Below are 106,535 nucleotides of genomic sequence, written 5' to 3' on the forward strand. Positions count from 1 at the left end.
AACTCTATATTATTAATTTATTTAAGCCTTTAGATAATCTATAGGATACTATATAATAAAGTATCAACCCCTTAGATTAATCATCTTCGTTCTTTTAGTGCATGGAAAAAAATACCCCTCATTTACCTTGGCCATTTTAGGGGAGAGACAAAAAGATCCCTTCTTTCATTCAATAATAATAATTATAAGAACTAATTTTAGTAAAATATTTTGTAAGTTGGTTTGTTTTAGATTTTAGCAATATAAATTTGTCGGTTTTTGGTTTTCATCAAATAACTTGTATTTTTTCTGTTTTGGTCATTTTTTTCCTAAATCATTAAATCCAACAAATATTTCTTATTTGACACTGGTCCAAACTTGTTATCAGAATTTTTTGATAAGTATTTTCAACAGAGATGATCCGATTTTATTTTTTACAACATTCAAGCTTGACCAAATATTTATTAATATGTCAATATCGAGGTTCAGCTTGATAATTGTTTTTCTATGGGTTCAAAAGCTTGCATATCCATTTCTTCAATAAATGAAAAAAAAAAGCTACTAATTCGTTGGTGTTTTAAGAATAATCAATGTAATTTAGTCAAAAAAATGTTATTAGAGTTAATTTTATGTACTTCGAAAAGAGTTATTAATTTTAATCTTATATATTTGTACGTAGATGTGGAATGATTAAAAAAACTCATCGTCTCAGTAGTTAATTTTCTGTTACAGATCATATAAAATAACCAATGTAATTTAGTCGAAAGATGTGATTACAGTTACTCCATGTACTTCGCAGGCAGTTGTCAATTTTAATCTTATAAACTTGAATATAGATGTGGAATGATAAAAAAAAAAAACTCAATCATCTTATTAATCAATTTTAGTACGGATCTTTGACCTGATTCGACTCTTGGGAAATTTTTTGTTTTATGTCATTTTTTTACTGTAAAATTGAATTGAGTATATATAAAATTATGGTACTTACTCACAACGGAGAATTGCACATAAATTTCTATTGGGGTTCTGAACTTTACGGTCAGTACCCAATAGTTATTTTATTTATATTCAATGCCTGACAAATTGTATTTGTATGTTTAAACTCCCCAATGAAGAGGCAAATACCGAATTACCCTCCTATTTAATTAAAACCCATTACTACCCTCCTTTATATTATATCTTCTCTCCCTTCTTCTTCAGAGCTTGTTCGGCCGAGTGAGAGGAAATCACGATATCAACTGAGACGCAGCAAATGGGGAGAAAAAAGGCGACAAACAAATCTGCAGAAGCTAGCACCTCGAATAAATGTCGAAGAACTCGAATTAAGAAGAAATTGAAGCAAGGTACGAACGAGAAATCCAAGCAAGGTACGAAGGAGAAATCCAAGCAAAGTACGAACGAGAACCACATTTTCCTCAATGTCTAGGGTTTGTTAATTGTGGAAACTTTTTTGTGGTTTTGAAACTGTTATTTTTGTTTTAGGTTATTGACAACCTTTTTTCCCCAATTTATAGGCTTTGTTCTTGATATTGTTATTCATTCGAATTTTTTAGTTGTATTGTTAATATTTTTAGAAATTTTGATTAAATTCAAAAATTAGTACTTGTGCTTGATTTCGAAGGTGCTGTTCCAAATTCCTTGTGTTATGCACAATTCAATTTTTATGTGATTATTAGGGAATTTTCCGTCTACTGTTGTGGCCAGTGCAAATAATTTTTTTGCGTATAATACCATGACTAGATTTGTTGATCAAATAGACATGTCTAAATGCTGTTTTTTGTTTTTTGTATATGCAATTATGTTCTGTTTCTTATTCTTTTTTGTAATTGTGTTTGTAATAGTTATTGTATAATTGTTTTATGTTTTTTAATGTAGAAACTACTGTAGAAGACAAACTAAGTCATGATTATAATGAGAAGAATAGTGGTAAAGAATATTTTTCACGATGTTCCCCTCCGTATTTTAAAACTGTGATGGGCGAATTGAAGCCAATTCTAGGTGAGCAGCATATGAGTCGGATAAATGATACTCCTTTCGCCAACTGGATTGATATGCCAGTCCTTGCTATCAGTAGTGGGCGGATCGATTATTTTCTGAACAGATTTCAGGGTGATTCATGTTCTTTTTTTGTTGGTGATAATATTACCATCCCTTTCGAATCAGCTGATTTCTCTGTTGTGCTCGGCCTACATCACATTGGACAACCAGTTGACTTGGACCTGAAAATGGAGTCCAAATATTTGACACGTCATTTTGACGACAAGGTCACCAATGCCAAGCGAATAGCCATTTATGAAAAATTGATTTTCCTTGCAAGAAGTGACGATAAATGTGATATTGATGATTTTGTGAGAACTTTCATTTTGTTCATTTTCAATTGCATAATATTTCCCACGGGCAATTATATCACTCCTGGATTTATATTTCCTTATCTCGATGATCTTACGAATTTTTTTGAATATGCTTGGGGAGATGCTGCCTTTCGATTTTTATATCGAGAAATATGTCAGATCGGAAAAAAACTTTATGTCGATGGATGCACGGTTGGATTGATGGTTAGTATTCAGCTTTACTAATTATGATCTTAGTATTTGTCATTAACTTTTATTTTATTTTTTGTTTTAGGCTTGGTTATATGAGACAGTCCCAGTGTTAGGAGTAAGGCGTGGTTTAAATGTTTACCCTCGGTTGTTTTGTTGGGGGAAGAGCAAGATCCCATTAAATGCAGCTGGCACTGAAACATTGTCGAAACGCATAGATTCAACCCAGGTACTTATAATTATTTTAGTTTATTAATCTAGTTGTGCAAAATTAATGTTTAGTTGATTGACAGTTGTATTTATTTTTATTTGTGAATAGGTTCTGTCGATACATCCATTTTGTGAGGATGAGAAGTTGTTAGTGGACATGAATCTTGGTTTAAAGCAAGAAACAAATAGATCTGAAGTAAAACGTTTTGAGAAACTTGTGATGAAACAAATGAATGAGTTAAAGATACTGAATGAGTGATGTGCTGAGTTAGAGGGTGAAAAGGTTCGACGTAGAACGAAGGGAAAAAGGTCTGTGGCGGATAAGCGTGAAAATGTTGTTGAGTCTGAGGAAAAGGTTGATAAAACAGAAGAAAAGATGACTTTTGAGTCACCACATGATGCAAGAGCTAACTTTGGTGATTTTGTTGACGTAGTGGTAAATGCAGTTGTTTCTGATTTGGATAAAGAAAACAAAGAGTTAGATGAATCCCATTCTTTGAATGCTTGTGTTGATGAGAGCATTGGTGGTAGTTTTGTTGCTACTTCTGAAGTGGAGAAGAAAACGGTTTCTGAATCTTCAATTGCGGATCATGTGAGGGCTAGGGATGATCGTGTAAAGAAAAAAAAAGGTTCCATGTTTGTGACTCCACCTAGCTCAACACCAAGACGTCAGAGGAAGGTGAAAAAACAGGTAAATGAAGTGTAAATTATTTCCAAATCGATTGTATTAAGTTTAATTTAGTTTTTCTTTTTTTCAGTACTATTATTGTTATTGATGTTTGGATTTTCTGTTATATTGCTGAATATATCGCTGCTTTTGGACAGGAAGTTGTAGACGTTGAGAAGAAAGGCAATACTCCTGGCAAGGTTGCCATGGATGAGTTTCAAGGTAGATCAGATTTCTGTGGACATGAAGAAGCTGCTGATGAAGAGAGAAAATTGGTGAGGTAGATCAGATTTCTGTGGACATGAAGAAGCTGCTGATGAAGAGAGAAAATTGGTGACAAACTTTCTTGCTAGAAAAGAGTTGGAGTACGCTGATCTTCCGTATGTTTCTTCTTCTTATTTTCATAATAATGTGTCCCAATTTTTTTAATGAAATTGAATTTTCTATTTTGTAGTGTTGTCGTTTGGCAAGATACGGTTATGAGTTTAAGTGGACCGATATTATGTCATTTTCTTTTTGGTGATCCTGTTGAGTCTGAGATAATTAATGTTCACATGAGAATTATGCAAAAGCAAAGTTTGCAGCATGGATTTGAGATTTATTGCATGGACACAATGGTGCAGGTTCGTAGCAGTCTGAGTTTTGTGTTATTTTTTGTTTTTCGTTTTACTATCTTAAGATAAATGAGTATATGTGTTCTTGAATGTGTAGAAAGAAGTCCTTACGAAATTAGAACAACATGGGAAAAGATCGATGGTACATCGGAATGATTATGGAGGTTTTCTTTCACTGATGACATCTTTCACGATGGCTAGACTACAGGAACTGACTGGAGAATTATTTAGAAGATGCAGATACATCATTTTCCCTATGAATGACAGGTGGCATTGGTTTTTGTTGGTTTACAAAAGAGATGAAGGGATATTTAAACTGTAGAACTCCATGCATGATCCATTCTCAGTTGGGAAAGCCAAAGTTTATGTAAGTTTACTTTGAAATGTTCAAAGTTTATGTAAATACAAATTAAGATTAAATTTTGAAAGTATTGTTTGTTGCAGACAAAGTTTTTGGCTGGTTCTATACGTCACTTATCGGGATTCGACCTTGTAAGTGAGCCAATGTTAAGAGAACCTTGTCGTCAACAAGGTGCAACCCTCGATTGTGGTGTCTATGCATGCATGTGGTTGGAGTGTCTAGCCCGTGACACAGATGAGATGTGGAGCTATGCACAGGATGTGAAGATGGACACTTATCGAGCACGTTTGGCAGCCACAATATTATCTGATGAAAATGGATTGTTGAAAAACAAGTTTGAGTAATTAATTACTCCTCACTATTATGATGGTTAAGAAGTTACAGTAGTACTGGAGTTTGAACATTTGAAGTCTATGTTTAATTGTTGTTTTAAATTATGTAATGAAGACACACAATTGATTATTATCGTGGTATTTGAAATGGTACATATCAATTTAGAAGAGAAAATTGAGTACAAAAATTGCTTTATTGGGTATATTATGCGTAACGTTGAGTACAAATGTTAAATAATCGAGTATATCTAACTAATCTAATATTTAGTCATACATTAGTAAACACACAACAGTATTTAACTACCGGAGGACAATGTACACATGAATCGAGTACAATGACATGTCAATCCAGCACAACGTAGAGTAGTTCATCTATTCATGCTAGGATCACCAAATCATTATCCGATGAAGTGCTTGTATTTTCTCAACTTCAAAGTACATAAAATGCCCGAGTGAGTATATAAGTTACATAATCCAGCATGAATAGATACCCGGCATAAAATGCCCGATTGAGTACTCGATTAAGATACATGCCCACAAGATGTGTGATTGAGTATATATATTAAATAATAGAGCACAATTCACGGTAAATCGGGTATAAATGTTTTAAAATCAGGTATACATGTTCACAAATCGAGTACTCAAACTGAATATGTGTAGAATTCATGAAATTGACATATAACATGAATTCTAGTACTCGATTCATGTACATGTATACCTGATATAAACACATGTATACCCGATTTATTGTGTAATGTTCCACATAACATATGACATGAATTTTAGTACTCGATTAAGATACATGCCCACAAGATGTGTGATTGAGTATATATTTTAAATAGTAGAGCACAATTCACAGTAAATCGGGTATAAATGTTTTAAAATCAGGTATACATGTTCACAAATCGAGTACTCAAATTGAATATGTGTAGAATTCATGAAATTGACATATAACATGAATTCTAGTACTCGATTCATGTACATGTATACTTGATATAAACACATGTATACCCGATTTATTGTGTAATGTTCCACATAACATATGACATGAATTTTAGTACTCGATTAATATACATGCCCACAAGATGTGTGATTGAGTATATATATTAAATAATAGAGCACAATTCACGGTAAATCGAGTATAAATGTTTTAAAATCAGGTATACATGTTCACAAATCGAGTACTCAAATTGAATATGTGTAGAATTCATGAAATTGACATATAACATGAATTCTAGTACTCGATTGATGTACATGTATACCTGATATAAACACATGTATACCCGATTTATTGTGTAATGTTCCACATAACATATGACATGAATTTTAGTACTCGATTAATAGACATGCCCACAAGATGTGTGATTGAGTATATATATTAAATAATAGAGCACAATTCACGGTAAATCGAGTATAAATGTTTTAAAATCAGGTATACATGTTCACAAATCGAGTACTCAAATTGAAGATGTGTAGAATTCATGAAATTGACATATAACATGAATTGTAGTACTCGATTGATGTACATGTATACCTGATATAAACACATGTATACCCGATTTATTGTGTAATGTTCCACATAACATATGACATGAATTTTAGTACTCGATTAATATACATGCCCACAAGATGTGTGATTGAGTATATATATTAAATAATAGAGCACAATTCGCAGTAAATCGGGTATAAATGTTTTAAAATCAGGTATACATGTTCACAAATCGAGTACTCAAATTGAATATATGTAGAATTCATGAAATTGACATATAACATGAATTCTAGTACTCGATTCATGTACATGTATACCTGATATTAATGCACATGTATACCTGATTTTAACGTGATTTCAATTGTTGGTTTATTCTTGGATACGCGCCGATAGTCATAGTCCTAAGGATCGAAAACTAGGGGATTTCATAGATTGAAATGCGATTCACTCTTGATAAATAATTAAAGACATTTAATTATTACATCGAGTAGAATTAGTTTGGCATAGCTCGAGAGACTGTGTTCAATTGAATAGGAAATCCTGTTGGAAGCATACAATCACTATCGAACGAATTAATTAATTAGCGACGAGTAGGTGAACCGATATTCCCAACAAATTCATTTCTCATTGAATTTTAATCAACCATTTTAGATACTATATTTCATTATTCCATTCTTGAATCATTTTATTTGCATATGTAATTGAGCATAGTAGTACTAAAACAACCATCCAAATCTCGTTAATAAAGATTTAATAACTGAAAATAATAATTGTTAGATACATTCTTCATTGGAACGATACTCTTACAGTAGTACATTATACTATTACTTGACATCGTGCACTTGCGATTAATTTTTGAGCATACAAAATCATATTTTTATTAAGGATTCCACAGTGCAAGTTTTGCTCGATCAAGTATTGTATCTCACATGTATTCGTATATCTGGGTGAAGAAGTTATTATGTCAATTTCGAAGCCCACAGGATGTGTGATTGAGTATATATATTAAATAATAGAGCACAATTCACAGTAAATCGGGTATAAATGTTTTAAAATCAGGTATACATGTTCACAAATCGAGTACTCAAATTGAAGATGTCTAGAATTCATGAAATTGACATATAACATGTATTCGACATAAAATGCCCGATTGAGTACTCGATTAAGATACATGCCCACAAGATGTGTGATTGAGTATATATATTAAATAATAGAGCACAATTCACGGTAAATCGGGTATAAATGTTTTAAAATCAGGTATACATGTTCACAAATCGAGTACTCAAACTGAATATGTGTAGAATTCATGAAATTGACATATAACATGAATTCTAGTACTCGATTCATGTACATGTATACCTGATATAAACACATGTATACCCGATTTATTGTGTAATGTTCCACATAACATATGAAATGAATTTTAGTACTCGATTAATATACATGCCCAGAAGATGTGTGATTGAGTATATATATTAAATAATAGAGCACAATTCACGGTAAATCGGGTATAAATGTTTTAAAATCAGGTATACATGTTCACAAATCGAGTACTCAAACTGAATATGTGTAGAATTCATGAAATTGACATATAACATGAATTCTAGTACTCGATTCATGTACATGTATACCTGATTTATTGTGTAATGTTCCTCATAACATATAACATGAATTTTAGTACTCGATTAAACTGTTAAATTGGTGATATTAGGCATGAATAGAAGAACTACTCTACGATGTGTTGGATTGACAAGTCATTGTACTCAATTCATATGTACATTGTTCTCGATTCTTTAACGTATATACTCAATCTGACAATTTATGTAGCTTGAAATTGACACACTATAATTTCGACCGAAAATATATCTTTTTCTCTAGCTCAAAATATACTCGACTATTTAATATTTGTACTCCAATTTACACATACTATACACAAGAAAGTAAAATTTGTATTCAAAACTCTGTTCATATTAATGTATGACTAAATATTACATTAATTGAATAACGTTTGAATAGTCAACAACTTCCAATTTGGACATGTATTTTGTATTTCCGGTATAATATGAGTACAGTTTATTGTGCACAAAATATTCCTAATTATTTAATATTTGTACTCATATTTACACATAATATACCAAATTAAGCAATTTTTGTACTCAAATATCTGTTCAAAATTGATATGTACCATTTGAAACACTCCTTAAACCAAACATTAAAAAATGAACAAATGAAACATCAAACCTTCCAGAAACAAATAACAATAAATAGAAATACATATTGAAGTGCTTAATATCTAACACAAACAAAACAATAAATTCTCCAACTTAAAAGATTAACATAAACAACAACCTAAAGCCAGAGTTTTTTTCCAGAGAACATATAAGAATACAAGACATCAACAAGCACTAAAACAACATGACAGTAAGGCAAACCAAACCAACTTTTCAAAAACAAAACAATCACATAATGCGTAAACCACCAATGCTTCCACTCGAACGCGTACGACTTCTCACTGGTATCAACATGCTTGATTCCCCTTCCAGCACTCTCTTTTTCCTGTTAAAGTTTCGAAAAATATTTCAAGTGTCAATCATAAACAAAAATACTGAATATTGATAGATACTAACAGTAAGATAGTAATAATAAAAACATTGAAACACCATTTTTCATGAAACAATAACAGCTAGTTTATAGCTTCTTTGCAGCTACGTCTGTTATGTCCTCCCTTATGACAACGACTACACTTTGACACACGTGATTCGATTTGCGATGGTATCCTCTTGGTTTTCCTACGACCAGGCTGACTCCTCACATCAGGAGCATTGATTACATTTCCATCATCAAGATAAGACTCATTAATGTCAAACGTTGGGATGAGATTAATAATTCCTCTGTACGTTTGGCGGTACATTTCAATTTTGAAATACTTGTCGCAAAAATCATAAAACGACATCGACTTCGACTCAATAGCGGCGCAAGCATGCTTGCAAGGAAGCTTGTTGATTTGCCAATATCTACATGAACAGGTCATGGCTATCAAGTCAATAGCAAATGATTTTTCACCATCGACTACTTCAAACCTCCAATTACAAGACCGGTGCACTCTCAACTTCCGGGATTCCACATATACACTACCAATGGCTTTCTCCTTTTTTGGACTTAATTCTTTAACCATAATAGCTGTTGATTCACGTCGTTCGTGCATCATGTTCATGATCTGTACTCGTATATGGTCCACCATACCCACGATAGGGAGATAACGAGCTGCTTTAACCAAATTATTCCAACATTCGGCGATGTTATTATTTATAACACCCCATCTATTGCCAAGAAACAATGCATTTGCCCAACTCTGTGGTTCAGAATTTACAATAAAATCCCTAGCAAGTGGCATGGACTCCAGGATATTTTTTATATGTTGTTCATGCTCCTGCAAAGATGGAGCATAATCAGCTTTTTTGAATACCGAAGACCAATGCTTTTTGTTATGTTTTGGATAGCTTCGCAACACCTAAAATGGTTACAAAAAAATCAGATTAAATACATCTATTTATACATATAAAAAAAAGAACGTTCTACATAAAAATAAGTAATTGATTATGTACCACTTTCACAAAATTATCAACTAAATGTCTCAAGCAGTACGCATGGTGACTGCCCGTAAATAGTAGATTAACTGCCTTGATAATCCCAGGATGTCTGTCAGAGAAAAACGTGTACTCATTGAATGGAATGCTTTGACACGAAAGCAAAACACTTCTCAGATGATAACAAAACCATTCCCAATTAATATCATTCTCCGCGTCCACTACAGAATAAGCAATTGTGAAAAAATCATCATTGGCATCCTTCGACACAGCAAGCAGGATACAACCTTTAAACTTATTCTTTATATGAGTCCCGTCCAAAAAAATCAACGGTCTACAACCAGTAACAAAACCAACTACACATGCGTGCAAACAAATGAACAGTCGTTTAAATTTGTTAGTTTCGATATCAATCTCACACTCAGCAACACTTTCAGGATTCGTTTATTTAACAGCTCGACAATACCATCTTAGTCTATCATAGCATCCCTTATCTGTGCCATGAATATCATGCATCGCTAACTCCTTGCCCTTCCACACATTGCGATAGTTTAACTCTACACCATAATCTCTTTGTAAGTCTTTTTGAATTGTACAAGGACGATAAGAGGGCTCTCCTATAAGTTTGCCTTTCACCACATTAGCTATCCATGTTGCATCTGCTCTAGGATGTCCTCTACTACGTAGATTATTCTCACCACATGTATGCTCTAAATTGCATTTTCGGATCGCAAATATATTGTCTGCTTTGTATTTAGAAGCATAAATTCTCCATCCACAACTAGTGTCAGTACAAGTAACAGTGACTTTTTCGCTATCATTCTTTCTGTACGAAAATGAACGTCTTGTAGAAACAGCATAATTTTTAACACATCTTCTAAAGTCAGCAGCATCTTTGAATGTTTGACCTACACCACGAATGCAATTAATCCAAGCATCTAGTGTATTGCTCAAAGAGGCTTGATCAGCTTCGTTACCACTATTTCTCTGTCTGTCTTCCTCATCAACCCTTACCAATATGATATAAACTTGTTAAGTGCAAGATACAAAAATAACTTAACATAAAAAATTCAAAGTATGGAATGTAAATAATATTAGTATCGTCAAATAATTCATATCATGACAACAAAACATATTTATATTATTATAACATAGAACAAATTATATAACCACAATAATCTCAACTAATGCACAATTTCATGCTTGATAAATTAAAATATAAAAAAATTATCAAAACTAAATAAGGACATAAATCTAATATATTTTACCTCCGAATATTTTGGTTGCGGACATGTTCGTTTTTACTCTATGCCCTCAATTCAATCATGCTGAGCTTCATACACATATGAAGATGAATCATATTTAGGACATCATCATCGTCGTTCAAAGTCACGTTCATCTTGTGTTGGGGGGCTACGTATTGCAGAATCATAGCTTCAGGAGTAATCTCAGCACATTTTTTTCCAAGCCTCTCAAAAATGTCCAGCAAACTACAACCGCTGAAAATTGAAATCACAAACAATTGTTTCTTGCATTTACAGCTACCCAAAAACGACAGGTTGCAAGACCCACTTTCATATTCCATTTTGCACCTAATACAAAAAACATACAAAAGTAATTGATATGCACATTTCAAGACTTTAAAGAATTTTCAGAAAATTTTAAACAAAATTAACAACTTTATCATTCAAGAACTAAAACATAAAAATTGAGGATAAAATTGCATTAATCAAGAAATCTAAAAATAATTTCTGCATTCATCTTTACACTGCTTTGTATTCACATAAGGCAGCCGTATGATTAAGACCACAAGATACTTGAATTGCTTTTATGTTATTCTAAAAAACAATCATAATACAAAACCCTACATTTTCGAAATTCAATCGGTGGAATTCAAATAAATAATGGATTTAAAACAATAAAAAACACACAATAACAATTAAAAAACATAAGAAAATCATTAAATTGAAACAAATAAACACAAACTCACTAAAAGCTGGAATTTCACGAACTACCTAAAAGCTGGAATTTCACGAAAAAAATGAGAAAGTTTGAGGAAAGAAACTCACCTTCACTTTTTGTTCCCTTCGATGAACTAGTTCTGCACGACAATCTTCAAGATTTTGAGCTTCAAGTAAATGAGGTTTCACACAGACCCATCATGGGATTTCTTCTCACGAAGCCGATGGGGGATTGGGGTAATAGTATTAAAATCCCAAATACAGATGGTGTTAGGGATTTTAAGGGTAAAAATGAGTTTTAATTAAAAATGAGGTCAATTAGGTAATTTCATGCTTACGAGGGAGTTAAAACATATGAAATGGTTTTGTCAGAGAGTGAGAATATATTTGTTTTACACTAGGGACTGAACACAAACTTTGAAGTGGTATTAGGGATTTTAATACAATTGTCCCTCACTCACAATGTACATATCTAAATGATAATATGATATTTAATTTTCAAGATAAAAACAAATGATAAAAACGCATGAAAATTCTTATTTGGCTTCACATATGCCTTTTGGTTTATTTTTTGGCCAGAACTACGATGATTCGCTGTACTCAAAACGTTTTTTGCTAAAAATTCTACAGAACAGTGATTGATCCTATAATTCAGAATCAATTTAATGAAGTTTTAATTCTGTTCTTGAATATTATAGATATCAAGACTGACGATGGAAATCTCTCGTAGAAAAATCTACAATGCAATTCAATGGTTTTAATTCAAGTACTCGTTCATTTTGGCTTTCAATGGCGGCTTCTTCCATGTCCAGTTCCATCCATTTCTCATCAAAACCCTTCAGTACATCATCTCCCAGACCCTTCAGACCCTCTTTGTAAACCTCCTCGCATCCCGGGAATGCCCTCGAAACATGTTTCATCAAGAATGGGAAATCGCTTCAATTTGTGGTGATTACGGATCCCTTCTCCTCGCTGAGTTCCTCTTCCTTCGGTTTCGAAGAGGAAGAGGGCATTCCCGTCTTCTCGTCACCCCATATCTTTCGGGCAATCTCGTATATGTCACGATCGTGAGAGGTTTTAATGGATGATTTGTTTTTGACAGACTTGTGGTACTTTTGCTTCAGTCTTCTGATCTTATCTACGATCTGAGGTGCACTGAATCTGTCGTCGGTAAAGGGGGTTTCGCCTGGATACAAAACAGAGTTCAAAAGATCGATTTCGTCAGCTTCGGAGAAGAGTCTGTTGGGCTTTCGGGAGGTGGAGTTCATGGCGGCCGCTGCAGGTGGTGGACTCGCCGGCGTTGACTTTTATCTGAAATTCGGAGTCGTTGACTTGGAGCCTTGATTGGTGAACAGTAACTCAGCCACTGCTGTTATGTGTTTTCATGGAGAACGTTAATGATCTCCCCTGCATTTTTATAAACACATTTTCCACCACAAACCACTTGTTTTAGCTTGGAGTAGAAATCTTGTAACACGATATCACAAATCTTTATATGTGAGACTGATCAATCCTATCGATATTAACAATAAAAAATAATACTCTTGGCATAAAAAATAATATTTTTTTTTATGGATGACTCCAATAAAATATTCGTATCACAAAAACGACCCGTGAATTCTTCTCACATGAGTTATTGTCAAACAATTGAGATCTTTATTTTCAGATTCTATCTTTTTAATGATTTATCAATACAATTTCTCTAGCAAAAACCATCACTTTAGATAATAAAATTTTGAAAATTGGATTACAATAATAAAAAAAAAAACTATGATTTTGGTTTTCTTTAGTAGAACAATTTACGGATTTTCTTGACAATTTTTACAAGGAAGAAAAAAGAACTCTTCCATTGTACTGTTACTCTACTTGTGTCAAGAGAACTTTGAATTAGAACATTAACTTCGTGGCATAATTCTACTCCACACGACACGAAAACATATGAAAAAATATCTCGTGTGTCGCAGTTTCGTCCGATAACTCGCAATTTAGTCTCAATTTACGCCTAGCAGCCTGGATTTTCATCCAGCGTTAGGACATATAATTCCAACAAAAATCCAATTTCAGTCTCGTACGCAAAGCCAGTTTCCATTCCGATTCAACATAATCATTTTACAGAAGAAGAAAGAGGCAGGTGTGTCTCCATATCATTAAATGAAACTGCTTTAAGAAATTTAAACGCAATATGATACAGTTGTGTGCTATAAAGAAAAATTAGTGGGTGGAATTAGAGATTCTTGAATTACCCGAAAACATGTCGGTTTCATTTGCTTCAGCTACGCCCATATTCAGCGCCTCTTCCAATGCCAGTAGCAGTAGTCTACACCACCAGTCTGTTCCATTGCCATTCATTTCTAAGACTATTACTGCACCAAAAAGAAGCAAACTTTTGAGAACTCCGTTTCATGTAGCTTCCCCGGTAATCACTCCGGCTACGATACCGGAAGATGGCACAGAAGATGCAGAACCTTTGATTGAGACGGCAGATTCTGAAGAGATCTCGTCGTCGAAGTTTTCTTGGAGAGATCATTGGTATCCAGTTTCACTAGTTGAAGATCTTGACCCCCGTTATCCCACACCATTTCACCTCCTGAATCGAGATCTTGTTATCTGGTTTGATAAATCGACTGCTCAGTGGGTTGCTTTTGATGATAAATGCCCCCATAGGCTTGCACCCTTATCGGTGAATTTCTCTTCATCCTTTTCTCTCTCTAATTTTTTGCAATTTCTTGGAAACCTTTCTTCAAGATTCAATCTTTGTGGAGAAATCTCGTTAACCCTTGAAATTTGTTCCTCAATTTTCAGTTTCTTGGTTATAATCACTTGTCTTGAGCTTGAATTTGTTTCCATATGTATCGCAGGAGGGGAGGATTGATGAGAATGGGCACTTGCAGTGTTCATATCACGGATGGTCGTTTGACGGGTGCGGCTCATGTACTCGGATACCGCAGGCAGCTTCTGAAGGACCCGAGTCTCGCGCGCTTAAGTCGCCGAGGGCATGTGCTACGAAGTTTCCAACCATGGTTTCTCAAGGCCTTCTCTTTGTTTGGCCTAGTGAGAATGACTGGGAAAGAGCTCAAGCCACGAAGCCTCCAATGTAAAAGTCTCTAAATTGGTGGTTTATTATTTAAAAAGCAACCTTGGAGAAATATTATATGGACTATATGAACATTGTTTCCAGTCCTCGATTGGTTTGGTTTTTTAAGCAAAATTTTTGGTTGGGATTAGAATAATTAATTTTCTTCTGATTGTGGGTAATTGTTTAGGTTGCCTGATGATTTTGATAAGCCGGAGTTTTCGTGGGTGACAATTCAACGTGATCTATATTATGGCTATGATACTCTGATGGAAAATGTGTCTGATCCTTCACACATTGATTTTGCGCACCATAAGGTAAAATTGATATATAATTGAGAAAGAGTTGGATTATACTATTAAATGTAGATTATCTCTAAATATCATACAAGATGCAGAAACTTTTTATGTGTATATATATTTTCAGGCTACCAAAAGTAACAAAATCACATGATTGGTTAAAGTTGTAGAAGAATGAGTTGATGCAAGATTGATAAATCAAAACATAGAAAGAAATTTAGTTTTTAAGTATTTTCTGGTGGAAATATTGCAAGTGTCGCAATTCAAAGTTCGAGTGTGTTAATGAGTTTGAATGTCCTGTCAAGGCTTTATTCTCAAACAAGCTGTCATACTATATTTACCCCCATTTCTGTCTTTTGAAACACAAGCCTTTTTACCAGTCACTTAAAACGAATAACATTGACAGGTCACAGGAAGAAGAGAAAGAGCAAAGCCGTTACCGTTCAAGATGCAATCAACTGGACCGTGGGGTTTCTCTGGTGCAAATGAGGGCAATCCAAGAATTAGCACCAAGTTTGTTGCGCCTTGCTACTATATAAATAAGTAAGTTTATCTGTGACATATGATACTCGAATAACAATATGTGCAATTTACACTGCTGTAGGATAGGCTCAGAGGCATTCCCCAGATCCATTATTCAAGAGTAAGTTGCAAAAAAGTCGCACATTTTTCAAGTGTCCAATATGTTCTAGATTTTGTTCCAATATATATGGTTGGCACCGAGGGTTATTTAAGGTTAAATGTTATGAATCGAATGAATAACAGATTTGATCACGGTCTAATTTTCTGAGATATTTGATTTGCTCACCGCTCTCTAGTCCTTATCTCTATCAAACCTCTTGGTTTTTCCTAGTTTGTTGATGTCATTGTCATATAAAGTTTTGGTGACCGTGTAATTCTAGTAAAATACATTCGTTTTATAGTTTCCATGGTTAACGGTGCAGTGCTTCTCTCTTTCGGCCATGTTTTTATTTTAAGTAGACTAGCTGTGGAAACATGGCCTTGTGCATATTTATTTAGTATCTTTATAAAGGTAGATTCATTTTACATATAGATATGGATATGAATTTGGTTTCCGTTATTTTACCGTTCTGTTAATGTCAGAGTCGAGATAGACACGAAACTTCAGGTAGTAGGGGACCAAAAATGGGTCATATGGATTTGCTCCTTCAACGTTCCAATGGCACCTGGAAAGACTCGCTCAATTGTTTGCAGTGCTCGGAACTTTTTCCAGCTCACTATGCCAGGTCCCAAGTGGTGGCAAGTAGGTTCTGCCCCTTCTTTCATTTTCCAGGAACAATCTTAAAAATAATCTAATTTTACCCCTTAATTGATTTTGACAATAGGTGGTTCCTCGATGGCATGAGCACTGGACATCGAACAAAGTATACGATGGAGATATGATAGTACTGCAAGGTCAAGAGAAGATCTTTCTTTCAAAATCCAAGGATGGCGTGGGAGATGTCAACAAGGAGTACACAAAGATAACCTTTACCCCTACACAAGCAGATCGTTTTGTTTTGGCATTCAGGAATTGGCTGCGACGACATGGCAACAGCCAGCCCGAGTGGTTTGGTGCCACCAATGATCAACAGACATTACCTTCTATTACATTGTCCAAACGCCAGGTATTGGAATTCTTCAATCTGTAAAATGAATGGAAACATTTGAATCCTCACTTCATTTGGCATGAAAAAATTGTTGATTCTGTGTTGAGCAGATGTTGGATAGATTTGAGCAGCACACTCTGAAGTGTTCTTCATGTAGAAGTGCTCATTCTAGTTTCCAGGCATTGCAGAAGTTCTTGATAGGTACTGCTGTTGTTTGCGCGGCAACGGCCGGGATTCCTCCGGACATGTACTTCCGGATTGTTTTGGGGGCTGTTTCGATTTTGAGCGCTGGTTTGGCCTATGCTATAAATGAACTCCAAACGAACTTTGTGTTTGTCGATTATGTACACGCTGACATTGATTGATTATTACAAAAAAGTTCACTGTAATTAGTAAATGAGGTTTTAAGAACAAATTATTTGCATCTGATCAACAAAAACCACCCGAATCACTAACCCCATGAAAGAAAACTTCGCAAAATCCAAGTACACGTGAACTTGGTTCCTGTATCGCTGTACTTGTTGTATGTCAGCTAATCTTGACGCAATCAGAATAGATGTCTGGTAAAATTAGGTTCTTTAACATTCATAGTCCCAAAAAATCGTAGACTTAAAAAAAACAATTTAATACACAATGCCTACATACCATTAATCTGTACAACAACAAATGTAGTATACAACTCACATATCAGAAATATTCATTGATGGGATAGGGACTACCTTTTCGGATCTTTTATTGTGGGCTTATACGTTCTGGACTGGACCAAACTATTTTGGCCCAAATGCTGCATCCTCAACAGAATCCAAACTGCGTTATACAGATAAGATGATGAGAGAAGAGCTGACTGACTACACACTGAATTGCACAAGAGTGTTTCCTGTCCATGGCGTCCACTAGTTTTTCGTGGGTTTCATCTTCATGGCTTCAAAATTCAACCTTGACGAAGACTGTGAATGTAGATACGGCGAAAGTCTCCGACGGGGCGCCAGTTTTAAAGGTCCTGGCTCAGAAAAAAGCCCAGAAAGTTCGGAAGGTATGGGAATCCTTTGTCACTAATTGGGTTCCTTGAGTTATCTTTAACCGTGTTCCGTACCTGGCGTTGCGTTTCTTTACAATTTTTATTTCCATTTTTTAGGTTATATTGAAGGAGGATGTGACTAAGTTGGGGAAAAAGGGGGAGCTTTTGGATGTGAAAGCTGGGTATTTTAGGAACTTTCTGCTGCCCATGGGCATGGCACAAATTGTTACGCCCCGCCTTATTAAGTAATTATCTTCCTTTGGTTATCATTAAATTTTAAGAGTGACAGTTGTTTCAAAATCTGTTCTTTTTGGACTCGTATTTTACTTTTTAAATTGCATTGTTGTGTATGGTTATTTTTCTTTTGCTTCATTGCACTTCATGTTGGTGTTTCTTCGTTTAAAATTCTTGCATGTTTTAACATGATTTTCCTGCGGGAGAAGTAAAAGATCAGGGAGAAAAGCTGGAGGCTGGTAGTATTTGACAGGTATAAAGAACGATGGAAATGGATTGGGATCTATAGTTGATAAGGTGGAATCACTGTAAGAAACCAAATTTCACTCCTGTCTTAATCTCAATGTTAAAGAAGACGGTTTGGAGCTTGAATCTGAAAGCTCATTTGTAGGAACGAATCCATCTGCAGAAATTTGATTATATAACCGAGCTAACAAATATGAGAAGACTTGCTTGCTAACTCTTGATATAACTTCATTTAGTTGCTTGTTGGTGTTGAAATTTTCATTTTTCACCGGTTCATTTTTGCTACGTCTTTGTAGGTTAATGTGTATCTATGTGTATGTTGTTACTTCGACTAGAAATTTACGACAATTTTGTTGTTATTTTCCAGCAATTAAATTCTGAAAGTCCTATCATTGGTTTTTCTCTCGGACGAATTTTCACATATTTTCTTGATTGGTAATGTGATCCAGAAGCAAGTCACTATTAGATTTGATAAGAAAGGGCTGAACCGATTTTTGGAGGATCAGGCCTGCAATCTCGCCATATATTTTTGGATGTCATTTAATGTTTTCTGTTTCTTTGTAGGGAAATGAAGTTGCAAGATGAGAGAATTGAGGCCGAAAAGAAACGTGTAATGAACCTTGCATATTCTTAATCATGCTTTAATTATTTATTTAAGCCATGATCTGTTTCGTTGCTGCAATGTTAGCATATTGATCACTAACACACCCAAAGTAATTTCACTTTCATATTTTATTTACAGTGTAGAATGCCAACATTTTGATGAAATCTTTAGTTATTTTCTTGCCAAAATAGGTCACAAAGTCAATACTAAATCCCACTTTTCATAGATTCAAACATACGCAAGAATTAAATGAGTCTCGGATTACTCTTTGAGTAAGATTTTTCTCATGTACCTGCCCATCAGGTAAAAGAAGAGGCACAGCAGCTCGCTTTAATATTTGAAACTGTTGGAGCTTTCAAGGTGAAGCGCAAGGGCGGCAAAGGAAAACTAATTTTCGGAACGTAAGTTTGGCGCATATAGTAAGTAGCATGATGCACTAAATTTCTCCCCATGATTGCGCTAATACATACTTGTTTTCATAGTGTTACTGCTCAAGATCTTGTTGATATAATTAAGGCACAGCTTCAGAGGTACTCACTCAATACCATTTCTATATCATCCATGCCAGCATTCTTCATACAATATCGGTTCTCACAGTACCTGTCCATATTCGATCTTGACAGGGACGTGGACAAAAGAATTGTGTCAATTCCAGAGATCCGAGAAACTGGAGAATATACTGCAGAAATAAAGCTCCATCCCGAAGTTGTAGCTACTGTAAGGCTGAACGTTTATGCTAATTAAGGGCGGTATTCCTTGCCTTCTCCCCACCGTGTATACGAGCCAAGAAAGTTGGATCTCTGTTATATTTATTATATACTTTTGAGTTTTGTTTGGCGGGTATCATTTGGATTTCTTTTATTCATTTTTTACTTAATTATCTCCTCTCTTTATTCTCCTTTTCCTTTTTTTCATCTGATTTGGTTAAATTTGAGTAATAATATGGTTCTACTTCGGTTCGAATATTTTTCTATAAAGTGGATAATTTTAACTTCTATGTAATAAGCGGCCACCATCTTTAGTGATGCAACGACGTAAATCTTTATCAATGAGAGGTGGGGAACCACGTACATAATTTATTTATTTTTTGGAAAAATGAAGTTGGGTACTCCTCTTTTTCCAACGTTGGTGTTACAGGATCAGATGAGAATTTGGCTGTTTTGATTGGTTTGGTTCAACATATTTAGGTCATGGACCTATATTAATAAGACGTATGACTTGTATCTACCATGAAAAATAATAATTTTGATATAAAAAATTTATATGAGTTTGGGTTAGGTTAGAGATTATTCGTGAAATAGTCTAACAAATTAATAATGAGAAATTTGGAAAAAAATTGTTTTATCTATGAAAAATCAACCAAATATTGCATTTATTTCGACTCATGATTAGGGGTGTAAATTAACCGAATCGAGTCGAATATGACGAAAATTTGAAGGTTTGGATTCGGCTCGAATTAGTTACATTCGAGCTTGTTTCGAAGTTCAAAAATTTTATAATTTTTTACTCGAATTTGGTTCGAATTAAAGCTCGAATACGACTCAAAATATTCGAACATATTCGCAAATTATTTGAATTATTGCTCGAAAATAAATACTAAAAAAATTCAAAATTTATTTATTTAATATATAATTATATTATATTAATAAAATACAAAAATTTTGTGATTAACAAATAAAATAATTTGATTTCGAGTTCGGTTCGAATAAAATTTGAACTAAATTTTTATTAAAACTTCATATTAAAAAAAAAAGTCATTTCGATATTTTTAGCCCAAATTATTATGTAAATGGTAAATTGGCCCAGCCGTAAATGTGAGAAATGGTTAAATCATCCAAATAACATGGGCTTGATATCACAATAAACGGGCTCAATGTCTTGACCCGATTAACCAAAACCAGGTTTAGCGGGTTAGCACCTTTCCGTTCCCCCTCCAATGCGGGTTCTTGTCCGCCCGGTCTCCACCCCTCCCCGCCCACTCCTGCCACAGCCATCTCCTACTCCGCCTGACCCCCCTTCTACTTCCCCTCAGAACGGCATCACCGTCGTAGGATTCGTCGGGAAATGCTATAAGGATGTGGCTCATTTGGATAGTTCTCTCTCTTTGAGGCTTCCATTTGTTTTTGGGTTGGAATTAGAGGGTGGAATTTTACATTCTCTTAAGCCTTCTGAAGATCAACCAGAACTCACAGCTTGGATTACAAGAGGAACTACATTGCAGGTTGTGTCCGATAAAAAATCTTGATTTGGGATTGGTGATATAATTGAAGTCGAAGTTCTGCCTATATCTTGGAAAGTTGCTACTTTCAAGTCTCGCAAGGCTTCATTCATGTGGCGATTCTGAGAAGCCTTGTATTTAGCGTTGAAATCTTTTTTTTGTTTCCAGATTGACACATTGTTCTTCTACCTTGACAGAGACAGGGATATACAAATAGTTAAGTCATTACAAGATGTCCATTTCATTCACTTGATGATTTTAGTTGTCACCAGATGCATAAGGTTGATGTGTTTGTTCAAATGAGTCTACATGGCTATTGAGTGGGTGGGAAGTGATTCTTTCTGCCTTATTTGCTTTGAGTTTTCCCAATGGGAAAGCTGGGGGCTTTGCCACTTCCATGTATTCCCATCTCCGTTTAGCTGAATTTTATTTACTGTTGTTCCAGACCTAATATTATGAGTGGGAGTTTTCTTGCGTCTTTTAAGATTTCTTTCAGCTGAAACTTAGTGAACTTTGATGTGGCAACTAAGATTGTAAGATGTGATGTCTTAAAATAACTGTTACTCACACCACTTGTTAAATAAAGCTATCGAACTCTCTTGGAGTCGCAGCAAAGATTAGTAGTAACACCCTTGGCTAGAGCATTCTAAAGTACTAGTATTAGTGATTTAGGAGTATTTAAAGAATATTTTGTAGATCATGAAGTTGGAAGTGCTAGAAATCACGGATCCCCATGTGGTGGTGAATATTTATCTGGACAATGCACACACCGTCTATTGTTCCTTGGGGTCGATTTTGTTCAGTGAGTTGACTTATATCATCGCTATATTGAGATTAGTAGACCATATTGGGGCACAGTTTCTGAAAAATGATATTTCAGATCATAGTCCATTCCCCTATATGGTGAAACCACGCATACAAGCGTACTGAAACTACTCAATTTCAAACTAGGTGCTTTCTAATAGACAGTGGCTTTTGCAAGTTTACTTTGTTTTTGTCGTGAGAAAGCATAGTTTCTTATTCGAAAAGAGCTGTTAATGGTCTCTTATTTCACTATCATTTGATTTGAATGTTTATGATCTCGCTAAACCTCCATGACTTTCAGGATTTGGCATCAAGATTCTTTTGATGGGCCGCTGGGAAGTGGTTCATCATATTTTGATGTGATGACAAAGCAGCACACCATCGGTAAAATTCTTTCAATCGTGCTTATCACCAATCGCTGCTGGTATTTACCAGATGAACATGCTGTTTCCAGGAACAAATATTCGGAAAAGCAGCAACAATTAAAGCATCGATGTGGATTCTGGTCTCTCTGTTGATTGCTGTGATTCTAGAAAGTCGAGCTATACCTAACATGTTCAGTATCCCAGCATACTTTTGGTGCTGGAAATTTTAATGGCCATGGTTAATTTCTGTCCCTGGAATTTGTACGCCCGTCAGCCTCTCGCTTTCATCTATCATCCATGAAATTGGAACGATGTTTTCTTTTTTTTCTTTTCGTTTCAGTAAATAAATTCGTTGAAATGACTTTTTCATTTTCATGAAATAACGAGATATATCTGTAAATTTGAAGATTATCCGTGAATTCCGAATCTGCCTTCGTTGACAGGTGACGAAGAATTTGTTATCAGATGGTTTATTATCATATCTAGGAATCGTTTAAGTCAAAAACCTGGCCTCATATTTTTTGTGGACAATAATGATCATTTGACTTGAAGTTTGTGTTGGGTCAACCGTGAATGCATCGAAGGTAGAGAATCCAAAAACACTGTCGAGAATCTCTGAAGACAGAAGTAACAAATTCCCAGGAAGCATTTAATACACGATAAATAAACAAACAAAATCACTCCCAATGCTTGCACGTGCATCCACGTACATTTTTGTTGTGACAACAACAATATTCATTTGTGTATAGTATGATTTCAACAAAACATAATCAAGCTTATACCAAGTAGTGATCAAGATTTATTGAGACTGGCGTACCATGCACGAAAATATACATAAGGTATAATTTTGTTGTCTTTGAACGGACCTTCTATTCTATTTGAACTAATTGAAAACAAATGGTTAACAGGGACGCATACTGACATCAGTTTTGGTTCTTGGATTTTACCAACAGTAAAATCAAGTTGTTAAGATGTAGCTTCATGTAATCTATTAGATTAAACAATTCACAAAATCTGAATGCAACAAGAGACAAAAAGCATTTGTTCCAATATAGCTTGACGTGATCTATATGGATTCTGCAGAAATCTCAGGCTACAAGAATTCAACACCTTGCTAAGTTCCGCCGTAACACTCGAGGAATCAGAATCCAACTGTCTAAGTACTTTCCTTTCCATTTCTGCAAGAATCCAGATTTATTGATTGTGTTTTCCCTGCCGATGGCTCAGTAATTCTCTTGCTTCCACCATTGGGCGTGCCTGGTGTAAGGGTTCTTGAACTTTCCACTCTCTCAGATGAGATTCTTGGTCCATAGGAAAAAGGAGATCTCATTGATTCGCATCTTGGATGCTTAGTTATAGAAGCCTTCAGTGCTCTTGGAATGCACTTCACATGCGTGGAACTTTCTGCTTCATTGTTCTCAGCAGAACCAAGTTCCTTGGTACTTCTGCATTAAATAATTCTCTATTTGTCTCAACAAGAAGAGGGCAAGAAAATATCCACAACTTTTTAAGTTTAATCTAACCCATGAAAGCTAACTACCACATCCAGACTACAATTAATGAAGACTAAAAATTGCTATAAGGTTTGTTCAAAGTACCATGATTAACAATAAGCACAATCTTGACTTAACATAAGAGCAACCAGGAAAAGATTTCAGATCTCAGAATCGAGTTACTCGGCTAATTGACGAAAATATCAACTGACGGGGAGATAACGTAATAACCTGTCAGCATTGTATGAAGATGATCGTTTCAGAGTAAGTATCCCTTCCTTGAACATATTTGTTTCAACAAAGCTCCCACTAAAGTATTCTTTATCTTCCGCTCTCACTCCTGTTAGACGAGGATTCTCCGAATGGCAATCAAACTCTCTAAACATCAAAGATGTTGAGAACAATGGAGAGGAAACTTTGGAATGAGAAAACCTTGGCTTGTAGGTTGGGATCATGCCAAAACTGGGATCTTTCACTGAAACCGAGCCACAGGAGATCAGTTGCATTATAATATTTGAAGCCTTGAGTTTTGTACCAGATGGCATTCTTAATTCCTCCTCTTCAAGAATCCTAAAGCTCTTGAGCTTTCTAGCATCAGCTTTAATGAGAGCTTCCAAGGTATCTGTCCTACCACTTGATGAAGTACTGGATGTGGATGGAGGCGGCGATGTTAAATCTCTGCAAATTTCTGAAGTCTCTTTCATATTGAGACCCTCGTTTAGACAAGTACTGCCGCATTTAGGATCCAATAACCCATCTTCAGTTGATACACCTCTTGCATAAATTCTTCTAGTTTTGCCTTTATCCTCGGTTTGGGTGGAAGCATCAGCAACACCATCCTTCTTGTTAACCTTGTACTCTATTAGGCTCGAAGAACCATTCCAAGAGGATTTTTTCCCAATGTTAGAGTCTGGAGACACAGAAGAAGTGCAAAGCCGCTGAGCCGGAGGTGATAATTCGTCATCCTGAGAACTTTTTATATTTCTCCCATTCAGGCTAGATGAAGACGAAGAATCTTCTTGGCTTCTGGAAGATGGTGGTTCTGGTAATGCACTCTGATTCTGTGACATGAGATTTCCAGTTGGACTGAAGCGACCTAGAAAACAAGGCAGTTTATCATAAAAAAAACTCACATTATGACGTGTACTTACATGTCAACACAAGTCCATCCTCAGTATCACAGAAAAATAAAGGAAACAAAGGCATCACATTTCGCCTCATTTTACTCCTATCTTCGCACAAATGACTTCCGAAATGCAAGTCCACAGACAGATTCTACAATTATCTTAAACTTTCAGTAAAAAATAGTACTACACATTTCCGCCACAACACCAAAGAGTTTTAATTCTCCAGTTTCTATATCCCCGTGCTCAAGTTATTCGCAATGAAACTTTTCATTTGGTTAATAATAGCAGAAGGAAGGTTTGTGCCACTTTACCAGAATTGGATTCTTCAAAGAGTTCCGAGCCCTTGAGAACATATTCGTTCCCGTGAGCCGGGAGGATTAAATCATCTTCACAGAGATCGTGCCATACGAAACCATTCTTATAACTCCTGCATTAAAAAATTATAGTAAAACTTTGAGATACATTTTCATAAAGGAAAAAACTTGAATTCACAAACAAAGAATCGAACATAAAGTCATGGGACCATATACACCTCTTGCAAGACCAAGCATAGATTGAAGCCATGCCTCTGCCTCTCAATCCGTTCAGCCTTTCCACCACATCTTCAAAATATTAAAAAAAAAAATCGAATGTCAAGAAAATCACGATACTGGATAATGGAAAAATTCATAAGCAAGATCGCGTTGTGGAACCTCTCAAATAAAGTCCATCGGGGGAGGAGAGGGGGACTTCCATAAAATGTGGATGCTCGAGTTGTCTATTCCTGCATAGATAGTAAATAACAGGTACTTTGTGCTTGTGCTGTTGCTGCTGCAGATTATGTTGATTACTGTAGTGATATTTGGGTGATTTTTCAGTCCATACTTTAGCTCTTTCTGGGCTCAGTTGCTGATATTTCTTCATTCTCTCTCTTATTTCACACCTCAAATGAGTCTTCTCGATAAATATAAGGATCTAAGAAAAATCCCATATATTTTTTCAACTTTTCGAGTAGTCCAGAGTGAAATATCTCCTATTCTACACATAAACACCCAAAAAAAGCCCTAAAAAAATCAGTAAAATTTCCAGTTTTGCTGTGCAACCAAAAGATGAAGAGGAAAAAAGACCTCGAAATACTGCCTGCTCATAACACGTATTCGTACGTAAATGATTAAATGCAAGTAAACCAAACCCAGTGGAAGAAAGATGAAATGGACCAAAAATCGAAAAAAAAAACGCCTCACACGAATGTCTTAAAAATTGGACCTAGAAATTTAAGGAAAAAAGAAAAGAAAAGAAAATGTACGCCAACCTGGGGAAGAGGGAAGCAAAAGCCAGCAAAATGTGTAGGCTAAAAATTCAAAAGATACACGCTCGCATTAAACTCATCCAGCTATGAGATACCGCCCACCCCACCCCAGACCCAAAACCGACCCCTGCGGATAAAGCATTGAAGGGAGTGAGGTGACTTATCGTGAAATCGATAGAGCAGCGATAGGGAATATGAGTGTAGATAGAAGAAGAAAGGGACAAGTGAAAGGTGGAGTTAGTATGTAGCACAGAATGGCTTTTTGCCGGATATCGAGGGGTGAGACTGCATCTTTTGGCAGATTCATGGGACTTCTACTGCATTGTTTCGTTGTTAGGCGGGAGCTGGGGTTTCTCCCATGGATTTCTCTCATGGGTCCAAACGAACTTCGTAAATTTTTCGGCTCGATTAGAAAATATTTTATTTGTATTCGAGCTTCTGTTGCATCCAATTCAAATAAGTTTAAATTTTATTCGAACCAATCTCGAGCTCAGTATTTTAGTAATATAATATATTTATATGTTAAATAAATAAATTTCGAGTATTGCGAGTACTTATTTTTTAGCAATAATACAAATAGTTCTCGAACATGTTCGAATCTTTCAACTCGAACTCGAGCTTTAATTCGAATCGAATTCGAGTCAAAAGTTTTAAAAATTTTGAACTTCAAATCGAGCTCAAACTCGAATAGAATAATTTGAACCGAATTCGAGCATTCAAATTTTCGTCATATTCGATTTGATTTGATTCGTTTACACCATTATTCCCATGGAACAATGGCAAGGATAATTTAGAAAAAGGAGTGAATCATTTTCTAATTGGACAAGAGAGATTGATGTCCAAATGACAATTTTGCTCATATTAAAATTCAATTCGAAATGAAAACTTCACTTTAATATAAAAACTCGACCCAAAATTCACATAAAACTCAACTCAATAATTAAATTATTTAAAAAATAAGACCAAAACTCAACCCAATAATAAAAAATTAGACAAACTAGGCCCAAACTCGACCCCAATGAAAAAATTAGACTCAAACTCGACTCGATGATGAAAAACTAGACTCAAACTCAACCTAAAATGCTTATGTGTTTTATATATTATTGTTGCATAGAAGATTAAATGTGTTGATCAACGGTTTAGTAGCAAGACAGGCTCTTGAAAAAATTGTCTGAGTTCGAGTCTCAGCCAAGATGGTGCAGAATCATATATGTTTTAATGACCTCACGAGGAAATGAATTAGGTTTAAATCTCAATATTAACATGGTATCAAAGCCAAAGTCTGTCGTTATGTATTGGACTGCTCTATGGGACACACGATATTATCTTGTAAACTTCACACTCTAGTTGTTCATTCCTATGCGTGAAGAGATGTTAAATATCTCACATCGGCTGAATTAAGTCTTTGAGAGTCGTATATATGGACTTGGACAATCTTTCTCGACGTTATGTGTTAGACTGTCATATGGGCCGCCTGATAATTTTTTTGTAAACTTCACGCTCCAATTGTTCGTTCAAGGGCGTGAGGAAGGTGTTAAATGCCTCGCATCGACTGAATTAAGTCTTTTGAAATTGTATAAATGAGTTTGAACATTCATCCCTTCTTGAGCTAGCTTTTGGGGTTGAGTAGGTTCAAGTCACAATCTTAACATTATATCAGAGTCAAGGTTCACTGTTATATGTAGGATTGCCCTCTGAGTCATCCAATAATGTCTTGTAAATTTTACGCTCAAGTTATACATGGCTGAGAGTGAGATAGTATGTTAAGGTACTGTTTGGTTCGTGGTATGAGACAAATAGTATGTAGATAAGTAATATTTTTTAATAATAAAATATATAAAGATGATAAGTAATATAATGTTTGATTTGATTGATTAATTTAATTAAATTTGAGATGATGTGATATTAAAGTTTTGTCTTTTCGAAAATATTAATAAAATATTTATAATATTATTTATTAAGAGTAATATTGTAATTTCAATTCAATTATTTGATTGATGTAAGATAAATAATTGATGATCTGATTGATGTAAAATAAATGATTGGTAGATGGATAAATAATATGGTGCACCAAACATGATATTAGATTGAATAAAAATATAGATAAAAATAAGTATAAATAATACAGCTAATCAAACTTTAACTAAATGTCCAACATCGACTTTATTAATATTTGAGAGTTATATATATGGATTTAGACAATTCTCTCTCTTTGAATTAATTTTTAAAGTTGAGTTAAGTTCAACTCTAATCATAAATCTCTTTTTTTGTTTTCTTCCCTTTATTAAACTATTGTCATTGTGAGTGAGCTTTAGGGGCCAAACTCGTTTTAAAAAAACTAGAAATATTTTATTCAACGTAAATTATAAAAAAGTTAAAATGCTAGAACGTATTAAAATATTAAAGCACTTCAAAATTTAAGTTTTGGTAGAGTATAAAAAAAATCATCAAAATTGGTTTTTGAAGGAAACAAATCTTACATTATGCATCACTCAAGTAATCAAGTTTACAGCATCATCCAATCATAGATAAATATACGATTTATTTTTCGAACTGACAATAGTTAGTCCGAGTAAATGTAAATGTTAGTAAAACCTTGACGAAGACAAAAATCCATACACATACGTATATCAAACAAATTGCAGTAGGTCTCTTGTGAGAAAAATTCGTGAGACGGGTCAACCCTACCGATATTCATAATAAAAAGTAATATTTTTTCATGGATCACCCAAATAAAAGATCCGTCTCATAAAATACGACCCATGAAACCGTCTCATACAAGTTTTTGCCAACAAATTGTCACCACATATACCCCACAAATTCTTTGAAAGGTCGGTATTGTAAAAAAAAAATCATGTCGTTGGATCATATTTGATTCCTTGTTGATATCAGCTGTCTATCAAAGAAAGGTCAAGATTGCCGTTTTTAATCATTGATATTTACTTAAAGATTTTAAAAATTAAACTTAAAAAAAATTAAGATCAAGTTAGATTCATGGATTTAATTTAGATTGATGGATTTGAAATGATATTTATATTAAGCGTATTTGAAATTTACAATAATTATTATTGAAACGTTTATCCAAGCAAGTCGAAAATTTTAAAATCAATAAATTTCAAATTTATTGTTCAAATTCATCCATTCGATGAATCAACCGTTATTTGTGATTTTACAAAACAGTGTTTTCCTTTTATTTCTATTTATCTTTGCCAATAAAATTTTTCAAGTAAAACTATTATGCAAGATTACATTTGAATTTAAAATAAATAGTTAGATATTAATTTTTCTTCCACATAGTTGTACAAATTACTACAACGAAAGTTGCAATCTACGCACAAATTTAATGGATCCGGATCCCCTGCAATGTTGAGTAAAACAGCAAATGGTGCTGTGTGCCTATATGGCAATTTTCAACATATGACAATTTCTTTAGATGTTGTTTTTTTTTAATTCTTCTCTTTTTTTTCCCAACTTTTATTTTTTTTCCATTTTCCTCCATTTTTTTCCTCTTCCACAAACATCAAGTGACAGTTTTATATAAAATAATATAAACATTATAATTTTTTATTGTTAAATTAATAATTTTACAATTAAATATTACTATATTAAATTTTAACCTGTGAAAAACTGTATCATTTTTTTCAAATTTTATTAGTATTATTAATTTTTTTAATGAATAAGTTTTTTAACAATATAAAACTATTAACATGTAATGCCTGAAGTAATATCACAAGTTGTTGATTTAGTAATATGAGATTACTAAATAATTAATGATTTTTAAAGAATGAAATATGACATATTTTGGTCATATGAAGTCCAAATGATTTGAAATTTGGATATAACGTAGAAAACTCAAAGATATAGAAGTTCCATGTTTTGAGTTTTGGAAATTTTTATCGTTTTATATTATATTAATAATATAATATAATATAATATTTTAAAAAATAAATAAAATAAAATGGGGATAAATTTGAAAAACTTGTTCGAGAATGAATGAATTTCATTCTTTTGACAGTGAGTTTACGGAGAGGTGAGAGAGAAATAAGAGTTTTCAGATTTTCTTTTCGATCGTGCGACTTATCGGTTTATCCAATCGACGAACTGACTTCAGTTCTGGGATCGTTGACATGAGGTCTTCGATTTGAGGTATAAATTTTGTAGTTTTGGTGATATTTGAAATTCGTCGATTTCTGGAATAAATCCGATAAATTGTTAAATCATACTGAAATTGAATATTGTTGAATAGTGTATGATCTTAACGAAGTAGAGAAGATTATTGTGTTGTTGTTTTGAACTATTCCTAAATTATTATAATTAGGGATTTTTAATCGTTGAATTGAAATTGGTGAGTTGTTTGTCAGCTATTATTAATTCTGATTATATATTCGGAGTCTACGAAGTATAGGCTACACGTTGATATAAAGTTTTCGCAATTTGACGGATGTTGTAAAATAGCCTATTATTTGATGTTAAATTAATTAGGGTGTATTTGATAGTAGTATTGTGAATTAAAAACACCAGAATATTAAATTATTGAGCAATAATAATTTATAATCGAGTTTTATATTTTTGTTGAATTAATTGTTGTTGGGCTATTTGATGTTATATATTGAGGCTGTTATGATTGTGTTGATACGGTGACAATGATCTGATAATTATTGTTGAATTATTTAGATACATCACAAGCCTCAGTATCAAAGAAATAGCCAGATTGTATATATATTCGATTATCAGGTACGTGTTGACGTACGAGCATATGTTGTTATTGTTTAGTATTGATGAATACTATTGCGTTGAACGATGATAAATCACCGGAATTGGGTGATTTGGTATTATATTTGTTGTTGTTTATTATTGTTGATATTGTCGACTATCGTTGTTGGGAGACGTCTCGTTGATGTTGTCACGTTGATGTTGTTCGTTCAACGATATTGTTGTCGCCGGAGTTGGGGTGCGACGTATCGTTGATGTTATTCGTTCGACGATATTGCTGTCGCCGGTGTTGGGGTGCGACGTATCGTCGATGTTGTTGTTCGTTCGACGATATTGCTGTCGCCGGAGTTGGGGTGCGACGTATCGTCGATGTTATTGTTGCAGTGTGATGTTGTTGAGGTTGTTGATGGTTGATTGTCCAGAAACGGCAAAGGGGGTATTTCTGTTATCATTTCAGTTATATCTTATGTTGTTGTTAATATAACTGTTATGTATTGCGATGATGATTGTTGTATATGCTCACCCTTTGAGAACTGTTTCTGTTGGGCAGGTTACAGGACTATGCGTGAGACAAGATAGTGGTGAAGGACTAGGTGTGTCTAGTCAAACAGCCTTGTAGTTGATAGTAGATAGAGACAGTATAGCTTATTGTCTTATTTGAGTTGTATGTGTGTATTTATTATACTGTTTCTGCTACACTGACGTAGATAGTGTGGTGATTGCACTATTTTGTCGTATATGCATTATATTATTACATCGTCGAAAAGAAAAAATTTTATGCATATGACGTCACATGTTGCATGATTACGTGGCGAGGTTTGGGGCGCCACATTTGGTGGTATCAGAGCATATGTTAGATGTCTGGGATGGTTAAGAGTTGGGTTTGTGATGAGGGAGATGGATGACGATATTATCTGCGTGGGTCTGTGCATTTGACTTGTTATTAATGATTTCTCGATATGATTGATTGTTCTTTAGTTGCGTGTACTTTCGTGCGAAAGGTGTGATGATGATTACTGGATTGTAATTGTTAAATGTTATGATTAACAATTTGATTTCCAGTTATGGCAGCTAGAGAACAGGTACATCCACACGAGGAAACAGACGAGGTTGACAGTGGATTTGGACAGATAAATTCATTGCCATCTCCTCCTATGGGACAGGCACCAGCAGATCAGCCTTTATTGCCTGGTGAGTTGACTTTGGCACAGTTCAGCAGTTATCTTCCGCCGAGATTTGATAGTTCTGAGACCGGTGAGCGAGCAGAGGAGTGGATTGAGAGGATAGAGCAGATATTTGTGACTGCACCGTGTGCTAGGTCTGCTTGGTTATGATTGGCTACATTTCAGCTTTCGCGGAATGTACTATTGTGGTGGCAGACGACTGAGGCCGGATTGAGAGCTCAGGGCCGTACTGTTGATTGGGATGTGTTTCGGTCTCGTTTTCTTGATAAATATTTTTCTATAACAGCCAGACAAAAGAAAGAGAAAGAATTTGAGGATTTAAGACAGGGTAGTATGTCTGTTGCTGAGTATGAGACTCGATATTCTGCATTGTTGAAATATGTGCCACATATTGCTGCGAATGTTCATGCTAAGATGAGGCATTTCTTGAAAGGGTTGAAGTTAGAGTTATTTGATCGTGTGCAATCAAACAACCCGGTATCATTTGAGGATGCAGTGACGATGGCTGAGATGGCTGAGATGACTGAGTTAGTTATGCAGGAGTATGGGGCTCAGGGACGATTATCAGAGCCGACTAGGGAGTCATTGCGACCTTAGGGACAGTCTTTTAAATATCAGAAGGGTTCATCTTCTTCTTCAGCATCATCTGGGAAGCGTCGATTTGATTCACGACGTGTTGAGAGTCGTGGGGGCAGTTCTCAGTCTGTTCAGGGGCAGAGAGGAGAGTCCAGAGCAGTGAGATGTTATCGTTGTGGGGGACCTCATCTGATCAGAGAGTGTACATAGACCGAGATCACCTGTTTTGAGTGTGGCGTATTGGTCATCTGGCGAGACAGTGTCCTAGTCGTGAGGGACAGCGAGAGCCTAGGAGTGCTAGAGGTAGATCCTCAGAGAGAGGAGGACGACAGCCTCAGCAGTTTACACCACGACCTTCTGGAGGACAGCCACGTATGCAGGGAGCTGGTCCGCCTCAGGCACAGGTGTATGCTTTGACACGAGAGCAGGCAGAGGAGGCACGAGAGGAGATGATAGCGGGTAAGTGTTATTTATGTTCTTATCCTGCTTATATTCTTGTTGATATTGGTGCCTCGCATACTTTTATATCGAAGAGGTTTGTGGTTGAGCATCATATGCGCTCGTCTCCATTGTCTATGCCTCTTTCTGTTTCGACACCTTCTGGAGTTGATATATCAGTTGTATCTATGATATCAGATGATATTATTTCTTATGAGGGCTATGAGCCGAGATCTGATATGATTATTCTAGAGATGACTGATTTTGATTGTATTGTGAGAATTAATGTGCTGAGGAGATATTGTGCGACAGTTGATTGTTATCAGCGGGTGGTATATTTTTATACAGATGAGAAAGAGCGTTTGACATTTTATGGGAAGGGTTCTCGTCCCCGTGTTCCGTTGGTATCTGCCATCCGGATGTCTCGGTTATTGGAGCATGGGCATGAGGGTTATCTTATTTATGCTGTAGATGTGACAGAAAAGAAGAAGGAGGTGGGAATAGAGGAGATACCTATAGTTGCTGAGTTTGCCGATGTATTTCCTGATGAGATTCCAGGCTTCCCACCAGCCCGTGAGGTGGAGTTTGGGATCAAGTTGATGCCAGATACTTCCCCTATTTCTCGTACTCCTTACAGAATGGCACTAGCAGAGTTGAGAGAGTTGAAAGCCCAGTTGCAGGACTTGCTGGACAAGGGATACATTCGCCCTAATGTATCGCCTTAGGGTGCACCAGTCTTATTTGTGAGAAAGAAAGATGGAACTATGCGGCTTTGTATCGACTATCAACAGCTGAATAAGGTAACGATTAAGAATAAATATCCCATCCCTCGTATTGATGATTTGTTTGATCAATTACAGGGAACCTCGGTATATTCGAAGATTGATTTGAGGTCAGGATATCATCAGATACAAGTTAGAGAGGAGGATATTCAGAAGACAGCATTCAGGACCAGATATGGGCATTACGAGTTTTTAGTTATGCCGTTTGGGTTGACGAATGCTTCAGCTGTGTTCATGAGTTTGATGAATAGGGTATTTCAGCCTTATCTCGATCGATTTGTTATTGTGTTTATTGATGATATATTGATATATTCCAGGAGTGAGGCTGAGCATGCAGGGCACTTGCGTTCAGTGTTACAGGTGTTGCGAGATAGACAGTTGTATGCCAAACTCAGTAAGTGTGAGTTTTGGTTGGATCGAGTGGTCTTCTTGGGTCATGTTATATCGAGAGATGGGATTTCTGTTGATCCAACGAAGGTCGAAGCCGTGTTACAGTGGTCTGCACCTACATCTGTACCTGAGATTCGTAGTTTCTTGGGTTTAGCAGGTTATTATTGTCGATTTATCGAGGGATTTTCAAAGATTGCTAGGCCTTTGACACAATTGACTCAGAAATATGTGCGATTTCAGTGGTCTGAAGCATGTGAGAGGAGTTTTCAGGAGTTGAAGCACCGACTGACGACTGCACCGGTGTTATCAATTCCTACAGAAAATGAGAGGTTTGTTGTTTATACTGATGCATCATTACATGGTTTGGGATGTGTTTTGATGCAGGATCGACATGTTGTGGCATATGCCTCGAGACAGCTGAAACCACACGAAACAAGGTACCCTGTGCATGACTTGGAGTTGGCAGCCATTATCTTTGCCTTGAAGATATGGCGACACTATTTATATGGTACCTCGTTTACGATTTATACTGATCATAAGAGCTTGAGATTTTTGTTTACCCAGACAGAGTTGAATATGAGACAGAGACGATAGTTAGATTTGCTGAAGGATTATGATTGTGAGATTGAATATCATCCTGGTCGAGCCAATATTACAGCTGATGCATTGAGCCGTAAAGTGAGTTGTACTGCAGAGGATGTGAGTCGTTTATCAGCTATGATGATGTCTTGTTGTTCCTTGGGATATGATTTTGATATCTCGACGACTCCTATCCAGGTATCTACCTTTTTAGCTGAACATGATATATATGGTTGTATTCGTGATGCACAGATGACAGACGAGAGAGTTCAGCGATGGAGGGAGTTAGTTTCTCAGAAACAAGATACTCGTTTTAGAGTGGCTGATGATGACAGTTTGAGGATGAATGATAGATGGGTAGTTCCTGATATATCTGAGTTGCGCCAGGGCCTGTTGCGGCGTGCACATTGTAGTCGATATTCTATCCACCCTGGTGGCAAGAAGATGTATAAGGATCTACGCTCTCAGTTTTGGTGGAAGGGAATGAAACATGATGTGAGTGATTTTGTACGTCGATGTCTTAATTGTCAACAGATCAAAGCTGAGAGGAGAAGGCCGGGAGGTGAATTGAGGAGTTTAGAAGTGCCGACTTGGAAATGGGAGCACATATCGAGGGATTTTGTGACTCATTTGCCAAGAAGCACTGGAACTATTGATGCTATTTGGGTGATTGTTGATCGATTGACGAAAGTTGCACATTTTATACCCTATAGCATGAGTAGTACGTACTTGACGATGGAACAGTTGTATATACGAGAGATTGTACGGTTGCATGTGATTCCAGTGTCTATTATTTCTGATAGAGATCCTCGATTTACTTCTCATTTTTGGGAAGGATTGCAGACTGCGATGGGGACAGAGTTGAGATTGAGTACGGCTTATCATCCCCAGACAGATGGTCAGACTGAGCGTACTATTTAGACGCTGGAGGATATGTTGCGTGCGTATGTTATGGATTTTAAATCTGTTTGGCAGTCATCTATTCCATTAGTAGAGTTTGCGTATAACAATAGTTATCAGAGTAGTATTCACATGGCTCCATTTGAGGCATTGTACGGGAGACGTTGTAGATCTCCGTTATACTGGGATGATGTTGATCGAGCTGCAGTTACCGGTCCTGATATGATTCATGAGATGGAACAGAAAGTAAAGTTGATACAGCAACGATTGAAAGCAGCTCAAGATAGACAGGCCGCCTATGACAATAAAAGACGAAGACCTTTAGAGTTTCAGCAGGGCGATCGAGTATTTTTGAAAGTTTCTCCTTTTCGTGGCACAGTGCGATTTGGCATGAAAGGAAAGTTGGCACCGAGGTATGTTGGCCCGTATGAGATATTGCAGCGGATAAGCACTTTGGCTTACCGATTGGCTCTACCTCCATCTGTATCTGGTATTCATGATGTGTTTCACGTATCGATGTTGCGGAAGTATGAGCCGGATCCTTCACATGTGTTGGATATTTCTGAGGTTCAGTTAGATCCTGACGTGTCTTATATTGAGAGACCAGTTTGTATTTTGGATTGATCTGAACGGAAGCTTCGTAGTAAGCTTATACCGATTGTGAAGGTTCAGTGGGAACATAGAGGTGTCGAAGAGGCCACTTGGGAGACAGAGCGGCATATGAGGGAGCTCTACCCCTATTTATTCTGATGGTATGACGTATCTTTTATTTATGCATGTTATTACTGTTGTTGATTAATTTCGGGGTCGAAATTCATTTAAGGGGGGTAGAAATGTAATGCCTGAAGTAATATCACAAGTTGTTGATTTAGTAATATGAGATTACTAAATAATTAATGATTTTTAAAGAATGAAATATGACATATTTTGGTCATATGAAGTCCAAATGATTTGAAATTTGGATATAACGTAGAAAACTCAAAGATATAGAAGTTTCATGTTTTGAGTTTTGGAAATTTTTATCGTTTGACTGCTCCAAATGGATATACCGATGTTAAATATATTATATTATATTATATTATATTATATTAATAATATAATATAATATAATATAATATTTTAAAAAATAAAATAAAATAAAATGAGGATAAATTTGAAAAACTTGTTCAAGAATGAATGAATTTCATTCTTTTGACAGTGAGTTTACGGAGAGGTGAGAGAGAAATAAGAAATAAGAGTTTTCAGATTTTCTTTTCGATCGTACAACTTCTCGATTTATCCAATCGACGAAATGACTTCAGTTCTGGGATCGTTGACATGAGGTCTTCGATTTGAGGTATAAATTTTGTAGTTTTGGTGATATTTGAAATTCGTCGATTTCTGGAATAAATCCGATAAATTGTTAAATCATACTGAAATTGAATATTGTTGAATAGTGTATGATCTTAACGAAGTAGAGAAGATTATTGTGTTGTTGTTTTGAACTATTCCTAAATTATTATAATTAGGGATTTTTAATCGTTGAATTGAAATTGGTGAGTTGTTTGTCAGCTATTATTAATTCTGATTATATATTCGGAGTCTACGAAGTATAGGCTACACGTTGATATAAAGTTTTCGCAATTTGACGGATGTTGTAAAATAGCCTATTATTTGATGTTAAATTAATTAGGGTGTATTTGATAGTAGTATTGTGAATTAAAAACACCAGAATATTAAATTATTGAGCAATAATAATTTATAATCGAGTTTTATATTTTTGTTGAATTAATTGTTGTTGGGCTATTTGATGTTATATATTGAGGCTGTTATGATTGTGTTGATACGGTGACAATGATCTGATAATTATTGTTGAATTATTTAGATACATCACAAGCCTCAGTATCAAAGAAATAGCCAGATTGTATATATATTCGATTATCAGGTACGTGTTGACGTACGAGCATATGTTGTTATTGTTTAGTATTGATGAATACTATTGCGTTGAACGATGATAAATCACCGGAATTGGGTGATTTGGTATTATATTTGTTGTTGTTTATTATTGTTGATATTGTCGACTATCGTTGTTGGGAGACGTCTCGTTGATGTTGTCACGTTGATGTTGTTCGTTCAACGATATTGTTGTCGCCGGAGTTGGGGTGCGACGTATCGTTGATGTTATTCGTTCGACGATATTGCTGTCGCCGGTGTTGGGGTGCGACGTATCGTCGATGTTGTTGTTCGTTCGACGATATTGCTGTCGCCGGAGTTGGGGTGCGACGTATCGTCGATGTTATTGTTGCAGTGTGATGTTGTTGAGGTTGTTGATGGTTGATTGTCCAGAAACGGCAAAGGGGGTATTTCTGTTATCATTTCAGTTATATCTTATGTTGTTGTTAATATAACTGTTATGTATTGCGATGATGATTGTTGTATATGCTCACCCTTTGAGGACTGTTTCTGTTGGGCATGTTACAGGACTATGCGTGAGACAAGATAGTGATGAAGGACTAGGTGTGTCTAGTCAAACAGCCTTGTAGTTGATAGTAGATAGAGACAGTATAGCTTATTGTCTTATTTGAGTTGTATGTGTGTATTTATTATACTGTTTCTGCTACACTGACGTAGATAGTGTGGTGATTGTACTATTTTGTCGTATATGCATTATATTATTACATCGTCGAAAAGAAAATTTTTTATGCATATGACGTCACATGTTGCATGATTACGTGGCGAGGTTTGGGGCGCCACATAACATGTCAATGCTTAAATTAAAATTTAGAACATTTTCATCATGCAATATCAAAAACTAAAATTCAACTCCATATTTCGATCAAAAATAAATCATTCAAACGTTTTGAGACTTCATTTCAACTAACAATGTTAATCGACTATTCTTAAGAAAAAAACTACTCAAGAGCATTATTGGATATATCATTGAAATCCATGGCTTCAAATTTCAATAGAGTGAATATAATCAAATTACGCCGACATTAAATAAGAATAAATATTATAAAATCAATTTTACAATAAAAGAAGAAAATAGACAAAAGAAGACAATATAAAATAGCCTAGAACAAAACAAAATCAAACCTAAAAAACTAGTTTAAAATAAGCTCAAATCAACACAGACCATTAAATATCCACAGCGCCAAATGCTCTGATATGGTTTTTCACAGGTAAAAATTTAATATAGTAATATTTAATTGTAAAATTATTAATTTAACATAAAAAAATTATAATGTTTAAATTATTTCATATAAAAGTTTCCCCTAATGTTTGTGGAAGAGGAAAAAAATGGAGGAAAATGGAAGGAAAATAAAAGTTGGAAAAAAAAAGAGTAGAATTAAAAAATTTAAAAAAAAAACAACATTGAAAGAAATTGTCATAGGTTAAAAATTGCCATACCCATATAGGCACACAGCACCATTTGCTGTTTTACTGGACATTGCAGGGGATCCGGATCCAAATTTAATGCATACAAGATTACTTCTCATTGATATTTAATACACACATATATGTTGGACGTAAATGCTTAGTTGATTTAAATAAATTATCAAGAATTATAATTTGTGTTTGGATTGATGGATTTCAAATTTATTGTTTTGTTTTGTTTTGTTTTTAGGCAAAATTTTGTGTGAGACGGTCTCACGGGTCGTATTTTGTGATACGGATTTCTTATTTGGATCATCCATGAAAAAAATATTACTTTTTATGCTAAGAGTATTAATTTTTATTGTGAATATCGATAGAGTTGACCTGTCTCACAGATAAAGACTCGTGAAATCGTCTCACAAAAGACATACTCTTGTTTTTATAGAGAAAGTTCAACTGGGTTTTGAATTCACTTCATATTAAGTTATACAATTTCAATAATAATTTTTGGTAGATTTCAAATAGACCAAAAAAAGTGTAATTTGAAATGTATCTCTCAAAAACTTCTTCAAATCAAATATATTCGTCCAAATCAGATCTATCAATAAAAAACACAACTGATACAGTACCACATTTAGTTTGGAGAGGTATAACATTTTATGGGATAATACTCATTTTCGTCCTTATTGTTTACCGTTTTTCCTATTTCAGTCCCTCTTCATTTTTGACTGCTTAATTAATCCTTTAAGTTTTTAAAATCTTCTCGAATTGATCCCTGTCGTTATGTTGACGTTAATATTAACGTTCACCCACATCACTTTCGGGCAGCCAACTTGCAGTTTCAATAATAATAATAATAATAATAATGTTTTATTTTTAATTTTCCTTAAACTATATAATCTGATTTATTAACGGCAAATATGCTAATTAAAGAAAAGGCCAAAAAAAATTACAAACAAAAGTATTATATTCAAGAACAAGAATCCACTAGAAAGAACTCAGAACAATTTATATTAAAATAATGTTGATATGAAGATGGGTTAAGACTGGCTGATTTTTCAACGATCTGAGCCAAGGACTGAAGATTGCATTTGACTATGGTGTCCCCAAAAACTCGGGTTTCTTCTTTAGTATTACCATCCGGCACGTCAACGACATAGGACTCCATGACCACCGTTCCACCGCCGTCATCCGCCTCATTCAGGGTGGTCCATGACCACCGTTCCACCGCCGTCATCCGCCTCATTCAGGGTGGTCACGGAGCGGTAGTTGGCCAGGCGGTGTTCCCCCACCCACTACGCTGAAGCTGATCATATGCTTCTCATTGTCCAGGATCTCCAACCGCTCGACGCTGCTGGCAGCGGGCAGCTCGGAGATGACACGGATTTGGCATAGGGTCCCCACGCCGCCGTCCCCTAGGATGACGTGGCAGCTCTTGACAAAGTGTTTAATAAGAACGTGTTAATCGACTGTCTTCACAAATAAATGAACATGTGAGAGGCACATGATGTGGGTCAACGTTAATATTAACGTCAACATAACGACATGGTCAATTCGAGAAGATTTTAAAAACTTGAAGGATTAATTAAGCAGTCAAAAATGAAGAGGGACTGAAATGAGAAAAGCGGTAAACAATAAGGACGAAAATGAGTATTATCCCAACATTTTATCATGGAAATTATCTGTTATTCGATCACATATGGTAAATTTCATCCTTGAATCAAACTTTTTAATATTTGCTAACCAAATCACTAATTCTAGTTGTCTAACAATGTTTGATGGTTGTATTCCGAAATCGATGATGTCAAAGATTTTAACATATCTCAGGTTTGGCCTTGTAAGTTAAATATTTCCATGTTTCTTTCGGATTGCTATTATCCGAGCATAGATGTCTAGATCAAGAGATGATTGAATGGGATATGGCCGCGCTGATTATAACAGAGCTGGATTGTAACCCTGAAATCAGTCCATATAGACCGCATGCATGAAAAATAATAAATTGCTAAAATATTTTAATTAAATTATTTCAGACATATTAATGATATATTTTGAGTGATTAAATGATTAATTATGTAATTTTGTTCGATTTCATAATTGAAAGATTCTCAGGCGAATATCGTGGTTGGCTGGGGACGGAGGACCGGAGACGAATAAGGTGTTAAAAGATTTAAAAGCTAAATTTTTATTTTTAGCTAAGAAAATACTTATTTTAACTAATTTAAGAATTTAAGCATTTTTAATGTTAAATTTAAATTAATTAATGAGAATAAGGAAATTATGTATTTTTTTAGGGATTTTTTTTGGAAATAGACATTTCTAATTTTTTTAATTTGGGGGCCTAATAATTCTATTAATCTTAATCGGCCTAATTTATTATTAAAAATTATGATTAATTAAGTCCATTAATTAAATGATTAAAAGACTTTTTTTTAAAAAAAAAAATTAAGCCATAAAACAGAAACACACACACCCCTAAACACTCTCACACACACATCGAAACACACACAAAATTACGTGATGTGGAGTAGCGGCCGAATCAAAGAAAAGAACAGCGGCCAAAACTTGGAGTATAGGCAAGGGAATTCAATCTCCTTCATTCTTCGACTTTCTTCCTCGTTTTTCCTTCCAACAACGATCCACTACAAGAAAATAAGCATACAACAACACATCAAAGACAACGGTTTTTTAATAAAAACGTTGTCTTTTTTCTTTTAACAACGGTTTCAACAAAAACCGTTGTCTATTAGCGTGTTTTTTGGGACAAACGACAACGGTTTTAGAGAACCGTTGTGGATTAGCGTGTTTTTTAGAGAAACGACAACGGTTTTCGTGAACTGTTGTATATTAGTGTGTTATTTTGGAGAAACGACGACGATTTTAGTGAACCGTCGTTAAAATAGTGACGGTTTAAACAAAAACCGTCGCAATTAAACCGTCGCTAATTTAAAAATTACGACGTTTTTAGTTAACCGTCGCAATTTTTAAACTAGCGACTGTTTAACAAAAACCGTCGTCAATAGCGTCGCTCTTTTATTAACTGTTGCTAATAGCGACGATTTTTGCCTAACCGTCGCGTTTAGCGACAGTTTGGTAGACAATCGTCGCTATTTAAAAAAAAACGTTGCAAATTGTCTATAAATACTCGCATTTTCGGTCCATTTTCCTCCACACCTTCCCAATCTACAATACATTTTCATCTCTTGTACGATTTTAGTTTCGATTTATGTAAGTTTTTCGCTTCAATTCTTGTTAATTTCTAAGTTTTAGTTATGATTATGAATTTTATTAGCTTAGAAAGATAGTAAATTTTTTTTATTAGATTTATTAAATTATAAAAGTAATTTTTTTTATTTTACTTAAAAAATTTGCGACGAATTATGGCTAAACCGTCGCTAAGTAGCGACAGTGTTTTTCTAAACCGTCGCTAATTTTAGCGACGATATAACTTAAATTGTCGCTAATTAGCGACAATTTTGTCAAAAACACTAAATTTAGCGATAGTTTAGACATAATCTGTCGCTAATTCGCAACGGTTAATTTCAAAAACCATCGTTAATTAGAGCTACTACAACTCTTTAATACCGTTGTCGTAGAATGCAATTTCAACAACACTACCAATTACAACAGTTGTAACAGTGGCTACGATAACAGATAAAATCCGTTTTCGTTTAGCGTTTTTCTTATAGTGATCACTTGACTCCTTATATACCATGGTGGGTTTTGGGTCGGGTTTTGACAAGAAAAAGGGTAGAAAAAAATAAAAATCGTCCCTCGTTCGTCATTTTGAGCATTTTAAACACAAAGACACTTTTCTAAACCATCTTTTTGCAACATTCAAATCATATTATGTGTGTTTAATCATGTTTGAATGAAAAATATGAAACCCTCATTTTATTTTCGTTTTATGGCTTGTACATCTTAAAACTTTGATTTTCATGCATTGAAACTCATGCTTATGATGCACAAAGGGGCTGCCATGATAGAACTATGGGAAGGGATGATTTTCAACATGTTTAAGGGTTCATAGATGCATGTTTAAGGGCTGGACAATATGGATGCAAGAGCTAAACGAAAATTGGGTTTTTAGGAACTAGGGTTTGCGTTTTTGGTCCTAGGAAGAAGCAGGCTGTTAACTGTTGTAGGGACATGTTCATGGGTCCTAATAGGGTCTAGTCATGGCCCTAGAGGCTAAAGGTTGCACGTCGCTTTGGATCGCTGAGGCTTGTAGGGACACGTGTTTATGGTTGCAATTGCTCGGTCTGTAGAGGCTGGTCCAGTAGAGTTCTAAGAGTTCAATCTAGGTCCTAGGATGGATACATAGGGACTGGACATGATGGTTAATGGCTAGGCTCGATGGATTGAAAGTTGGCTTGGGCTAGGGTTTGATCAATTGTGCAGAAAATTCAGTAGGCATTCTAAGCTATTACGAGTATCTTAAATGGTTTGATTTGGGTTGCATAAGGTATGGATAGGTGTTAATAAGCTATGGTTTCAAGTTTGGTTAAGTTTTGAGTCGATTCGGCTTAAAACTGGGGCATATGGTTAAGTTTTAAAACGAATTGGGAAATTAGTTAATGAGCTTAATTTTATGTCTAAGAAATGTTTGTTGGTGTATTTAATGTGTCATGTTAAGCTTAAGGATGAAAAGTTTAGGTTTAAAATTTGGGAAGAAAATATTAAGTTTTGAATTTATTCGGGTTAAAAACGTTTTATGGTTTAGTCATTAAGTTATTAAATCGATAAACTCGGGTTTACATTTAAGAAAAATACTAGAAGCCAAATTTAAGCTTATATGATACTATGTATAGTCTCGAGTCAATAAAGGTAAAAAAAGTCAAAATCGAGAATTTTGGAGTCCAAGGGCAAAACGGTTATTTTACATCTAGGTAGTACAAAAAAGGTTAGCAGTGTCCCGAAGAATCATAACGCATGCTAAATGATATTTTAAATGTTTATGATGAAATTATGAGATTTTACGATTATGATAAAGCTGTGCAATTTTTACTATTAAAATGCTATTTTTCGAATGTGGAAAGGACACGATATTTTATGATTACCAAAAAAAGGAAAAAATTTTGAAGGATGTGAATTGACAGTGACAAAAAATATATGAAATATGATTTTTGGGAATATCGTGAGGGAGAAGACCCCAGACGGAGTCCGTTTAAGAGAGAAGGCCCAGAGAGAACCTAACGATCGTATTTTCATTTTACGTCGGTGCCTAGTGCCCGTCCCCATGTGCAATGGTGAGCTAAGACTGATCAGTCGAGCAGAGGAAACAGTTAGTCACTTTCAAAGATCAAACTTCATCCAAAACGATAAATGATAGAAAGATTTATGATTTGACGATTTATGATTAAATTACACTTACAAATTTATGCTAGCTTATTTTGATTTTTAATGCATGTGCTTGTATATGTATTATTTGTTACTTATGTTTAGAACGTGCTGAGTCATTAGACTCACTAAATTTGAATGTTGCTGGTGATGATGAGATTGAGGGAGAGGCTAACGCTTGAGTGGATCAAGTCCGACAGTACACTTCTGAGGGACATTATTTTTCGCATTAGCTTGATAGTTAACGTTTTGAAATAAAGATTTTGCGAATGATTTATTTAGAGATTTTTTATGCTTTATTTTAAAGTTTAGTTTTGATCTTGTTAATGGTTGACGTATGATTTTTGTTAATTGACGATTTAGGGATTTTATGCACTTGAGATTTTAAATGTTAAATTAATTTTTGGATTTTGGAAATGCTGAGTTTTTTTGAAAAGGAATGTTTCGAATTTTAGTGGAGAAAAAAAAAGTAGGATTTTAAAGTTTAGAAGTAGTGGACGTTTCAGTTGGTATCATAACAAATGATCTTGAAAGAGTTGTGTCACTGTCACTCCGAGAAACTCAAGAAGTCACACCTCAAGTCTGTGAGTTTTACTGTTTTAAGATTTATATGTTGAGCTTTAAATTCTTGTATGATAAATGAATTAAGAAGCTAGACATAATCTTAAATTTAAATGCATGTTGGTTACGTGATTTGGACGGTGCTCACGATTATGCCCCTTAGATGTGCGTAGAATTTGGTTTTGCGTATCTCGAGTTTTGCACTACCTAAGATTAAGCTGAGGAGAATTGAACTTGGTGATTTAGAAGTGCATGTTTCGAACTTTATACTGAAGTGGATTTCGAACTTAATAGTTATGGGTTGAATTTTTTTAGAAATCGTGAACTTAGAGACTAAATTATAATAATTTGAGGTACTTAATTGCATGTTTTCAAAAATATTGAGGGTGATTTTGCTATAATTCAAAAATCTAGAGGGCTTAGTATATGAATCCAAAAACTTGGAGGTCTAAAATCCGAAAATTTTGGGACCAATTGGAAATGTGCATTGTGGTTATGTATTAAGTTTTATTAGTTAAATAATTTATGGTTTTACGAATGTTAGGTTTGGTGGACTATGAGATTTATGAGGAAAGATGGAACTGAAGCTCCATGGATTAAATTTCAAATTCCAATATAAAACATTATTTTTTGGTCAACGATTAACTTTGTGAATATTAAATTAGGATATGCTGGACCTTGCGTTATCTTGACTACAATTAGATAAGGTTTAACATTTCCAGGATAAGGAAATTACTCTAAATTTTGGGATAACAAATAGATAACTACCTTACGTAAAATAATTCGCAAAACGTAGATGGACATCGAGAAAAAAGTCGAACAATAAGTTTTATATTTATACGGTACTAAGAGTAAAAAATATTTTGCGAAGGTGGATAAAATTTCCGTCCCAATAGTGTTAAGATTTTGTAACTGTAAGGTCAGATAACAATCATGACATGATCTTAGGTTTCAAGGTTATATATAAGTGTTTGATATTATATGAGGGATCTAGAATGAAATCATGATGTGAAATAGTGACTCGGTAGACTTGAATCGTTTAAGTACTTGGAATGCTTGTGATTTAAGGGGAAAAAAAACAAATTGGTGATAGAGTCAAGGACAATATGTTTGGCATATGCATGAATGAGGTTTTAGTAAGTACCAGTCATTAAAGTGTTTTATAATCATGGATATTATATGATGACTATGGATCAAAACTTGGTTTGGCAATAGTACTATATTTTTGGAAAATTAAATATTACGATTAGGATTACCTAAGGTAAAGTCAATCAATTAAAGTGATCTTTGGGAAGATAAAATAAATTAAGATAGTTTATGATTTATAATTGATAAAGGATGTAGAGCTATCATTCGAATAAAGACAGCATGTTCAAATCATTTCATATCATATAAAATCAAACAAATGACACTGAAAATCATCTTATTTTACATGACTAGTTGATCAGTTCACTAAGTTATATCCTTCAAGGGGGCGAGATCATAGTATCGGTTATTATATCCCAACGCATCAGGGCCAAATCAAATCAATTCAAATGTCAGAATTTCCTGACCATTTCAAATGCGAATCATAACAGTACCTTCAAAAATATTTTTCTCAAACATGCTTTCAAATATTATTTAGCAAATCGGAAGAATTTCATATGCAGATCGTATTTCAAGAAACATACATAATTTATTTTTGTACAAACATGAACACATTTCTGAAGAACAAGTATGTCAATATATATATCAAATAGTACACTTAAGAAGAATTAGTTATAGCAAAAACCGACTTACTATGGCTACTAAAAAGTTATTAATTGGAGTGTCTTTTGACTTTCCACATTCTTGAGTTATTTGAAGACCTTTGGTTCTTAATATTCTTGAGTTAATGAGAAGATTAATTGAGTTAATTAATCTTCCATGAATCTTGGTGTGCATTTTGGGGCATATAAATAGTGGGTTCATTTCCTCATTTCAAACACATGAAAATCTTTTCTCTTTCAAGTATTCTCTTGCATTTCATATTGTTATCTTTCCATTTGGCCTCCGTTAAATCTCGGTGATAAAATAAAGGTACGTTTTCAGTTAGCCGTAGCAGTGTCTCGTGCTAAGTCACTGCTGGTTCTTCCGTTGTATCCTGGGAAACAGACGTCCAAGACGATCCTCGAAGCACATACAGGAGGGGACGAATCTGTTTTAAGGAAACTGTACATGCTACAGGCCTCGGTTTGGTTTTGTTTTCTTTTACACAATAGTAATACTGTAAACATCACACTTGTTTCGATTATTGCTTTATCTCTACGAGTTTGTTTCTACGCTACTGTTTTTAGCAATTTTATCTAACAGTAGTCACTTAGGCTGTGTTTGGTTCAAGTGATAGGATTATTGAACGATTAGCACGTAAATGATAAGAAAAATGATTATTTACAGGTTTGTATGGTGTGCTCAAAACATTGTCTTGTTTGATTTGATTTTGAAGGGTGTGATAAACTAATCAATTAAATTTCCAGTACCAAAAATACCCTTTCACATAGTTTTCAAATTAGTAAAATCAGACCCACGTTTGTCTCATTACCTCACATTTCCTTCGAACACGTTCCTTCACAAAATATCTTCGAAGACAACCCTACCATACATCACCGTGAACAGCTCCCCATAGATCTACGAAATCTTCCCCAAAATTTTTAGATCGTGATGCGTTCCAGGTGAATCAAACATCCGTAGGTTTAAAATTTCGCTTCTACACGTTCGTATTCCGTGAAGATCGAAAGCAAACCGTGGACCGAAATATTATTGTGGGTAACGAAATATTTCAGAATAAATACTAACATAACACAAAATAAAATTTTAAGTAACTATGAAACGCAATTCTTTCTTTAATATCAACCAAATCCTCGCTGTTTAAACATGGATAATTACACGCACATCTACAACCACGTCTAAAGTAATCAGATGACAAATTATTATACGGTTTTGGTTTTCCAGTGTAATTAAATATTATTGATGAAATCGCATAAGAAGGTCGGCAGAAAATTATTATCTATCACAAAGGAGAGATACAACGCTAAAGTCAAACACATATAACACAAGCACAAAACAAAAGAAGCTTGCGTTAAACTTTGTCAACAAAGTAGGAAAGAACAGATTTTAGCAAGAAAACATAAACGGGAAGAAAGGTTAGTTAACGAGAGAGTGACAGCCTCCTCAGACTTATGCGAACTAGGGCAAAGCAAATCCGAGAATTTAACATTACACAACTTAAATTCGATAACAGATTCTGCAAATTAAACTTTGAAACAAAGAATTCAAAAACTAAAATCACCTGATTTCCGAAGCTTTCAACGCAGACACGAAATACGTACGCACGCGAAACTCCTTGCCTCCTTCGTACGTTGCTTCTGAGTTGGGCGAAGACAGTCTTGTTCAGCTTTTGGGTTGGATCAAAGGGTAAAATAGGTAAAGATACGTCTGATAAAAAGAATGACTAGTAATAATGGGCTGGGGTATGGGTTTATTTAAACCAACCTAGTACAATAGAGTCCATTGGATAGGGGATTGGGTGGGTTTAGTTAAAAAGGAACCAATCATTGGATTAGGATGGAAAAAAGTAGACAAACCTACTTTATCAGGCCTACCAAACGCTACCTTACGTGATAATGGATAATTTGGTGGTGAATTCAATGTCTACTATCTCAAGTGTTAGTTTGCTCAATAAGTTCGATATTAAGGTTGTGGTGAACTTGCAGGAAATGGAGGTGATTTTGGGAATGGAAGAGGTATGTATATCTAAATTTTACCCATCAACCCATGCATATAGCATGCACGTACACACTCGTCCCAACTTGTGGAATAAACTTTATAACTCGTTTCCTTTCTCCATAGGCTGTGAAGTTGCTGAAGGCTTCGTTGCAATCCGAGAAGGTGCTGACTGATGTATTCCTCGACTGTAAGTGAATCGATGCATAGATGAATATGAAGAAAATTGTCGCTGTCAATGGATGGAGTTTTTTTGACGTCTGATTCTCCAGTTAGTTTGGACTCTTTTAGTTTGTTGATCAAGAACTTTATTGTGTTGAATGGAATATTACGCGTGTTTGAAGTCCTGAGTTAATTTACTACATTAGATTCGAATTAGTGTAATCCTGTGGTTATCTTGATCTTCACACAATGTGCGCATGGATTCACGTTGGGAACTCGTAAACTGTTCTCAGATTTTTTTAACTACTTTGGTCTGAGTTTTTAAATATCAAATTATAAAATAATGAATGAATGGTGTAAGTATTACATTATCAATAGTTAATAGAAATGTTGAAATGTATTATTTAATATAATATGACTACAAATAAATTTTTTATTGACGAGACATATTTGTTGAATAAGAGAAATTTATGTTAATGTGTATTTTTATCTCGAAATGTTTAGCTTCAAATTAATATCTAAAGTTAGTATTTTAAAAGCTTTACTAAACCAATGATAGGACGATATATTCTTGAAATTATGTGTATGCTAGTTTTATGACTCTTAATTGCATGCATCCAGAATCAAAAAATATTATGAAACCTCTATCTATTGGATCAGAGTTTGAGCATAAGCCAATTTGTTACATTTTTTAATGACGTTAAAACCTATTGCCGCTATCATAATTGGCATAAATCCTCATGCTAACACAGTAACATGTAAACTACGCTAATTAAGTAAACCGTGCAAGGTATGTGAGAATTTCGTCAAAAAAATTGTTGGAATGCAGAGCCATCAAAACAGGTCAGCCCCGTCGTACCAACCTGCCCGCCATGAAAATTAAACGGGTTTGATTACTAATTTAGTGGCCCATTCGAAGGCGAGGCAAGATAAGCCAAACTGTTTGGGCTGCAAGTGGGAACGGGGCGAGAAGGGAACCAAATTTTTTTACTATTTTTTATTATATTATTTCACTAATTTTATATAAATATATACACACACAGCTTAGGACGGATGGGATAATTCATATTGAATCAACATTTATGTTTTCCCCATTCTCTATTGATACTCACGGGAAATTTAGGGTCCGATTCCAGCAAGTGTCACTAATCCAGACGCAGGTTTCGAAATTACCCTGAGCCTGAAATCATAAATAAGATCGTTAGTAGGGGGCCAAGAGGGTGTCCTGGCGTAGCCCCTCCGACGCTAAAGTCAGAGACTGAGGATCTATGGGGGGAGCAGCTAAGGGTGCTGCTGAAAACAATATATTGAATTCCATATCATACGCTCAAACCTGGTATTTATAGGAGAATAACTGGGCCCTTGATGGGCCTGTCTTCCATTTAGGCTTGGGATGGGCCAGGGTTTGGGCCGGATCTTGATGGGTTACCTGATCTTGATGGGTTCATCTCTGGGGTATCACCAGTCTCCCCCTCCCGAGTCGAGCTGAATCGTAGGTTCAAAGTTCGATTAGTTGTGTTGTCCTTGGTTTATCGGCGACGAGGACGTACCGTATTAGAAAAATTTATTTCGTTTGTCGTTAACGAACGATGTTTGCTGCTGCGAAAATTACGGGGATCGCTCAGCCCTCCACGCTCTCCCCACCCACGCCCGAGTCATTGCCTCGCTACCCTCGCCGAAACTCCATCGTAGCTCGCCCAGCCCCACGCGTCCAAGCGCCCAGCCCCGCGCGCCGCGCCTCGCGATCCTCCCGCTCGCCCTGCCGAGCACCCTGCCCACGCTCGCCCAGCCGAGTCCCTTGCCCCTCGCCTCCAGCCGAGCGCCCAGCCGAGCCCCTCGCTCGCCCAAGCGCCCATCCCACGCTCGCCCCACCACCTGCCGAGCGCCTGCCCACGCTCGCCCCACCAACTGCCGAAGCGCTCGCCCCCTCGCGCATCACGCTCGCCCTGCCGCCCGAGCGCCCCCTCGCCCCTATCACGCTCGCCCAAGCGCCCGAGCATCCCAGTTGCCAGGCTCGCCCGACGCCCCTCCACGCTCGCCCTTGTCACGCTCGCCCGGCGCCCCTCCACGCTTGCCCCTGTCACGTCCACTCGAGCGTCCGAGTGCCTGCTCGCCCTAGCTCACGCTCGCCCGGCGCCCCTCCATGCTTGCCCCTGTCACGCTCGCCCGAGCGCCCAAGCTCCTGCTCGCCCTTGCTAACGCTCGCCCGACGCCCCTCCATGCTCGCCCCTGTCACGCTTGCCCGCACACAGTATGCCCTCATCGCCCCATCTTCAAGGTCATCTACTAACCTTTTGAAGGGAAATAGTTTCCACTTCACGCGCCCTTGACTTCTCTGCTAAAATAGTCCTCATCATCTCATAACTCATCTGCTAAGCCGGGCCTTTGCAAGAAAATAAAAATTCTCCACCCTCATACTTTAACTCCTCTGCTAGGCGACGTCTTAGCAGGAAAATAAAATTCAACACCTCCACCCTCTAACTCCTCTGCTAGGTGATACCTTAGCAGGAAAATAAAAATTCAACACCTCCCCATCATCTAACTCCTCTGCTAGGTGATACCATAGCAGGAAAATAAAATTCAACACCCCCACCCTCTAACTCCTCTGCTAATTAGCAGGAAAATAAAAATTCAACACTCCCACCCTCTAACTCCTCTGCTAGGTGATACCTTAGCAGGAATAAAAAATACAACACTCTCACCCTCTAACTCCTCTGCCAGGTGATACCTTAGCAGGAATATAAAAATACAACACTCCCACCCTCTAACTCCTCTGCTAGGTGATACCTTAGCAGGAAAATAAAAATTCAACACTCCCACCCTCTAACTCCTCTCCTAGGTGATGCCTTAGCAGGAAAATAAAAATTCAACATCCCCACCCTCTAACTCCTCTGCTAGGTGATACCTTAGCAGGAAAATAAAAATTCAACATCTCCACCCTCTAACTCCTCTGCTAGGTGATACCTTAGCAGGAAAATAAAATTTTCAACACTCCCACCCTCTAACTCCTCCGCTAGGTGATACCTTAGCAGGAAAATAAAATTTTCAACACTCTCACCCTCTAACTCCTCTGATAGGTGATACCTTAGAAGGAATATAAAAATTCAACACCTCCACCCTCTAACTCCTCTGCTAGGTGATACCTTAGCAGGAAAATAAAAATACAACATCCTCACCCTCTAACTCCTCTGCTAGGTGATACCTTAGCAGGAAAATAAAAATTCAACATCCCCACCCTCTAACTCCTCTGCTAGGTGATACCTTAGCAGGAAAATAAAATTTTTCTTCTACACGCTGCTCCTCTACTAGGCGATGCCTTAGTAGGAAAATAAAATTTTTCTTCGCGCCCTAACTCTGCTCCTCTACTAGGCGCAACCTAAGTAGGAAAATAAAATTTTCTTCTACATGCTGCACCTCTACTAGGCGATGCCTTAGTAGGAAAATAAAATTTATCTTCCTCCCCAACTCTGCTCATCTGCTAGGCGATGCCTTAGCAGGAAAATAAAATTTTTCTTCTCCTCACCTCTGCTCCTCTACTAGCGATGCCTTAGCAAGAAAATAAAAATTCAACATCTCCATCTCTAACTCCTCCGCTAGGTGATACCTTAGCAGGAAAATAAAAATTCAACATCTCCACCTCTAACTCCTCTGCTAGGTGATACCTTAGCAGGAAAATAAAAATCTTCTCCTCCAATCTGCTCCTCTGCTAGGCGATGTCTTAGCAGGAAAATAAAATTCTTCTCATCCTCACATACAACAACATCCACGAACTTAATAGAATAACTTGACTTTATTAAATTTCAACTGATAACATAAGACAAATTCAGAAATGAAATACAGCAAAATTCAAGTCAAGATTAATATTCTCTAAGTTGATAAGTGCTCTCGGGCCTCTTTAGAGCATTACCCAGCGCATTCTCCAACTTTCTACCCTGCTCCTCTTGTATCTCCACAGGACAAAGTTACCCACTTAGAAGCTTCTGCGAATGACTCTACAACTGTAAGACTGAGCTCCAGCTTCCATGCGAATGCTCGCGGCCTCTCTTTTCTTCTTCCTTCACGATTCTTTTATAACAACGACGTGCGACTTTTTGGTCCCCACACAAGACTCTAACTCCTTTTCCCACAGGAAACTTAAGCTTCTGATGATAAGTGGAAGCTAGGACTCTAAAATCCTTTAAGGTTGGCTGCCCCAGGATTCCATTATACGATGAGGGAGTATTCACTACGGTAAATGTTATCATCTTTGTCACCCGCCGAGAGTCACGTCCCAAAGATAGGGGAAGAGTAATCTGACCCAGCGGCGGGATGACATGCCCTGCAAACCCATACAGCGGGGTGGAGACCGGTTCAAACTCAAATTCTTCCACCTTCATTTGATCTAATGTGCTCTTGAACAAGACGTTCACGGAGCTTCCATTATCAATAAATATCCTTGCCACATCATAATTGGCAATGGTGGTCGTCACCACTAAGGCATCGTTATGTGGAGTCACAACGCCTCGGAGGTCTTCCGGCCCAAAGCTGATGACGGGGTCTTGTGGTAAGTCTGCACCACTATATATCTCAAAGTTCTTCAATCTTCTCCCATGTGCTTTCCGAGCTCGCCCATAGCCTCCATCGGTAGCACCGCCCGAGATCATATAAAGCATTCCTCTCGTAGGGTGATTATCCTCATTCGTTCCCCTCCTCAGTTCGACGGGCTCCTGAAGGACAGCTTGACCTCGACCTTCCCCTCTCTGCTTCCCAACCCCCTGATTTATCCATGGAGGGCCTTGACCACGTCTAGGGGACGGGTGAGACCTCGGTCGACTCCCGGATGCGGATTCTTCTCGTCTGTCCCGCGAAGGAAATCTAGCACTGCACTCAACCCTTCGTGACTTCTCCTTCCTCCTCGCGGGTTCCCTCACCTCCATCACCTCGTCACGACTCCTATCCAGGGGAACATGTGATGAAAATTGTCCTCCACTTCTAGTTCTGTCTTCCTCTCTTTCCCCCGCACCCCTCTTCCTTCCTCCTTTCTCCACTCCCTCAACTCTACTTCCTCCGTGCCGGTTCTCCATCCTTCTGTACCGTTGGGCATCTTCCAAGTTTACATATTTCTCAGCTCGAGCCAACAGTTCATCATAGCTTGACGGGGGCTTCTTGACCAGCGACTTGAAAAACTCCCCTCCCCTCAATCCTTGTGTGAAGGCACTTATCATAATTTCAGGAGTAGCCGCTGGTATTTCCAGCGCTGCACTGTTGAAACGCTGGACAAATTCTCGTAAAGTTTCATTCTCTTGCTGTTTCATCACGAACAGGCTCAAATAATTTTTCTGGTGCCTCTTGGTGCTAGCAAATCGGTGCAAGAAGGCAGCTGAAAAGTCCTCAAAAGAACGTATAGAGTTGGGCTGTAAAGTGTTAAACCACTGCTGGGCTGACCTCACCAACGTGCCCAGAAAAACCCTACACCTGACTCCATCTGAATATTGGTGCAACAGAGCCGCATTCTCAAATCTCCCCAAATGCTCTTCGGGGTTGGTATGTCCATTATATTCTCCAACATTCGGTTGTCGGAAACTCGGGGGAAGTCCTAATTTCAGAATGGCAAGCGAAAAAAGACTTCCTTTCTTGGGGGGCGGCGCTCTACTTCCCACCTGTTATCTCAACATCCGTATTTCCTTCCACTTCTCTCTAATCTCTGCATTCCCTTCGCTTGGGAGGGGCTGGGTCTCTTCAATTCTGCTCTGCTGGCCCTCAACATTTTCCTCTCGCTCCTGGCGAGTGGCCTGCTCTTCAATGAACACAGCTTCTTGGTTCCTCTTCATAGCCTCATCCACTGTATGAGTGATAAATTGACCCAACTGCTCCAGGGTCAAGTTCCCTTCATTTTCATTAGGACGGGGTTGCTCGACCCTGGTCTCTTTGTAGAGGTTGTTCAGTTCTTGTCTCCTAATGGGGTTGTTCTTGCCTCGCCTCAGCATGAGACTGTTCGGGTCCCCTCTGAGGACGTGATGACGCTGAGTTAACTCTTCTACTCCCTCTCCTCCCTACCATCTCTACGTCTCAACTCAAATATTCCCACAGACGGCGCCAAGTGATACTCATGGGAAATTTAGGGTTCGATTCCAGCAAGTGTCACTAATCCAGACGCAGGTTCCGAAATTACCCTGAGCCTGAAATCACAAATAAGATCGTTAGGAGGGGGCCAGGAGGGTGTCCTGGCGTAGCCCCTCCGACACTCAAGTCAGAGACTGAGGATCTATGGGGGGAGCAGCTAAGGGTGCTGCTGAAAACAATATATTGAATTCCATATCATACGCTCAAACCTGGTATTTATAGTAGAATACCTAGGCCCTTGATGGGCCTGTCTTCCATTTGGGCTTGGAATGGGCCAGAGGTTTGGGCCGGATCTTGATGGGTTACCTGATCTTGATGGGTTCATCCCTGGGGTATCATCTATGGTCCTCAAATTAATGTACTACGAAACCATTATTTCTTCTTACTATGAGTGTGTCCATATGCATTTGTTTTTTTATCCAATGCGGCTGACTTTATAGGAGCATTAATTTTTTAGGATTATTATTGATCTGTTCCAAAACAATAATAGTGGGTAGTTCGTCGATCCCATTTCTGAGTTTCTTCTACTTTTATTTCCTCGCTCACACGTATAGTGCATATATGGCTTTATAAAAATAACTACTCGGCCGCACATACAAATATTCTGAAGACAAATAGATAGGATCATACCATTTTATTGGTTATCCATCACAGAATTGTCTTAACTCACATGAATCTTGTTAAACTTTTCAGGAGGTTACTCATCACATAATTGTCTCAAGTAAATTACATTTTAGAGTTCTTAAGTGATGAGATTTCGAAAAGAAGATGCTCATTGATGATATGGGTAGTAAATAACAAATCTTTTAAATCATCTTCAACTGCACAGTTCTATATCCGAACATTTTTGGAATCTCTCTCATTCCGATGTGAAATTGGTTCATTCATATTTTCTTGTCTAGAAGCATGCCAGGAGCCGCTCATTCGTGCAACCTTTATTAGTTAAAATTTTGATTTCCTTGATATCAAAAAATTTGATATAAATGTATAAAAAATGGAAGATGACATATCAGAGTACGCAAAGAAAGCGTGACCGAGTGCAAGATTTAAGCCAAACGGATTAAGCATGAAGCGAATGACGGAGCTAAAATAATCAAGACTGGGAAAATTTCAAGGACAAAATTTTATTTAAGGGGAGGAATTATTAACGCCCGAAAATCAGTCCACATAGATCGCATGCATAAAAATTATTAAATTGCTAAAATATTTTAATTAAATGATTTTGGACGCATGAATGATATATTTTGAGTGACTAAATGATTAATTATGTAATTTTGCTTGATTTCATAATTGAAAGATTTTCAGGCGAATATCGGTGGTTGGCTGGGGATGGAGGACCGGAGACGATTAAGTTGTTAAATATTTAAAAGCTAAATTTTTATTTTTAGATAAGAAAATACTTATTTTAAATAATTTAAGTATTTTGGCATTTTTAATGTCAAATTTAAATTAATAAGTGGGAGCAAGGAAATTATATATTTTTTAGGGATTTTTTTGGAAATAGATATTTCTAAATCTTTTAATTTGAGGCCTAATAATTATATTAATCTTAATGAGCCTAATTTATTAATTAAAAACTAGGGTTAATTAAGCTCATTAATTAAATACTTAAAAGCCTTTTTGTTTTTTAAATAAGCCATAAACTTAAACGCACACCCCCTAAACACTCACACACACACAAAATTCCGTGAAGTGGGGTAGCGGCCGAATCAAAGAAAGCAAGAACAACGGCCAAAACTTGGAGTCTAGGCAAGGGAATTTCGATTTTTTTTCTCCTTCTTTCTTCGACTTTCTTCCTCGTTCTTCCTTCCAACAACGATCACTTGACTCCTTTGCATATCAAGGTGGGTTTTTGGTAGGGTTTTGACAAGAAAAATGGTAGAAAAAATAGAAATCGTCCTTCGTTAGTCACCGACGTTCCACCGCTACAGTATTCATATTTCGAGCGTTTTAAACGTAAATGCACGTTTCTAAACCTTATTTTTGCACCATTCAAATCATATTATGTGTGTTTAATCACGTTTGCATGAAAAATATGAAACCCTCTTTTATTTTCATTTTTATGGCTTGTACATCTTAAAACTTTAATTTTCATCCATTGAAACTCATGCTTATGATGCACAAAAGGGCTGCCATGAGAGGACTATGGGAAGGGACGATTTTCAACATGTTTAAGGGTCCATAGATGTATGTTTAAAGGCTGGACAATATGGATGCAAGAGCTGAACGAAAATTGTGTTTTTAGGAACTAGGGTTTGCATTTTTGGTCCTAGGAAGAAGCAGGCTGTTAGCTGCTGTAAAACATGTTCATGGGTCCTAATAGGGTCTAGTCATGGTCATAGATGGGCTCTGCAAGGGCTAGAAATGGAGGATAAAGGTTGCACGTCGCTTTGGATCGCTTAAGGCTTGTAGGGGAGATGGTTTAAGGTTGCAATTGCTAGGGCTGTAGAGGCTGGTCCAATAGAGTTCTAAGAGTTCACTCTAGGTCCTAGGATGGATACATAGGGACTGGACATGATGGTTAAGGGCTAGGCTCGATGGATTGAAAGTTGGCTTGGGCTAGAGTTTGATCAATTGTGCATAAAATTTAGTAGGCCTTCTAAGCTATTCGAGTGTCTTAAATGGTTTGATTTGGGTTGCATAAGGTATGTATAGGTGTTAATTGGCTATGGTTCAAGTTTGGTAAAGTTTAACTAAGTTTTGAATCGATTCGGGTTAAAACTGGGGCATACAGTTAAGTTTTAAAACGAATTGAGAAATTAGTTGAGGAGCTTAATTTTACGTCTAAGAAATGTTTATGGGTGTATTTAAGGTGTCATGTTAAGTTTAAAGATGAAAATTTTAGGTTTAAAATTTGGGAAGAAAATTTTAAGTTTTGAATTTATTCGAGTTAGAAACGCTCCATGGTTTAATCATTAAGTTATTAAATCGAAAAACTCGGATTTACATCAAAGAAAAATATTAGAAGTCAAATTTAAGCTTATATGATACTTGGGATATGCTCGAGTCGATAAAGGTAAGAAAAAGTCAAAATCGAGAATTTTAGAGTCTATGGGCAAAACGTTCATTTTACACCTGAGTAGTACAAAAAGAGTTGGCATTATCCCGAAGAATCATAACGCATGCTAAATGATATTTTAAACGTTTGTGATGAAAATATGAGATTTTACTATTTATGATAAAGCTGTGCAATTTTTACTGTTAAAACGATATTTTTCGAATGTGAAAAGGACACGATGTCTTATGATTTTAAAAAAAAAAAAGAAAATATTTTGAAGGATTTGAATTAACTGTGACAAAAATGATATGATATATGATTTTTGGGAATATCGTGAGGGAGAAGGCCCCAAAGGGGGTCCGTTTACGGGAGAAGGCCCCAGAGGAAGCCCAACGATCATAATTTTATATTCCGTCGGTGCCTAGTGCTCGTCCCCATGCACAATGGTGAGCTAAGACTGGATCAGTCGACCAAATGATACAGCTAGTCATTTTCAATGATCAAACTTCACCCAAAACGACTAATGATGCTAAGTTTTATGATTTGACAATTTATGATTAAATTATGCTTACAAATTTATGCTAGCTTATTTTGAAGAAAAGTATAATTTTTAATGCATGTGGTTATATATGTATTATTTTTTACTCATGTTTAGAACATGTTGAGTCATTAGACTCACTAGATTTGAATGTTGCACATGAGTATGAGATTGAGGGAGGCGCTGATGCTTGAGTGGATCAAGTCCGACAGTACACTTCTGAGGGACATTATTTTCCGCATTAACTTGATAGTTAAAGTTTTGAAATAAAGATTTTGAGAATGATTTATTTAGAGATTTTTTATACTTTATTTTAAAGTTTTGTTTTGATCATGTTAATGGTTGACGTATGATTTTTGTTAATTGACGATTTAAGGATTCTATGTACTTGTGATTTTAAATGTTAAATTAATTTTTGGATTTTGGAAATGCTGAGTTATTTTTGAAAGGGAATGTTTCGAATTTTAATGGAGAAAAAAAAATTAGTAGGATTTTAAAGTTTAAAATTAATGGACGTTTAATGGATCCTGCAGAGGTGTATCGTCTCTGATGCTTAAGTCAGTCTGGAGAGCAAACTTAAGAGTGCAAGTATAAAACTGTGTGTAAAACAGTAAATGAATCAAACAACGGGAAATACCTGGTATTTATATATTTGGAACTGAGTACCTTATATGATAAGAATTTTAGTATCACAAGTTGTTCTGGATCTTAGATTGGAATTGATCTTATTTTATCTTTGGTAAGTTATAAGCTTGAATGAAATACCCCGACTTTCTTAGAATTCTTTCCTTATCATTGAAAATTTGTTCCATGGTTTGATATGTATAAGAATTTGAGTGGGCCTCTTGTGAGACAGTCTCACGAATCTTTATCTGTGAGACGGGTTAACCCTATTGATATTCACAATAAAAAGTAATACTCTTAGCTTAAAAAGTATCCGTCTCACAAAATACGACCTGTGAGACCGTCTCACATAAGTTTTTGCCTTAGATTTTATTTATCGTCATACTTGTTTAAGCTTTAGTCGGATGATATAGTATTTGAAATAAAATGCTCGACAGACTCTCTGGAGGTATTACTCCCTAGCCAGGGTGATAAGGTCGGGTATGATTACTCGGAGCAGATTATATCACCTTTGGGTCAATGTCTCATAATTTGGCTGATCTCCCAAAACATGCTCAGCAGATTGCATTCCGTCACTCACGAACAGCGAGTTGTGAAATAAATTCTAATGGCTTGTTGAGTTTCTATCATATTCTCAATTGGATTCAATATGAGCATTTTGTTTTAACTAATGGGCGGCGAAGTCCATCGAGTCAGACCACTTAAAGTCAGAGTCGGACTAGAATTATGGGGTACCATAGGTAAATGAGTTTTGAGTTTTACAAAATTCGCTGTCAAGCTACTCGGACTTCGAGTCCCAAGCCCATATTTAGAATTTATTTATTATAAACTTGACAAAATCTCAACGACGACGACGACGATTTTAATTCATGTTATGGTAGTAGCGGACAAGATAATAAACGCGGATTTTTTGGTCCAACGGGCCAACTTACGATGGGCCATGTCCAGCCCTTATTTTTTCTAGAACATAATAGATGGGCTCTTTAAGCCTCCACTTGCCTTATTTTTTTTCCGATAAGCCCGAACTATATATACAAATAATTTTGATATGTTGTCCACTCATTAATAAAATATCATTCATTTATTATAATTTAAAATAAAATGATTCTTACATTAAAAAAAAAATGTTTAATTATTGCAGTGTTGAGGTTTATATGAATGATTCGAGATTGACGGTGGATCAAGTGTTTCACCTCACCTTGTCTCGAGTTGGATTCGGTCCCGTTAAGCTTCCAACCGCTTTTCGCGCCACACCTAAATTCACCACACAATGCACACTTGTAATCGTTTTTCTTTCACTTGCAATAATTGATATTTCATATATATATATATATTTATTTATAAAAATCATCGATACTAATTTAAATATAACTTGAACTCGATTCGAGTTAAAATTTTGATTGAATGCGATTCAATTTTGGAAATTTCTTTGAAATCCATTTTTCCAAATTGCCCTTGGCCCCTTGTAGTAAAGATTTTAAATTGATCCTTTCAAAAATAAAATAAAAAGAATTATTATTTATTCAGTGGTGATGTAACTTTAAAAGTATAAATTTTTGAAATTATTAAATGCAGATATTAGTATATGTAAAAGCTTATTAGGTAAAACAATTTTTTTTTTTAACTCTTGTTGAATATGTATACATAATAGTAACCATGATGATTTTTAGCTGGAATGAAGAAACTGGTGCACATGAAAAAAGCAGAACACTTAATTAAAGAAATGATTAATTATTAATACAAGTATTAAATCCCAATCTGGATCTGTGCCCACTCAACCTGACAACCCGGGCCCATCTTTCTAGCATGGGAGAAAATCTTCTAACCTATTTCTCTCAACCCAAAAATTTTTGTGTGAAACGATCTTACAGATCGTATTTTGTGAGACGAATATCTTATTTGAGTCATCCATGAAAAAATATTACTTTTTGTGTTAAGAATATTACTTTTTATTGTGAATATCGGTAGAGTGTACCCGTCTCACAAATAAATATTTGTGAAACTATCTCACAAGAGATCTACTCTTCTTTCAGTGTTATGTCACGTGTATATCAAGGTAGTGTATGTAAATTCTAAAAAAACGTGATTGCAAATTTTTTACAAAAAAAATAATCAATTTAAAAAAAAAAAACATTTTCGAATATGACCTCTTCACATACATTAAACCATATGTATATGTATAGAAAATATTCACAAAATTCTATGTATTAAAAGCCTGCTCCTCTTCACACGTATTAAAGGCTTAATAATAAAAGATCGTATTTAATCATGATTATACAGCAATTAAAATATAAAAGTATTCACATAGTTACTCTCAACCTAGCTAGTAATTGCTCAAGTTGATGGATAAAGACAGCAGCTAAAAAAGTAGACATATTTTGCTAAATTAATGGTTACTGAGGAAGAAAACCTTCGGATGTTTGAACTCCGTGGAGGTATCAGATCCTTCAGAAAGACCTCAAGGTTTAGGCCTTGCGAATAATTTTACACCTTCCCGCCAGCCATAGGAAATTTCTATTACCATATCGAGACTCTTATTCCAGTTAATCACATCGCATAAAATGGAATAGTCCCCGTTTCCTGTTTACATCGACATTGCTGTTAATATCGATGTCGTAGTGTAATGAATCTTGGTAGATGGAAGGGAGGGGAATTAGCGATGGAAGTGTGGGCAGTGGCGACCGTGAGGGAATAACCACCGGTGGAGGTGGAATCTGGTAGGTGTCAAGAGGTGGCGGAGGGTGGCGCCATCGCGGAAGCGGGCCGGCGAGGAGGAGGGTCTGAAGCAGTGGCCCTGCTTTCATCACTGCTTGCAGAAGCTTACCCTTTTCAGGCAATGGCCTGTCGGGAACTATAGGCAAGCCTTGACCAGCTTCTACAGCCGGCTGTGGCGGTGGAGGGGGCGCAGCTAGTGGTGGTGAGAGTTGTTGAGGTGACGAGACGATGCTTTCGTCACTATCTGATGAGGAGAAGCCATTGTTGGAGTCGATTCCTCTTCTGGGATCATCTTCAACGCCTGAAATCCCAGAATGTGGAGCAGATTGATGACACTGTTGCTTCTCCAGCTGCTGCTGAAGCAACAGTTTCTGGAAGAAGACGTTTTGACACTTTTCTTTAGCTTCATCCCTCTCTTCGATTGCCCTGTTCAGCAGTGATTTTAGCTGCAGAATTTGGTCGTCTCTGTTCCTGACCTCCTCCTGTGCGTTTAATCTGGTTTCTTCGAGCTCCATTGTCAGCACCAGAGAATGCCGTAGCTCATCCATACTCTGTGCCAACGAAAGCCAACCTCAAATTACTTGTAACAAGCCAGAATTGTAGTCATACTCGCTGGTAAAGTGAGATTAACGAGTGAAGCTAGCTAGAACATTATTCTCTCTCACCTTTTCTTGGTAGAAGTAAGTCCAGTTGACAGGAAGACCTTTTTGGATATCCATAGCCCTTTTACCAAAATGCAATTGAGGAGCTGGAGAGCAAAGGAACTGTCAGAGTGGTATCGCTTTTATATTGACTATATATCTCCGGGCACTCTTTTCCTCGCCTCTCTAATCTCTGTTTAAACTTGCATGTACTAACATTTTAATCATAAAAATTGCATATGGATCCCTTAGTATTTAAAATCACTTTATAAAAAGTTAATGAAATAAATTCTTTATATTTTAAATACATATATGTTTGATACATATATCTATGTGGCTATTAATTAATTCGAAAGTAGTGATTCTCAAATTTGTTCATGTGCTTTCTCATCTCTAGCGCATTCTGCCTCAACGACATAAGTTTCGAGTTATTTTAGTCATTCTTCGTCGTTTTCAAATTTCAAAAAAAAACCCACAACATTTTCAATAGAATCAAAAAGAAAAAGATAAATTAAGGAATTTTTTTTCATTGATACACGATTATGTTGAACTTAATGCTAAAAAACAGTAGCCATTGGATCCCCTAAAAATTCGTATTATATATTCACACAACCGTTTTAGCCACCCTAAAGAAAATAAATATAGGTTTATTTTTGTTGGGGTGTGGGGTTTGGTTTGGTTAACTAGCGTGCGACTAAATCAGAAAAAGCCAACACGGTCGAGGACAAAAGACTCGACGCTATGCTACGGTATCACGAACAAGTGACGAGACATTAGGATATCATTGTTTTTTTTTTTTAAGGAAAAAATAGAAAGACGAAATGTAGACAGACTGTAGCGCATATGATGCTGTGGAATGTACATATCGGCTGCATTTGCGGGAGTTATCCGACAACTCTGATCCACTGATTTGATTTGTACCCCGACTTGGAATTCTCAACCCCACACAACCCCTAACCCACCCCAAATGAAGCAAATAAACCATGTTCTTTACAATTTCCCAATTAACAAATCACATGTCATCATTGTCGTGGCTTGCCCCCATGTTTAGTTTGAAGGATGTGATTATTATTGAATTATCAGTAAATAAATAAATTCAAAAAAATCTATAGATAAAAATTATATAATGATAAAATAATATTATGTTTCGTACGATTAAAATTAAAATTTCAAATAATGTTGGGCTTTTTTTTTTTTGGTTGAATCTGGGAACTAGTGTGGATGATTGAGGAGATGATTTTTGGTATGGGCAGTGAGTTTATTTTCCTTCGTTTAGGTATAGTTTTGTACATTGGATAAGAGAGATTGATAAATAATCATCAATATCTCATTTTTTTTACTTGTTTAGAAAGCTCTTGATAATATTATGGGCCCGTGATAAATAATTTTATACAAGGATAAAATATCTCTTTTGTGAGATGTGATAATTTTAATTTAATGATAAAAAATAACACAAATGACTTAATTGCCCTCAATATATAAAAATCATAAACCCTATCAAATATTTTTATTTATTTTTATATATTATCAAAATAATGGTATTTTGAACTCGAAATAATTATATAAATGATTTTTATAAGTATTTAATATTTCATCCTGTAAAAAACACATACCTTTTGACCTTAATATAAAATTAAATTAAAATAAATTTTTTTATTTTTTTATATATTATATAATATGATAATTATATAAAAGAACTCAAGATAATTATATAAATGATTTTTATAAATCTCAATAAAATTTTTAGCATGACTCGATTAACCTTAAAAATTAATATTTGACTCGACTCACGAAATTTATTATGATAAGATTAATTTTGTCATTACAATCTAATATATAAATTTAATCACTCTTATTCAAATCATACCAACCATTAAATATAATATCATACATCTTATTTATCCTTAACTTATCCTTATATTATATATCACATGTTTATCATATCATATGTATCAAACTATGTCTTAGTGTTTGGTTAGTCCTTTCAATAGAAGAAGATCGGCTGGGTTTATGCAAAAATGAACCAAACGGATGGTTTGTTAGATAAACTACCATAATCTCACGCTGTCACTTGTACCAAACGCTTTAAACCAGGGGAAATTATTTTTCTGGTTTTATTATCGTGCAATTCTAAGTCTTAGTTAATTAATTTGTATTTTTTTAAAAATTTTAAACGTTTTTTTTATCGAACTGCTAATGTTGTGATCCGATGAAAAACCAAAATAAAAAAAAAACAAATTAATTGATTAAAACCGCGAGTTGACATGTAATAAGTCCAAAAATACGAATTACATTACCAAAAATATAATCTATCTTTTAAAATATAATTATCAAATAAAATTAAACCAAATGCTTAAAATCTCTTTTTTTGAGAAGGTATTGATTAATAGATACAGTGGGTAATGCATTCATTGAGTGCAAAACAAAATGATGTGCACTGGTCATTGTCAAACGATCGAGGATCCAAGGCCCCTGCTCTTTTTGACTTGTGCGTTTATCTTTAGACCAGAATCTTCCATATGTTGGACTACTTTTTCTGAATCGTATTCATAATAATGATAATAAACTATAAGCATAATTATTTTAGAAAATTTTGACTACGTCTACGTGGATATGCTGCTTGTCATAGACCATACTTTATTAATACAGCTTAATCGTCATGAGATTAATTATGTGTGATGTCTATGGCTGAAGAGAGCAGGGTCGTCGTTGGAGTCATAGAGTTGTACGAATAATGAGCGGCTCCTGACATGCTTTTAGACAAAAAAACATAAATGAACCGATCTCACATTGTAATGAGAGAGTAAAACCGTTCAAATATAATACAGTTGAAGATGATTTAAAAGATTTGATATTTACTACTCGCATTGTAGCTCGACGAACTACCTACTATTATTCTTTTAATTATTGTTTTGGAACAGATCAATAATAATCCTAAAATTTTAATGCTCCTGTAAGGTCAGCCGCTTTAGATAAAAAAAGTAAATGCGTGTGTACACACTCATAATAACAAGAAATAATGGTTAATAATACATTAATTTGAGGACCAAAGCGAACGGGGGAAAAATAAATGATTCAATATTAATTATCCCATCCGTCCTAAGCATATAGACTTGTTTTTATATATATTAGTGCAGTGGCAAGGAAAACAAAATAAATATATTTAGCGCATATTTATGGAAAATAAAATTTATATTTTATATTTATTTATATTAGGCTAAAATAATTTTCCAATTAATTTTTCTTTGTTGAAGAACATGGGTCGAGTTTGTAACCTAATGTCTATATTTCAAAACTCATCAAACATACATAAATTAGTGAAATAATATTGAAAAAAATGTAAAAAAAAGTAAAAAAATTTGGTTGCCTGTTTGTCCCCACTTGCAGCCCAAACAGGTTGGCTTATCTTGCCTCGCCTTCGGAGGGGCCGCTAAATTAGTAATCAAACCTGCTTAATTTTCATGGCGGGCATGTTGGACTGACCGGTCTGACCTATTTTGATCGTTCTTCGTTCCAATTATTTTTTGGACGAAATTCTCACACAGATCTTGCACAATGTGGTTTACCTAAGCTAAAAAAAATCTGAGAAAAGTTTACGAGTTCCCAACGGTGAATTCATGCGCACATTATGTGAAGATCAAGATAACTACAGGATTACGCTAATTAGAATCTGATGTAGTAAAATAACTCAGGACTTCAAACACAATTACGCGTAATATTCCATTCAACACAAACAAGGCTGGATCGAAGTTCCAAAAAGACAAAAATAAAGTTCTTGATCAACAAACTAAAAGTGTCCAAACTTGCAACTGGAGAATCAGACGTCAAAAAAACTTCATCCCTTGACAGCGACAACTTTCTTATTCTTTGCATAGATTCTCTTACCGTTGAGGAATACATCAGTCAGCACCTTCTCGGATTGCAATGAAGCCTTCAGCAACTTCACAGCCTATGGAGAAAGCAAACGAGTAAAGTTTATTCCCACAAGTTGGGACGAGTGTGTACGTGCATGCGCTATAAGCATGGGTTGATAGGTAAAATTTATATTTATATTTTCAGAGAAAATTTATATACAAATTCAATATTTTTCTCTCTTTCGAGCCATTTGGAAAGAAAAATAAAAAAGAAGAAATGTTATTTATTCACACATACCTCTTCCATTCCTAAGAGCAACTCCAATCCTTGCTCCACAATGGAGTTGCTCCATTGTGGAGCAAGGTTTTTCACTCCAATCCAGCACCAAAAATGGTGCTGGACTGGAGTTCCCCCATATACCACTCTACCACATCTCTTTTTTTTAAAAAAATTTTTTTATTTGTTTTTTAATAATTATAAATATTTAATATTTTATTATATATTAATTATATAATTAATATTTTTATTTTTAAAATTTTTAAAATAATTTTTTCTTGAAACTTAAATATTAATTTAAATTTTTTTAAAACTTTTTTTAAAAAATTAAATAGATATTAAATTAATTTAATAAACAACCAAATTATATTACTAGTACATTAAAATGATACATTTTACAACATAATACGAAATAATTTTAAAAACAACAACAAACAAACAACAAAATTACGATACAAACAATAAAATTTATTAAATGATATTTAGTAATCTGGTAAACCATATCCTGATCCTCCAATATCGCCAAAATAAGATCCAAAGTTGTCTCGATTTTCAGCTTGAAGTCTCTTTTGCAAAATCTTTTTTTGTTGAGTTCTAGTGTATTCACGCAAATTTGGATCAATGATTTTGCTCAAATCTTTGTATAAAATTCTATCCTCCATTTTTCTTTCCTCTTGTTGAAGTCTCATCCTTTGAAGGTCATAATTTTGTTGTCTTTCAACGGTTCCTTGTTTCAAAACATCCAAAAGTTCGCGATGTTGTTCTTTCATTGTACGCTGAATTTGAGAAATATCTTCATCTCTTTTCTTCTTCAATTTGGCTTTTTTCACTCCAATTGGTCTTTGAAAACTGTCATCAATATTGTCGTCATTTAAATGTATTGCAAATACAGATAAGCTAGGTGAACCTGATTGTGGCGATTCTTCGGCTGGAGTATCAGACTGTGAAGTATCCAGATTAGTAGCACGTAGTTTAGATTTTTTGGTTATCGAAATTTTATCTCCTGAAAGTTTTTCACAATCTTTCACAATATCCCACACATGATCAAATGAAAATGGTTTGTTATCTTTACTGTCTTGTACATACAGTACTTTTGCGCGGTTCATCTACATAAAAACCATTAAAAATTAGTTAAGAAATTTGAATGTGAATGACTCATAACTTTTTTTAAAAAAATAACTTACGATATCTTGTTCAGATGCACCACTAGGCTTGAGGTTTTCAATTTGTCGAATGCATCCTCTCATACGGGCAACAGAAGTGAGGATGTTTCCCATGCGCTTCTCAACTGATCTTTGAGGTCGTGGATGTAAATCACTTCTTCTTTCTTTGTTGTAGTTCTCAGCAACCCGAGACCAGAATTGAGTTCTCGATTGACTTATACCTATAATGGGATCCTGTGAAACATCAAGATAAATATGACACAAAAACTTATCTTCATCAACGGTGTAGTTCTTTCTTGAACTTTCTTCCATCTATCTTTCGCTAATATATTTATAGGTGTATTGATATGTTTTGAATATAAATGTTACTATTTATAGTATTTCGGATTATCTTTAGAAAATATGCAAAAGAAATGATAGTCGTTTGATTAGATTTCGATGGATATCAGCCATTGAAATCTCATCTGTGTGCCATCCGTCGGATGAGATTACCAAAATCTAATCCTACGGATGGTACAAGGATGAGATCACCAAAAGCAAATGCCATTGGATGAGATTCCTTATCTAATGAAATCTAATTCTATGGATGGAAAGATTTCAAGATAGGAAATCTCATCCATATTATCGTAATAAATTCTATATAAACTCTAATTCGTGGTATACATTTTTCAAACAATTTATATTAAAAAAATGAATTCTTCATCAGGCACATCGTCATTATCCGATAATGAAGATGAAATAACTAATTATTTGATCATCGATAAAGCCATTGATGAGATTCAAGGAGCAATCATTAGTCATATTCATGCACGCAATACGATACTACACACCTACATCAATCAACAAGTTAACGAAGGTCCGAGAAGAGGATCCATTCCAGGTCACATTGTAATTCACCGCGATAGAGAAATAGCCGATCAGAATTTGTTCAACGACTATTTTGCTGAAAATCCCAGATTTCATGAAGGTATTTTTTGACGACGATTTCGGATGTCTCGTCATCTATTCCTTCACATTGTGGATGGTGTCAAGAATCATGATAGCTACTTCATACAACACAGTGATGGCTTGGGACGACTAGGGTTATCAACTAATCAGAAAGCAACAGCTGCAATTCGAATGTTAGCATATGCCATGGTCGCGGATGCGACCGATGAATACATCAAAATAGGAGAGTCAACTGCAATTGAATGCTTGCAACGGTTTTGTCGAGCAGTGGTGGAAGATTTTGGAGCCCAGTACTTACGAGCTCCAACAGCCAACGATGTTGCTCGACTCTTGCATATTGGTAAACAACGAGGCTTTCCAGGAATGTTGGGAAGTCTGGATTGTATGCATTGGAAGTGGAAGAACTGTCCTACTACTTGGGCTGGGCAATATTCAGGTCGAAGTGGGTCTCCAACTATTATTTTAGAAGCAGTGGCCGATTATGATCTTTGGATATGGCACGCATATTTTGGTATGCCTGGATCAAATAATGACATCAATGTTTTAGAGGCATCCAATATATTTTCAAATTTGGCTCAAGGCATTGCTCCTCCTGCCAATTATACTATTTATGGCAAAGAATATAATACTGGCTATTACCTAGCAGATGGTATCTACCCAAAGTGGTCAACTATTGTGCAAACTATCAGTAACCCACTTGGACCGAAAAAAAGATATTTTGCTATGAAACAAGAGTCGTGTAGGAAAGATGTGGAGCGAGCATTTGGTGTTCTTCAATCTCGATTTGCAATCGTGGCAAATCCAGCACGTTTGTGGCGTAAAAACAATTTGCATGATATAATGACAGCATGCATTATCATGCACAACATGATTATTGAAGATGAACGTGACCTCAGTGCACCAATTGAAGATGCAAGGGAAGCACCGCTTGCCGATGTGGAAATGGTGGTCAATGACGAAAGTACAAGATTCGAAGAATTTCTCTCTCGGTATAAGAAAATAAAAAACAGAGATGCTCACTATGAACTACGAAATGCGTTAATTGAGTACTTATGGGAAGAATATAGTAATTCTAATATTTAATATTGTGCTTGTATCGTATTTATTTCTTAAAATAAATATTTGTATCATTTGCAATGTTTTTTATCTTATATATAATGTTATGCTTGTATTGTATTTTATTCTTGAAATAAATATTTATATCGTTTTCAATGATTATATTGAAATAAAATATTTGTATCATTAAATAATTATTTTATTTATATAAAATAATTAATCGATTTTGTAATAAATAATGAAATAATATAATTATATCTGTTATGTATAATTGTGTAATGGAATTATAAATAGTTATTATTGAATTAAAATTAATATTATAAGAATATTCTGAGAATATTCTTTTTTAGTGTAGAATGTAGTGTAGATAGGTTGGAGATGAATTTAGTGTTATACTATTGTAGTGCAGAATATAGTGCAGAATGTAGTGCAGTGGGTTGGAGATGGTCTAAAGTCACCTCCATTTCCTGCAAGTTCATCACATCCTTAATATTGAACTTATTGAGCAAAGTAATACTTGAGATAGTAGACATGGGATTCACCACCAAATTATCCATTATCATGTAAGTGACTACTCCCTTCACAAACCCCCCTTCAGCCGACTCCGGTTTTCCCGGAGGAGCCACGTATTGAACAACCGTGTTCATTATCCGGCTGCACGTTGGGCAAATCGCGCTTGGATAATCAGAAACACGGTTTGAATTGTAACGACATTGGGGGCACGTATAGTAATTTCTACCGGTGGTTGTATTGTTCATCAGGAGGAGAGGAACAGAAGAAATGCCAACTGGAAGGCTGGGCTTCAAAAGGGTTTCTTTAGTTTGATTTGGTTGGATGTATGATACATTCAGGTTTTCTACGCTTGCGTACAGGTTTTCTAATGAACCAGCCATTCCTTGTTTTCTAAGCAGGCGGATAACGGTTGCCACAGGCAAAGAGAGGATGTAGAAGAGGAAATCTACAGTTTCTTTGCTGGCTTCTGCAAAAGGAACCATTTTGCTTTCACTGTCAATCAGCAGCTTCATGCTCACTGTGGAACACGCCATGCTTAGAACCGCTAGCTGTTTTACGGTGACAATTTTATAGTTGTGATTTATGATAGCAGGGATATGGAGGGATGGCTGACGCTTCAGCTCAAAGAAATTGCATTAATTCATTTTCTGAGGACGTTAATGTTTCCACTTTCCATGATTTGCGCGCGGCGGTTGCAGCATATTTTCATGCTATCGAGGCTACTTTTTCGTCGTTCAAAATCTCGTGGATTTATTACGTATTTACATTTTATGTTTCCATATGAATGCATCAGTTCATGTAACTGGAGAGATAGGAGAGAATTTACGAAATTAATCCGGTTTGATTTAGGAAAAGATAGCTGGTTCTAACTTCTGACGGATTGAACTCATAACCGAACTTAAATATTTGATTGTTACCCAGTACAAATTTATTAGTGTACATTGCCCAATACCTGTAAAAAAAACCTTCGAGGCCTGTCCATACTATTTTCTTATAAATTATATTCTTATATTTATGTTTTAATAATCAATTTTAGTATTTTTATTAAAATCATGTATCATTATTAAAATTTAATAATTACATTGTTAACATACAAAAATATCATAAAGGGTTTTTAAAACTTGTAATTATAAAAAAATTAACAATAACATTAATAATTTAATTACATTATTTTCAGGAAAATGATTAAAATTAATTATTAAAACATAGTTAAATGACCGTAATTGTTTCACCAAAAGAAACACGACTAAAAATATCACCCTCCAATACATGCAAAGTCAAAATTGACATTTTATCTAAATTAAAAGGTGACAAGACTCTAAATGTCGAAAGAAATCCAATCCATCGTACAATAGGATTAGTAAGAATAGAATCCATGAGAGAAGGTTCTCAAACAGGGTTTCGACCGAATAGAGCACGGAGCCAGCCAACGAGTTCATCGCGATCATTATATCTTTTATTTTTATTTCTTGTATGGAAAGAGGAGATGATATGTGGCGTGGTATATTTGATCGTTTAGTCAACAAGACGCCCTGATACACTGTTGGATTGATTCCTCCGCTTTGTCTTAGGGGATAGAAAGAATGGCCGTAGCTCCAACTTTGACAAGCTAGTAAAAGGGAAAGACGATCCCGCCTTAGGCGCATCTGTTTCCACCGCACCATGCACATCATTGAAGAAAGTTATATTAGTCCTTTTGTCATTTTTTTTTAAAACTCTCACGACTTCTTGTCTCTGAAAAAACATATTCAAGATTTTAAATCCATAGAACAAACGTAATATCATTAAATTAATCTTTATACACGCAAATAAACGGTTGTTGGAAAATTAGCTTCACTGATAAATATTTCTGTAACAAAATGAATATTACCTACACTATCATGAATTGTGACCTTGTAGTTAAATCTCTCAAATTGTCATCTCAATTACCATTCTCACATGTCAGTTGAAATATATATTAAAAAAAACACATCATCTCAAAAATATTTATTTCTACTTTTTTTGCCTAAATTTATCATTATAATTTTCTACGATAAATTATTTTTATACATTCAATTATTTTTTTAAAATTATAATCGAATTTTAGTTTTGAACAAATTTGTTCATGTAGATTAAACTTGGCAATCATGTGAACACTGAATGCTGCTTTAGATAGACTATATTTTATTATCAGTACTGCTTAATCATCATAAGATTCATTATCCATCGACGTGCAGTAATTGGAAGAATGTTACACCTTTATTTTCAACACGAAGCCAAAAGTTCTAAAACCAGACATTATAAATTATACATGCAAGGTGTGTGAGTGTGGAAATTCAGATGGACTCGAGGAAGCTAAGTCCCCTGTCTTTTAATTAACATATAATTCCTAAAAATTTAAAGCTCCTATGAATCAGCCGCATTGGATAAAAGATAAATGCACGTGCTAGCATTGTTTAGTGATGACAGTGAGACATGTCTAATCCCGACCCCGTATTAAATTTGTCCCGACTATACGAGTTTAGATCTGGTCAAGCAGGTCCCAAGCGGGTCCGAGACGGATCCTGAGAATATATATATATATATATATATATATTAAGGATCAATTTACATTTTTATTTATTGCATGATATATATCTTGATCCCTAACTTTTAGCTCATAATATTTTATGATTGAAATAATTTTGGTTTATAATAATGTGTTTAAAATAAAAGTGTATAATTATAGTTTTTATTTTTTATGGTTGAAGATAAATTAATAGATTTTAACTTGTGATAATAGTTTTTCTTAAATATTATTAATATAAAGTTAAAAAATAATTTAATAATTTATTTTTAAAATTTTTTATTGTATAATTATTAAAATTTAAAAAATGTAGATTTTTTAGCGGGTCGGTTCCGAATTGGAATCACTGATTTTCGGGCCGAGAATAAATCCCTAATATTGTTTGCAGTCTATTACGTTAATATGAGGTTTACCTCGTGCTTACTGAAAGAAGCTATTGCGCTGCATGTTTGCTCATAATAAAAAATCTATACTAAATAACTACCTTAGAGGACACCAAAATATTTAATTCTATAATTACCCTTCTTACCCTACTAAAAATCTCCTCAAATCACTTCATATTTTACATAGAAAAAAATCTAAACAAAACTTCATTATTTAAATCGAAGCTCTTCAAAATTGAAAATAATTTTATGTTAATTATTTAGTATTATTTGATCAAATTAAAAATAATAACAAGACATGCAACGCTGTGCATCTTTTGATATTAATGGAGCAGTGGTACATTAAATTGACTGCCATAGGGAATGGAATAAATGATACATTCTGATTCTTAATGGATTATAAATTGAGGTTCGTCGTTATTAATCATGATCTCATTTTATTTGGGCTCATCTCGTCAGGTCAAAAATCTTTACAGAAAAAGGACACTTCTTTGTCCAGTAGATTGTTCATCCAGCTCACCAAATCTACCCTAACATCATCAATCTATTTGAGAAAATGGTTACTTCAACTATAATCCTATACCCCTTACTTAGAACTTCAATCTTTTCGATAAATTCATTCACACTTCACCTTGTAGTCAGAAAATAATTTTCCAAAATAATCTTTGTTGAAAGGCCAAGGAAAAAAGAAAAGTGGCGCCATTTCCTAGAAGAGAAGCCCTCCTCAACTCCATCGCATCCTCATTGCTGCCTTGCTCCGGTGGCAACATATAATTTTAAAGAAAATCTTCGTATATATTTTTTCCTTCAAATAAAAGACTTCAATTGAAAATGAAAATTGATGGGGGAATTTAATGCTCTACTAAATATCATTAGTAGCTAGAGACTATTTGGAGGAAATGTTCCTAGGCAACTTGGAGGAAGGAAGAGATGAGTTTCGTTGAGAATATGGATAACGAATCAATGGAGAAACGACGTGAGGGTATTTTGGTCTTTTTAACTTTTTATATTAAAATCATCCCAAACATATTTATAAACTAATTTGTGTTGTGATTAACTTAGGGCTTTTGATATAATTACGCGTGATATTGAAGTTCATTATCAGCAAAAAATAGTTGAAATATACTTAAAAAAAATAAAGTAAATGTCATCTTCATCTTCAATCAAAGGCAAAAACTTATGTAAAACGATCTCACGGGTCGTATTTTGTAAGACATGCCTCTTATTTGAGTCATCCATCAAAAAATATTACTTTTTATGCTAAGAGTATTATTTTTTATTGTGAATATCGATAGGGTTGACCTGTCTCACATATAAAGATTCGTGAGACCGTCTCACAAAAGATCTATTCTCCGCCAAAATACACTTTCGCTTACAGTTTGAGGAATATTTCAGTCAGAACCTTCTTGGATTGCGTTCAACAACTTCGTAGCCTATATATAATCTTGGATTAATAAAAAATTGTAAATTTAAAATATGAATTTAGTTTCTCTTTATTTAAGTTATCTGGAAAGAAAAATAAAGAGGAAGATATATATGGTACTTCATCCATGCTCAAATTTACCTCCTTTTCCTGCAAGCTGACTCCAACCTCCTTCACATTGAAATGATTAAGCTAAGTTCTACGACGAGATATAACTATCTAACTTCTGAGAGATTTGAACGAATGCAACTTAAAAAAATTGATTCTCCCCATATATAAATCGGTTTGTGTATGCATGATCAGCTAATTGTGATTGGATAAAAAAATACACTTCATAATTAAGGCCTAATTTTTTTCATAAAGAGACACGTATTTAATCATTAAGATTAAGATAAGATTTTAATTATTTAAATATATTTTAACAAATATAAATGAATATATAGATACGTTGAGAATGTGATCATTTTAAGATGTATTACTTTTTATATCAAAAATATTACTTATTTTTATAAATATGAGCAAAGTTGACCCGTATCACGGAGAAAGATACGTGTGACTGTTTTACAAAAGACGTATTATATTATTTTATATCCACACACATTATCAATCAACAACATAAATTAAATGAAATACGACTAAGAATGAAATTTAACAAAATTAAGATGTAGATATATAAAACACTAGGGATGGCAATGGGCCGGGCGGGGGCGGGTTTGCCATCCCCATTCCCATCCCCGAATTCCATCCTCACCCTCATCCCTGCTCTCATCCCCGCTTTTTCGGGTTCGGAGAATCCCCAAACCCAAAACTTCGGGAATCAACTTCTCATCCCCGTCCCCATTCCCGTTTCAAAAATATTAATATGGCAATACGATGACGGATTCAGATATTTTCTCAATTCAAATTTATTATCTATTATTATTATAGATAATATTAATATTAATATCAATATTAATAATAATATTATTATTATTATTTTAAAAAATAATAATATTATTATATTATTAATACTAATAATACTATTATTTTATTATTGATATTATTTTCGGGGCGGGTTCGGGGATTTCGGGGATGGGGATAATAATCCCATACCCGCTTCGAACTATATCGGCGATTTAAAAAAATCCCCAAACCCGAAAAAATCGGGGATCTCCATCCCCGTTTCGGGTTTTTTCCGTGATGCCCCAAACCCGTGGAGAAAATTGTCATCCCTATAAAACACACTTTCATATCAAACTAGCATTATTTTAAGAATATATCACTAGAATTGATATATCAATTTGTCATGTAAAAATCACCTCACTGTCACTGACTTAGTTCGAATAAGAATGTTTCATTCAACACAATCAATGTTGGGTACTGAAAGTTCCAAAACAGCAAAGATGTAACAAAGTTCTGTTGGATTAAAGGTGTGCTTTTAGGCTTATGGGCTTTCCATGTGAGTGAATGGAAATTTGGAAATGTGGGTTTGTCCCACATTGGAAAAATGAAGTGGTATAGATAAGTTATATTGTGTTACACTTTATGGAGGTGTAACCATGATTGGTCAAGAGGCTCTCTCTCGCGCACACAGGCGCAGGGGGGTGCAAATCATGGGCCCGATTTGCAGTGGAAAAAAGGCTTGACTCGTGTGCAAGCATACGAGCGCGACCTGGGCGCGTCGAATGTCGGACCGATCAAGGCAAAAATCGCCTGGCAGTCTATGTCATCTTTTGTTATTTTTTGGTTGAGACCTTTCACATGCCCTTGAGACCTTTCACATGGGTTGGCTTTTGATGCTTCATCTCACCAACTCTTGGTGTTTCATCTATCATCTTTAAGGCAACCTTTGGCCTTTCATATGGATGGGATTGACATGTATAAATAGGAGATGTGCTTAGCCAAGAAAGGAGAGAGAAAAAACACCTGCAAATTCACTTTCCCTTGCATTCTGTTTTCCATCTTGCTGTCGTTCTGCTGAATTTCTGGTTCTGCTGAAATTCTACTACAGTACTGAAATTCTTCTACAGCACTTCTGCTACAGTACTTCTGCTTGTTCTGCTACAGTACTTCTGCTTGTTCTGCTACAGTACTATTTCTGCTTGTTCTGCTTCTGCTCCGTCTACTGATAAAGTTCAGGTACTGATTTCGTTCGCTAGCATAGTGCTTTGTGCTGCAACTCTGCTGGTTTGCCCGTTGTATCCTGGGAAACAGACGTCCGCTGAATCCTCGGAGCACATACTGGAGGGGGCGAATCTGTTTTAAGGAAACTGTACAAGCTACAGGCCTCGGTTTGATTTAATTAAGCATTATTCTATTGTTTTCCTCAAGATACTGATTTGCTGGTTTTATACATTAGTCATACTCTACTGTGAACCGCACGCTTGTTTGGTTTACTGCATATCTGTCATGTTTTTCCATATAATTTTATCAACATAATTAAAACAGATTTTACTCATTACGTGGTTTTCAGTTCAGATATGGCTACTGAATCCAGCGTGCAAAGGGAAACTAGTCATGTTGTCCCTACTGTGCCTACTCAAGTTGTCCCACGTGCTGTTGCGGTTACTGTCCCAGCCAGCCACGGTGAAAAGCCTGAGAAGTTCACTGGTGTGGATTTCAAGAGGTGGCAGTAGAAAATGTTGTTTTACTTGACAACACTGAACCTGGCTAGATTCATATTCGAGGATGCTCCTAACCTGAAAGAGAGTGAGGGAGATGTTGAATTCGTCAGTGCACTGGAGGCTTGGAATCATTCTGATTTCCTATGCGGATATTATGTGCTGAATGGATTGGCAGACTCGCTGTACAATGTGTACTGCGAAAAGAAGACAGCCAAAGAGCTATGGAAATCCCTTGACAGAAAGTACAAAACCGAGGATGCCGGGGCCAAGAAGTTTCTTGTAGGCCGCTTTCTGGATTTTAAAATGGTGGATTCTAAGCCGGTTATCAGTCAAGTTCAAGAAATCCAAGTGATTCTTCACGAGATTCACGCCGAGGGGATGACGTTGAGCGAATCTTTCCAAGTGGCTGCTTTAGTTGAGAAACTACCACCAGCTTGGAAGGATTTCAAAAACTACCTGAAACACAAGCGAAAGGAGATGAACGTTGAAGAGCTCATTGTTAGACTTCGCATCGAGGAAGACAACAAGAGTTCGGAAAGACGATTGTTTTCTCCTGTTGCCGCTAAGGCAAATGTTGTCGAGCATGGCCAAAGCTCGAAAAAGAGAAACTTCTCTCCCTCCAACAAGAAGTTGAACCTCAGACCCAAAGGAGGTGTTTCAAAGAAGAAGTTCTCTGGAAAATGCTATAACTGTGATAACATGGGTCACAAGGCATCTGAATGTAAGAAGCCAAAGAGAAACCGAGAGGTGAATATGGTGGAGAACATATCTCAAGAGGTTTCGAACATGAATCTCTGTGATGTAATATCAGAAGTTAATCTGGTGGGTTCTAACCCAAGGGAGTGGTGTATCGACACTGGTGTCACTCGCCATGTTTGCTCCGACAAGGAGATGTTTGCTACTCTTGAGGAATCTATGAATGGTGAAAAACTATTCATGGGAAATTCCGCCACTTCCGAGATCAAGGGACAAGGGAAAGTTGTCCTAAAGATGACATCTGGAAAAGAACTGACTTTGAACAATGTGTTGTATGTGCCTGACATCCGCAAGAACTTGGTGTCAGGGTCGCTTCTGAACAAGCATGGTTTCCGCATTGTATTCGAGTCAGATAAGGTGGTTTTGTCGAAAAGTGGAATGTTTGTTGGCAAATGTTATGTTTGTAATGGGTTATTCAAACTCAATGTTATGGCTGTTAAGCCTGTGATGAATAAAGTTAATACTTTTGCTTACTTGCTTGAGTCTTCTTGTTTATGGCATGGTAGACTTGGACACGTTAATTACGATACAATTCGTAGACTAATTAACATGAAAAGCATTCATGCATTCCAAATTGATAAACAACACAAATGTGAAACTTGTGTTGAGGCAAAACTAACAAGATCATCTTTTCGAACTATTTGAACCACTTGATCTAATTCACAGTGATATATGCGATCTAAAAGGTGTACAAACTCGTGGTGGAAATAAATACTTCATCACTTTTGTTGACGATAGCACAAAATTTTGTTATGTGTATCTCCTCAAAAGTAAAGATAAAGCTATTGACAAATTTGTCCAATATTAGAGTGAAGTTGAAAACCAACTTAGCAAGAAAATTAAGGTGCTAAGAAGTGATCGTGGAGGTGAATATGAATCACCATTTGCTGAGTTTTGTGCTCAACACGGTATCAAACATGAAAGAACTGCACCTTATTCTCCTCAGCAAAATGGCATTGCAGAGAGAAAGAATCGCACATTGAAAGAAATGATGAATGCGTTGTTATTAAGTTCTGGTTTACCACAGAACATGTGGGAGGAAGCTGTTCTAACAGCAAATTACCTTTTAAATAAGGTGCCCCAAAAGAAGCAAGATAAAAGTCCATATGAGTTATGGAAAGGTAGAAGTCCTTCTTACCAATACTTGCGAGTGTGGGGGTGTCTTGCCAAGGTACCAGTACCCACTCCAAAGAAAGTAAAGATAGGACCAAAAACTGTGGATTGCATTTTCATTGGATATGCTCAAAACAGTAGTGCATATCGTTTTCTTGTACATGAATCTCAAATACCTGATATTCACAAGAATACGATAATGGAATTAAGAAATTCTTCGTTCTTTGAAAACATGTTTCCATGCAAATCTAAGGAAAAACCAAGTTCATCCAAAAGATTATATGAAACAAATGATGAAGAACAAGAGCTTGATCAAGACACAGAACCTAGACGTAGCAAGAGAGCTAGGACTGAGAAATCCTTTGGTCCGGATTTCATCACTTTCATGATGGAAAGTGAACCTCAAAGCTTCAAGGAAGCAATGAGTTCATATGAGGGACCTCTATGGAAAGAGGCTATCAATTCCGAAATGGAATCCATTTTACAAAACCATACGTGGGAATTAGTAAATCTTCCTCCGGGAAGCAAACCACTAGGCTGTAAATGTGTTTTCAAAAGGAAAATGAAATCAGATGGAACCATAGATAAGTATAAAGCCAGATTGATAATTAAAGGTTACCATCAACGTGAAGGGCTTGATTACTTTGACACATATTCTCCTGTATCGAGAATAACCTCTATTCGTGTGATACTTGCGATTGCCGCCTTGCGGAATCTTGAAGTACACCAAATAGACGTAAAGACAGCTTTTCTAAATGGAGATTTAGAAGAGGAAATTTACAAAGAACAACCTGAGGGATTTTCTGCGACTGGACAAGAAAATAAGGTTTGTAAACTGGTGAAGTCTCTGTATGGCTTAAAACAAGCACCAAAACAATGGCACGAAAAATTTGATAAGGCCATGTTGCAAAGTGGATTTAAATTCAGTGATTGTGACAAATGTGTATACATAAAAACCACTGAAAATGGATATGTCATTTTATGTCTTTACGTAGATGACATACTTATCATTGGAAGTAATGATAAAATGATCAAATCCACCAAGAAGTTATTGAACTCTAGATTTGATATGAAAGATTTGGGCTTAGCCGATGTAATCCTCGGAATTAAAATCCATAGAACATCAGAAGGGCTAATCCTAAGTCAGTCACGTTATGTTGACAAAATACTTGAAAAGTTCAATAATGATGACTCTGCATTGGCTAGAACCCCGATAGATACCAGTCAACATCTATCAAAGAATCGAGGTGAAAGTATGTCTCAATTAGAATACTCTCGAGTCATTGGAAGTCTGATGTACTTAATGAGTTGAACAAGACCAGACATAGCCTATGCAGTAAGCAAATTGAGTAGATTTACGAGTAATCCAGGAGTTGAACACTGGAAAGCAATTATCAGATTGCTAAGATACTTAAGGTACACTCGTGATCATGGGCTGCACTATACCAGATATCCTGCTGTTATTGAAGGATACAGTGATGCAAATTGGATATCTGATATGAAAGACTCAAAATCTACAAGTGGATTTATATTTACTTTAGGAGGTGTAGCAATTGCGTGGAAATCTTCCAAACAAACTGTAATAGCCAGATCCACGATGGAATCTGAGTTTATAGCTCTTGACAAGTGTGGTGAAGAGGCTGAATGGCTGCGTCATTTTTTAGAAGATATTTCAGGATGGGAAAAACCAATGCCGGCTATATGCATACATTGTGATAGTCAATCTGCGATTGGAAGGGCACAAAATAAAATGTAAAATGGTAAGTCTAGGCATATACGTCGTAGACATAATACCATTAGATAACTACTCTCAACTGGAGTTATCTCTGTTGACTATGTAAAGTCAAAGGATAATATAGCGGATCCGCTAACCAGAGAGTTAGTTGCGAAATCGTCAAGGGGAATGGGGCTCAAGCCTATAGAATAAATTGGTGCGAAGGAAAACCCAACCTACGCTGACTGGAGATCCCAAGAACTAGGTTCAATGGGACAACCTAATCGCACTAATTTGGATAATCACTGTGGGGGTTATCCCTAGTCCATTCCTATTATGAAACAGTGAATGTTGAGGATAAGCTTACGGCTTTTAATGATTCTGATAAGAAGCAATATAGAATCACCTATGTGAGAGAGAAGTGAGGCCGCTTCGAAGAAATTGCAGGGCTCAATTCTAGACCCTCTTGCAGAACCAGGCGTGTGTTCATGGCCAAAAAGAACACAATCATGAGAACTTAATAGTATCAGGGAGAGTCTTGTGTGAAGTATACCACCATTCACACAAACGGATGTACAGTTCAAAGACATCACGTCTACTGTCAACCAGTGAATTAATATGCTTTCACAAAGGAAGGTTCAAAGGGTAATACCTACCTATCATATGCAAGACTCAACTGTTGAACTTTATCAGTGGAATCCTTTCGTATAACTTTAAATTCCCATTTATGTGGGGGATTGTTGGATTAAAGGTGGGCTTTTAGGCTTATGAGCTTTTCATGTGAGTGAATGGAAATTTGGAAAGGTGGGTTTGTCCCACATTGGAAAAATGAAGTGGTATAGATAAGTTATATTATGTTACACTTTATGGAGGTGTAACTATGATTGGTCAAGAGGCTCTCTCTCGCGCACACAGGCGCAGGGGGGGTGCAAATCATGGGCCTGATTTGCAGTGGAAAAAAGGCTTGACTCGTGTGCAAGCATACGAGCGCGACCTGGGCGCGTCGAATGTCGGATCGATCAAGGCAAAAATCGTCTAGCAGTCTATGCCATCTTTTGTTATTTTTTGGTTGAGACCTTTCACATGCCCTTGAGACCTTTCACATGGCTTGGCTTTTGATGCTTCATCTCACCAACTCTTGGTGTTTCATCTACCATCTATAAGGCAACCTTTGGCCTTTCATATGGATGGGATTGACATGTATAAATAGGAGATGTGCTTAGCCAAGAAAGGAGAGAGAAAAAACACCTGCAAATTCACTTTCCCTTGCATTCTGTTTTCCATCTTGCTGTCGTTCTGCTGAATTTCTGGTTCTTCTGAAATTCTGCTACAGTACAGCACTTCTGCTACAGTACTTCTGCTTGTTCTGCTACAGTACTTCTGCTTGTTCTGCATTGTTCTGCTACAGTACTTCTGCTTGTTCTGCTACAGTACTGTTTCTCCTTGTTCTGCTTCTGCTCCGTCTACTGATAAAGTTCAGGTACTGATTTCGTTCGCTAGCATAGTTCTTTGTGCTGCAACTCTGCTGGTTTGCCCGTTGTATCCTGGGAAACAGACGTCCGCTGAATCCTCGGAGCACATACTGGAGGGGGCGAATCTGTTTTAAGGAAACTGTACAAGCTACAGGCCTCGATTTGATTTAATTAAGCATTATTCTATTGTTTTTCTCAAGATACTGATTTGCTGGTTTTATACATTAGTCATACTCTACTGTGAACAGCACGCTTGTTTGGTTTACTGCATATCTGTCCTGTTTTTCCATATAATTTTATCAACAAGTTCTTGATCAACAAAAGAGAGTCCGAACATTTCCAACTTCATCCATTGCCAGCAACTACTTTCTCTCTATTCAACCATCCCATTTGCTTTCAGTTGAGGAACACGTTGATCAGAACCTTCTCAGAATGCAATGAAGCCTTCAACAACTTCAGAACCTATGGAAAAACAAAAGAAATCAAGTCTGGTTCCCATTAGGTGACTATTTTTCATATTCCAAGATGCAAAATTTATATTAGATTCATGATCTATTGAGGTATTTGGAAAGACAAACGAGAAGGAAGAAAATAGAATACCTCGTCCATGCCCAAAGTTACCTCCTCCTCGTGCAAGGTCACCACCTCCTTAACATTGAACTTATTAAGCAAAGTCATACTTGAAATATAGACATGGGTTCATCACCAAATTATCCATTACCATTTGACGCATGTTCACACGGTGGAGCCAGGTATGGAACGTCCTGTCATTCTCTTGTTGCACTGTGGGCAGATCGTGTTTGGATCATCAGAAACACGATATTGACAGTTTCAACCACATCTATTGAACTTTATATCGATTATTGAATCATTCTTCAGGAGCAAAGGAACGGAAGAAATGCCAACAGGTATTGGCTCCAAAAGGTTTTCTCTAGCTTGGTTTGCTTGGATGTATGATTCATTCAGGTTTCCTATGCTATCGTATAGGTTATGTGACGTCCGAAGCCGAAGAGGGTGGGGGTGATCACCGGTGCCATGAGGTTGCACGGACAAGGAGCGGCTCCTGGCAGGCTCTAGGCGAAGGGAACATGAATGAACCGACACCACACCGGAATGAGTGGGATTCCAAAGCTGTTCAAGTATTGGACTGTGCAATTGAGAAAGACTTAAAAGATTTGATATGTACTATTGATATCAAGAAGGTGCATCTTCTTTTCGTTAACTAATCACATAAGAACTCCAAAATTAAGCGTGCATGTGATGCCGAGGGCCGAAGAGGGGATGAGAGAGATTCCAAAGCTGTTTAGGTATGAGACTGTGCAGTTAAGGAGGGTTTGAAAGATTTGATATGTGCTACTTATATAAAAAAGTGCATCTTCTTTTCGGTAGCTTATGACATAAGAACTCCAAAGTAAAGCGTGTTTGACTTGAGGTCAATTTTGGAATAGTTGACCCCCGAGAAGTTTCTAGGGTGCGTGTGAATGAGGTGGGGACATAAACACACTTGAAATATCCGTTTTGGTATGATGAGGACAGTTGGAATATGAGGCATTACATGTCTGCTAATGAACCCACCGTTCCTTGTGTTTCAAGCGGTTGCCACGCGCAAAGTGATGATGTGGAAGAGGAAATCTATGATTTCTTTGCCGGCTTCTGCAAATAGGGCTCGTTTGCTTTGGGTTTCAATCAGCAGCTTCATGCTCACCGTGGAACAATCCATGTTTTAGAATCGCTGTTCTTCAGTGATAATTTTTTATTTTTAAGTTGTGAAATTGTAATCGAAGTGTCAAAAATAAATATGTATTTTATGGGGGCTGACCTATTCAGTTCCAAGGATTCAGCGTTGCTTTTTTTTTTTGGGAGCTATCCGAGATTAATAGTGCCCATTATCTGCAGCAAAATCACTGAACGGGGCTACCTTTTAAATTTGTCAAGAATCCCCATAATTTATTAGGTGACAGTGATCATTTTTAGAAGTTTGCTTGTATAATAGAGTATTATAAACCGAATGATGGCAAAGTAATTATTTAAATTAGATATTATTTCAACAAATATTTGATATTTATTCCAGAAAATTAACAATGTTGGTTGAAGATTATTGATCAGAGATTAGAAGATATGATATTTGAGTCATGGAAATAGTTTTGAATATATCATCTTGGATATAATTGAAGTTTGAAGAAGATATGTTTGAAGATTATGAAATATTTGAAGACAATAAGGTATGTTTGAAGATTTAAACGAGACTTGGTTGGAGATAATTGAAGATTATTTTTGAAGGTTTTTGGAGAGATTTTACAAGTTTATTTTTAGAAGATCATGAACATTGAAAAAGAGAGAAGAATCTATCCTCGTCAGTTGATCGATGAGTTCAGATTTTCGATAGGCCTGGCCACCTGGAATCTGCATAAACTTGTATATCAGATAGGAGAGCATACAGAGGAACAGGGGCAAGCAAGAAGAGATATTACATCACTCTCTTGCAACGGTTGAAACATAATTTCCTAATTTAAATGATTTTCTTAATATTATCTTTTCTTTATTGATTTGATTGTGTATAATATCTTATGAGATTTTGTCTTTCTAGATAATGAGATCATTATGCAAATATTATCATTATATGCTATTAATGTTCAAAAGGAGATTTGTTCCTAATAAAACTTTTACTTTCTTTGTGCAATAAATTTCCTTATCTTATATATTCTCTTCGAGAGATAAAATGGTTGAAAAATAAGAAAGAATCAAGAAAATGTAGTGGCTCTTCGATCATTCTGGTGTTTCACTCTTCAGTAGAAGTCATCGAGTTTTTCAGAGAAAATTATTCACAACGTCACTGCTAATCGAAAGAGTGCAAATACAGCGTGTTGCCTTGAATGCTGGAGACATCTACAGACAACATCCGTGACGAAGTTGACTGAAAATTGTTTTCGTTGCTCCTGATTTGGCATCACATTTTTGTTGCTTTCTTAATAAGTTTTATTCTATTTATTTGGTTTTAGAAAGTATTTATTTTCTCGACGTTTTAAAAAGCATTTATTTTCTGAACCCAAGATTTTCAACATATTCAAAGAAGTGAGAATTTTATTTGCATAATTTCTTGGATGATTGTGAGATTGGGTTTTTTCGTAGATTTGTTTCTCTTGGGATAGTAAAGTAGGTCAATGGTCATTTTGATAAACTACGTAAAAATCTCTGGTGTTCTTTATATTTTACTTTTCCATTTTATCATTAATATTTAAAACCGGGCAATCATATAAAACCCAACATTTTCAAATGCTCGTGCCTTGATTCCAATGGCGTCATGCTCATTCTTCTTTGAATATCGGGACACATTTTGTCCTTTATTTATATCTAATAAATACCAATGAGATACATCGAGTTTCTTCTTTACTAGTCTAAGGTCCTTCAGAATGCATTCATTTGCTGATCGATACACCCATCTCTGCCTGATCAGCTTCATCCCTGAACTTCTTGTAGATATCACCTTTGTAAAATTTGCGCGTTCTTGCCACTAAAATCAGAGACGAAAGGGCTCCAAAGAACGTGATTGAGGCCAAAATCACAAATGCCAGTCGGTAGCATTGACTGCCAATGCAAGTCAGTTCTTTCACAGATGATCTTGTCATCCCCTTCTTCGCCAACTCCTTCAATGCTTCTTTATCATAAAGGGGTCCCGTAACTTTCACATTCAAAATGTAGGAGCCGAGTGGACTAGCCAGTTGGCCACAGTTGAATAAAGTAGAGTAGTATTTCAGGCCAAAAAGTTCAGAAATTATGGCGAATATTAGTGGCAATTGAGCACCAAATGAGAAACCAATGATCATTGATGCAAAATAGACGGAACCCTTGAATGGAAACGCGATGAGTAAAAGGCCAATGCAGGACAAGAATAGGATCAAAGTCATCATAAGAGGTCTTGGAAATTTGTACTTGGCGAGTAGGCTTTCAGACACAAATCCAGAGAAAATTCTGCCAAAGTAGTTCCATATACTGAGAAGGGATAAGAACGTTTTTATCGTTTTTGTTGGATATCCTAACGATTCCCCAATCTGTCCCAAGTTGTCTACGGCTGTTAAGCTCGATCCCAGGCCACAAAAAGTTGCGAGAAACAGAATCATCATATCGGTGCTCGAAAGTGCTTGCAAGATGGTGTAATCTTCCCCTCTTTCTGGTTTATTGAATATATCAGCAAAGCAAGGTGTGTCATTTGGTTTATTTTCTGACTTTGAGGCAGCAGGTGGAGTATCTTGGACTGGTGAACTCTCTATGGCTATCTGAGGAGGATTCGAATTTATGGGGAGGTTCTTTTTGGTCCAAATTATAGATTCCTCCCTAATGGCTATCAGAAGAGGGACAAAGAGTAAGGCACATACTACAGTGGCACTTCCTGCATATGCCGCCTGTGAGAAAGTCACCATTTTCTCTACTATAGTCATCACCATTATAAACAACGCAAGCACAATGGACACATACAGAAACTGGTAAAAAATTTTAAGCCCATTCGGGTTCCTAACTATCGGCATCGCACGAATTGTGTACACAAAAACCACAGACAAGGCAGCTGGAAGCCAAGCAATCAAAAGAATAAGTGATTTAGAATCATTTCCATAGACAGCCAGATAAATCTGCGTAAGAATCGCACCACTCAATCCTGTAAATCCCTTTAACAAACCTAACATAACGCCTCTATTTTCTGGAAAATTTCTCACAGAAGTAACAAGAGCACCTGTATTCGCAAAATTCTGGGAATTTGCCCCAATGCATATGTAGATACACATCTGCCACACTTTCGGCTTTGAAATCTTGCCCGTGACAGAAAGCCATATCATGAAATACCCTGCAAAATTCATGGCAGATCCGATTAATAACACAAACCATGTTGGAGTTACCTCAGCTATGAGGCCAGACAACACTCCAACGTTGGCACCAAGATCCTTGAAGAAACCTAGGAGATTGAGGGTTGTTTGATCATATCCAAGAGAGGATTTTATCTCTTTGGAGTAAACTGCAAAGAGATATGTTGCTCCTGCTCCGGCCATGATGAGGAAAGATGCGAAAAGTGAAAACCATCGGCCCCGAATCACGGTGACTCCGAAGGCCAGCAGGTTACTGCGGCTCCAAGTGTCTGCGTTGGCAATGACCATATTTCTTGGTTTGGTAACTGAATTTGGTGAAGAGAAGGGGGAGAAGAACTACTTATATAAGCGGATAAAAGACTGGTTTTTGAGTGACAGTCCTATGGGAGGGTGGGGCTGGAATATACTAAAAAATGGAGTAGAGATTGCAACAGAAGATGGGGTTTTAATTTGCCGATGCAATTTTCTTGATTTACTACTCAAATAAGTGGGGGTGACAACCAAGCAAAAATCCCTGAAGTAACAAGCAATAGCAGAAATTTTCTTGGATTCATCAAGAATTCATAATAGTTCCATTAATGAAGCAATCGTTGTTGGCCCAAATACAGTTTCCCCCTCAATCAACAAGACAATATGTTTAAATTTATTGAGTAAATTTTTAAGAAGGAACAAAGTAGTGTCACTTTAAGCACTTTTTGATTGATTTGAATTCTAAACTGAATTGGCCTCATGAAATGTAATAAGAACATGGTTCAAGATAATATAATTTATAATGAAAATTACTAATATGTTCTCGAACGACTTTCAAGGGAACTTAGATTGAAGATTCGTTTGAATGTCTCGATGTTCATCCCACTTGCTATATCGCGTGCCAATTTGGATAAACTACTATTTTTTTCCTTTAAAAAAAAAAAAGAATTACCATTCTTTACAATCACCAACTAATTTTCTTTAATTTTTGTTTGTACTTTTCGATCTGAAAACTGTTCTCCTAATTATAGTATTCGAAGGCCAATATTACGCCATTTATTTTTTAAATTTTACAGGTGTTTTTATATGAGCAAATGATGGATAAATCTCTATTTCAGTAGTTAAACGTGTGTGAAGTCACTATCGATTCTTTTTCTGTAATCGTTGACTAAGACAAAAAAAATAATTTCACTCTCTGGGTTTACGTGTGTTTTTTCGAATGAAATTCAGTATAAAATATTGAAAATCTAGAATAAATATACGCTATTTTAGAACTAAATATTTTATATCTAACACTAATATATGATTTTTGAGTACCCAAATATTTGTAATAAATTTTGATATCAATGATGCATCTTTTTCGGATGAAAATTCGGTACAAAACTCCAAAAACTAATATATAAATATATGATATTTAAGTACTAAATGTTTCAGATATTACAGTAATATATGAATTCTGAGTACCCAAATATGTATAACAAATTGTGATATTAATGACACGTTTTTTCGAATGAAAATTTGGTACAAAACGCTGATAATTTGGTATTAATATATGATATTTGAGTATTAAATGTTTCAGATCTAATGCTAATATATGATTTTTGACTACATAAACATATATAACAAATTTTGGTATTAATGACACATGTGTTTTTCGGATGAAAATTGATACAAAAATTTAAAATGTATTACTAATATATTATATTTCAATATAAATTATTTCAAACCAAGTAGTAATACATGATATATGAGCATACAAACAAGTGAAAAAAATATTGATATTAATATAGATGTTTCAATTTTATACTCAAATTTTTATCTTTTGTATCAGATCTAAAACAATTTTTTCTGCAATATCATGTATATGTTTCATATTTTCAATGTTTTGTATTAGATTTCAATCGAAAAAAAAATTGTAGGCCCAAGAATTGTAGAAACATTGTTTTGTGAACAAGGTAACGTAGAAAAATTTTCGATCTTACAAAAACTGAATACATATTTAACTATATCGTTGGATATTTAAAAGTAAATCAACCTTTTCATACATTCATGTTCATATAAAACAAGAAAATCTCACCATGATCGGTGAACATGAAAGTACGTAATCATCCGAAGTTTCACCAACTTTACACCAAATGAATAACATCACAAACAAAAGATGAAATTCACATAAATTTGTCCCAACATACCCTTGACATTTTTTTGAAAGGTCGTGGCAACAATTTTGGTCTATATATCTACCATGTCTTTTTTCTCTCTTTATAATATATTTTCTAAAATAACTCATTTATCTAATAAAACTATATAAAACACATCAGGTACATAAAGACATTTGTGAGAGCCGATTAGTCAACGATTCGCTAGAGTTAGTTTCCTCGTACCTCAAAATCATTATATTATATGAGATCTCGTATTTCAATAGAAAATCAAATCATGTATTGAAAATTCTAATGTTAAAATTTGATCACATCATACAAAAAATAAATACATTCAGATATAACATAAACATGACGTGAGTGAACGTGTCACTGGTCGACAATTGACACTCACAAATCCAGGGGGCTTGCCCACTAAGTGAATGATCATGAAAACTGCGAATCATTGAAATAGTGGTGGCTCTCAACATCAACGTTTTTCACCCAACATTTTTCGAAATCACATTATATATTCCATCGAACCTAACAGAAAAGGGTGTTTTTCTTGATTCAGTCACGTCTTCAGGCTCCTTCAGTCACATGTTTACCATACAATATATTCCTCACTTCAAAATAATATATATATATATATATATATATTATTTTATATATATATTTATTTATTGTCACGTCCCAGCGACGGGGTTGGTCGACACCGACGTTGCTCTCAAATTTACATTCGAAAACAACAAGCCTCAGAAAGTACAAAATTCAGAAATCGGTCTTTTTTTTTCATAATACTGAATATTTCATTGTCTGATACAAAATCAAATAACTAATGTTTTATAGAGGAAATATAAAATCAGATATAACAATGTCTTAACAGATACAGCGGAAAACATAATTCGGAACTGAAAAACAACAGTCTTCTTCACCAACCCCATGGCTCCGTCACTGCTGGTACGTGATAAATTAATCAATGGTCTTCGTTAATATCCAAAAAAACTTCATACTAGATTGTTCATGTTGTTTTCCAAAATTAAATTTCATAAACAATTAAATAAAATAAAAGTGGGCCTCCACCCATTGAGGTCCAAAATCTTCCCGCAAGCCCTCAAAGAAGAAGAGGCCCAAATTAGATTCTATGCACAGAGGCAACAAGACTAGTTTGCTTACATATGCAACAATGGAAAATTGGTAATTTTATTACTTTACAATCTCTAGATTTCCAAAAATTATTTTAAACAAATCTCTCCATCCAAAAATTATTTATTTTTGAAAAAATGCATTAAACTCAAATTTCCAATTTCCAACTTTTTTTAGCCAAACATTACATGGATTTAGATGATTGAATTAAAATCCATTAAACAAAAAATCGATCCATTCGAATACATCTTAAATTCTTCGCAAAATTTTCATATTCACCATTCTAAATCGAAATAAATTTTATCAATATCACCCTTGAAGGTTCAAATTTTCTTTACTTTCATGGATGGATTTCCACTAATCACTCGTCTAGATTAACTCTATTCGTTAGAAAGAAAGAACCCAAAACTGGGAACTTTCTGAAACCAATAATACTACATCCTCTGTAACATTGACATAACGTTTAGACTTCAATGACCAATTATTACAAAAATACAAACTTTGACATGTGTATTTGATAATATCAGGATAATTCATGAGTAGATATCTTGTAAGACGATTTTACGAGTTTTTATTAATGAGACGAGTCAACTTTACCCATATTTACAATAAAATAATAATAATCTTGGAACAAAAAATATAATATTTTTTAATGTGTAAGCCAAACAGAATATCTAGTTGGTCATATGTGCGACAAATTGAGAAAATAACATGAAAATAAAATATAAAACTGGATATCGAGATTTATGTGAAAAATCTCTAAAAATTATTACGGTGTGTATGGATGTTTAAAATTTTGGATTTGGATTTAGAATTACAATTAGATTTAGAATTGGATTTAGAAATTCATGAATTTAGAATTTCATCTTGTGTTTAGTTTGAAATTAAAAAATTTTATTTATAATTCATTTCTTGTTTGAAAAAAAAATTTGAATTTGAAATTTTAACATTTTATTAAAATAATTTTAATTATCTTTTACGAAAATCAAGATTTAAAACATATTATTTACATTATTAAAAAACTGAAAAATTAAAATTAATTTATCATATATCTTCCTATATCGTTTCAATTATATATTTGTATTATACAAACTACATAAACTCTTATATAATTAATTAACTAATCTTAACGAACACAAATTTAATTATTAAAATAAAATAATCAAACATAACATATAAATATTCAAATTTAAATTCTACGAAATAAATTATTTTAAAATTAAATATTCAACTACATCTTAATTTTATAAATAGAAAAATAAATTAATATTGAATAAAGAATGACAAAAACTTGTGTGAGACGATATCACGGATCGTATTTTGTTAGACTGATATTTTATTTGGGTTATCAATGAAAAAATATTGTTTTTTATGTTAAGAGTATTACTTTTTTATTGTTAATATCGATAGGATTGACCCGTCTCACAGATAAAGATTCGTGAGACCGTCTCACAAGATAACTACTAAAAAAAATTATTCAATATTCATGACAACTATAAGAATAGATTTCAAGAATCAAATATGCAAAATAAAAAATAAATAAAATTGTCATTTAATCAACCATTACATATAAAGATGATATAAGGATAATAATTAAAATGTTTTGTTATGGATATTTTTTAGTTTTATCCAAGTTCAAATCCACTTCAAATCTGACCAGTTTTGAGAAAATTTGTCTATACACAATGAAATCCAGTCAAATCCTTAAAATTCAATTCAATTTTTAAAATTCAACTAATCAAATTGTTAAAACCAGGATTTACAAATCCAAATCCCCAAAAATCCCTCCAAATCCTTGCTTCCAAACATGGAGTTAGGGAAAAAAACACGGGCCATATGTAAAGAATTCTATTGTAATATTTTATGATGTACAACTACTTATTGTGTTTCAAAAGAGAACACACAGTCTCTTAATATAAGAGAAAAAACGTCTCACAAATATTATATAACTAAACATTCAAATGCTATAAGATGAGAGAAAGAACTCAATGGATGTCCGAGATGCTTTTTAATGATGAGAGAAAACACATAAATAGATGATTTCTCATTTCTGAATATAAAACATTCATCCAATCTTTCGGCCGAATTTGTAGCCAAATTTGACAAACACCTGTCAACTTTTTTTGACTAAATGACATTTATCATTCAATGTATAATTTTTGTCGAAATATATGTTTAAAAAAATTGAGAAATTTTTGTGATAATTCAATCATCTAAATTTATTGAAAAGCAGCTAGCATTAATTATTGAAAGAGATAAAGATGAGCACAGTTTTGCTTAAACCCCACGTGAAAAGGATTTGCTGACCGCCACAAATTAGTTAATGACTAATAAAGACCAAAGCAAAAAAGAAAAAGTTAATTCTGGTTCCTAGATGTCCAAGTTTTTATTGACTAAAACTAGCCCACTCAGCCGCAGCAAATCATAATTTATTTTCTGAAGTAACTGGGTAAGAATCAAGAACGTATGATGAAGAATGCAAAATGGGAAGATCAAGTCTACACGCGCTGTCATGTCTTGCAATAACAGATTACTTGTGCTCAATCGTCGTATAACACACCATGTACTTACGTGTGGTGATTGATTGAATGATAATTATTTAACATACAGTAAATTTTCCTAAATTATTCGTTCAACCATTGGAAAATGAAGATGATTTGACTGATGTAAAGTTTCTAAAATTTTCCCTTTAATATCAAATACAAACGGGCATAGTTTTGCCACATCAATCGATCTGTTTCAAGTGGTCAAAACACCGTGAAACCATGTCCGATCATGCTTTAAGGTTTGAAATTCACAGTGCGAGTGAAGTTTGTCAAGATTTGTACTCCCCTAAGCTTTTAATGTTCCATGCCGATTTCGATTTTTGCAAGAGACATTGCAGTCAGCACGTACTATCCCTCTTTGTTACAAAGCTTCCTTATCCCCTTTCTATTGATTTTTTTTTCTTTGGTCATTTATGATAGATATATCTACCCTATATCTGCTGCTTTAAATTCTTTCGCCATTTGCCTCTGTTCACCAGCACATGCTGCTGGTCTTCATGTAATGGAAAATTATATGGGATGAGAACTGATTTATTACCACACAGCTACTGTGTACTAAACATTAATTATATGGACTGTTGATAATCTTTAAAGTTTATGCTGTATTTTTTAAAATATCTATTCTATTATGATGATAGGATGTTTATGATATGTTCAGTTTCATCAATTTATACATAAAAATACAAAGTATTACGTATTATTTTGAAAAGAATTTACAGTGGATCGGGGGCATCTTAATTACAGTGGATCGGGGGCATCTCCTGTTCCTTAATCTCCAATTCACGCAATACCGAATTCAGAAAGCTCAATCTTAACAGCCGCTTGTCCTCAGAGGTTTAAGGGGGTGAAAATGAGAAGGTAATCGACATGCTTGAAACTCGTAGAAACAGAGGGTTCTACGTGAGGATGAGGTTCTTGCATAGCACGAGATATAGCAGAAATTTAGAGAAGAGTTTTTGTTACAGGTTTTCCAGATGGATTCTCTGGTTTTCCGTTTCTTTGTATTTTCTATCCTCTTTTCTTGTTACTCGAAATAAACCCACCACCTCTGTTTCAAGAATCATCGTTTCACCTTCTAAAAAGTACCACTCTCTAATTGAAGAACCATCCCATAATTCCACCGCCATGAAAATTTCTTCTGGTAAGAACTGAGAAACCCTTCTGTGGTTCTGACTTTTTGTAAGGTTATTGATATCGACATATTCTTTATGTCTAAAAGTTTCTTGATTTCCTTTTTCAGGTTTTTTTAAGGGGTTGAAGGTGTATGTGTACGATTTGTCATCGAAATACAACACAGACTGGCTATCGAATGAGCGGTGCAGCAGACATTTGTTTGCTTCGGAGGTGGCGATCCATAGGGCTTTAATCAGCGGAGATGTGAGGACATTAGACCCGTGGGAGGCTGATTTTTTCTTCGTCCCTGTTTATGTTTCATGCAATTTTAGCACTGTTAATGGATTCCCAGCAATCGGGCACGCCCGTTCTCTCATATCATCCGCAATCAAACACGTTTCTTCTCAGCTTCCGTTTTGGAACCGCAGCCTCGGCTCTGACCATGTATTTGTCGCGTCCCATGATTTCGGTTCTTGTTTTCACACCCTGGTAAGAAATATCAGTAACACGTGTCTCATCGAAAAGTCTGGAAGGAAGTATTATGATTTCGTAGGAGAATTGAAATCTGTTTTGTTATTGTTTGGCAGGAGGACGTGGCTATGGCGGATGGGGTACCCGAGTTTCTGAAAAAATCAATAATATTACAGACGTTCGGGGTGAAATACAAGCACCCATGTCAGCAAGTGGACAATATCGTGATTCCCCCGTACGTGCCGCCGGAAAGTGTACGAACGACGCTGGGAGAATCGCCGTTGACTGCCCGACGGGACGTATTCGCGTACTTCAGGGGCAAAATGGAAGTCCACCCCAAGAACGTCAGCGGTCGTTTTTATAGCAAGTATGACTTCATTCACAAGTTTAATATTTATTTTCGTATGAATTCGAAAAGTACTAATCTACTTTAATCGGAGACATCAGAAATGCACAAACTAGAACTTGAAATTGAGAGCTACTTTATATTTACATATTATAGTTTTATCCGTAAATCTTTATATAAAAAAGCATCTATTTTTCGTTTGCTTGTGAAATTGATATGTTTATTTTTAGGCGAGTGCGAACTCTGATATGGCGGAAATACGGCAATGACCGACGATTTTACTTGCGGAGACACCGGTTCACCGGTTTCCAGTCAGAGATTTTACGGTCGAAGTTTTGCTTGTGCCCTTTGGGATGGGCTCCATGGAGCCCGAGGTTGGTGGAATCCGTGGCTTTGGGATGCGTCCCCGTCATCATAGCCGATGGAATCCGGTTGCCATTCCCTACCGCCGTGCCATGGGCCGAGATATCCCTCACAGTGGCGGAGAACGACGTTGCCAACCTAGGGAGAATCCTTGAGCACGTGGCAGCCACCAACCTCACTCGCATTCAGACAAAGCTGTGGGAGGCAGACGTGAGAGAAGCCCTGCTATTCAACGATCCAATGTTGCCAGGTGACGCCACGTGGCATGTTTTGGTTGCCCTGTCCGAGAGGCTGTACAGGTCCCACAAAAGCAAGCAACAAGTCTTCCACGTGCCAGATTTTTACTGACTTATCTGACTTGCCAACGTTAGGAATGGATGGGACTTGGGAGTGAATTTCCAAGCTCAGTCCCAAACAGCGGGAATCAGATTGGCCCGGAGGTTCTCGGATTTGGATAGAGCCACGTGGAGTGTACAGCTGAGTTGGCCAGACTTGAGTGGAGGATGCCCATGTCAAAAGGAAAGGAATCGCCAATACGAAACAGGAGGCTAGTTCTGGTTTGATTTCATAAAAATTAATCTTCCATTTAGAATTAAGAAATAGACAAATCAATTTAAAAACAAAACGAAAATCGCAGCATGGGTATGGTCTAAATCGTATTTCAAATTATTTTTTTTACCTACTTTTGCATTAAAAGGCAAAGTTTCATTTAATTAAAGAAAGTCAAAACATAGTTTTGGTTTTTCATTTATATAACTAAAATAGTCCGACTATACAAATTAGTAGATATTTGGTGACGAGTAGGTTTCTTGTGAGACGGTTTCACGAATCTTTATCTGTGACACGGGTCAATAATACCGATATTCACAATAAAAAGTAATATTCTTAGCATAAAAAATAATATTTTTTCAGAGATGACCTAAATAAAATATCGTCTCACGAAATACGACCTGTGAGATCGTTTCACATAAATTTTTGCGTTTGGTGACACCTTTCAAAATATACCAAATTTGGTGTCTAATCTACATTAGTGACGGTTCAGCGAGTGAATTTGATTTCCACCGAAAATGTAAAACATATATATATATATATATATATATATATATATATATATATATATTAACAACTTAAACTTGAAGAATTCGGTTTCTAATAACGACAGCATCACATTACCCTATGTGTCTGCCTGTTTTAAAATAAATAAAATATTAAACGAATTAATTGGCCAATCACGACGCCTAACTATTATTTTACTTTTCTTCGGACAATATGATATTGGCTTTCGATTCCTATATCAATCTATTGACCGCGTATCAACACTCTGATGAAAAATAAATAAAATTATCAAAAATTGAAATTACATGATTAGAATTGAAAGTGAACAATATATTTGATCAAAATAATAAAGAACCAAATATATTTAACCAAAATTGAGAATTTTACTGTTTTATGAGCACAAAAACTATTATAAAGTCGTCTCACTGAATAATTTTGTGAGATGAATATCTTATCCGACCCATGAAAAAATATTCGTTTTGTTACGAATCGTATCGACCCATCTTATGGATATAAATATGCGAGGTCGTTTCATAAGAGACCTTATCTTTTATAAGATAATATTGAGCTGAGTATCTAGAACTAATTAATATTACGTAGGATGTTTTCCAAGTGTAGTATAATATTCACACAAGTTGAAGAAGATTCTTCGTTCGTGTGTGTTCCACTTTACAAGTCATGCTTAGATGAATGTCCAATATGTATAATATATATATATATATATATATCGTTCCAATTAGTTATGTTGTGGAAGAGCGGATCATTATATATACTACATGCATTTTTTTCACTAAGAGATCAAAAAAGATTTATTCAACCACTCCTCAATCGACTAAGACACTTGATCCAACGTATTAATTTAACGTGGATCGCTAAATTTTGAAATAAATTTTACTAAAATTTCGATTTTTTTTGTCTGCTTTCATTCTTTTTTGATTTCTTCAGCCACATTATGAATATCAATACATTCTTTACATAGGCTCAATGCATTCAGGAGTGAAACTGTGATCTCTTAGGATATCCTGACAATAATCATAAACCTTGTGCTTTTTCTGTACCCACGCCATTGCCGCCTTCTGGCGGCCACTCAGCCCTCGTGATCTCGAAGGATGGCCAGAAACAGGCCGGCGGCACCGGGACGGACCGTTGCGATCACACCCACCTATTATCTTGAAATTCTTGTATTGGCTAACAAAGGGTTGGTAACTGTAGTCAGCTTTGTATTTTCCATTTTCCGTGGCCCACGAAGAAGCATCCCATATTGATCCGTACACCCACATAGGCCTCGATGGAAAAGTCTCGTCATCTTTCCTCGGGTACCTTCTTATTGGCACATCATCCACAAAAAAACTGTATTTTAATCTTAACATTAGTATATATATGTAGAAATTAAAGAAATATATTACATATGGTGTAGTTTATTTAAAGGGAAATGAGACAAAATGAATAATTTGCACAAGGGTTGTGTGTGTATATATATATATATATATATATATATATATATATATGATCATTCACATAAAAAACTAGCTTGCCCTTTCGAAGTTCACGGGGTGTTCATTGTTCACTTTCAATGTTTTTAACTTAGTATGAACTCTATATATAACTTACATGATTTCATCTGGATTCCAAAAAATGGCATAATTGTGGAAATCTTTGGTGGGATCGAACCAAAGTTTAAATCTCACTTCTCGACCAATAATATTGTTTCCATCTCCACTCCCTCTATTGTAAACATTTGTTTGCAGGACATAAGGCTTATCTTCTGTTGTCCCAAGAAACTCTATATCAATCTCATCATGGTTCCCTGGGTAATCTTCATTGTTCGAAAGCTGCCCATATATATAAACTCCACCATTATCACTTATCAGATATACAGACAAATACGAACAATATTCTTGCATAATTAATCAAAGAGGAGGAAGGCTCTCCAGCTTAGCCACGGTTTTTATGGAATCAATTTCTTACATAGAAAGATGTAATCACTCCAGCAGTATAACCAGATTGAAGCTTGACGGAGGCACCAAAATAACCAGATGAATACGGACTAAGAGATTTAAATCCACTTCCTGCATGTGATTGAGAATTATCAAAAAGTAGCCCATCATTTACAATATAGCATTATAAAAAAAACCATTATGAACACATAGTTACGCTCTTAAGTAAACAGCATGCTGTACCTGAGTTATTGTCGAGCAAAATAGTTAGAGTCCCTTGGTAGTCGAGAGTCTGATGCTGAGGACCCCAAAGATTGGTGCACGCTTGGTCGAATCCTGTGGAGCCAATTCTTCTACTGGGGTAGTATCCTGGAGATGGTGGTCCATGCACATTTGCCTTATTTGTTAAAGGAAACATCAAGATTAGGAAGAGAAGAGAAGAAACAAGCTGGACATCCATGGCCACAAAGTAAGATTAATGCTTATTTTGTTAGCTACTGATTACTGGTTAAAGGGGAGAGATTCATAAAGGAATGTAAGAGGTATAATATACCATGAAATTGTATTGTGTGGTAGTGTAAATGGTATAAATAAGAACAGACAAAAACTTGTGTGAGACGGTCTCACGGATCGTATTTTGTGAGACGGATCTCTTATTTGGGTTATCCATACAAAATATTACTTTTTATTATGAATATCGGTAGGGTTTACCCGTCTCACAGATAAAGATTTGTGAGATCGTCTCACAAAAGATCTACTCAGAAGAACATTGTGAGAATGCCAATATTGATAAAAGGAACTTCATATATAAATATTCTTTCGATCCCTTGAAATATTTAAATTGGTTTTTTTTTCTCCTATAAAAAAACATAAAAAACAAAATTAGATTGGTCCACATTAGAATTTAATTGAAAAGTGACGTGCTTGTTGGAGAGTGGAATATGAAGATGTCATTATATTTTGTAAAGTACTATTAGTAAATTGGAATAAATATAAAATCACATATATACTTTTATCCTAATTTGTGTTATTTTGGAGTGCCATAAATATATGTTTCTTTTCTACAATTTTGGAGTACAAATAATTAACAAGTTATATACAAAAATACTACTCGCAAACATTAAATTAGTAAGAGAAACTTTTAATAAAAGTCATAAATGTAGAATCAAAAAGTCATTATACTTTTAGAGTAGATCTCTTGTGAAACGGTATCACGAATCTTTATCTGTGATACGGGTCAACCCTACCGATATTCACAATAAAAAGGAATACTCTTAGCATAAAAAGTAATACTTTTTCATGGATGATCCAAATAAAAGATTCATCTCACAAAATACGACATATGAGACCGTCTCGCACAAGTTTTTGTCATACGTTTATTACTCATTGTCACAACTCACATGCTTGGCCTGAACACTTTGTTTTCTGAACCGGACCGGTGGTTCGAGCGGGAACCATTCACGAGTCCAATCTGGACATCGCTCAAAAACTGTTTTATCAATCAGAACGATCAAGAACCGATACCGATATGATTGGACCGGTTCACATTTTTTAAAAATATTTAAAAAAATTAATTTAATTTATTGTTATAAATATGTTTATTTAGATTTTGAACTTTGTTAAAAATATTATTTTAGTAGTATTAAAGCTTATATGATTTTTTAAACATTAGAAAATATATATTTTTTATTATTTATATACGTATTTAAGATGTTTAAAATTTAAAATATATTATTTATTATATCATATTATATATATTTTTATATTATATAATATAAAAATGTTCCGATATGACCGATTGAACCACTATTTTAAAGTAGATCAGACGATAACCAGTTAGATTATGAAAATATTTGCCTGAATATATAATTTCTGATCACGGTTCATAGATAATAACATCCAACCTCATACTTTGACAAATATATTTTGCTAAAAAATTTATATCTGGAAAGTAACTAGAGAGAGAACAAATTTCCTGTTAAATTTTTTAAATTTAAAACATAATTTCACACCTGAGAATAGAATTATTCTAAGATGGTATTAATGATTGGGTGGTGGTTTGTCGGGAATGGAATAATATAAAAAATTCATGCACTCTATATAATAAAATTATCTTCTTTGGAAGCTTTTTATTTTTCACAAGCTACAACTTCTATGATAGACAAAACAGAAATAATAGTGGAATGTTACACAAATGATTCTATTTAATACGGCCGACATTTATTATATACATTTTAGTAGAAAAGGCGCGCGCAAAAATTTCAATATAAAAGGTGAAGGGTCATTGTCTCATGGTACTCTCATTTTATATATACATGTGTGTGCCAAAAAGTAATATTATTTATATTAGTATAACAATTAAAATACGGGTTGAATACATGTATAATATTAATGTCGATAGTATTAATTTGACAAAACATTGGTCATCTGATCCGATCAACTGTTATGGTATATCTTATTATCTTAAAAGTAATATACATGACTCTATACAGATCAGACCTCCAACACTTTAAGATCTCAGTCTTATAATTAGTACTCGAATCAAAATCACACATTTGGCTTATGTAAGATTGCAACTTGATGGGATTATTGAATAACGGTATTATCGAAGAGTAATAATTATCTCCACATATGTGAATAATTGTCAAAACATGATATTTGACTGTGTTCTGTTTGTATTTTTTTAAAAAAAAATAGGTTGATCATTACTTCGGTTATAAACTTTTTAGAGTAAGTATCTTGTGAGACAATCTCACGAATCTTTATTTGAAAGACGTGTCAACCCTACCGATATTCATGATAAAAAATAAATGTAATATTTTTTCATGGATGACCCAAATAAAAGATCCGTCTCACAAAATACGACCCGTGAGATCGTATCACACAAGTTTTTGCCAACTTTTTATTAGGAAAAAAAATAAAATCAAAAAATCAACAAATTTTTTTAAAAAAAACCAAAGCCTCGTTCTAATATTTTTCATTAGGAAAAACTAATTATTAACATTTAGGAAGAAGGAAAAAGGTCCTACTGGGCACCAGTTAATTATGAATTTTTATATTAAAAATGTTATGTTCGTGTGTTTGGTATATATATCGAATCAATTATTATGGTAGTGACGATTTCAGTTGTTGTTTACTGATTGGATTCATCTGCATTTAGATAGAATCATCGCACTATTTGATGATCGATCAATTTTTTTAATTATAATTTCTAATAAGATTTTTGGTTGTTGGAAGAAAAATGAAATCATGTGATATGCTAATTGTTTAAGTATTTATATAGTATATTAAGCGACAAACCTCTGTTGGTACGAAAAAATTATATCAAAATAAAATTATTATTATACTTTTCACCGAAGTAAAATTTCATACTTTGTCTGTTTTTTTGAATAAGTGAAAATTATGTCGATTTAAGAAAAAATATTATTTTTTATGTCAAAAATATTATTTTTTATTATAAATCTGAATTATCAGTACACGGATACGGATACGGATACATTCATGCATGAGAATGATAACCCAATTATTGTTTTTCAATTAATTGTAGAATCCCAATTGGGCCTTAAGGATGGTCTTCAGTTCGTCCAAGTGGCTCAGCATGTTCTAGCGAACTTTTCTAACTCACCACCCCTCAAGACTCGGGCGAGTCCATACTTAGTAAATATGCATCTTAGATTTCTATCCCTCTTTTTGGATTTGGTCCCCAATTTGACATTTATTTTGTCAAAAATTACGAGCATCTGTTAAGAATCTTGTACGTAGCATAGGTCGAACGCAAATTCGAGAGAGGAACGTTGTATTTTCGCGGAAATCAGATTGACAAAACAACAGACATAATGGAAAAAATGATGAAGGTATTGAAGCCGAAGCCCAATCCTCAAGAATTGCTAAGAGATTGGCAGCGTCGCCTTCGGCAAGAGTGCCGCAATATCGAACGCCAGATTCGAGGTGTCGTGTTTAATTTTGGTTAGGTATTTTGTTCCTTCATTTTTGGGGTTGACGATTTATTTTTGTTGATTTAATTAATGGGCTTGTTTAGATATACAGAGAGAAGAGAAGAATGTGCAGAAAGCGATCAAGGATGCTGCTAAAAGAAACGATATGGGTTCAGCTAAGGTATTTTGATTTTATTTTTTGATGAGTAAGGTATTGTTTTACGTTTGGTTTGCTTTTTTCTTTGTGATTAAAGTGATTATTGATGGTGACTTGGTGTTGGGGGAATTGATTGATGTCTGCGATAGAGCGATAATTGCGTGGAGTTTAGCTTTTTTGATTCACCCTCCCGGGATATATCTTTATTTGTATGCGCAAAAGTATGATCTTGAGAACTACATAAACTTTTGGAGAAACTAACTCTTAGAGTTGGGCTGTATAAATGCAGACTGGATGACAGTTTTTTTGTTTCTGATGTGCCGCATTAATAATTTATTATATCAGGCCCTTGCTAAAGAACTTGTGAGATCTAGGAAAACTGTGAATCGCCTCTATGAGAACAAGGCGCAGTTGAATTCAATATCAATGCACCTTGGAGAAAGTGTTGGTATGACCGTCCTTTCATTTTTCACTTGTCTGCTGTTTTGAATAAGTGATCACTGGTTAGGCTTGTAACCTTGTAATCAGATAATGCACATATGAACTATTGGTAGATCCACTTATCATGGCAAGAAAATTTCTAGTTATATTCAGCTTTGACTAAGGATGATGCTAAAAGTATTACGCGGAGGAACAATTTTCGTACTTTTAATTCTAGATATCATCATGTTATTTATATAATCAAATATTCACATTATATGTGTTATGCCACATGTGTAGCGGATCAAATATTCATACAGGAATTTGATCGTGTTCCTATGTATAGGGGCATCGTTTTAGTTGTCATGATTTGGCTTGTTGACAATTTAGGGTGATGGTGTGAACTTTTGACTAGATATATGACCAGAGCAGTCATGGAGATTGGTTTGTTAATGTGCATTGGCATCTTCTTACCTTATGAAACATGTTGGATTTGCTGTAGAGATTTGTTTCGCAATCATTCATGGTTTCTATCTGTCATACCTTCTATTTGCAATGTCCAGTCTGCGAGATAAGGGACCCAATGTCACTTTGCTGGCTCTTTTTGTCTGAGAATTATGAACTTTGTCACAAATTATATATTGATATTCAGGTCAAAACTAAGAGGTCACATCTACTGAGTAAGATAAACATGGAAATTTGCTTTCTAGCAGGTGGATTATAGTTATATGCAGATGTTATAAGTTGTGACAAGCTGAGAATAAATGCACTCACATGGTCCTATTATTTAATTTAGTTTTCTAGGAGTTGGAGAGATGCATCAATTATGTCTTCTTGGATCTTCTCATTTTGTTTTAACTTTTGGAAACTGAGTACTTATTAGTTGTCACTGTATCACGATACACTTTCTCTTCTTTAATTTAATGATTTTTCAGCTATTGCCAGAACTGTTGGGCACTTATCCAAAAGTGCTGAAGTCATGAAGCTTGTCAATAATCTTATGAAGGCTCCGGAGGTAGCTGTTACCATGCAAGAATTCAGCAAAGAAATGACAAAGGTAATTTTAGCTTTGGCCTTGTGGCAACAGGCAACATGCCAACACTGTGAAAAATATTCTTCTTTGTTCTTTTTTTTTTTTGTGGAGATGGATCTTTTATGCCAGGTATCATATATAGCTGGGAGTTTGTTTATAATGTTAAAAATAATGGTCTTCGTGTATGCATTATTATTTTGTTCAAAGTTCTTTAGTCATAACTGAGGTGCTGTAGCCTTTAGGCACATTCTGGGAGCGTGTTACTCATGGTAGCTTGAATCATTTACCGATTATATATCCAATTTCTTCCCACAATGGTGGCAGAAAAGACACCTGATAATGGTGTAACGCCATCAGATTATATGGTCCCAACCCCTTGCGACAAAATTCTCTTTCATCTCAGAAGAATTAAGGTCCTATCATGTTCTGCAGGCTGGAGTTATAGAAGAGATGATGAATGATGCAGTGGATAATGCACTTGATTCAGAAGACATAGAAGAGGAAACTGAAGAAGAAATTGACAAGGTGTTAACCGCAATTGCTGGTGAAACTGCTGCACAACTTCCTGAAGCAGTCAGAAAGGAGAAACTGAAGCAACCTGCAACAAGTGAAGATGCAGAGGTACGTTTCATTCTTTCTTGTTATGATGTAGCCTCCGTGGGTGGATTCAGACATTTGTAAGTTGTAAGGGCTTCGTAACTTTTGGAGGGATGCAATCTTACTTTTCCCGTCTCACATCCTGTACTGCTTTTAAACAATAGGAAAATGTTGATGATGAGGAAGAGCTTGAAGAAATTAGGGCCCGTCTAGCTAGAGTTCGATCATAACTTAGTCTCTCAAAAATTGACCGGCCAAGGTTATTGAATACGAGGTTTGTGAATAAAAGGAAGATACTGAATTTCGACTCCCATCCTGTTTCACAAAGCTGTATTTATGTATCAAAAAACTTTAGCTGCGTTGCACGTATTGGAATACATAATTCTTGGTTTTGCCCGTGTACTCATACTTTCTACGCTTGTGTCTATGTCGTACTTTCACTCCTTTTCAAGAGAGAGAGGCGGGTTGAATTGTGTACTTCTGTAACATAGCAAATTTAGTTGGCACTCTTTTAAAACTCTGTAATGAATTATCTTAGTAGGAAAAACCCTGATTCCCATTATTTGCTTCTTTTGACCCGCAACAAATGGTTATTCAAAAATGCAAACAAGAAGCAGTAACAGCAATCTCTATTTTTCCACTATTTTATGTAGAATAATAATAGTTTGTAACCCAGCGGTCTCACCTGTCCACCTATTTGGCGGGACTCGAGCTCGAGTCTTATTCCACTCTCCTGCCATCAAAAAAATTGAATTACTTCTATAGAGTAATCGAACTATGGAATATTTTCTCGAGCGTAGCAGATTGTTTTTAGTAACATTGTGACGTCATTGATTCCATTCAAACCAATAGCATTGTAAACATTACTCTTAAATCAACTCTCATATACTCTATTCAATCGAGGTTAGATATCCTAATGAAGATTTTAGTTTTTTTTTTTTCTTTTTTTGTTCGAGATAAGCAAGTTTCGGGTCTATACTAAAGTTCCGTCAGTGTTTTGGTCAATTACATTATATCTTTATAGTTTAGAACAATATTATAATTATACTCTAAAAAATAGTTTTTTATTGGTTTCAATATGAAACCTGTAAATTGGAACCAAAATTGTAAATTCAGTTCGACAAATTTTACTATCTATTGGATTTCCATATTGAAAACTGGATCATTGATTTTGAAATGATGGTTAACCAAGATGGGAATACGTTATTTTTTTTTTAAAATTAATATTTTTGACGTAAAATATTATATTTTTTCATAAACTAGATAAATGCACGTGCGTTGTACGTTGGGAAATAGAGATAATTTGTCTATGATAATTTTATTTAAATGTGTTTAAATTATTTTTGAAATAAGAATAACTTTTAATAGATAAATAATTAATTATTTAGTTACAAATGAAATGATCATCACATTTTCTTGTCTTTGATTTGAAGACCTCTTGAAATCTTTTTGTGTCCATCGGTTTTTATCTTCTTATCTTTTTTTTTTTGTACTCGGCAATTGGTTCTTCATCTCGAATCTCTATTTCATCTTCGTCTTCATGGATCTTCATGTTTTTGTTGATATTTATTTCATTTGATTTTTCTACCTTTGGTGGTACACAGCTTTGTTTAGTTGGCTTGATAATCTTTCGAGATCTCCGTTTCTTGATATTGACATTTGTTGTTGGATAATTGACATGTATTTCAATAGCTTCTGCCACAATTTTTAACACTTCATAACGTTTTTCCAATGAACTATCTAACTTGAACAAGAATGTGTGGAGCTTGGTTGATTTAGCGAATCTTTATATGGGTTATTTGGTAAATTCTGCATTGAAAATTTTTATTGTTAGATGCAATATTTATGTAGATATAAAATCATTTGTTTGTTTTATCTTATACCTGGTCATGAATTTGAATAAAATCTTCAATAGAACATCCAACAAAAGACGCTGCAACTTTTTCAAATAATGTTATTATTGCCATCTCATTCTCATCTTCAATTGTGATTGTTATTCTATACTTGTAACATAAAGAAGTAAAATAATGATCACTTTTTTTTTAGTTGCTCTAAAACTTGGGTTGGGTATTGGTAATTAGTTTTACATAAAAACGATTTGATTTCATTTCTATTCCTCTTTTTCTATCCATTTGATGTATATAAGAGTAATTATTACACATAAAATTAATTTAAAC

The 106,535-nt window shown here is 35.3% G+C and overlaps 11 protein-coding genes across 16 annotated transcripts; 6 read left to right on the plus strand and 5 right to left on the minus strand.

The window, feature by feature from the left end:
* The first annotated feature begins 2,738 nt into the window (after positions 1-2,738).
* Positions 2,739-4,379, plus strand: LOC142519620 (uncharacterized). The gene is made up of 5 exons (XM_075622659.1): positions 2,739-3,420; positions 3,555-3,618; positions 3,677-3,761; positions 3,851-4,019; positions 4,108-4,379. Exons 1-5 carry the CDS (start codon positions 3,106-3,108, stop codon positions 4,330-4,332), a joined length of 858 nt encoding a protein of 285 aa, XP_075478774.1. The 5' UTR covers positions 2,739-3,105; the 3' UTR covers positions 4,333-4,379.
* Positions 4,380-13,708: 9,329 nt separating this feature from the next.
* LOC142548611 (pheophorbide a oxygenase, chloroplastic-like) lies at positions 13,709-17,137 on the plus strand. 2 transcript variants are annotated; one of them, XM_075657031.1, is made up of 7 exons: positions 13,709-14,420; positions 14,599-14,834; positions 15,004-15,130; positions 15,519-15,655; positions 16,217-16,376; positions 16,459-16,740; positions 16,830-17,137. In XM_075657031.1, exons 1-7 carry the CDS (start codon positions 13,992-13,994, stop codon positions 17,085-17,087), a joined length of 1,629 nt encoding a protein of 542 aa, XP_075513146.1. In that variant the 5' UTR covers positions 13,709-13,991; the 3' UTR covers positions 17,088-17,137. The 2 variants fall into 2 exon arrangements, with proteins under 2 accessions (XP_075513146.1, XP_075513156.1); XM_075657041.1 differs by having other exon boundaries at positions 13,721-14,420; positions 16,833-17,137.
* A 415-nt stretch (positions 17,138-17,552) lies between these two features.
* Positions 17,553-19,722, plus strand: LOC142548622 (large ribosomal subunit protein bL9c). The gene is made up of 6 exons (XM_075657054.1): positions 17,553-17,755; positions 17,858-17,985; positions 18,785-18,830; positions 19,128-19,225; positions 19,307-19,354; positions 19,448-19,722. Exons 1-6 carry the CDS (start codon positions 17,606-17,608, stop codon positions 19,566-19,568), a joined length of 591 nt encoding a protein of 196 aa, XP_075513169.1. The 5' UTR covers positions 17,553-17,605; the 3' UTR covers positions 19,569-19,722.
* Positions 19,723-20,748: 1,026 nt separating this feature from the next.
* On the plus strand, positions 20,749-22,712 carry LOC142519625 (uncharacterized). Of its 2 annotated transcripts, XM_075622664.1 has the most exons (3): positions 20,749-21,045; positions 21,211-21,258; positions 22,148-22,712. In XM_075622664.1, the coding sequence occupies exons 1-3, from the start codon at positions 20,761-20,763 to the stop codon at positions 22,169-22,171; spliced, it is 357 nt and encodes a 118-aa protein (XP_075478779.1). In that variant the 5' UTR covers positions 20,749-20,760; the 3' UTR covers positions 22,172-22,712. The 2 variants fall into 2 exon arrangements, 1 of the variants encoding a protein (XP_075478779.1); XR_012813792.1 differs by lacking the exon at positions 21,211-21,258.
* Positions 22,713-22,989: 277 nt separating this feature from the next.
* On the minus strand, positions 22,990-48,376 carry LOC142548629 (protein SOSEKI 3-like). Of its 3 annotated transcripts, none has more exons than XM_075657075.1 (6): positions 48,244-48,376; positions 25,524-25,848; positions 25,364-25,433; positions 25,143-25,258; positions 23,936-24,800; positions 22,990-23,656 (listed from the first exon to the last, which is right to left on the minus strand). In XM_075657075.1, the coding sequence occupies exons 2-6, from the start codon at positions 25,732-25,734 to the stop codon at positions 23,368-23,370; spliced, it is 1,551 nt and encodes a 516-aa protein (XP_075513190.1). In that variant the 5' UTR covers positions 25,735-25,848; positions 48,244-48,376; the 3' UTR covers positions 22,990-23,367. The 3 variants fall into 3 exon arrangements, with proteins under 3 accessions (XP_075513190.1, XP_075513199.1, XP_075513181.1); XM_075657084.1 differs by lacking the exon at positions 48,244-48,376 and adding an exon at positions 26,123-26,508; XM_075657066.1 differs by lacking the exon at positions 48,244-48,376 and having other exon boundaries at positions 25,524-26,508.
* A 12,974-nt stretch (positions 48,377-61,350) lies between these two features.
* Positions 61,351-62,622, minus strand: LOC142519633 (uncharacterized). The gene is made up of 2 exons (XM_075622672.1): positions 62,482-62,622; positions 61,351-62,367 (listed from the first exon to the last, which is right to left on the minus strand). Exons 1-2 carry the CDS (start codon positions 62,533-62,535, stop codon positions 61,645-61,647), a joined length of 777 nt encoding a protein of 258 aa, XP_075478787.1. The 5' UTR covers positions 62,536-62,622; the 3' UTR covers positions 61,351-61,644.
* A 4,206-nt stretch (positions 62,623-66,828) lies between these two features.
* LOC142519640 (uncharacterized) lies at positions 66,829-68,290 on the minus strand. Its single transcript, XM_075622677.1, has 2 exons — positions 67,773-68,290; positions 66,829-67,694 (listed from the first exon to the last, which is right to left on the minus strand). The coding sequence occupies exons 1-2, from the start codon at positions 68,061-68,063 to the stop codon at positions 67,071-67,073; spliced, it is 915 nt and encodes a 304-aa protein (XP_075478792.1). The 5' UTR covers positions 68,064-68,290; the 3' UTR covers positions 66,829-67,070.
* Positions 68,291-85,526: 17,236 nt separating this feature from the next.
* On the minus strand, positions 85,527-87,826 carry LOC142548645 (protein NUCLEAR FUSION DEFECTIVE 4). The gene has a single exon (XM_075657096.1). It carries the CDS (start codon positions 87,419-87,421, stop codon positions 85,694-85,696), a length of 1,728 nt encoding a protein of 575 aa, XP_075513211.1. The 5' UTR covers positions 87,422-87,826; the 3' UTR covers positions 85,527-85,693.
* A 5,260-nt stretch (positions 87,827-93,086) lies between these two features.
* Positions 93,087-95,906, plus strand: LOC142548651 (putative glucuronoxylan glucuronosyltransferase IRX7). The gene is made up of 4 exons (XM_075657110.1): positions 93,087-94,071; positions 94,171-94,532; positions 94,631-94,881; positions 95,091-95,906. The coding sequence occupies exons 1-4, from the start codon at positions 93,798-93,800 to the stop codon at positions 95,569-95,571; spliced, it is 1,368 nt and encodes a 455-aa protein (XP_075513225.1). The 5' UTR covers positions 93,087-93,797; the 3' UTR covers positions 95,572-95,906.
* Positions 95,907-97,250: 1,344 nt separating this feature from the next.
* Positions 97,251-98,807, minus strand: LOC142512671 (putative xyloglucan endotransglucosylase/hydrolase protein 32). The gene is made up of 4 exons (XM_075619695.1): positions 98,460-98,807; positions 98,248-98,348; positions 97,891-98,111; positions 97,251-97,629 (listed from the first exon to the last, which is right to left on the minus strand). Exons 1-4 carry the CDS (start codon positions 98,674-98,676, stop codon positions 97,251-97,253), a joined length of 918 nt encoding a protein of 305 aa, XP_075475810.1. The 5' UTR covers positions 98,677-98,807.
* A 2,990-nt stretch (positions 98,808-101,797) lies between these two features.
* LOC142548659 (vacuolar protein sorting-associated protein 24 homolog 1-like) lies at positions 101,798-104,920 on the plus strand. 2 transcript variants are annotated; one of them, XM_075657122.1, is made up of 6 exons: positions 101,798-102,164; positions 102,256-102,332; positions 102,654-102,756; positions 103,664-103,785; positions 104,194-104,382; positions 104,523-104,920. In XM_075657122.1, exons 1-6 carry the CDS (start codon positions 102,053-102,055, stop codon positions 104,586-104,588), a joined length of 669 nt encoding a protein of 222 aa, XP_075513237.1. In that variant the 5' UTR covers positions 101,798-102,052; the 3' UTR covers positions 104,589-104,920. The 2 variants fall into 2 exon arrangements, with proteins under 2 accessions (XP_075513237.1, XP_075513245.1); XM_075657130.1 differs by having other exon boundaries at positions 101,800-102,164; positions 102,264-102,332.
* Positions 104,921-106,535: the final 1,615 nt, after the last annotated feature.

The sequence above is a fragment of the Primulina tabacum genome, chromosome 1 (assembly GCF_025594145.1).
Source record: "Primulina tabacum isolate GXHZ01 chromosome 1, ASM2559414v2, whole genome shotgun sequence".
Classification (NCBI taxonomy): domain Eukaryota; kingdom Viridiplantae; phylum Streptophyta; class Magnoliopsida; order Lamiales; family Gesneriaceae; genus Primulina; species Primulina tabacum.

Excerpts from the sequence above, each read along its gene's own strand:
- LOC142548659 (XM_075657122.1), top strand. The coding sequence starts at position 102,053 with ATGGAAAAAATGATGAAGGTATTGAAGCCGAAGCCCAATCCTCAAGAA. Across the intron at positions 102,165-102,255 it reads TATCGAACGCCAGATTCGAG|ATATACAGAGAGAAGAGAAG; the intron begins GTGTCGTGTTTA and ends GGGCTTGTTTAG. Across the intron at positions 102,333-102,653 it reads ACGATATGGGTTCAGCTAAG|GCCCTTGCTAAAGAACTTGT; the intron begins GTATTTTGATTT and ends TTATTATATCAG.
- LOC142519640 (XM_075622677.1), bottom strand. The coding sequence starts at position 68,063 with ATGGAAGAAAGTTCAAGAAAGAACTACACCGTTGATGAAGATAAGTTT. Across the intron at positions 67,695-67,772 it reads GTGCATCTGAACAAGATATC|ATGAACCGCGCAAAAGTACT; the intron begins GTAAGTTATTTT and ends GTTTTTATGTAG.
- LOC142519633 (XM_075622672.1), bottom strand. The coding sequence starts at position 62,535 with ATGGATATCCAAAAAGGTCTTCCTGTCAACTGGACTTACTTCTACCAA. Across the intron at positions 62,368-62,481 it reads CTTACTTCTACCAAGAAAAG|AGTATGGATGAGCTACGGCA; the intron begins GTGAGAGAGAAT and ends TCGTTGGCACAG.
- LOC142519625 (XM_075622664.1), top strand. The coding sequence starts at position 20,761 with ATGCGGGTTCTTGTCCGCCCGGTCTCCACCCCTCCCCGCCCACTCCTG. Across the intron at positions 21,046-21,210 it reads CAAGAGGAACTACATTGCAG|ATTGACACATTGTTCTTCTA; the intron begins GTTGTGTCCGAT and ends TTTTGTTTCCAG. Across the intron at positions 21,259-22,147 it reads GAGACAGGGATATACAAATA|GATTTGGCATCAAGATTCTT; the intron begins GTTAAGTCATTA and ends CATGACTTTCAG.
- LOC142548645 (XM_075657096.1), bottom strand. The coding sequence starts at position 87,421 with ATGGTCATTGCCAACGCAGACACTTGGAGCCGCAGTAACCTGCTGGCC.
- LOC142548622 (XM_075657054.1), top strand. The coding sequence starts at position 17,606 with ATGGCGTCCACTAGTTTTTCGTGGGTTTCATCTTCATGGCTTCAAAAT. Across the intron at positions 17,756-17,857 it reads AAGCCCAGAAAGTTCGGAAG|GTTATATTGAAGGAGGATGT; the intron begins GTATGGGAATCC and ends TCCATTTTTTAG. Across the intron at positions 18,831-19,127 it reads TTGAGGCCGAAAAGAAACGT|GTAAAAGAAGAGGCACAGCA; the intron begins GTAATGAACCTT and ends CCTGCCCATCAG.
- LOC142512671 (XM_075619695.1), bottom strand. The coding sequence starts at position 98,676 with ATGGATGTCCAGCTTGTTTCTTCTCTTCTCTTCCTAATCTTGATGTTT. Across the intron at positions 98,112-98,247 it reads GAGTGATTACATCTTTCTAT|CTTTCGAACAATGAAGATTA; the intron begins GTAAGAAATTGA and ends ATATATGGGCAG. Across the intron at positions 97,630-97,890 it reads TGGAATCCAGATGAAATCAT|TTTTTTTGTGGATGATGTGC; the intron begins GTAAGTTATATA and ends ATTAAAATACAG.
- LOC142548651 (XM_075657110.1), top strand. The coding sequence starts at position 93,798 with ATGCTTGAAACTCGTAGAAACAGAGGGTTCTACGTGAGGATGAGGTTC. Across the intron at positions 94,072-94,170 it reads CGCCATGAAAATTTCTTCTG|GTTTTTTTAAGGGGTTGAAG; the intron begins GTAAGAACTGAG and ends TTCCTTTTTCAG. Across the intron at positions 94,882-95,090 it reads AGCGGTCGTTTTTATAGCAA|GCGAGTGCGAACTCTGATAT; the intron begins GTATGACTTCAT and ends GTTTATTTTTAG.
- LOC142519620 (XM_075622659.1), top strand. The coding sequence starts at position 3,106 with ATGACTTTTGAGTCACCACATGATGCAAGAGCTAACTTTGGTGATTTT. Across the intron at positions 3,619-3,676 it reads TGCCATGGATGAGTTTCAAG|GTAGATCAGATTTCTGTGGA; the intron begins GTAGATCAGATT and ends AAAATTGGTGAG. Across the intron at positions 4,020-4,107 it reads GCATGGACACAATGGTGCAG|AAAGAAGTCCTTACGAAATT; the intron begins GTTCGTAGCAGT and ends TTGAATGTGTAG.
- LOC142548629 (XM_075657075.1), bottom strand. The coding sequence starts at position 25,734 with ATGAAGAAATATCAGCAACTGAGCCCAGAAAGAGCTAAAGTATGGACT. Across the intron at positions 25,434-25,523 it reads CGATGGACTTTATTTGAGAG|ATGTGGTGGAAAGGCTGAAC; the intron begins GTTCCACAACGC and ends AATATTTTGAAG. Across the intron at positions 23,657-23,935 it reads TCTTCATACAATGCTGACAG|AAGTACCAAGGAACTTGGTT; the intron begins GTTATTACGTTA and ends TATTTAATGCAG.
- LOC142548611 (XM_075657031.1), top strand. The coding sequence starts at position 13,992 with ATGTCGGTTTCATTTGCTTCAGCTACGCCCATATTCAGCGCCTCTTCC. Across the intron at positions 15,131-15,518 it reads TTGATTTTGCGCACCATAAG|GTCACAGGAAGAAGAGAAAG; the intron begins GTAAAATTGATA and ends TAACATTGACAG. Across the intron at positions 16,377-16,458 it reads CAGGTCCCAAGTGGTGGCAA|GTGGTTCCTCGATGGCATGA; the intron begins GTAGGTTCTGCC and ends TTTTGACAATAG.